The sequence below is a fragment of the Phytophthora infestans genome, genomic scaffold (genome assembly GCF_000142945.1).
Source record: "Phytophthora infestans T30-4 supercont1.28 genomic scaffold, whole genome shotgun sequence".
Taxonomy (NCBI): domain Eukaryota; phylum Oomycota; class Peronosporomycetes; order Peronosporales; family Peronosporaceae; genus Phytophthora; species Phytophthora infestans.
In genome coordinates, this window is record NW_003303731.1 from 854193 (window position 1) to 990542 (window position 136350).

Genomic DNA, 136350 nt, shown 5'->3' on the forward strand with positions numbered 1-136350 from the left:
TCTTCCTCTATCTTGAGCTCCTCGTTGCTGATTGGCAAACTGAACTTCACTTTTTTCCTTGGATTTGCCCCATCTGTCGCAGCGATCAGTCCCACTATTTCGGGTTTCTCCTTTTTCTGTCCCACAGCTTGTCTCGAATGGCGAGGCCTCGTCTTAAAATAGTTCCGAGTCCAAGTCATCGCGCGATTTAGGAACGCCTTCGTAGACGTTCCACCTACCCGGAGGAGGTACTCACGCAGAACCTCCTCATCTAGAAAGTCTTCGCCCTTCTTGTCACGTAACGGGGAAACTTCTCCGGTCACACCGGCTTGTTCCACCCCTTCCGGATTTTCTAGTTCGCGCTCCTTAATGACGTTCTCTTCTTGTTTCAGGAGCTCGTACACTCGACTACTAATTTTGGAGCGCATCTGAACGGAAGCGTTCCAACCTTCGCGTCGGGAGCCCTGGTGGTCGGAACGGCAGAATCGTCGAGCTCGGCACATACGTTTCGCTCAAAGTCGTGCTCTCCGGCTTTCTCAGCTGTTTCTTGTAATTCCGTGTCTGCGTCCATCTTATCGGAGACCACACCAACTACAGGCGGCAGCCGTTCCGTTATCTCACTAGCCACCTTAAAGTCTCGATTTGCTCGCTTTGCCCCCGTAGAAGCCTCCAGCTTCCGGTCATAGCAATCCAGCCAATACTCAGGCGTTTTTAGCTCTCCTCACTAGCCTTTTCGTGTGCGTTCCAGTACTTCCTCTGAGATCCCTAGCATCGCACTCATTTCCGATTCGGCGTTCCCTGTTCCTCGGCGTTCCGTATTGCTCGCAGCAGAACTCCCTGTTCATCCACGGGGTACAGTCGCTCCTCAATTCCTTCTCGTACTCCTCGGGTTCATCTTTCGCTCTGTGACCTTCACCGTGCTTGAGCATATCCAGCTCCTCATTGGTGAACAGGCGGTCGTAGCGTCCTATAGAATCCTTCCCCTTAGTACTTTCGGTCTCCTGAGTGGTAGACGCACTAACCACCCCTATTACCACCGAAACTTGGTTTGCCCTTGAATTCGCGGCGTCTTCAGCCGTCGTTTTCATGGCACTCTTGTTGATCTCAGACGTCGCACTGAAGCAATCCGTTGCTCCAGTCTCGTCGTCTCCTACTCGTTCTGAACGTTCAGCCGTTCCATCCCCTATTTCTCGCTTTGCGGTCAAGCGTTCCGTTGCTTCTTCCGCGCCTCTCGGGCTCATTCAAATAGCCGTTCTTTCCCCAGTCTTGTTGAAAGCCGGTCCGTTCCGTTGGTCTTCCTTCTCTTCTCGTTCCCAGTATGGAGCCCACCTGTTCCGTTAGGTTGCTCGCTTCGTTCATTCCCAGGTTGGAGCCCACCCGTTCCGTTGGGTTGATCGCTTCGTCCATTCCCAGTATGAAGCCCACCCGTTCCGTTAGGCTGCTCGCTTCGTTTGTTTCCAGTTCCACAGTTTCATTCTTCGCACTTGAGGCTAGAACGCCTCGAGCACTTTTCACATAAGTCACACTTCCCTCGAGAGTCTTCACGGATCCACTAGTAGTTAGTTTAGATGGACCCTTATCTCTTGGCGTGTCGCCTTTTAGGCAAGAAGAAGGAGCGACACTTCCTTCCCCTCCCCACTGCCTCCTTCATAGTTGAGGTGTTCCGGATGACGCGGTGGCGATCCCCGCGGTCGCGTTCTGCGTTAGGCTACGCAGTCGGTCCAGGCTAGGGCACCTTGCCACCGGGTGGCTCTTTTTGCCGCAGAGAAATACGACGGCGTTCTCCATTCCGATAGGGTCATTGGGGGTATCGGCCAATTGCACTCCATAGAAAAGTGATCCAGCTCGTTGCACCTGTTGCATCGCCCTTCTCCTCGCGGGCAGGTTTCGCGACTGCACCCCACTCGTCCACAGCGACCACATACAACTTCTCTATCCGTCGTACGGGTGCCAAGGCTGAGTCTGATCCTCAGCGGGCCTAAGTTCAACGGGGCGTTCCCAGGAGTCGAAGCGTTCGGAGTCGACGAGGCGTTTCCAACCGGAGTCGGAACGCTTTGGACAGGAGGAACCGGAGGCGCCACCGCACTGATGTATCCTTGCTGCACCCCATCCCCCTGTAGCTGTTTCTGCATGGACTGGTTCATTAGCTGTAACTGCTGTAACATATGCGACTGCGTCGAGCTCGCGTTGTTTGAGCGGGTCTCAGGCGTTCCATCGTCCGCAATCTCGTCCTCTTCCTCGACTGGCATGTGCAGATTCTTGTAAATTAGCAGGTCACAGGTCTCTCGGATCGTCGCAACCATATTGCCATTCAGCACCGCCTTCATCTGCTTGTTTCTCAGGCTGTCCAGGAAGAACTTGTACCTCATGCGAGGTTCATGATAGTTCAGGGCCTCACACATGGTCGAGAGACGATCACCCCATTCTTCAGCCGACTCACCGCGACTTCGTTTGTCATTCTTGAGGCGGTTCCAGAGCTGTGCAGGAGTTTGGCCGATGAATCGGTTATGGAGCTTCACTCGAAGGGTCTCGAAACTGTCGATCCGTGAGTTATACCACCACTCCTGACCCACTTTACCTCCGAGGCACTGCTCGAACGCCGCCAATCGCATCAGGCTGTCCATCCCATAGGTGCATCTCTCAAAAGAACGCCAGAAAGCTGCCACTCTCTCGTTCGTAGCCGTCTCCGAGTAAAATGGAACGACTAACTTTACGGCGTTCCTCAACTCGTTCGGGATACCGACGTAAGGAACGGCTCGACGAGGGTAATCGGCGCGTTCTGGAACGCCCTCGCGTCGATATTCAGCACCTTGAGACCTGGCGCTTCCTTCGAGGCCTCGGTTTCTCATATACGTCGGTGAGGCTCCTCTGGCCGCTAGAGGCATCCCTATCGTAGGCAGATCCGGATACTCATGCATCGGTGCTACAGGAGCTGCTGGTCAAGCGGATAGCGCTCCACCCTGGCCCCACCCGACGGTAGGCTGGGTCATCGACTGGTACTGAGAATAGATCGCTCCCGTCCTGAGCGTTCCACTTACCATACCGTTCCCGTAAGGACTAATAGCCTTTGGCGGTACGCTTCGATACGCGGGAACTGGCCCCAAGGGCATTCCCACTGAAATTGAGGTCTTAGCTAGCGTCGGGGCGCTAGGAATCGGATGCCTCTGGTACTCAATTTGATGAGCGCTGCAACTCGTACGTTCCAATCTGGCTGACCCAGGCGTGTAGCGCTCTTCTGGTCCCGCCACTCATGAGCGTGGCGTTCCAGCGCTAGATTCACGAGGCACCGTCAGTTTCCGGAGCACTCGCTCAGTCGATTCATCCACCAGGGCTTGCAACCTCCAGTCGCTGGACGGCGTCCCAGACCAGGCAGACGCTACTACCGATCGAGCAGGTGTCGACACAGACTTGGCAGGCGTCGACGCAGACTTCGCAGGCGTGGTCATAGTTCTCGCCGAGGCCGTCATCGATCGGGCAGGCGTCGCCACTGACCGAGCAGGCGTTCCTCTTGATCGGGCTAGTGTAGACATCGACCTCGCAGGCGTAGTCATCGATCGAGCTGGCGCTGCCACTTGGCCTTCAAGCCGTCCCGAAAGATACGTAGTCGTCCCCGGAGTCGTCCTCCCCCTGTGAACCTTGCTTCCGTTGTCACGTTCGTCGGGGTGGCTGTCACCCTAGCACTCCCAGCATCCCTGAGGGGCATCAGCGAGGGGTGCGACGGGTCGAACGAGAACGGCACTTTTCGGGGCGCTCCCGACACGAGCGCTTTCAGCTTCATACTCTGTCCAGGCCGCCGAGCTAACTGCTCCAAGACGACACCCAACCACTCTTGTTTTCCAGGCATCTCGGGTTCTGACAGGACCTCTTTCACCATCCCCAGTACCTTGGCTTCGTAGCTAGTTGCTTCTCTATCAGCGTCGCTCCGTCCTTCCGAATTAGCTGAACGAGGCGTTCCAGTTTCCGCGGGAACGTCTCCGTTTCTTCTGACGCGGACCTCTTCTTCTTCGCCGCCGCCGGCGATACTAGGTGCGCGCTTGTCTTCTTCGTAGGTCTCGGCTTGGAATAGTGACTCGATCAGTAGTGGAGACGACCATCCCCCACCTTCTTCCTTGTCTCACCGCCGTGTCCTTCACTAGACCCGTTGTGGGCACTCATAGCGTTCCCACTTCCTTTTTCCTCCCGCTTTGACTTTCCGCTACCAAAGGGGCGGCTCACTCCGCGTTTACGCTCCTACGATTCTTTGGCGTGAAAATACTCTGCTTTTCCACCAAATTGTCGCGGTAATCCTCGGTAGGTCGGGGTCGTGTATCTAGCAGGCCGACGTAGGAGCTTAGGCTTATCACGTAAATGTAAAGTCGTAGTTATATTCTTGAGCACTTCTCTTGTAAGAAGAAAAATCACGACTGAGCTTCTACCTACAGCTCCCAACGGAGCGCTAGGCTTCTAATCTTTCCGTAAACCACTACCACGTGGAGGTCCAACGTAAATTCCCACCCTTTTCGACGGCCAGGCGTTTCACTCTAAGCTTGGAACGCCGCTGATTGGGCCGGAGGGCACAGTTGCTTGGACGTGGCCTGCGACTTCTGCAGCAAGCGATCTTCCGAACGCAGTCTGAGAGGATGGCGAGTCCGCCGTCCAGCTGGGTGCCGTGACAGAGGGCAATTCTAATCACCTCCTCCAAAGTTGTCGCTTGCACCCGGAAAGCTGGGTGCGAGCAGGGCCGACCTTCAGGCCGTCCATGAAGACTGTTGTCTTGATGTCTTCCCTGTCAGAAATGCCACCCACGTGCGCATCTCTTGCACGTACTCCTGCAGCTCACGTGTACCTTGCTTACACGCGAAAAAGTATAAGTACTGGCGAAACTCGTTGTTCGCCGGTAGGAATGCGGTTCGAAGCTGTTCACACAGCTGAGCCCAGGATGCAAAGCATCCAGGAGATATCGTCCTCCTGGTGTATGCCCAGTGCTTGGCACGTCCACCATGGTTGGGCAGGGCAAAATCCACCCGAAGTGGCTCGTCCGAGATGAGACCCGCCTTCATGGCGATCTCCACCTCACGGACCCAGAAGTGAAGGTTCTCTCCTTCCTTCCCCTTAAACGCGAGGACCTCCAGCCTTATCGGCTTAGACCTGGCTACCTGGGGAGCGGCCATCGAGGCCTCCAAACTCTCGCGGACGTGAGCGATGAGACCACGCTCGTAGGTCTTCAACGCGGTCACGCACTCGTGTTGCTCGGCAGGCTTCGCCGCCGCCAAGCTGCGAAGGACATCTTGTCCGAGGATGCCTCCCATCTTCCGAACAGACTCGTACTGTGAGTCGTTCAAGCGAGGAAACTCACTTCGGTCCGTCGCGGCTCAAACGTAGAGCGCACAGAGGGTTCAGGTAGTTCAATCTACCCGCGAAGGTGTAGGATTGACTACAAGTGCTACCTTGCACAGAGAAAATGCTTAAGGGTATTTACTACCCGAGTGAACGTTAGTCCACGTGTTTCCGGCCTCAGTGGGAACAGTTTGCTACTTGATAGAGTAGATGTAAGAATGGTGCATCTAAAACACTGCTCTGCTGACGTGTCTGTCTGTCGGCGACTCCGTCCGTAGCACAAATAAGCACTTCTCACTGGACAAAATGCTGCCGAGCGAAGCGAAGGCGCCCCACCCATTGGCCATAAATACAACTGCTGCCGAGCGCAGCGAGGCGGCCCAACATGGCAACATTGCGGGATGGAAGGGACCGCCCCAACCACAGCGTACCAACTAACCATGCGAGTAGTGCAGCGAGGCATGGCGGAGGCATAACACAATAGTTAACATACATCCACCGCCACGAAGCGGCGACGCTCGGCTAGTTTATAAGTAAGCTTAGCTTGGGTTCTATACAAACTGGAGGTTGCCTTTAGTGGAGCTAATTAGTCATGCCCTGACTGGCTCCTAGAGCACCTGGTACCGTGTACCAGGTCACAAGAGTGACGGGTCACTCTTTCTGTAACCTGGGGTACAATGTATTGTACCGCGTTACCTAAGGCACCGGTCCACGGTCGCCTCCGTCCTAGTCGCCCCGGCACGCCTCGGACTCGCGTCATCTCCACCTGATGACTGCTCTTATCTTTGGATACACTTAGTATCCCTCTGTACCAGTTTGATACTGCAACGAAGCCACTCGCTCGGCCTCGTCAGCTCCAACTGCTCGAACAGCCCTGTCAGTTGGCCGTCCCAGCGCGATCCGCGACATCGCGCAAAAATCGGGGGAGCAAAAAAAACTCGAGAGCAGTGCTACGCTCGTTGCGAACATGCGCTTTGACGGGAGGAGCTTGCTCGTTTTTTACGCATTCCATTGGTCAATAAATGACCAAATGTTTGACCTGATCACGTATGCACCGTTTAATACGGTCCGTCTTACGCTCCCGCGTAATGCTTACGCGGATTCAAAGCAATTAATGTATGACGCTCGGCTGTCATGCACTGTACTGAACCCGATGGGTTTACATGTACTGTACTGTGCATCATGTAAACCTACTCGGTATGTACATGTATATACTATTGGACATGGGATTAACCGAAATGTTGAAGTTGCATGTAAATACATGTACGTGTACAGAAGTCCCCCTGAATAAGCGTAGTTTGTACTTCAAATACCCTTTCGTATCGGATCACATGAATTGGGGAAGCTTTTGACAAACCCTATGCAAATTAATCAGACAGCCCCCTACGCTTATTCAGGGTACTTAAAATGCCTTCCAAATATGTTAAATGTTGGAGTTAAATGGCTCGCAAAACTTCACGCTGCTAAAAACCCCAGCACTGCCATGCCCCAAAACTTTACAGTGACGACTACGCAGTGCTCAACGGCGGCACTGACACTACGGGGATTACTCTGTACGTGTAAACCACTTCGGCTTTAATCGCAGAACTAGCCTCACCAACGACAATATTGGCCTATCCAAGCGCCCGAAATGTTCGTTAGTATCGCGAATTGACGAAGTCCGCTTGATTTGCTGACCAGGGCGTGTCAACATACCACTTCAAGTTGCTGGTGTTCTACCCTCGTCAAGGACCTTACCATTTTGCAATTGCCGTCGGAGGAAGAAGCCTTTCTTAACTTTTACGCAGACAATGCGCGCCTCATCGCCGCTGCACTCGCTCGACGCTACTGCTTCTTCCTCAGCTCCCGCCAATGGGTCAGCCAACTGCCCCGCAACTTCCGCGTTCCTGTCTCCGACCATGCGCCGCACTTCGAGCAGCGAGTGGCGCGAGTGGGAGGCATCACTCAGCAGCTTCAGCGCCGTCTCAAGTGGTCTCCTGGGTGTGGACGCTGCTATGGATGTGGACCTGGATCAGTTCCTATTGGACGACTTTCTTGAACCCTTCTCCGGTCCCAATGCCACGCTGGACTCGCCCATCTTCGCGTCCGAGGACCAGGACCTAAACATGCTACAAGCCGCGGAGTTCGACACAAGCTTCGGTGGCAGCTGCGATGGCGCAGAGCTACAGAGCCTCGTGGAGTGCAAACCGGAGCCGCATCCACTACCCACGACGACGGACTCCACGACCTACCGCCACCACAAACGGAAGGCGGCAGAGCTTCACAGACTTGGAGGGGAGACGGACAGAATGAAGAAGGCTAAGGGATTAGAACAACACAATGCCGTCACTAAGAGCGATGTACCAGCAGAGAATTTGTATAGACGGAGATATGATATTTTACACGGGATTCTGGAGGCTTGGAACACCGGAGTCATCGAGGACTTGGAGGAGATTGCGGACAATGTGTACGACAACGACGTGACGCTTTACAGCCCCAACTACTTGGAAGGGTTGCATGGCGTGGACGCTGTGATGTCGCACTGGAACTTACTGCTTGACGCCTTCCCTGATGGAATCATGGAAGAGTACATTATTCAACGTGAGGAAGGCAACAGTGAGCAGATGAAGGCCACATGGACCTTCAGTGGCACACAAATCTACCCGTTCTTTGGCGTCCAGCCACTGCACAAAAAGGTTTGCATAAGTGGCAAGTCTTGCTTCACCTTCAAGGGCGACAGAATCAGGCAAATGGTGTTGTCGTGGAACAGTCGAGATACGCTGCTTAAACTCATGGGTGTGCAGCCAGACAAGTGTACAAACTCTGGGTCAATGCTGCACACAGCTAACGTACGATCATGATTATACACTCGCTCCTAACCTCGATAGAAAAAAGCGGAGTAGTCAGAAACCAATCAACATATTATCCATCGCCTTTGTGGTGGGCATTGCAACGACGGTTCTTCTGTGAATCATCAACTCGGTGGAGGAGGTAGATGCGGCCTGGAATAGGCTCTCCACTCTCTTTGCGAACGCTGACATCTTGTTGAATAGCGACAGTTAAGCCCCATCGACTAGCGAGAGACGTTACGTACTCGTGCGAGTGTTGGAACCGACCTGACAGCGCTAAGCGAAAGCCCACTGAAGTTTCATTCGCACTGTCCTTGGCATCTTCAACGATACCAGAAGGCAATAACTCGATGGAGAAAGCCATCCAGCCAGTAGACGCACGCAGCTTACGTCTACTCAGCTCAAAAACTTGCTCCAAAGCACCCACGTATATCCACACATCAGCAGAGATGATAAGATCCAAGGTTTCATCCGCACACGCCTCGAGGAATGGCACAATGCCGACCGCTGAAATGAAGGCACATGGTCATCGGTCAGCTACGGTACCACCGTATAACAGTAAATAGAAAGTGACGAACGTACTGTGTAGCTCATCGTAACTGCCCCCAGCTCGTGTTTTCTCTATCATCAAAGGCGAAATGTCCACCTACACACCATGAAAAGCGATGAGTAACCATCCACACTTCAAGTTACACCTCGCCTCATCGGTCCATACCCCAACGATATGTTTCACATGGGAACGCAGTAGACGCCCACAGAGGCCGGTGCCACACCCAACGTCGGCAACAACCCATTCAGATTCTGCTGTCGAATCTTTAGCAATGAATCCAGGTGGAGATAGTTTCTGCAGAGCTTTGACTAGTTGCCAGGGCACACGGTACTCTAGATGTGCCACCAGCTTTTCCTCAAAAGTATTAGCAAGTTCGTCAAATACTTTGGCAACATAAGCAGGAGCCGCGGTCTTGGTAGTGGTGGCCCCCTCAAGTGTGGCAAGCGAGTGCACTGCTCGAAGGTGGCTGTTGCGATTTGATGCGACGATTAAGCGATATCCAGCAGCGACAATGTCGGGCTCTTCCTGATAGTACACGGATCTGTTTAAAAACAATGATCACGGATGCTCAGCCGATATCATGCATGTACAGTACAACTGACTGCTTTGTACCGGAGGACAGTGTGTGCTACGGAGTCGCTGTCGTCGAGTGCGACGACGCGCAGCATGGAGGACACTGCAAAGTACGTTTCGCCTGCAAAAGGAATATGCACGAGATGAGTTTGGACTTGAGAGCAACTAGTTCTTCATAAAAGTTCTCGTACCGATCATTTGCAGAATTACAGCAAGATTGAAACTGGATTTCGTGCACGTCGGACAATGCAGCAGGACTCTGACGAAGCTCGACAAGGCCGGAAGAAACTGCCCCGTTTCAAACAACTTTAAAGCCTCTTCGCGCATCCTTACAAGTTTGGGATCGGTCACGTCGAGAGGTTTGGGAATATTCGCGCCCGCTGAACTAACGTGGATGTTCCAGAGTGGTTGAAGCGCTCCCCACGCAGCGGCTGGAGCTCCGCTGTCTTTCAACAGCTCACCAAGCACATTCCCTGACAGCAGCGGCATTCGAAAATGAGTCCTTTTGACAAATAATGCCGAATTGTTAATAATAAGCGCCCAGGTAGCCGCTTAGCGGCAATTACATGGTGAATCTGAATCCATTGATGCGACGTTGTCGTTATCGTCCTCGTAATGTCGGAGGAGTTCGTTCTGCACATTAACTCAGTTAGGTATTGTATTTACAGTATGGACAACAGCTTTTAAATGCCACCTGTAGGGCTTTTAACGATTTCAAAGTCAGCGCTTGTCCCTGTGCGTCTAGCAGCACACATGCCGGCACGTCCGTCACTCGGAAGAGCTTGCACAGCGACCCGAACGTTCTAGTAGCAAAGTATTAATCGTTAGACAAACGAATCATCGCAGTGAGAGCGGTGTTATTTCTGTAGCGTACGATGGTTCCAGTCGCTGCGTTTTGTCACTACTGATGTCGGCATCGCCAGTGCCTCCATCCATCCGTCGAACTTCCAGCAATCCGACCAGGTTCCGCTTCTTGTAAAGCGCATTGACCCCATCTAGTACTGCGCGCAGTCTAGGTAGCACGACCGCATCCACCGACCTTACCCAGTCGCTCGTGAAGTATGCGAGCGTGTACAGTGGTGCGTCGTCGTCGTTTAGCACTAAGGTCGCCATCTCAACAGATACCACACCTTTAGTTCCAGTGTCCAGATGGTGTGTCCAATCACTTTTTTAAGTACGAATAAGAGCATTCTAAGTGGTCGAAATTAATCCGATATCGCCCCGGTATTGGTGTAAAAGCTGTATTTTTCTTGCTCTTTTGAGCCGCTCGATCTCCAGTCAACACCAGTAGCTACGAGCGAGACGAGGAGAGACGCATACGCTGTCTGTCCCCTTCCCGTGCTTTCTGTCCGTCCGTCCGCCGTCGCTATGGGAGGTAAACCAAGCAAGCCTGAGCGCTCATCCAGAAAGCAGTACCCTGTGCTGGCCACCAGTGCAGCTCCTGTACGTCGCGCTCTAGTCTCCTTACCCTGCTGCCCATTCTGAACGATATTTGCCGTTTTATCATCCTACCTATCGCAGGAGGGAGACCTGCCCGTGTTCATGCAACAGGTAGAGGATATTGAAAAGGAACGCGCCAAGTTGCCGAACCCTGGTTTGTACGAGAGCGCCCCTAATGAGCTCAAGGGGCCTGTGAGTCCTGATGCTTTCGACGGCTTCCGCTTCGACTTCACGCGTATTCTAGGCCAGACCTGCTCCACATCGCACTCGTTCCTCTTGGGAACGCCTATGATTCCCGGTGGACTCTACCAGTTCGGCGCCAACGTCGTGATGGGCGACCCCATGGACCCGTCTACTTTCCTCATGAGTAAGATCACACCGGACGGCTACCTCGACGCCCGGTGGAACCAAAAACTGTCCGACAATTGGAAGATGCGCGTTAAGGCGCAGCTAAAGAATGAAGAGCACGGCTCCCAGGCGCTCGCTGACTTTGACTACACTGGAGAGGATTTTACGTGGAACATGAAGGTCTCCAACGGCCCGCTGCTCGGCGTCAGCTACTTGCAGAGTGTCACGCAGAACCTCGCTCTCGGTGGCGAGGCCTACTATCACGGCAAGCACCGCAAGGTCATCTCGGCTTACGCTGGCAAGTGGACCGACCGCGACTGGGTGGGAATGGCCACATACGGCGCCATGGGTACGCTACAGCTGGCGTACCTTCGCAAGGTGGGTCACCGGATCCGTTACGGCTCCGAACTTGTGTACAACCACGCTTCGGGTGAGGCGCAGACCACTTGCGGTGTGGAAATGGATCTAGGTCAGACACGGTTCGTGTCCAGCGTGGACTCGACCTTCCGCGTAGCGACGAGCATCGAGTCGCGTGTGCTGCCAAACTTTGTGCTCACGTTGTCGGCTGAGGGCTTTCCGCTCAAAGACGACTTCAAATTTGGCTACGGTGCGCAGCTTTCATTCTAGATTTAGAGTCGCAATGCAGTTGAAGGTGGAGGAGAGGAAGCTACCAGCCAGCCAACTGAATAGCACAGAGCAGGTAGGGAAGGGCGAGGGTGGAAACATCGCGAGAGTTCATTCAACTTAGCTCGCTACTCGCCTCCCGTTGAAAACCCGCTCTGTACAGTTCGCTAGAGAACACAAGGGGCTCGGTTTTCTAAACTCACCCAATTGACTGTTTGTTTGCCTTGAGTTTGCGTCCATCTTCGACGTGAATAACTTCAACTTAATGACCAACACTCTTGCATCCTTGTAAAAGAAAATGGATTAACGGGAAAAAATCGACCATGGTTAAAGTCACCTTTGGGCCTCGAAGAGTGAGTCCGCTCTGGAAGGCGACGTCTCGGACAATATGCAGATAAGCTCGAGCCGCGACAAGCACTTATTGACTCACAGACAGTCGCCTGAGGCTGACGATCAGGTGAGGATCGAGAACAAACGACTGAAGGCGAAGCTGGAGACGCTTCTCTTTGCCAAGCAGCAGTCGGAACGGGAGGCTGGAGATTGGATCGCCAAGCTGGAGAACGACAAGCTGCAGCTGCATAAGGTATGGAAGGACGAGGTGGTCAAGGGGCTTGACATGGAGAAGAAGCTCCAAGGGCTCAAATGAAGCAACTCAAAGAGAGCAGGAGACTGCGTAAGATTTGTCCTCATCAGGCCGCTACATTGATCAACATACGTCAGAATTTGTGCCAGCTAGAGAGAGAGACCTTGCCTTGTGTGGTGGAGCAGAAAGAAAAGCTCGAGACGTTAGCACAGTGGCTCAAGAGTGGGTTGAAGAGTAGTACTGGCAAACGCTGCCGACCGATGGAACAGGAGACGATGCTGGACGTGAAGAGAGATAAGAATACCTTTCACGAGACAGCGGTGAAGAAGCACTCGTTTGAAGATGGGGTGATGGAGAAGTAATCGACTGGGGCGGAGGTCACAGAGCAGTATGCGAAAGTGGACTTTGGTCTGATCAAGATCTTTCCGTGTGATGCATGCACTGGAGACAGATCGTGATGAATCGTCTGAAGCGCGAAATGAATTCGAGTTGCTCAATCCAGACTTTGGTCATCATTTCCAGTTGGATGCTACGATGTTGATGGAGCACCGCAATGCACGTTGTTCGCTGCGATCAATTGCATAGTGCGAACGCTACGCTGTCTGCTTTCTTAGCAAGAATACTACTGTACATACGTGCCCAACAGCAGGTCCCAAAGGCGTCCACAGTTTTTTTTTTCAACAACGTGCACAACATCTTTTGCTACTACTGAAATAGTACTCGTTTTCTTAGTAAAAGTGAGCCGTTCGCGTTCACTAGGTCACGCCACGGAGAAAGTAGCCAAGAACGCCAGGCATCTTACGTTTACCCTGCTGTGATCAATGGGGGGGGGGCATTAAAATGGCCAGTCCCCAGCAGGTTTGTTGTTGGATCCGCGATATCCGCTGTTGGAGCCAGGTGAGTATGAGTTGCCACCACCCTGGGAGAAGCCACCACTACTAGTTCCGCCCTCGACATTCCTGGTGCAACAACAGCATTAGCGCTTCCGTAATGAGTACGCAACCATTCCTCAAGTGAATCCCTTACAGAGGCCCTTCCAGCACCGAGTGGTAGCCCAGAAGTCGTGGAAGCGAATACGTCAGCAGCTCCTTGAAAACACGCGCCTCGCCGATGTTGAGCGTGGCGACAGACTCACTCTCGTGGTTCACCTTGATCAGAATCAACGGGTTTCCGTCCGAACCCGACGCACGCGTGATGTGCAGAGACTTGGTGTTCTTGTCCTCCTCAGAAGCGTTCATGTTGGGTGAGTGCGTGAGCGACAGCTCCGGGATACGCGAGTCCAGCAGTTCCAGCACTAGTCCCACCTCTGACGGGCTTAGCGAGAAGAACTGCATCAGCACAGAGAGTCAGCCACTGTAGTCTCTTCATGCACCAGTAGCTATCGATTGAGCTCACCGTCTTGTTCTGGTAGTTGTAACCCGAGTTGGTAGCCTTGGCCCACGACAGCATGATGGCTCCCTGTGCACAGCATCCAGAAGCGCACTTAGCTCATAAATATCTCCACTTTTGCTAGCAATAAGGACTCTGCAAGCCTAAATAAGACCTTGATATACTCACCACTCGCTTGGTTTTCAAGTAGTTGCCACCGTTGGTGTACTGTGGCGGGCTGGGAGACACCTGAAAGGCCGAGTCACTGCCGTATATCGAGAAGTTGGGGAACACACGCTCCGTTGCTGAATTGCAGACGACAGGGCACGAGGTAAGACGCGAGACGAAGGTGTGTACAATCCAGGGATACAAGCTTCACGTACAATACAGCGCAGAGCTACGAGGAGCCATGCGCAGCCCGTAGCTCGCCGTCCTGCGGAGCGTCTGCAGCAGCACCATGGTGTTCACGAGCTGTAATTTGATGGTCAGGATTGCATTAAGTGCGATGCACACTGTAGCCATCAAGACAAACTGTAGCCATATTCGTGAAACGACGCATCCTCGCTACGGCGTTAAAGCCATGTTCCTGTGTTGTGCTGCTGGATTAGTGACCAAGACCTTTGAAGTGACTTCGGAGACCATCACACACCAGCGCACGCTTAGCTCGCTTAATGCTGACGTGTCATGTGCCCGGTATAACCACAATGGAAGAATTCTGGCCAGCAGTAGCGTGGAAGGCGGAATATGTCTGAATGTGGCTTCGTCAGGAGAGCTGCTGTCCCGGTTTTTCAATCCTGGTGAAGCACCTGCAAATCGAGTTGGTGCAGCCATTTTGATGGATCACGTTTCGTTGGGTTCTAACCATCACTTCGTCATTTTTACAGCGCGTGAATGCTGTGCAGTTCAGCAGTGGGTCAAGATTTCTTGCTTCTGGTGGCAATGACGGCTGTGTTCGGGTAAACAAAAAATGTTTCAATGTGAAAGGTAACAAGACGTCGTAACACTTAGTGTGTCAACTTTATCAGTTGTGGGATCTCAAAACTCAAGAAACTATGCAAACATACAACATCAGTGCCAGCGTTGTCACCTCCGTTGCCTTTAGCGGATACAAGGATGAATTCATCGTCGGGGGCAGTGCCAGGTAACCTCAGCAAGAATTCCTTCATCAAACCTCGCAAGCGTATTTAACCTGCTCGTTTCGTGGTGCTGGTAGTGGTGCCATCTCCGTGTGCGACGTCCAAACAGCAGAGACAGCTGGGTTCCTGACAGTCGATCCGGCTCATGGGGTACACAAAGTGATGGCAATTCAAGCATCTCCACATCCGTATGCCCGGCATACTCTCGGATCCACGTACTCGGATGGTTCAGTCCGAGTATGGGACTTGAGCACTGGGCAACTGAAGGCAGAATTCGTTCGTCAACATGAGGCACCAGCCACATCATTGACGTTGTCTCCAGTCAGCAAGGTTTTGCTTGCAACGGGTGGTCTGGATGGTCGAGTGATCTTCTATGATACCCTACAGCGCAAGTACGGCACGTCGTCATTTCTTGTTGTTAACACCTCACTGCTGATGTGTGTCTTGTGTGTGAACAGAAAACTACGATCTTTAGACTTGGAGCAGCCAGTTTCGTCCTTGGCTCTATGTGCTGATGGAAAGACACTCGCAGTAGGGACAACAACGGGCGTGATCCTCGTGTACGATCTCCGAGGGGCCATCACGCCACTATTTTCCACCCTCGTACACGAAACCTCTGGAGTTCACTCACTTCAATTTTCACCACCTCCATCCGACGTCGTTACAACGGGTGTTATTCCAGAAGGTGTCCCCGTTGTGTCGGCTGAGCACGTTTCACCTTGCAAAGGAGAAACACTGCAAGAGATCGCAGTACGGAAACTCGAAGCGCTCGGCATGGGAAGCCCGACGAGGAAGCACGAGGATAAACCAGGGCTAGTTCACTCGTCGCCACCATCTTCTCCGACTCGGTTTGCAACACGCATAGGTAAGTAAGTGCCTTACGCGCTAAAACTGCTTTGAATGCTGAAATGGTATTATTCCCGTATACAGCAGAGCCATCGGAACCTGCATCTCCACAAAGCCATTCAAATGGCTTCGCAACCCCAACGCAATCTTCCCCCAGCCGGCCATTTGCAAATGCCCGATCAGAGCTTGCAACAGTCCAAGGATCCATGGACGAAAGGCGGCAGTCCAAGTCCTCTGCGGTATCATCCTTATTATCCGCTTTGTCTCGACGCCTATCGGAGCAGACATCCGATGCCTTCTCTCCGTCCAAACAAATGGATTTCGGTAAATCAAAACTGCGTGCCGAGGTCCAACGACTTCGAGAGGAAATGGAACTGCGGCGTCAAGAAGAGATTGATCAGCTCTCGACTTTGCTTGAAAATTTAATGGACCGCTTTGACGCCATAGTGGAGGAGAATCGGTCGTTACGCGAGGAGAACGAGTGGCTGAAGTCCCACGTGCCAGCATCGTAGACGAGAGCTAAGCGTGAACAATTGAGCTATAGGCAACGGGTTTGCATCGTCTTGCTCTCCCATTTTGCGTCTGCAAATTGAAGTTTGCCGCTTTGAGCAATCGCAATTCGGTCATGAAATGGATCTGCAGCAATGCAGGTTGCAGCGTCATCAACATGGCCGCGACTAACCACTACACCGTCGCTTGTTCTGTATAACGACAGATCGTGTCCTCGTGCTGCCACAATTCCTAGACCATTCCGGACGAAAATTGGGTGGAAAATCGCCTTGTTGGTGTCGTTGAGCTGACGGAACGTACACATTGGGGTGGACGTATTACGCAAGTCGAACATAAAGAAGTTTGAGTCAAACCCTGCCGACAGCAACAGGTTGTCATCCGTCGGATGGAATTGAACACTGTTGATCGCTCGGGAATGCATGCCACCAACTGTCACAACGCTGGGGTTCGCAGCTACTCGTGTGTCAAATACATGTAGTTCTCGATCGTTGCCACCTGATGCAAAAATTTGAGGGTTGCACTTAGCAAACCGCACACATTTAACGACGCCAGCGTGATCATCAAACCGCTGCTTCACCTCGAGCAGACCCGTATCGCCGCGGAATTGTGAAAGCGCAATCGAAGTGTCTTTTGAGCACGTCAAAACGGAATCGTCACAGACATCCATACCGAAGATGCCCTTGGTGTGTAGACTTGAGTTGGAAAAAATCTCCTTGGGAGTTTTCAGCATTTCGGAGCTGTGATTCAAGTCCCAAAGCTTCACGGAGGCGTCGTTTGACGCTGTCAAGAGCAGGTTCGCTTTCCTCGGACGCTTCTCGCTAGACTGATTGCAGAAACCCACCCGCTGTGCGCTTTGAATGACATGAGTGGGATATGTGCACCAGGATCATCCACAAATCCGTCGACAATTTCCGGTTGATGGTAGGAATTTGAGAGCGCAAAAACTGACACGAGACCTCCGTGACCGCCCGTCGCAACGAGGCCGTTCTCTTGAAAAGAGGTGAAGGAGATATCGTACGTCTTCTTGATACTGCGGTCGATTAGATAGGATTTTGAGTCTACTGCGAATCCCACCAGCTCCTGACCATTGCAGTCCTGCGACGAAGACGGCGGTGTCCTTCGGTTATCGTGGTTTCCATTGACAAAGTATTGCAGCACATTGGACTCGGCAAATGAAGCTTCCATTTCGAGTGATCCAAGTTCATCGAATCCGTTACGTTCATCTTCCTTTACTATCAAAGGTTTTTGTGGCCCTGGAGCAGCTTCACCACGAAGACGACTAGATCTCCGCACGGGAACCTCTTCCGGCAAAGATTTCGGCTTTAAGTGTCTTTTAGTTGGTTTTGTTTCGGGAGTTCGGTCTTGTTGCAGTTGCCTTGTTATTTCCAATTGGGTGGAGGTCATCCCTAACTCTTGCAGGAACCTGGCGTTTGCCGTCATTTTCACCATTCGCTTCCGTTCGTACTCCGAGAGCTCAAGAGGCTGATCCGATGGAGCAGCAGATACTGAAACACCTTCAGCATAGTCGGAACTGAGTTTTGCTACTTTACACTGTCTCGGAAGCTCCGTAGCGTCGAGCGTCACCAAAATCCTAGATGCCGCAGATTTTCCCGGCTTGTGGTGGGTATCAGAACCCAAGCAATGCGGTGTTGGGGTTGCGGTCGAAGACTCTTTCTTTGTTGAGTCGATTAGGGGGGCTTCATCACGCGGTCGTTTAGCCTTGCTGACAGGCTTGAAGTAGTCGAGGATGCTCGGCATCGCCAACCGAGTGCTTTAATATATGGCAACCCACCAAAATAATGAATCGGATGTCATAATTGATATAGTTCCCAGATAATTACCGGCACATACCAAATAAAAAACCCTAATATCGATAGTAAAAATAATAATTTGTTTCAGCCTGTAACAAACTATTATTTTTACATTATAGGCCTGCAATTTGATGTAGAATACCGGTATTTATTAATACATGTACTGTACCTTTTTTATTTTAAATAAAAATAAAGTTCATCTTATGTATACCGCTATTTAGCATTTGCTGTTTCGGAGATACGTACCCTAGCTCCTATGACGGAGAACGCGCTCCCGGGGGTTCTTAACGCCGTGCAGGCGCTCTATGGCATGGTGCGTCGTGTGCAATACTAGCTGTGCAGTTTTCTCGTCGCAACTCGTTTTGCATCCTGCTCAATTTATTGAAAAGGCCCATTGACTCACAATAAACATTACAGGAAGGAGCCGCACGGCAGCGAGAAGCCAATGAATTTCTCAATGCCTTTGCTGCTTCCGATGCATCATGGCCCGTAGGCTTCCAGCTATTACAGGAAGAAACTCTGGTGTTGCCTCCCGAAGCACTCTTCTTTGCAGCCAACATGCTCCACACCAAGGTGCGCAAGGAATGGGTGCGGCTGCCGACAGAACAGAAGATAGCGATGACAGCGTCAATACAGACGACCATTCAGGTGCTGCGGTCTGGCACGCGGCCAGAATTCCATCAGGGTCCGATAACCAGCAAACTCTGTGCTATCTACGCGGTGGTAATGATTTCCTCCCCCAAGGACTGCAAAGCTCTATTATCTCAGTTATTGGCTAATTGCTCGAGATCAGGAGACGCAGGAGAGATTGCGTTTCTGCTGATGTTTTCTCGCTGTGTCTGTGAGGAAATGGAAGACGCTGAGTTAGCATTTGCCGCCAAAGATGCGATGGAGATGCACCTCAATGCTCTAAGTGGAGACTTAGTTACGTTGATCGGGAAAATTGTGCTCGCACGTGGAGATCAGAATGCACGTGTGGCTTCACTACATGGTGAGGCTTTAGCGTGCTTAAATGTGTGGGTTAGACGCGCAGGTCTCTCTTTGGCGTCGCTCTACTCCAAGGATGAAGCCGTGTTGCTTGCACTGCTGGACGCTCTGCAGAGCAAGTCGGAGCACTTGCAGATATGTGCTGAGATCTTAACGAAGTTGATTACAGTCGCGTCATACCCGCCTCCGGCTCAGTTGGAACGGACGTTGTTGGTCGTGGCGCGAGGGTTACTCGAGACGCGAGCAGCATGCGAAAGTGCTCTTGCTTCTGGAGAAGACGACGTGAGCCACGCGATAACAGATGTCATCTCGACATTTTGTGAAACATACGCAGATTGGATTCTGGAAGGTGAATATCCACAGGATTCCGCTGCTCTGGGTGAATTGATGTTGTATCTGGGCTCACATCCACGCCGACAAATTGCGTCTCTCACTCTTGAGTTTTGGATGGTCGTTCAGGATGAGCCTGTCGCGTCACGGTATCAGTTCTTCCAGCATGACGCCTTTGTACGGCTTTTTGATGTCATGCTCAAACAGTGCTCGTTCCCCCGAGGGGACGCTGAGGATATGGATGAACTAGAGCTCGACGATCTCATGGCTTTCCGAAGCGGCTTCCAGGGTGTCCCGGAGGCTTTCATGTCGATTTTTACTTTACTTAAGGAGCAATATCTTACTTATCTACTTCCGATCCTTACGTCGGCCGGGTCGAGTGAGTGGCAGAGCGTCGAAGTTGCTCTGTTTGCAGTCTCTACAGTGGCTGATGAGATCAAGAAGAAGCTGCCCAATACATCCGCGAGTACCCCGCAGCAAGTAGAGTTGGAGGGCATGGTGTCACAAATTATGCAGGCTGTATTGGTCTCGTCAGCAAGCATGTATCCCCTCGTAATCACGACAGCTTCGCGGCTCCTGGGTCAGTTTGCTGGCTGGATCAACGACAAGGCTTTAGCTGCACGCGCATTCGACACGGTGGGGGCTGTGCTCCAGTATCTGACAGGTGCTCTTGGACTTGAAGCGAGCCGTAGTAATGCTGCAAAGAGTTTTATGCAAGTCGCAACGAGTTGTACGGGGTGCCTTTCCGAGATGCAGCCAAGTTTCCTCCTGGCTAGTGTGCTGCGTTTTGGCGCCTCTTCTGGTCAAGAATCCATGCCTATTGACGATCGCTTGCTGGTGGTTGAAGGTCTCGTTCGAGCCGCAGCTGTCTCTCCGCACTGCTCGGTGATCCTACAGACTGTTCTCAACGACTCACTGGCGCGTCTGGATCAAGTGCTGATAGCTACGGGGGTGGATGATACGGCTGTGGCTAGTCCGGTGTGCAGTGAGCTTCAAGTACTTAGCAAGGTGATGCGGTTTCTGGACGCACCCGCAGACATTGCGGGGGGGCAGGGTGTTACGGGGTGGACGGTGCAGCAGATTTGGCCTCACTTGGATCCCATTACACCACGATTAGAAGCCTACGAAGCTGTGATGGTAGCTCTGTTCGAGTTGTATGGATGGTGTTTGCAGAGTCTGAGGCAGGAGATGGCACCTGAGCTCGGAGGCATCGCTACATTAATTCTTAGGGTCTTCGAGCAACGGCGTTTCGTGGCTCCACTCGAATGCGCCTCTGTGGCTGTTGATGTCTTCGGAAAAGATGCAAGTGCTGAGATCGTCGAGAGTTTCCGGGGTCTAATGGGCGCGTTGAGCCAGTCGGCGTTCCACTTTTTCACGACGCATTCGCTAGCCGAGTCGCCGGACGTGCTCCGATCCTTTTTTGAGCTAGCCTACCGCTTCTTGCTCTTCTGTCCAGCAGCATTACTCTCAGCTCCTGAGTTTCCAGTGCTTATCGGTCTCGGCTTGGCCTGCCTGGGCAACCAGGATCGTCCATCCACTAATGCAGTTCTCATGTTTCTCACATTCCTGCTGAATGAAAGCACGATCAAACTGGCCTCGTTCACAGCAACAATCAACGCCAGTGTGCTGGATGCTGGGCAGACTGAGAAGTGGCTCGACAGTCTTATCGAAGCGCTGGCCTCTAAGAGTCCTAGTGCTCTCTATGACTCGCTGTCCAAGTTATTGTACACGCTGTTGGCAAGTTTTGCCGACAATGAGCGAGTTCGAACGGCGCTAATGCAGTCACTGACCCGCGACGCGCTTGGCGTGACTGAGCTACGTCCCGAGGACCGGCAGCAAGTGCTGCACTTGTGGCTGTCACTTGCTTCTCAGCCCTCACGCTATTCCGAGCGACGCTTTCGAGGCTTGTGCTGCGACTTTGCAAAAGTTTGTCGCAAGGAAATGACAGCAGACGCGCTGCACTCGATCGAGATGCCCAACTAGTCAGGATTTCTACTGTCCGATAGAAATTGTTACCACCTGCAGTCATGAAACTTTGATCACATGTACATTGTATTGAACTGGCGCTGCCGACGAAATGAGCCGGGCACAATCACAAATTCTACCAAACGATGCAGCTGCAGTCCTAAGCCAGCTCTCCGACCTACGTCAGCAGCAACAAGAAACGTTTATTAGAGTCCAAGCCGCCTTGCAATCGAACACTTTGCAACGTACGATAGGGTACTTTTCGTAGTAGAACTCCTTAGTTTCTTCGAGTTCCTTCTTTTTCTTGTCGTTGAAGTCCGAGACGTCGTCGCTGATGTCCTACAAACCAGAATCAAGCAAAAATCACCAGTGCTTAATTCGTGCACTGTGCATTTCTCGTTTATAATACCAGCATTCCGTACCTCCTTCTTGAGCGATCCGAGTGCCAGCGCGCGCGTGCAGGCCTGTAATACCAGCACAAAAACCATCACCAAACACGTGTCAGCACACGTCTAAACCAGCCAAAGTCGCTTGTTAAGTCGTAGCTCAAAAGTGTACCGTTCCGGCAAACTGGTTGTAGGATTTGCCCTTGGCGTAAAACTTGGCGCCCGATGTCACGTCCAGCACCTGCAGAAGCATATATGTAGCAGCTCTTCGTCAGGTTTCGTCGTCTTCCCACCGACCTGCAGCTTTGTTGCGTACCTTGCCACCGACCGCCACCAAGATGGGCTTCTCCTCGTCCGAGCCATCGTACCTGTAGCCACAGCACCATAATTATTTGTGACGTCGAAGTTTTATACGTACGTGATTGCACTTACATGCGCAGCTGGTCCAGCGTGTACTTGGGCAGTCCCTCGGCCTCGGCCGCCGCCTCCTTCTCAGCGCCTTTGCCAGTGATGAGGATAGAGAAGGGGTACGGGCAGCTGTAGCCGCTAGCAACAAGCTGCTGCTCGATCTGCGGCCAGGCCAGAGCCACAATGGCCACCACCAACGCCACGCCGAACAGGAAGAAACGTCCTAGACCTGCCATTGTCTTCACTTGTTGTTGCTGTCGTTCCGCTGGTCTGCACTCTGATTGTGCCACGTACGAACGACATAGGTAGCTTCTACATGTGGTGGTGTTTTGAACGCCATATTGTATCTATCATTTCATCACATCCGTACTGAAATGACTGCTGTTTCGTAGCTATCATTGAGTTACGTTTTGTCAACAAAGTTGATTTGTTCAACATCATCAACCACACTTCCGAATCTACCGAACTCTACGAAGATGAGCGTGAACGTGGACAGGATCCTGAGTAGCCCCGAGGCCACATACACGGCCACATACAACCAGCGCGATCTGCTGTTATACGCTGTGGGCATCGGCGAGTCGGCGCTGCAGTTCACGTACGAATTCGACGACACGTTCGCCGCCTTCCCGCTCTACCCAGTTTGCCTTCCCTTCAAGGGTCAGTCGCAGGATGTAGTGCCTTTCCCGCCTGAAACCATATCAGCCACACCCGATGGCATGCCCGCGTTCAATCCGGCCATGATTCTTCACGGCGAGCAGTCAGTGGAGATCGTGCGGCCTCTGGACCCAGTGGGAGGCATCCTCACGGGCAAGACGAAGGTCATTTCCTTCTACAATAAGGGCAAGGGCACGCTAATGGAAACGCAAACCCAGTTTGAGGACGCCAACGGAATCGTGGCCAAACTCATCAGCGGATCGTTCATCCGCGGACTCACGGGCTACGAGGGCAAGGGCCGCAAGCTCCCTGCCCGCGTGCAGATCCCAAAGCGCCAGCCGGACTTCTACGATGAGTTTAAGACGTCGCCTCACCAGGCCCAGGTCTACCGCTTGTCTGGTGACTACAACTCGCTGCACATTGACCCAGAGATCGCTAAGAGCGTCGGCTTCAAGCAGCCCATCCTGCACGGCCTGTGCTCTATGGGCGTGGCCAGTCGCGCGCTGTACAAGCAGTTTTGCGGCGGCGACGTGGCGCGCTTCAAGTCCATTCGCGTGCGCTTCTCAAGCCCATGCTTCCCAGGCGAGACCATCCAGACCCGCATGTGGCAGGAGAGCAGTGGCAAGGTCCTCTTCCAAGCCGTGGTCAAGGAGCGCGGCGTCGTTATCGTTGACGGTGGCGAATTCGTGTACGCCATGGACGCGTCCTCACGCCTGTAAGCCAGTTGTTTAAGCAAAGCAAGATCCAGTGCTGCAAAGCGAAGGAGGCAATATCCGCGTTTAAATGTACTTCAATGACGTCAACGTCATGAACAATTGGGATCCGTTATTATATAATTTTAAAAATTCTGCTAACAGTCCACTCGATTACCGAGTCCAAGTATTAAAAGATCGAGTCTCGATACTAAAATTCCGGTGCTGCGAGGCATCGAATTTCTCAGATCTCACCAAAAAGTGTCAAACCGGGTAATGAGCTCATCGCCCGCGTCTCCTGTGCGGCTGTCGCCTTGGACCAAGTCGGTGGTCGCTGGCTCTGTCTCGGGCATGGTGAGTGTGGTAGCATGCCATCCCTTCGACACCATCCGCACGCGGCTCCAGCTGTCGCCCACCCGCTTCCGCGGCTTCTTCCACTGCGCCCAGCAGACTGTGCATCAGGAGACCATGCGCGGCTTGTACAAGGGATTCTTGCCCCCGTTCTTCAGTCAGGGGGTGTACAAGGCTGTCATCTTCACCACATCGTCCACGCTGCGCAACGACGTGCTGCCCCACATGCCACTACTGCAGCCGATTCTCACCCCGACGGCTGTGTCATTGACTGCTGGGGCAGTCGCTGGTGGTGTCAACGCGTTCCTCGTGGCGCCCGTGGAGCTCGTACGCAATCGGCTACAGGTTCAATACGACAACCAACCCGACACGCGAAAATACCGAGGAGCTTACCATTGCGTCACACAAGTGGTGCGCAGTGAGGGCATCACAGCCATGTGGAAAGGATTGACCACCACTGTCATCCGAGACTCACTGGGTGTAGCCTTCTACTTCCTTGGTTACGATTTTGCTAAGAAGCGCCTTAGTGAGAGTGGAAAGCTGGGAGAGACAGCTACACTGCTGACGGCTGGAGCTGTTGGCGGGATCAGCTTCTGGGCGGTTGCGTTACCGTTCGACACGATCAAGTCGCTGATCCAAGCAGACGGGAGAACAGGTAAATACACAGGACTGGTGTCGAGTACGGCAAGACTGGTACGCGAAGAAGGCGTGATGCAGCTCTTCCGCGGATGGCAAGCCGCCTTCTCGCGTGGGATTCCCAGTGCTGCCATCACTTTTTGGACTTTTGAACGAGCGAACAAATTTCTGGATGAATGTTAATAACTACAGTACAATGAAAATGATTGACTTGTTGTAAGATGAGCTCTATTCCCATTTTAAAGAGAAGTCGCGCTACCACGCTGGCACTTTACTACGTAGTAAAAATAATTGAGTCGTTAGTCCTGCATTGATAAATCCATCCGTGCGCGCTGCAACTGTATCGCGATCGAGGCAGCTCGTTCACCCAGTCCAATTGCTTTGTCCTTGAACATGTCGTGAATGGAATCAGCGTCGGTCGGGTAGCAGATCGGTGGAAAGTCACGCTGCTCCGGACTGCTGTGACCTGCTGGCTCAAATGGTCCTTCGCCCACGACAGCAGACGCACCAAACGCGCTCGTCCAGCGTTCTCCCCCAACAACAATCATGCGAAAGATCATGAGAGAATGCAGCAAGTTTACCATCGTCAGCTCTTCTCCAGCTGAAATTCCACCACTCGTGACGAAGACAGCACCAACCTTCTGGCTCATGTCCTCGGTAACAGACCATTCGCTCATGAACTTAGTCATCTTCAGTAGTAAGGAGATCATACCAAATGCACTCATTAGCAAAGCAATTATCTCCTACTGAACTTAAGTAACAAACCTTTGGCTCCACGTTAGCGTTCACCACGTGCGTTCCAAGAATCACAGCGTCCGCCCACATCACGTCATTCGGAAACGATGCGTTGTCCAGTGTTCGTAAGCGCAGTGACTTTGACTCATTACCCAAGACGTTGCGGGCGCCAATCTCCACCGCCGCCGCGAGTTTCGAGAGATGCGGCCCGTCAGAGTACGCAATTAATACGTTTGCAGCTTCATGGCTTCGCACGCGCTGCCACGCGCCGCCGACCACACCACGAGACTGAGTGTGTGGCTGGTGCATCAGTCTCGGCTGTTGCTCTTGCTGCGCTTCCAGTCTGGCCAAAACCTGCTGCGAGAGGCCGATGACATGCACGAGGCCGATCGCTGTACCCAAACAGAAGATGAGTAACAACACGCCCACCGCGCGACGAAGGCGAAAAGCATCGACGCTCTGTGGTACCTCGCCTACACCCAGACTCTGTAGCTCTGTGTAAACAGGCGCCGGTGAATTAGGGACACGCGGAGGGCGCAGTGGCCGCATCTCGCTACGGTGGGCGATGCCGTGCAAGTTCATTTCGAAATATCAATGTGACAGTCGCAAAGAGGGATGCTCCTCCACACATTTTCTGTACATCAAGAGGTGCAGATTAAAAGATGGGTACAGCTTAGCGATGGATACACTTTTTTTGTGAGTTAAATTATTTTTCTGTTTGCTGCTTGCATGTATTTACCGTGCGTATTTGAGCTCGTGGAAGCCGCAGTTAGCGATGGTTCCTGGTCCCCCCTTGCCGTCGCTGCCACCGTAGTTCGCATGGCATATGCAAATGCCCGTGGTGAAGTCGCAGATGCCGTGGTTCGAACACAAGGCGTTCTCCCGTGTTCCTTTGACAGACGTTTCGCCCAGGAGTGTATCTCCACCCATGACAACCACAAGACTTCCAGATCCATCTCTCGCGGTGCCGTTGATTCGGTCCTGCAGCAATGCATTCGATCCTGATAGGGACGGTAGGTCTCCGAGATCGGTCAAAAAGTCCACCATGATGACGATGTTTATGCTGTTGGAACAGGCCACAGTTCCACCTGAGAAAACGACTTCCACTTCACCTATCGTGGATAGCTCTTCCAATGCAGATTTTATATCTGCTTCTACTGAGTTGTAGGGAATGTCCTTTGTGGTTTCGTCTCGGAACGTGAGAGTGAAGCTGCCCGCGTCAGCGATGCACTGGATCAGTTGACGCTCGATATCATCGTTGTCGGTGTTGAAGCCGTCACCGCGTGGGCACTCCTCTGAACGTGTATACAAGAAAATTAGTAGAACGTATCTACAGGCATTTAAGTCCATAGCACTTACTTTGGGAACAATCGTAGCCGAAATAGAAGGGATCGCAGAGGCAAGAACGAATGCGGTGAGCGTCCCATGTGGCCACGTCGTTCGGGTCTTCTCCATATGTAAAGCCTCGGGTCACCCCGTTCACCCGATTAATTGGTGCCATCCGTACAGAGTCAAGCACTGGCCATTACCATTGCACTCAACGTCACTGCCTCCACAAGCCACTGCAATAAAAACCAACACAACCCTTATCAGCATCAAAATGGACCCAAATAAAAGCAAGAGAGATGAACGCACTCAGATCGCAGGCACCGCCGGTGTACGGGGACTGACACTTGCACTTGCCACTGCTGCGATCACAATCTCCAACGGCACTGCACTCGGTGCGCAACTGGTGTGCAACGTTGTCTTCGCTCGGGTAGTCGAACCACGAATACCCAACTGGACAGGCCCTCTCAGAGCAATCTCCGCCACGCCAACCTTTTGCACATGAGCAGCGATAAGACGGACTACCCGAGCATGTGCCATGTCCACTACACGCGAGATCTCCAGGGCATCCGACCGGAATTCGTGACGTTGCGCCACAATCACCGCGGTTGAACTTTAAAGTACTGATGCTGCCGTTTCCGTCGCTGTTGGTGTAGCCTGTATGGCAGATACAGCGGCCGAGAGCGATCTCATCGCAGTATCCACGATTTGAGCAGACTTCGCTTTCTTTTGTTCCATCCACAGACACGATACTCGATATATCGTTCCCGCCGCCAGCAACAACAACGCTAGATCCGGCACTCATCTCGCTGTCTTGGATTACAATAGTTGGGAGACTAACGAAAAGCACAGAAAAACAAGTACACAAGTTTAAAACGGCAAACTTTTATCCATCACACAAACAACTCACTTTCCAAAGTTCTGGGTAAACGTGAGTCTCGCGAGGTTTGCCGGTGCCTCGCACATTTGGTAGCCGGAAAAGCTCACATCAATACCCTGAATTGTAGGAAGCTCCAGCAAAAGTACCTTCAGTTGCTGCATTGTAGATTGAGCCGGGATTGGGCGAGTTGTCGCTCCCCGGAAGGTTATCGTGAGCGAACCACCACCTAACTCTACGGGTGTCTGCATTTGACGTGCTGGGTCCGGACTAAATGTCTGATCAAGTGGCTCACATGAAGATCCTTTTTCGGTCTCGGTGAAACTCGATGGGAACTGCAGACGATTTGCAATGTGTACAAGCCCGTCCGAGCCTCCATTATTCGTCTGGTCGGCTTGTATCTCGGCGAGATCTCCGTCTCCGCTGGTCGCCTTCACCACGACAAAGCGGATGATAATGGTCGTACCAAAATCACTGCAGAATGTGGATTGTCCGTCTGCAAACGTGACGTCGATATCCACAATGTAGGACACTTTGGTCTGAATCGTGGCTTTAAGTGTATCAGCGGTGATACTATAAGGTAGTCCCGTGATCTTCGTGCCGTCCTCAAAGGTAAGAGCAAAGTTGCCACCGGTAGCTCCACAGAGGAATTGCTGCTCTTCTGTCACACGACAGGAGTCATGGCCCTTGACAACCTCCTTAGTTTCTGCGTCAACGAATCCATTGGCGTTGCCAAGAAACAGAGTTTGAACACCTTTCAAGTCCAAGGTGGAGAAAGTCATGGGTGGAAGATCTGCTAGCAACATCCGATGCCACAGTGTAGAGAAGGTCATTGTCACGAATGTGCCTCCAGTTGTGCAAACATTATTCGTAGCTGCTCCAGTATGAGTCATGAGAGAAACACTAATCTGACCATAGAATGAGAGTTTGGAAAGAAATGCCACAAATGTGTTGCTGTCTGCGTTGCTAGGAATATTGCGAATGGTCTCGTTGCCAAAGGTGACCGCGAACACACCAGAGTCAGCCGCACATATAAATTGCTGGACCTCAACCGTTCTCCAGCCTGGCACAAGGGCATTGTGCTGCTTCATGTTGGTTGTCGGGAAGGTTACAGTCCACTCCGTCCGAGTTAGTAGTGGGTCTGCTCGGGTGACGGTAACTGCGTCCACGCCTCGTAACGCCAACAGAGATGTAGCGATTGATGGCCCAAACGAATCCTGATCAGCCCGTGCCTTAAATGAAATTGGACGAGTGTACTGCTTGCCGAATCTCAAAATGAATTTGCCTTTCGTGAGCGGAGCGTCCATTTGCAATACGACTGTTTGCTTCTGGTATGTTGTCAGACATTGGATTAGCTGCATCTCATTCGCTTGTCCCGTCGTGAGCGGGTCATCGCCAACAGGACAATTCTTTAGAGAGCAACTGGGGCCATGGAATCCAACGTCGCATTGACAGCCGTGAATCACATCAAAGTCCCAAATCTGATTGTACACATACGCCTCTCGATCGTACAGTTCTCGAGCAACCACTTCATTCTCCGACAATGTTTTCATGGAGATGCATTTGCCGTGATTGGAACAAGAATCGAGACATTGAGTGAATTGGCAGGCAGGTCCAGTGAATCCAGACTGGCAGCTGCATGAACCGCTAGAGTACAGGCAAATTCCACGTCCGGAGCACTCCTCTGGTCTGTGAGCATCGTCAGTTCCTCTGATGACTCCCCAGCTCTTGCCTACGGGGCAATACTCGAGCGAGCAGTCGTATCCGAAAAAGCCGTCGTAGCAATGGCAGGTTAGTTGCTTATCGCAAATTCCATTCCCGGAGCAGCCATTGGGACACGACTCATCTGCTACGCTGACGAATTGACATCCAACTGAGCTGAACAGCGCAGCGATGAAGAGTAAAGCTGGAGTGCATGGGGTCATGACTCGTCTCCGAAAATTAACGGGCGGGATTTGAAAAGAGACGAAATGGAGCAGTTTCTCGCGTCTCTTCGCCTTGGTCTTAAAAATCCTACCAACAAATGAAGCGAAGCACTCCTCAAGAGCGACTGTGGGAGAACGGATTGCGCCAGGGTGCTCGAGCATGTAATGGTTCTGCGGTGATGTCGTCTTCGCTGGCGAGTCGTAGCTTGAAAGTGAGAAGGCCAACAATTGAAACCAAAAGAAGTGAAAATAGTGCCACTTCGACACCATTGATAGCAGCTACCGCGCTTCAAGCGTATCTGGCCAACGACATCGACGCAAAGAGCAGGATACCTCGTCTTCGTCCTGCATTTGGGCCGACTGGGGAGCAACCGTCGAGACCCGACACAATACCGAACGAAAGATGTAATGATCGACTGGGTGAACGTCAAGAGGGCGTAGAGGTGCTAAAACTTGATGCACCACCTGATAACAACATCGAAAATGCTGCTGCCGTACATGGAATCGCTGTTTCACGAGCCGAGAGCCCATTGTCGAGCTTCCAGAAGCATGTACGATGTGCTCTCTTCACAAATATCTGAATCTTTGGCTTACGTCGAGTGATTTCGATTTTGATTCAGATAAAACAAGCATCGACATCAAAACAGCGGCACATTCATACATTGCTTGCAGAAATGAAACAGAACGAAAGGCATCCTCCAGCAGCAGGACCATCGCAGAGTTTAACTCGGTCTCTTATGGATAAAATCAACGAGGCGAAAAGCTTACGACAGACTAAGGCAGCAAGTAAAATCCGTTCCAAAGACTTTTCAGAACCAGATGCTCTGGGTCGCGGTTTGCAAAGATCAATCCATCCCAGCTTCTTGGAAGTTAGTCGCTCCAACCCACCGCAAGCACGTCCAGATGCAGCTCAGTCTACGGTTGCATTCCTAAACAACTCTCCACCAGCCCCACACGCGAAGCCAGTAAAGCCCATGATACCGCAGCTGTCATCTTCTCCATCGCCAACTCTGGAAGCCAAAGACACCAGCGGGAAGCCGTTACGAGAAGCAAAAGAGACTGCAGCAAGAATCAACGACGTCATCGTGGCTACCAACGCCATTCTGTCAATTCAGCGTATGTGGCGGAGCCGTCGAAAGCCCAAAGATGGTCGTGCAGTAGTGCTTATTATTGACAAAAGCTGTGATGTCAATGTCACCCCATTGTTTCATGCTGAGAACGCGAGATGCGAGCGAGCGACTAACCAGAAGGTGCGCGTCGCATCAAACCTGCATGTCGATAGCGAGCATGATGTGGGTAATGATTTAGTAGTGAATGGCAGTGAAGTCGATGCCAAAGATTCGAGCGCGAAGTCTCTTATTTCAAGTCGCCCTTGTAACCATCCATGGACGGATCTTGAATTGATTTTTCTTGAAGAAGGGCGATGTATTGAAGAGCTCCAAGAGTCTGTACGTAGAGGAAACTCAGTGGATCAAGGCGAGCTCGTGTGGAAGCGCCCCCACCAGATTATCCAACGACTAGAAGCTCAGCGACTCTCCATGGTTGAGAAAACCCGGAGAAAGCGAGAGCACCGACAAAAATGTCCAGCTCTGCTAGTACCCAGTGCTGGTCCTGACATTGGAGCCGAGAAACTTAAAGCGGAAACGTTGTCGGTGCGGGCGGCTAGTACAGTGACATCCCAAGGCCACCCAAAGACTATTCAAAAGAGTATTCTTCAGCGACAGTGCAAACTGCCTCGTGTTTTTCGCCTCAAGCGAACTAATACCACTAAAAAATTGGTGCTTCGTGCAACAAGAGGGCCGTCAAAAGCGCAAAAGTTGTTGGGCCAAGATCAGCAAGCGTCGAGAGCTTGCGACCAACATGGTCATGCTGTGCCCTCACGTTTAATAAGCAAAGAGGAAGCAGGCGTGTATGATCGCTTCATGGTTTTCCCAGGCGCTGCGCTGACGTCGAACAACATGGATACCAAGCATTCAAGAAATGATCTGATTAGCGTGGGTGAGCTCGCTCTAGCTAGGAGTCTGCTCTATGACAAACAACAATGCCAAGCTACGATCAATGAGGTCGAGCACCTCAACGACTTAATACCATTGACGTCGGCGGTGCCTTCGATCCATGTAAGCAGATCTGGCAAGCTCAGCGAGATTCTTCCTGAACAGCCAGAAGCGATGAGAGGTTCAGCGCTGGTCGCTGAAATATACCCTACTGAAAGGAATGGCGATGGATACGCTTATGGCAGTAGTGCCACTGAACGTGAATCCCTGGAGGACAATGAGAGATCCGGCCAAGAGCCTCGAGAGTCAAGTCGCTGCAAGAATTCGTGGGAAAAACTGCACGTGCGAGTGGGAAGCTGTCGTACTCGCAGCGATGACTGCGCTTCGTACACACCATCGCCTTCCAGCGGGAGTTTTAATTTTATCAAACCGTGCGAAGCGGAAAAAGCGGCGGACGTCTTGCCTCAACACTGTTCTACGGATCTCGTGTTTTCGCTGAACAGCAGCAAGAGTTCCGTCACCAAGACGGTACTTCAAACGCACAGGCAGTATCGAGACCAACATGATGATACATGTAACCAACAGACCGAGGCAGCACCTTCTTCGCAATACCCCATTCCGGTGGCGCAGCTCTCCCAGCCTCGATTAGACGAAGAAAAGCGGGATGAGTTCCTGCGCGTGCTGAACGACTTCAAGCGCTGTCTGCGGCCGCCGCCGCCATACTCGAGCAATGTGTTGCACTCGTCTACCTCGGCGGAGTATGGACTCCATACTCATGGGTCACCAATCCTACATGAGACCACGGAGTCGCTGACGTTGCCAACGGTCAACGCTGACTCAGACCTGTAGACGAATAGGATTGGCGCGTCACACGAAACGTACCGTATGCAACATCCAGTCGTGTTGCCTTGGGCAAGCTGCTGGTCCTTTCTTCAGCGAGTAGTATAATGTACGCAATGTCCACTTTTCAATTTCACGCGGGAAATGCAATGCAGCATCGAGCTGCTGGCGTCCTAGCCAGCGGATTGCCACATTTACTCTTACCGACTGATCTATCATTTTAAGAAATGAAATTCTATACAAATATACAGGTTATCTTTTCCAGCAGGACTTAGAATTGCTCGTTTTCTTTCTGAAGCCATAATCAATGCAAGGATATTAGCTATTACTAGAACAATCCTGCAAACTCTGCTCTGTATTTTCGTCACGTTTCCCTAGAATTCAGAAAGCGGGCTCCTACAAACCTCAAGTGCAGTTCAACTTTTAGTAATTCCATGATGCCATTTCTCAACTTCCCGCGTCAAGTGCAAGTGTCTAGAGCTCATCCTTTCCAGTCATGGCTTCTCGCACCGGCCCGCAGGTTACCCAGTCCACCGAATGCCCTACGCCCGACTCGTGCTTCGTGAAGCAGCCGCATGTGCATCGCCCTCGCCAGTCCGAGCCCAAGATTCTCAACTCGATTCTCGACCACGTGGGCAACACTCCGCTGGTGCGTCTGAACACGATCGCCAAGAAGGCGGGACTCGAGTGTGAGCTGCTGGCGAAGTGCGAGTTCTTTAATGCCGGCGGATCCGTCAAGGACCGTATCGGCAAGCGCATGATCGAGGACGCCATGGCCTCGGGTCGTATCAAGCCTGGCGACACGCTGATCGAGCCCACGTCTGGCAACACCGGCATCGGTCTGGCGCTCGCAGCTGCACTCTACGGCTTCCGCATCATCATCACGCTGCCCGAGAAGATGTCGCTGGAAAAGGTGGACGTGCTTAAGGCTCTGGGCGCTGAGATCATCCGTACGCCCACTGAGGCAGCTTGGGACTCGCCCGAGTCGCACATAGGCGTGGCCAAGCGTCTCGTAAAGGAGATCCCCAACGCACACATCCTTGACCAGTACAGCAACCCGTCCAACCCTCTAGCTCACTACGACGGCACCGCCGAGGAGATTTTGGAGGCCTGTGGCGGACACGTCGACATGGTCGTCATGGGCGCTGGCACGGGCGGTACGTTGTCTGGTACGGCTCGTAAGATCAAGGAGAAATGCCCTAGCTGCATCGTAGTGGGCGCTGACCCCATCGGCTCCATCCTGGCCGAACCTGAGAACCTGAACGACGAGAACCGCCTCAAACCTTACCAGGTCGAAGGAATCGGCTACGACTTCATCCCACAGGTATTGGACCGTTCTTTAGTGGACCGCTGGATCAAGACGGACGACCAGGAGTCGTTCCTACTGGCGCGTCGTCTTATCCGTGAAGAAGGACTGCTGTGTGGTGGCTCGTGTGGCTCCGCTGTGGCTGCGGCACTCAAGGCGGCCAAGGAGCTCAAGGCCGGTCAACGTTGCGTCGTGGTACTGCCAGACTCGACTCGTAACTACATGTCCAAGTTCTTGTCCGACGACTGGATGTACGAACATGGCTACGTAACGGACATGTCCAAGAGCGCATTGAGCTCCACATGGTGGGCCAAGAAGAACGTGTCGGAGCTGCTGCTTCAGGCTCCAGTGACCATCACCCCTGATCTCTCGTGCAAGGAAGCTGTGGATATCCTGAAGAAGGAGGGATTCGACAACTTACCTGTCGTGGCGGACGACAACTCGATCGTGGGCGTCGTGACTGAAGGAAACCTCATCGCTCAGCTCATGCCTGGGCGTGTGCGCCCGACGGACGCTGTAGAGAAGGCCATGTTTAAGCAGTTCAAGCAGGTGAACCCGCAGACGTCGCTGTACGAGCTGAGCCGCATCTTCGACCGCGACCACTTCGCTCTCGTCGTCACGGAGCAGAAGCGCATCCGCAAGGGTGGCGAGGCCGAGACCAAGTCCGTCATCTTTGGAGTCGTCACCCGCATCGACCTGCTCACGTACATTACGCGCCACAACGACCAGTAAGGTGGCTACATCATCTCTCTTTCAACGATACCAAAACGACTTTAATGTAAATAATCATTTTAGATCGGATCCTTATTAATATTATTGGCGTCTCTTCCGGTGAGTTTATACCATACTATGGTGAAGTTGCCATCTCTGGATCGAGGTGTGTTGCCTCTCCAGAAGCTTCGAGACGAATACGTGCGCGCTTTGACGCATTTGCTGGATCATTTGGGCACAGATCGAGTGTCGCTGGTGCTCTCGAAGCGTCTGGCAGCACTGCTAACGCACGTATTTATTGACGGTCTGGGCGTGTTGAAAAGTCATCACGTTGTCGAGTGCTTAGAGCTCGCAGACGATCACGTCACGGCAGACACGACGGTGGTGTATCTGACTTTTGCACGTACCGGTGACGCACGTGCAGTTGCAGCTCATGCCGACAAGCTGCTGGAACACGGGGACGACGAAAGACGAAAGCGGCGGCTGGCATTGTACGTGGTAGGCAAGTGGACGACGATGCTGGATCAAGCCTTGGACTATGGGCGCGTTCGAGGCAGATTTCAGACAGGAGAGCTGTCGATGGGCTTCTTCCCGTTAGACACAGACTTGCTCACTTTGGGCTTCCGACGGACTTTGTATGAGTGTGGGGTGGAAGGGAACCGAAGTTCGCTAGTGGACATGGCGGCAGCGCTGAATTTGTTACAGCAAGTGTATGGGAAATTCAACAGCATCAAGTACAAAGGAGAGATGTCGATGCTAGTGCTCAATCATTTGATGGAGATGAATGCAGGAGGCTCGGGAATGATGAGCAGTTCTGGCAATGCGACTACAGGACCCCCCACTGGAGCCCAGCGATCGCGACTGGATACGTTGATTCTGTTGGATCGAAGTGTGGACTTTGCCTCTGTGTTTTCCACGCCGTTGACGTTTGAGGCAGTGCTCGATGAAGTTATGAGCATTCAAGACGGATTTATCATGGCTTCACCACAGATTCTAAGAGCGGATGACAGCGCTAGCAACGACCTTGTGCCGGTGGCGATGAACTCGACGGATGAAATCTTCCAGATGATTCGAGACAAACACATCCACACCATTCCAGCGGCGCTGAACGCTCAAGCAGTACGAGTCAAACAGAGATTCACCGAATTCCAGCGTGTCAGTGGCACAGCGACAGCAGCAGAAGTCAACGAGTTTGTAAAGACAGTGCCTCAGATGAAAGCATCGCAACAATCCATTGAGCAGCATATTAATCTGTTGGAGTATCTGGAGACTACGACGTCAAGCAAACCGTTTCGAGATCTTTGGCAGTTGGAGAGGAAGATCGTGGACCGAGCAGATGGCGTACTAGACACGATAGAAGAGCTCATTTATCGACACGAAGACCTTCGAAAGGTGCTTCGTCTTCTTTGTTTATACTGTGTTGTCAACGACGGCATGACACGACATGATCTAGAGAGATTAAAGGTGCACGTCGTGAGAACTTACGGTCATGAATTGATCTTCTCTTTCAGTATTCTCGACCGGCTTAGGGTGCTGTACGAGCGTCAACCTCGTTCTTTTTTACCCGATGATACCGGCTGTTCATTTCACTACGTGACGCAGAGTTTATCCGTGATCGACGTGGATGTCAACATCAAGAACCCAAAGAATGCAGCCTTCGTCACATCAGGCTACGCGCCAATATCTGCTCGTCTTGTGGAGGAGATTCTCAAGCATGGCCACTGGAGAGGCATCGACCATGTTATGAGTCGTCTACACGGACCACGAGCAGAAGTTCATTTGTCTGAAAACGATCGATCGGATAAAGAGGACAACAAAGTGAAGTCGAAGAAGAAGACTGTCGTGGTAGTGGCTTTTGTTGGCGGCGTGACGTTCCTTGAGATCGCTGCGTTGAGGTGGATCGCGTCCTTTTGTGAGTTTCCTACACTTGGGTGTTAGTGGTGCTGCGTACAGCTGATCAATGTTGTGTTTGTAGATCCCATCGAGCTTGTCGTCGCTTCGACCAGTATAATTAATGGCAAGATGTTTATTAGCGAGTTGTTGGGGTATGTGCCTCCTACTACGGCGTGATACGCCAGATTAAACGTAGCAATACTACACTCAACCTACTTGTGTGGCTTGTAACTGTCTCCTGTTGTTGTGTCAAGGTCACTTCCAGCACGGCACTCTCCTCGGTAGTTCGCGCAGTCCACTGGCTTGTGTCCGGTGTAGCCTGGGATGTTTTCACTGTGGTAAAGTCGAAGCTCAATACGTGGAGTTGGCCGCAGGTCTTTATCGTTCGTCTGCGCCTCTGTTCTGTGGGATTCCAGCGGTAAGAAGCCGCCGTAGCCAGGAATCTGGTTGGTGACACGAGTGGCTGCTGGGTTCAAGTCTGCTGTGGTTGACGCCATTCCTCGCTTTCGCATGTAAGGTCGGTCAAGGGGGTTGTCTCCATAGGTGCCAAAGTCTTTTTGGTGGCTGCTAGCTGGTGTCGAAGAGTGCACAAGATACTCGTTGAACTGCTTCTCGGTGAAAGTCATGGTGCCCCACGTCTTGATACTCGAGGGTAACGTCTTGCCGTGGTGCAGCTCGTGATCAAACAGACTATTCACATGGTCTACAGCCTGACAGAATAGAGCCCACGAGATCCGGTCGCGGCTGCTCCCACCACGATCCAGGTAGCTGTGGAATAGGTCGATTACACGAGGAGCAGCAGCGTCACCAAGCGCGAGTTTAAGAACCTCCGATACTTGAAGCAACTGGATCATCGTTCCGTCGTGCTGGTTGTTCTTCTTCGCTACGGCCACGAAAGCTGTTTCGTAGTCTCCCAGCGTCACTTGAAGAGCTCGTCGGCAATCGTCACCAAATGGCGGGAAGTCGTGTAGGTACGTCGTGTTCGCGATGAACGGCTTTGAGTTTGGCTGCTTCTGGTTCACACTCACACCACGACGATCAGGCACTCGGTAGTCCTCTGGTTGCACTAGCTGGCCAGTCTGCATGGCCACAGACTCGTGTGCGTTCCTTCCCATGCGATTCATGGTTGGTGAGGAAATTATACGCGAGCCCATTGACGAGAACTTGGTGGCACGCTGCTCGTACGTCTCGCCCGGTTTGAGCGTCGGACATTGCTGCACCGCGAACGACTTAAATCCTTGATAACCGTACGTCTTGGACGCACACATGGCTTGACAGAGCTGCGAGGAATGCGCGAGTGTTGTAGGAGCCCGATCAACGACCTATTTTCAGTCACGGAACAAGATGAACGTGAAACGTGCAAGACGCATGGGGAACAATCTGAAAGAGGCAACCCCAGTAGAGCGCCGATGTGGTTTTCTATTTGTGGAGGTGGTTCTTCCTTCGAGGGAAAGTGCCGTGTAGCGAGGGATCGACACTTCGCCTACGAAAGTTGCGCGAGTGGCAGACGCACCGCCAAAAATGTCCAGCCGACAATGGGGCTCTTAGTCTACTTGTCGCGTTCTACTAGCGTCACTAAAGACCCAGCAATAAGGTGCTGGTCTGTAGCACGCTATCAAAAAGTCTTGCTTTAGCCCTGGAACTCGCACTTCTCCGGGAACGTGCAGCCCGAGCGGGTGAGCACAACCTGAGCAGCCCAGTGGCCAGCGTTCACGCACTGCTCAAGGGGAAGACCCATAGCCAAGCGGGAAATGAAGCCACCAACGAAAGCGTCACCGGCACCGTTCGTGTCGACGATCGATGAGGCAGCCATCTTGGGCACGTCGAAAGTGTAGACCTTGCCCTGATGCACAACGACCGTGGGGTCGGCGCCCTGGGTGAAGACAACAGTGCGGCAACGCGAGCCACTGGCCTTCTCCAGCTGCGAAGTCTTGAGGGCAATCTCCTTGATGTCCTCGCCCCAGCCCTGCACCTTGCCGAGAGTCTTGGCCTCGCTCTCGTTACCGAAAACAAAGTCGGCGTACGGGATGGCAGCCATAAGGGGGTCCTTAAAGAACTCGACGATGAAAGGCGCCGAGAGGTTGACAAGGAACGTCTTGTTGTTCTCCTTGGTGTGCTTGGCCAGCGTCATGACGGCGGTGGGGGAGACCGTGAGATGGAAACCAGCCGAGTAGAAGAACTGACCCTTGTTGATGATCTCCTGGTTCTCAGGCTTGGCCAAGTGATCGTGGTGGAAGTGGTTGGCGGCCGACAAGTCAGCAACAAGCGAGCGCTCCGATTGGTGGACGCACACGGCGCACGTGCCCGTCTTAATGTCGGCGTTATCAAGATACGAGACGTTGACGCCATCGGCCTGAGCGCACTCTTTGAGTTTAGCGCCGTGCGCGTCCTTGCCCACAGAGCCGAAGAACGACGTAGCACTCTTGTTGTGCTTGTTGAGCATCCACTGAGCCACGCGGATGGAGTTCTGCGTGGCGCCACCAGCCACAAACTCGGGCTTAAGCGTCTGCAGCTCCTCAAACATGGGGGCGTGGCTCTCGTCCGCCAGGATTGCGTTGTCCAGCTTAAGACCGTATTTGGTCAGGAACTCGGGCGTCACATCGGCCAAGATATCGAGCAGCGGGTTGCCCAGTCCCACGATGGAGTGTGACAAGTTCTCAGAGGCCATGGTGCTAAAGATACTGCGTTGCTCGGGCGGAAGGCGAATGGGGACAAGACCGCTTCATGCCAGACTAACGTTTTCAGATAGTGGGACCGCGACGGACCAATCGCCACGCGTAGAGGACGCATTCTAACCAATCAACGCGTGAGAGATTCGGGCAAACAGCGGATGGCCACCCGTTGAATTACACCATGTCATTGGACGAAAATACCACTTCAACACACATTTTCTTTCCGCCAAAAGTATCTTGACCACCAGAGTCTCTTTACAGCGAGTCTCTCCTCCGTTTGAAATGCCCTAAAGCACGGAACGTCTCGTCCATGGAGCGGGCGCCTTAGGTTCAAGTATGTCGTCGCCCCCATCACGTTGCTAATGAAGCTCGGCCAGGAGCCAAAGCTTGCTCATTTGATCTTTTGATCTCCAGCGCTCAAATCGAGAGCAGAAGCGCTGAGCATGCAGCCATCGCCCCTAAAAGTCCATGACTTGAGCTTTCTGGTGGAGCATAAGCTTCCAGGCGACATCCACCTGCAGCATGAGCTTCGCGTCCCCTCAAATGCTGCCATGACGGGCAAGACGCACCTTGCGAAGAACGGCGGGTTTCCAGTCGACAACAGCCAGCGACTTACAGCTGACAACGAGCTGCTGCCGCTTGAGATTAGTGAAGTCTCGAAGGAACTTACCGAATGGAAACAAGCGCATCACTTGATAGTGGCCATTCAGCACGAGGCAGAGAAGAAGACAAGTGAGCTGCAAGCAGAAAATGCTCGACTGAGAGACCGCTCTTCAGCACCGGAGGAATTTGGCGTGCACGTTCAGGAGTTTCAATCTGAAAAGACTCAGCTTCAGCGCGATATCTTCTGGCAGTCTCAAGAGAGGAGACAGCTGGAGGCTTCAAATTTTCAGCTGCAGCGAGCGTATCAAGCTAGCATGGCCCAAGCGGCAGCGGCGCAGCGCAGTGTGGAAGAAATACGCGCGATGGCGAAACGACAATTCGACAGGATCGCCGAGGCAGCCAGACGTCGTCCACGTTGCAAGTGCGAGTTTATCGACGAGAAACGGGTGTACCCCAAAGCCAGTCCCCAGAACGACCAGGAGAAGTTAATTTGGCTCGAGAGCGTGGTGATCTCGAAGGAAGAAGAGCTGCAGAAACTGAGGGACGAAGTGCAAGCGCTCAGTAAGAAGTCGGTGCATTGTGTCCTTCAAGACGCAGAAACTGAGATCAGCTCGATATCTGACGCGTCCGCCGTGCAGTCAACGCAGGCAGTGCGACCACCTGAAGAAGGTAAAAAGCGCAAGGAGACAAGCGCCAGGACTGATACGTGCCATTTTAGTGACGCACACACGACACTGGAGATCTCAGTGGATGTCGAAGCGCAAGATGTAGAACCTCCGCTGACAAACACGCTTTTGGACGACTTGGAAGAGACCCCAGAAAGCGAAGCGTGGCTTAAGGCCATCCAGGGCTTCAAGAGTAATGGCTTGGGGCTGGATGACTTGAGGTTGCCGACATATACGGAGTTGTTCGACTTCCTGAGTGACTCAAGTGACACTGAAGGAGTGGAAGCAAACAAAGACTGTCAGCATCAAGACGTGGGTCAGGACGGTGTCCATATCATATCCAGTAAACGCAAAAGATCAGAGCATCTGGATGGAACGAGTATCGCCTTGCCAGGCCGATGCGGTTACTGCTAGGCCTCTGCGACGTCCCAAGCTGGTATAGAATCGACAGAGCAACCTATTGGGTTAGTGAACTCTCGCGCTTCTGACTCAGTCTCCTCATTACGGGACCGAGACAGAAATGTGCTACGCTCATGACCGATAGCAAGCCTCCACCCCCTCATTACGGGGTTCACGACCGACACTAAGTCTTCAGATCCAGCCACCTCCTCATTACGGGGTCGACATTTGACGTTCAAGATCGACGTTCAAACTACTGTAGGAATCAGAGACTATTTCTCTTGAGTTTCTGCTCCAGCCACAGTACAGTAGATTTACGATGGCTGCTTCACACTTCACCCACCCACCACCAGCTATCGCTTAGCAGTACAGTAGTCGAATTACATAAGCACATTGTTCGTGTCATAATGATACATGACTGTGAACTGATGTTGGAGGCGGAACCGTGTGGTTTTCATTTTTTATTAGTCCTTCTCCATGGCGGATCTCTGTAACCAGATCCAAGAGCATGAAGGTAAAGAAGCAATGGTATGTTTATGCTAAAATGCCGACTCCCATCGTTTTGGCTTGTTGCTGATATCCTTAGACGAGATCCCACCGGATGTTATCGATGTCCTACTAAGCAGCTCGGATTTTGAAGAGTTCAAGAGTCTCATGCTCTGGTTCAAGCAAAATGAGATCCCGTGTATTGAAATCACCGGAGATGCTCTTATTTGCTGCAGTCCCTAGGAGAAGAATGTCGTAAAGGGCTATTGCAGTGGGAATATGGTGAAGAATTGCGGCTTTGAAAGAGCTTAGCTACTTTCAAGTTGCAATTCCCCCTGCATTAAGAACCAGACTATCAGATACTTCGAAGTACCGGTAATATCTTTTCAACAGCTTGACCTTAGCCTTTAGAGACCCACTGAAGTGTTTGAGAAATATGAGTCCTATTCTCGACGCATAGCCGACGAGGGAAGAAGAAAGAATATTTTACGCGCCCCAAACCACTTAAGGACAGCGACAAGCCTACATGATAGTGCACCTGCCGCATGTGCATTTTGACATCGCCTTCGCTTCTAGTTCTTCGTCCACTGCCTGTTGCAGGTTCTACACAAATAGTTGGTATGTGTTATTTGGAAAAATATTCATGGGGAAGAACAGAGAGCAACAGCACCGACTCACCTCCTCTTCCTTGCTGTCCGTCGCGTTTTCAGTTGTTTCTGGTGCGGGTTGGGTGCTTGCAACCTCTCCAGCTGGAGTTGAATCGACTGGGGCATCCGTCGAGTTGGCAGCAGAGGCATCGGCTTGCTCATCATTCATTCCGAGTTCAATATTGGCTTGATCCACAGTTTCCCCCTTGGCTTCTTGTGCTATGCCTGGTGTCGACTCAGGAATTTCCTTTTCCACTTCCTCCTCCTCCTCAATTTCATTAATTACCTCTGGTTCAGCCTCGAATGGCGGTGTATCTTGGATTTGCATGGCGGTCAAACGCGTCCCCGCTTCGGTCTTTTCAATCGTTTCAGTCAAGTCTGACAGCACTTGGTAGATTATTGCCATAGCCTGAATGATTGCCACTGTCTTTATGGCCGCTAGAGTCTGTATTTCTCGCGCCGACGGATGGCCGACAGTGGCAGTTTCGGTGATACTTGTGTCCTGCTCAATAACGGGGCTGTCCTCGGACTCGGTCTCTTCCCCTTCGTCGCCAGCATCGCTTCCAGACTCCTGATTCACATCGTCGTCGTCAGCCGGATTGTCGATATCGTGCTTGTCTTCCGACTTCTGATTGCATACCTCTGGCGGCAATTGAGCACTCGCCTTGCCTTCTGTGCATTCCTCGCTTTCTGCAGGCCCCGCTCCCGTTGCACGTTCGGACTTCTCCACTATCGATGACACCGAAGCAGGCTCCGAAACTCTCACTGTGGTCTCTTTCCCTTGGATTGCGGCCTTTTCCGGTGTCATGGGAGAGCTCCTTGATGAGATCAAGGCCTTGGCGTCCATCCCTGCTTGTTCAATCTTGGACATCGCCATCTCCACCTGCATTACAAAAAAACATTGTCAAGTTCTCTGCATCCGCATAGATAGATTTTGAACCAGCAGCACACCTCTTGGTTGGAAAACGTGGCGGGCTCGACTCTTGCGACGGGCTTGAAGAGATGACCCGCGTGCTCTTCCGAAAACATCATGAAATGTTGCAAGCAGAACAGCACCTGCACCATATTCGTGCCCTCATACAGATCGTCAGTGCAAAACAGCGACAGATCGTTCATTCCGATTCTGCAGAGACTAATCGTTAGCGCCTAATGTGATAATGCTGTTACCCTCAGCTTCGCAACGTACGACTTGCACTGCCGCAGGAAGACGGAAGTGTTCTCTCGCTCCTTCCAAGGAGCCATTCGCATTGAGTACTGACGACTTATGGGCGACATACAGCTGGAAGCAGAAGGGAAAAGCGTCTCCATCTATTCAGCATACACGATGGAAGCGTTAGCTTGAATCGTATGTATTTTTCCAGTATGATCAACATACCATTTCGCGAAGCACCACTCCAGACTTGAGAGCCTCAAACAGATCTGTGCTCGGCAGCTCGCGCTGGAGCACACTCTCGATCCATGTCATCACCTCCTGAAATCATTACATTTTTTCTCATTTGTGCTCAGTAATAAACTAATGAACGTCAACTTCTTACGCGCTGACGGCGGAGATACTCGATTGCCATCGATTTATCGCTCGCCCACTTCGCCGACAAAGATAGACTGCGTTGGTGCTTGCCGCCCATGGGTGACTGGCGCAGATCACTGCTTTCATCGTAGTTTGGCACCAGTACATTCATGTCCATGTTACAGGTAAATCTGTTTTCTTGAATCGAAGGTGTTTGTGTCCTGAGGCTCTCGGCCCGATACCTTCTGTAGCTGTCTCTAAAGAAAGTATGACCTACCAGCCAACACCTATCATTCCAGCCACTGATTATCTGGTGTCCGAAACCAACGGAAGGCGCTTTCCAACCGAACTATCTCCCACGACAATGACCCCGTTGCTCGATCCCATTGCTCGCCACAATCCCACCGGTGAAAATACAAGTTCTCACACGTCACACATTGCAGATGACTATTGCCACCGACTCGTCACCGGAAGCTCTTTACAACCATCCCGAATCGTACTTATATGAGCAATCATTCCACCACCAACAGAACTCAATCAAGTATTTACACGATGATTCGCGTGGTGGCTGGGACGTATGAAGGCTTGCTGTACGGATGGGAATGCCCCACAGTGACTACGGGCGAACGCACTAAGATGAAGCTCACCTTCGGATATGCAGCACACTCGGAATGCATCAAGAGCGTGGCGCTCATGGCTGCCAAACAAGGAAAAACACTGTTGTCTGGCAGCAGCGACGAGATGATCAAGTGCGTTTAATTGATTTGGCTGGGCAGTAGCATGGGATAAGAAGAAGAAGAAAGCGTACTAATATGTTACTGCTGTTATTTCATGCAGGATCTACAATGTCGACAAGGGCGTGGAAGTCGGAAGTCTCATGGAGCAGCACGGGGCCATCTCGAGCCTCGAGTTTTTCGGCCAAAGCCACGTACTCAGTGGCAGCGCCGACAATTTCATTTGCATCTGGCGTACATCAGACTGGAACTGTCTACACATCCTTGGAGGCCACAAGTAAGTGTTTGGCTGTAGACGCAAGTGGGTGAAGCATGTGCTAAGCTCGTCAATGATTATAGGGGCGAAATCAACTCGATCGCGGTGCATCCTAGTGGCAAGTTATGCTTTTCGGTTGCACGCGACCGTACACTACGCATGTGGAACCTCGTAAAGGGCCGCATCGCTTTCATCCGTCGACTGGAAAAGGAGGCAGAGCTCGTCATGATCTCGCAGAAGGGTACACACTACGCACTCGGCTTTGGCAAGGACTTGTCGGTGTTCAACATGAACGCAGAGGTGCGTCGCCAGCGGACATTAAAAAAATGCTACTGACGGGGAACGATATCTAAGCATTGTCACTGTTTCTTTTGCTGTCGATTAGCTGGTGGGCACGTTAGAGCACTCGAAGAAGATTCACTGTGCTGCATTCGCCACCGATGAATATGTTGTCTGTGGTGGTGACGACAAGCAAATTTTTATCTGGAAGACCAACGGAACGTACGTGTTGCGTCGCCTGAAGCCGTTCTAAAGCTCATTTATCTCTTGACTAACATATGTGTTTCTAACAGACTGGTTGGAAAGGTGACGCACAAAGATATTGACGCGCGCATCCGATGCCTGCAAGTGGTGTATCCGCATGGCGAGGACAAGCTGCCGTGGATTGTGTTGGCTACTTCTGATGGCGCGTTTCAGATCTGGGATTTCGCCTCGTTCACATTGGACGAGTCGTCCCCTGAGGAGGCAAACAAGTTGGTGGAACCGATCGCCTCGACTGTACTCCTTACCAAGCCTCGTGTGACCTGCCTGTCCGTGTGCGCTGCAAATGAAAAGGCCGCTAAGGAAGCTACCGTAAGCGAGGATACTACCACGAAGATAAAGAAGACCATGAAAAGCAAGAAGGTTACTGAAAAGAAATTATCTGCTCCTGCTGCTGGTATTCCACACGTGGTTGTCGAGCTGGATGCTGGCGAAAGTAAGGCTGAAGATGAAGGCGAATCGTCCACTAAGCGCAAGTCAACAGGTGAAACCCAGCGTAAAAACAAGAACAAGAAGAGAAAGCATAAAAAGTAGACCTAGAGTGCGACTGGAAAAAAATGAAATAGAGTTCATTACACGCATGGCTTTCTGAAGATTACAGCAAATGAAATGATCTACAGTAGAAGCGAAGGCGATGTCAAAATGCACATGCGGCAGGTGCACTATCATGTAGGCTTGTCGCTGTCCTAAAGTGGTTTGGGGCACGTAAAATATTCTTTCTTCTTCCCTCGTCGGCTATGCGTCGAGAATAGGACTCATATTTCTCAAACACTTCAGTGGGTTTCTAAAGGTTAAGGTCAAGCTGTTGAAAAGATATTACTTCGAAGTATCTGATAGTCTGGTTCTTAGTGCAGGGGGAATTGCAACTTGAAAGTAGCTATTAAATAAGCTCTTTCAAAGCCGCAATTCTTCACCATATTCCCACTGCAATAGCCCTTGAAGACATCCTTCTCCTAGGGACTGCAGCAAATAAGAGCATCTCCGGTGATTTCAATACACGGGATCTCATTTTGCTTGAACGAGAGCATGAGACTCTTGAACTCTTCAAAATCCGAGCTGCTTAGTAGGACATCGATAACATCCGGTGGGATCTCGTCTAAGGATATCAGCAACAAGCCAAAACGACCATAAACATACCATTGCTTCTTTACCTTCATGCTCTTGGATCTGATTACAGAGATCCGCCATGGAGAAGGACTAATAAAAAATGAAAACCACACGGTTCCGCCTCCAACATTAGTTCACAGTCATGTATCATTATGATACATTATGTATGAGCAGACTTACCTCGAGCTTCTCGTGCAGTCGCCGCTCAATGAACGTCTCTACATGTAGAAACGTGCCGTTGTACCGAAAGGCAACGTCAGACAGCAGCCCCAAATGAATCGTTTTCCACAGCGCGTACCCATGAGGTCAGTGTACTGCTGGAAGATGTCCATGTAAATTAGTTTGTTCTCCGACACGTTGTCGAAGATCTCTACGCTCCACATTAATACAGAGTGAGTGATTCTCCAAGCGGAACTTCATTCTTAAAAATGCTCCAACCAATGTCCTACCGCAATTGTTGCGGCAGAACTCGCTCTGCATGCCGACAAAATCAGGGTCGATTAGAATATCCTGGAGCACACCGATCATCTCGTCGAACTTGGAGTCCTGAGAGCAGACATTTGAGCAGGAAAGTAGCGGATTCCAAGCCAATCTTAATCACCACAGAAGTTACTAACTCACCTCCGTATTCTCTTCGCCCACGTCATTGTCAAAAATTTCCTCCTCCTCGTCCTCCAACCTTTCGAAATCCGTCATTTCGGGTTGACTCATGGTTTCTTCTGCACCACAACACGGCGAGCGTTGGCGGGTTGCTTCCTTTACGCGATTCAATAACTATAGAGGACAGCACGCACCCTCTCTTGTAGACACGGCTGGATATTTGTTGCGAGGCTAAAAGGCGGAATCGAACAGCAGAGGGTCGATGGATCTTGAAGGGACGCTGGTTGGCAAAGCTACCCTACGAAAGTTTTGCCAACGGCCAGCATAAGCTGAATGAAACCAACCACCAATCCACTGCAATATGCAGTGGCATTTACTGAACAGTGGTGACGGTCTCATTGTTGCCGTTTAGGAGTCAGTTTACGACCTTTCGATCTTCTGCTTTTTCCATCTCGAGTATCTTATCAATCAAGTATTGCTGTAGTCCAACGCTGCATCACGATGAAATCGTGATTTCAATCACATCTCGTCCGTGCCAAACTAAGCTTGATGGTGCATGTACGTATGTAAGTACTGCTAGCTACTTTGGCCAAGTAGTGAATTGTATTGAGCTGCCGAATAGAGTATGATTTCCAGGAAACGGAAATCGCATACCAGTCAGTACCCACGACAAAACCGTGGTACAGTACTGTACCGGTAGCGCCAGATGCGAATGACAAAACACGTAGCAATTCGGATTTTTCGCATATTGGGTCTCGCTTTTAGAGCTCTGTGCTTGATAGACAGCGCAGCTCAACGACCGACTGCGTTCGGCGACAACCTGTATCGCATCCTCCTCGCCTTACCTTCCGACACCTCCAGGCATTGAGGAAAATGCGCAAGAACGGGTGGGAGACGCCGTTTCACGTGCTGCAGCTAGCCACGTGGGTGGTCTTCCCGGCCGTCATGGCGCTCTACTTCGCCTTCTACACACCCATCCTGGATAAGACGGCGGCTATCGTCCTCAGCGTTGTGTATGCTGTCGCCTGCCTCATCACGGTGGTGTCTGTGGCTGTTTGTACGGGAACTGACCCGTCCGACGACTGCATCATGAGACCGTCGGTAAGACGCCGGAGCAGGCTTTAGTGGTGACTTCAGACTCATAGTCATGACGTTTTATTTCTGCAGACCATGCCTGACGCCAGAGACTCACGCCCAGATAACCGTGTCTACTGCAACGTCTGCACAAAATATGTGTACGTGCTGCTGTTGGCCTCGACGCCTCTGCAATGCACCTAATGTACTATCCTCCTACAGGAACGACCAAAGTCGACACTGCCGCCTGTGCGACAAGTGCGTGGACGTGTTCGACCACCACTGCAAATGGCTCAACAACTGTGTGGGAAAGAAGAACTATCGTTTCTTTCTGGGCTCCGTCGTGGGTGCGTCGGTGTTCCTTGCGGTGCAGATTGCTGTGGGCATTTATCTCGTTGTGGAGCTGTACACGAACGAAGACGACATCAAGGGAAATTCAGCGACGAGCTATGGATGCTCTACGGAGAAGGACGATCTCACGGGCCTCTGCGTAGACGAGCAGTATCGCATTTCGCTGCAGACTCTACGGATCATCCACATCGTGTTGCTGGCCTTCCTCAGTCCATGGCTGTTCATGATCGGGCAACTCGCACTCTTCCACTTCCACTTATGTACGTGCACGACCATCCAAATAACGCTTCCATACGTGGCTTCTAACGTTTCTTTACCGTTTGCTTTGCGCAGGTATGGAAAAAATTACGACTTACGACTACATTGTCCGCCAACGCAAGCGGAAAAACGCCCAGGAGCGACAAAACACTGTACGTATATACCCTGTCAGTCATCTCGATATCGTGGCAACCGAGAGCTGCAGCTCCAGCGGCAAAGGCAGCTGGCCTTAGCAGACCAGAACACATACTTTTCCCGTATTTATAGATATAACTAAGGCATTGTTTTATCTTTTGCTGTGTTCTCTCTTGTGTAGGTTCGTGTGCCATGGTGGAAAAGATGCTGTGGGGGTAAGCCCAAGTCCGACTCAGCGCCGAGCAATTCGAAGCCCAGTGTCAATCAGACAAGCGATTCACGGCTGTCAGGGGAAAGCGTTCGCAGTGAGGAAGAGGAATTGGCTGCTATTGAAGCGGAGGTGGACGACAGTTTGGAGGTGCTCAGCAACCAGAGCGGTGAGATTCGCGAGCGAGACAGCAGCCGGCGCAGCAGCGGTTCGTTCCGCCAGCGTAGAAGCAGTAGTGGCCCGAAGAGGGGATTCGGTTTACACGTCGATCTTGCCGGACAGCGGTCTGTACAGACCAAACCCAGTGGGAACGGCGACGTTTACACGCCAAGATCAGAAAGCGGCGACACGAGCTACTTGCCAGCGCCGTATTCTCCAGGAACACCCGCTTCGCCTTTATCACCACGCTCTGATGCGGGTAGCGCATACTATTCCAACTCACCAATGGGCGAAACTGAGATACGGGACGCCGGAGAGGCTACAAACCAGCCTCTACCAGCTTACAAGATGTCAAGTAACTCGTCTATGGTCATGTATGGACGCCCACCGATTGATGACATCTCGTCTGGGAGCCACATCGTGTAAGTTTCCTGTATGTTGGTTCCTCATACGACAGCGTAGCGCCTTGCTGACTTCTCGGAATGTGTAGAGATTTTGACAGTGGTGATAGGAAGCACTAGCTGAGGTGAGAGAGAACCCACCACCCAGCTAGCTAACGTCTCGTTAGCTGACAATGTAGCTTGGACAAAGATCACAAGTATTTATGGCGTACACGCAGGGCAAGCTCACCACATCCACGGCACGACCAGACCAGGCGACCGACCAAACCAATTGCTAACCATTCCATAAAAGAAAAACAGGTTTTGTTTTAGAATGACGAAGACTACGTTGACAAATGCAACTGAAGCCTCAAATCTCCTACTGCAACAGCTTAGGCCTCGCGCACAGCCGCGACCTTGAAGTTCTTGGCCTCTTCGTCCGCTCCAATATCGACGTGTAGCACGTCCACTATGCCGCTGACGCTAGGCGTGTAGAGCGTCTTGCCCAGCAGCTTGCTGTTCGTCGAGTGCTCCACCTCTAGCGAGAAGAGCGCAGCCGTGGCCGTCCAGCCGCCCATGTCGTACTCGCGCTCTTGGATGGTCTTCTCCTCCCCCGGAGCCAACTCACACGTCTCCTTGATCTTGGCCTTGCCCTCAGCCTCGAATTCGTCGGAGCCGAAAGTCGCCACCACCGTCACTGGGTGCGACGTCGAGTTCTTAAGAGCGACGGACTTGGCGTAGTGCGGAACAGGAACCATGACTAGACAATACCTGGGCTTCAACTTGCGGATCAGGCTGATTTTCCGATTGTGAATGGGAAGCAAACTGACATTGGATGCGGAATATGTTCGCGTACACCAGATTGACAATCATTCTCGAATCGTATTTAGCATGCCGAGCCCCTCTTTGGCTGCAAACAGGAGTGAGAGCGGTGGGTGACGGGAGCTCACCACGACCTGCAGACAAAAGATAGCGACGCAAGCAGTAGCGAAGACGATTACTCAGCATCACGGATACGTGTAGATACTTTTATTTTAGCTCCAATTTTTTCCGTAACAGCCGCGAAGTCTAGCTGAAAAGAGTCAGCCGCGTATGGTTCGTAGCAAGGAGCAGTGGAAGGCCCAACAGCGAGCGTTGCATACCCAGAACCAGTCACAGAGCTTTTCCCAGATCAAGAGACCACTGTCGCACCCCCCTGGCGTGAGACCTACAGCGCCGCTTGCGAGCTCTGCGCTTTTTCAGTTGGGGAGGCCCACTAATGGAGCTCCTTTCGTTGCTGCAGAGCGGCCAGTAGTGTTTAAGCCTGACCCGGAACAGACTCCAAGTAGTTGTGGCAACTCGTCGGGTCAGGCAATTGATCTGACTCTAGATGACGACGATGAGGACGAGGACGAGCCTATGTGGACCCAACAGTCGGTACCTGGCGCTGCTGCTGCTGCTGCTGCTACGACAACTAATGCGAGTTCTGCAGCTTCAGATGCAGTCAAGTTGAGCACATTGGGCATCGATAATAATAAGGAGATGGCGGTGGCGCAGTCACTGCAACAGTCGTCGGACATGATGGTACCAGAAGCTGAAGAAATCGAGTCGGATGTGGACGAGGACTGGCCGGCTGTGCCTCCAATAACGTCGTCGCCGATGCCTCTATCGTTGGCTTCTTCTGTGCATGATCTGGCCACTTCCTTGACATCTCAGTCGATGTCGTCGCGCACGACTATGCCTACGCCTGTGAGTGAACCGTATTCTCATGGCCAGACGCAGAAGAATGACGAAGTAGCGTTGGATACTATGTGCAAGGCTCTACAGGATCAACAGAAGAAAAGTGATCTGGAACGGGTTACTCAAATGGAAGCGACTAGACAGCAAACGCTTACACCTCCGCTAGTTGGAGACGGCGATGATGTGGACGAAGACCTTCGTAACCAAGCACGAGAAGCAGAAAAGGACACGGCTGGCTTACCATCACCCATCAATCGAGTTGTCGAGGCCGAGAGTTTGGAAGACGGAGAGATCTTCGAAGAAGGAGCGGCCCCGAAGCCGACGATGCAGGCTCAGCAGGCAATGATGCGAGAGAACCGACCGGGCCAGCTTGACGCATACCCCATGGACGCGATGGGTATACGTCCTCACCAGCGTGTCAAGAAGCAGAAAAAGCGCGGCAAGAAAAAGAGCAAACGGAAACTGGAGGCGATGCAGATGATGCATACCCCACCAGGAGAAATAATACCTGATTTTGAGCGAGCAACTCGTCGGCGACCGTTTGCAGAAGGTCCGCCACCAGGACAATACACGCTTGCGATGATGCGGAACGATCCAAGAAGCAACGTGATGAATATTCGTCCTGTTTTCCAAGATCCACCTCCAGCCCCTTTTCAACCAGGACGTCCAGCTGCTGCTGGCGTCTATCCTCCGATGAGGCCTTCACCACAGCATCATCTACAAAATCCTCCAATGCCACCACCACCGCCATACGAAGACAGCCAAATTTTGCGAGTGAACCGTCAAGGAGGTATGGAAATGCTTGGTGTCGAGGTGGGGCGTCCCCTCAACGCGATGTTCTCGGAGCCTCTGATGCAGGGAGGGTTCAAGTACCGATCAGTGCCGATAACTGCACCCAGCAGACCCATGCCAGGTATACCGAGTCATCAATTGCAGCGATCTGTAAGCGATCAATCACGTCTTCCTCCGATACCCCACCAAAGTCGTGCTCGTACTTCGAGCCCTGTTCCCACCAAGGAGCGCAACGACTCTGACGATTTTGACCTGGACAGCCTTCGAGCGGCTGCCCTCCGAAGTAAAGTTAACCGGTCTCTGAAGACATCAACGACACCTACAGATCCGCCAACGACCGAGATGGATACTTCTTCATCGTTGTCATCGTCATCTCCTCCGAGACCAAGTCACGTCGAGAGTAAACGCTCAATTTCAGAACCAGCAAGTCCCAAAAGCGAAAATGAGCTTCGGCTGGAGATTTTACGATCCATGACACGAAACCGGCAACGAGCTGTTGACAACGAACAGGACGATGCTCAAGTATCGACACCACTTGTAAGGGAGTCAAATACAGTTGATAGGGCTGCTGTGGATGACGTGATCAACGATAAACCTTCACCAGCCCAGGCGACTGTAATTACAGTGGACGAGGCGCTCAAGGCTACGCAGCCGAAGATAAGCGATACATCTGACGCTGAGCGTGTGGCACTCCAAGAATCGTCTTCTCAGATTGGTGAATCTATAGCGTTATTGCAGGAGAACGGAGCAGGAGACAAGGCAGAACCTCCTTCGATCAGTGCAGTAGATCAAGCAAAGCCTTCAGCTGAACATGTTGTCACTACCCCTGAGTTTCGCCCTCTGACAGCGTGCTCTCAGTCGTTAGTAATCACTCTCAGTCCAGAGGATTTTTCACCGCGCAAAGGCGGAGAGGATACACGCACAAAGGCAACGGCGTCAAGTAGTTTGCAAGACGCAATTAAAGAAATGCGGCGAAAGATTGCTGAGCGTGAGAAGGAACAGACGAGTCGCTTGTTGGAGAACGCTGCAGCAAGAGTGTTGAAGCATCCGTCAATGTCTTCGTCCAGTCCAGCGTCGTTGTCATCTACTCCATGTCAGTTGTCCCCGAAAAAGAAGGTGAGTACTGTGGTGACTCTACTGTCAGGTGCTACAACAAAAAATCCCGTGGTAAGATCCTCAGCTACCGAAGTTGTGAAGAAGCCACCGACTGGGCCACTTGCGGACAAAGCTGACAACGAGAGGACTCCCGGTAGCATTGGTGTGCAAACGAGCGTAGGTGTGGAAGAGGGGAAACCGAGTCAACTTGCTGCTTGTTCACCAACCGACACAGCAGCAGCGCAGAAACCTGAGTCGGAGACTCGAGAGCGCAGTAATATTTCAGGGGTCAGTATATTCGTCGATATGCGCGTTTCGCCTCCTGTACTGCAGCCCCAAGTGCCGGCGAGCAGTGACGGGCGAAACGGAGATCGCGCGAGCCAACCTTGCGTAAAGAAATCTATTGAGCCTGCTGCGGCGGCGTAGTGCCTAGTGCGGGTGAGTTCGTGTGTTTGGGCGAAGCACTAATCGCTTGTTTTGTGTGGTTATTTGGTCTTGCTTTACGGCAATAGGATGCCTCGACAACAGCACTTAGCGACAATGTACGAGCAGCGACCTTGTGCAATGCCCCTATCGAGAAGCCAGTTTGTACAGACGCATCGAATACTGACAAGGATGAACTTGACTTCGATGCAATACGCGCGGAGTATGCGCAATGCATGACCAGTATCGAGGAGGCAGATACTCAGATTGCGATGCTGTCCGACGAAGTGGTTCAGCTCCAAAAGTTGTTGCCAGCTGAGTCAACGATGGAGGCAGTGTAATGACCGCATTGTGATAACGCCCTGTAAGTCGAATGGGGCTTTGTCGAAGCCTTCGCTCTGCCTAGGTGGCAACTAACTTGGTGCTGTTCTTGTTAGGTGGCACCAGGGACTACTTTTTGTGCGTGTGTTCTGGGGGTGGAGCTGCTACCTACGCAGGCCTAGGCGGTGAGAATAATATGATGAGGATGTAGGGTAGTGCAGGACAGCGTTCGCCCAATGGGCTGAACACGGTGATATTCGTTGCAGAAGCACTACTCATGTCAATGAGGTTGTACGCACTAGGCGAAGGTGAAAATCGTGTTGGTGTAGCTCCATTAATGAGGCTCCAGCCATTCATGTATTTATCGGAATTAACACTCCATTTTTTGTTGTTAAAGATGTCTTTCCCTTGTTGCTGTCTTAGAAGTAAAGCGGATTCGAGTACGGTGGATACCGATCGTCGATCCAAATGTTTACCAGGTCATCCACCTGCAGGATAATGTCAAGTAAGTTCACCTCATCTTTGAACGTCATTGGTGTTGGGTGCAGCGGGGAACCGCAACAAGTAAGCATGAGGCTTTTGTCTTCGTGGATAAATGCTCTCGCCATGATATCGAAGTCCAACTCGAGCTTTGGCGACTGTAGCAATGCCATTATGTTCCTTTTGGCTGTATCAAACAACACCTGATGCTGTGGGAACGCCTTCATGATGTGAGGTTGCACATAGTGTGTGAACAGATAGTCGGCGATTGACAGCAGCCGTAGCATGAAAGATCCTGCTTTAGCTGTGGTGTGGAGCTTGGTGAACTCGCTGGTACTGACGTTGAGCTGCCCCAAGGCCCTAGGAGTTGACGGTAACGGTACATTAGCGTCGTCACCTTCAGTTTTACTTGGGCCAAAGGAGAAGCTCAACGCGGAATGATGATTTGGTTTCTTGAAGGTTGTTCCAGCTGCACTGGTCTGCTTGGGGGAAGCCAACTTCTTCTTTTTAGCTGCTGACAATGCTTGTTCTCGACGCTCTTCTTCACGTGCTATCAGTGCGTCGAGGTCTAGGAGGACTTCAGTGGATAAATCTGCCAACATGACACGTCCTACAGGCTCCAAAGCTTTAACAGTTTGCTGCTGTGTACCATCGGCCGTAGTATTGGCAGCATCGGACGGAAGCATAACATCCACTTGCATTCCAACACGATCGTTCCCCAAGGTAACCATCTCAGCACGGTAAAAACCGAGGAAACATGGAGGCACGGCTAGCCCCATGCTTAAAGGTCCACGATAGTCGGCATCTTTAAACGACCCATTGAGCTCACAATCCTCACCAGTCCCCCTCACACTACCAGCAAGTTCAGCACTCACGTCGTCAACATTTTCTCGGACAAATTCAATCACCTTCTTCAAAGTCTGCCAGAAGTTACTGAATGCCTGGACTCTAGTCCGGAATGAAACCTCAGCTGGTCGATATCGCCTCAAGTCAAGAACTGGAGGTGAGCCCACAGGATGCATCTCACCGTCCGAGTTCACTGCGGCTGATGCTGCAGCTGCAGCGGCTGCCTTCGCCATTGCCGGGTGGACGGTAGCCTTCCGTCCAAGACGAATTCCATAAATGAAGCCATCTGCTCCGGTCCGTGGCTTGCTATAGTCGATACCGAGTACAATGCGCTCGTACAGCTTTGTTAGAGCCTCGACGACGTTGAGAGCGTTGAGTGTTGAGTAAAAATGCTTCACCGAGACTTGGACACTCGCTGGCTTCTTCGACAAACGTTTGATCGTGTCGAACAACTTGTCGATATCAAACAGCTCGAATTGGGTCTGCAATACAGTCGAATCCGTCTCTCGTGACGACATCTCCTTAGGCGACCGGGCTTTCGGCGACAGGATTTCTGTCTGCGCTTTCTTGATGAAAACCAGTTCAAGGACGCGCTTCCACGTAGCACGAAGTCTCTCGTCTTGAGTTTCCCTTTCCCCGTCGTTGTCTCCCTTCGATTCCATCGTTTCTTCAGCAACCGAGAATGTTTTGTAGTACGAACACATCGAGGCGAGTGAGCGGAAACTGTACGTAGCAGGAAAGAGGCTGCTGTTTTTGAGAGCGATGAGCAAGTTGAACTGCGGCAGAGATAGGTGCAACACCTCGGCAATGGCTTGCATTTCCTTGTTCGAACCAGTCAGCAACGACGAGAACATTAGTGCAGCAGCCGAGGCAGCATCTTTGATGGGACTTGAAGGGCGTGTAGTATTTCCATCTCCACCATTAGCTTGACCTGCTTGTTCGCGCAGCTTTTGCTTGGCTTGTTCTTCTCGAATCGCATGTAAGTCCATCTCCTTGAGTTCTTTCTCCATGACATGGTCAATAGACAGTCCGGTTATCTTGATTTCCCCTTTAAGATCAAGTTTGGCTGGAGGCAAATTGAAAGCTAACGCCAGTTCAGACGGGAAGTAAAGCAATGTCAAATCTCGAATAAGAGAGCTCAACACATTAGAGCAGAGCTTGCGGACCATCGGCTCGGGTAGATCCATACCACCTTTCACGCGTCTTGTGAAGTTAATGAGCTCAACATACGTCGCCTCGGGTGAAAAGAGGAACTCCCATCTACCTTGACCCACGGCGCTTTGGTCTTCAATATCCTCCACGTAGATGAGGTTGATGGAGGCTTCAAAGTCAGAGTCCATGTACATGCTGTCCCAGATCGACTTCGGTATGCGCGTTCCTTTCTCCCCGACAACCTTCACGTGTTTACCGCAACAAACTGTGTGGCCTTTCATCGAGATTTTACACGTTGGAGTAATTCCCTGCGCGCCATTCGTCTGGTGACTGATCTGGATCGAGTATGATCCAGCGAAACTTTCAACGAAGAAATCGCGAAGTCCGTAGAATATACCGTCAATGCTGAAGCGCAGGGAGTAGCCCTTCTCACGTGGATGCCAGTAGAATCGTCGCAGAGCATCAAGTTTCGACTGTGCGCAGTGCATTCTTGCTGCTAGATTGACGGCATTCGTTGGACTGTCCATTGAGGCTTCTGTGGGAGTAGCTTTACTTGTCGGTGAGGGCATCGCATCCTGCTGCTTCTTGTTGCGAGTACTGCCTGGAAACTGTGCTCTTTCCTGTTGTCGCTTTTGCTCTTCCTCTAGAGCAACCGCTTGCATCGACACGATCGTCTTCTCAAGTAGATGCATCTGTCGCTTTATTTTTTCTTTCTTGACCCCCCACTTCTGCTTCGTTTTCGCTCGTTGCTCTTTTGACCACAAGTAAACTTGTTCCAGGTCTTGCACAGCGGATTTCCACGCAGCATCGAACGCAACTTTGTCCAAACCCATCGAGAAATGCTCTAGTTGAATGGGCGGCGAAGATGCTGGCTGAGTTTTGGGCGGTGTAGGACATCCTGGTCGTTCGGAATCGCTGGACTTGTCAAGCTCTTCCAGAATAGAGGTTTCTGCTACGTCATTCTTATTGGGAGATTTTGGTGAGGCCCCCGAGTTGCTAGCAACTACCCACTTCACAATGTTATTGGCTTCATCACTGCTGGCAGACTCGAGTTTGATAATGGTGGTAGCAGTTCCTGGTAACACTGTTGGCGGAATATCATCGAGCACGCGACGTCGTGTCCGGACCCACCGTCGTCGTCGCACATAGTCGGTTGCATTCGGCTCACTGCGCTCTTCACCTTTCTTGACCAAGTAGTTGATCATGGTAAAGTCCAAAGCATACACCCATCCATCTGCGTCACACTTACAGGAGGTTTTGTCGACAACCCAATCACTTGTCCAATTCCAGTTCACAGGGAGTTGAGGCTCCACTTTCGTGCGGGTCTGGCTAGACGGTGAGCCATGTAGTCCACTCCATTGATGGCGGTCTGTCGGTAGAAGGTGTCCTGCCAATTGCAACAATACATGTCAGTCATTGATGTATTGATAAGCTACCTGGCAGCTTTAGAGTACACGCACCGGGGAAGGAGGAACCCCACGAGAAGCTCAGATACGAGTAGCGCTGGTGCTCGTAGATATCGTCGATCGCTTCTTCGCCGCTGAAGTCACGGACGCCAAATTCGCGGTGCACTCGCTGCAAAAACGCTTCTTCTTTGCCCTGGTAATATCATTATTGTTAGTACTTCCTCATTGCTGTAAGACTACGAGCAGTACGCACCCGATGGTTAGCCAGGATATCGACGACGCGATCGACTTTGCGGGGGTCGTGCGCCCAGTAGAACGCGCGTAGTCGCGAGCGCCACCGCTCCATCTGCTCGTCTTCATCATCTGCGTTGAGCCACACTATTTACATTTACCCCGCAGTAAGAATTTAAAAGAGATCCACAAACACCACCAAGCAACCCCGATTCGCTCGAGCAGTGTCAAATGTAGCAGATAACAAGCCACCGGCAATACTACCAGCCACAAAACCCACACCAATGCAATAGCAACACGACGTACATTCAGTCGAGACTGTATTCTCTGTTAAAAGGACCTTGCACGCTGCGCTGGAGCTCGTCGCCGCCGCGGACATCTCAGTGGACGATGGCTTCAAACAGAGTTTGTAACGGATTTCGCCTTTCATCCAATCGTCGGTCTCCTCTATCATAGTAGCCAATCAATATGTCGGAAATCAAATACGTAATCTCGCGACTCATTTTCTCAAAAGCTAAGTCATGGCGGATCTCCTGGCTGCTGTCACTGCGACGCCGCATACGATCGAGAGCGAAGAGAGCGGCGCCGTTATCGGCCTTAGCGATGCGCAGCTGGCAGATGTGAAGGAGCAGGCGATCGCGTACGCGGCGGCGCATGGTCTACTCGTCGGATGGCGCGATCCTAGCAAGCCGAAGGAGCACACGCCTGCCTTCACGCACATCCCCTTGTGCCTGCTGCCCGTGCAATTCCCTAAAGCACAGTTCGAGCACGGCGTCAAGCTGTCACCCATCTATGGCCGCCTGGTGGACCGCGTGAGTCGCGATGTGGACTGGCTGCACCGCTGCGTCCAGAGTGTCGTGGCTGAAGACGCATTCACAGCTCGTTTACTGGAACTGTCGAAGCTTGTTCAGCAAGAAGGTGTCCAACAGAAGGCCTATCTGGGTATTCATCGCTCAGATTACATGCTGCACGAGCCCCAAGCAGACGTGGCTGGAGACTCGCAGCGTTTGTTGCAGGTGGAGCTCAATACCATCTCGTCCTCCTTCGCCTGCATCAGCTCGCTCGTCTCAGGCATGCACAGGTCCGTCTGCAGCGTATTTTATACTTTGATCTTAGTTCAATTGGACTTACAAAACTGCCGTTGCTGCCAGCTTCCTGGTGAGCAGACTAGGAGCGGAGATTCCTGCTCTGGAGAAACACTACGGCATCGCGTCGACCGAGTATGCCAACGGATTGCCGCAGAACGAAGCAATTACGGAACTGCCCAACGCCCTAGCGGCTGCACACACGCTCTACGGTGCTAAGGAGTGCGTTATCAGCGTTTACATGCTAGTCTTGTATAGGCTCATACTTGTGACTAACGATGCTGCTCGATGCTCTGCAGCGCTGTCGTCATGTTCGTAGTGCAACCTAACGAGGCCAACGCCATCGACCAGCGCTGGCTCGAGTACAATTTATGGGAGCACCACGGCATCCGCGTGCTGCGTCGTACTATGGCAGAGGTGGATGCACGTGGCAAGTTGGTAGAGCGTGATGGCAAGCGTACACTGGTGATTGATGAACGTGAAGTATCTGTCGCGTACTTCCGCTCTGCGTACACGCCCAATGACTACCCGACGGAGCACGAATGGGCTGGCCGCACTCTAATCGAGCGCTCGTACGCCATCAAGTGTCCATCGATCGCTTATCACTTGGCTGGCACCAAGAAGGTCCAGCAAGTGCTTGCACAGCCTGCGGTGCTGCGTCGCTTCGTGTCGGAAGAAGAAGCCAAGGAGCTGGAGACGTCGTTCGCTGGTCTCTACGGACTTGAGCAGGACTCGACGACTATCGAGGATGTCAAGAAGATGGCGGTCGCCAACCCACGCTCGTACGTTCTCAAGCCGCAGCGTGAGGGTGGAGGTAACAATTTGTACGGCGACGAAGTTGCTACAGCTATCCAGAAGATGAGCCCCGCTGAACTGGAGTCGTACATCCTGATGGCGCGTATCTTCCCCAAGGAGAATCCGGCCGTTCTCATGCGCAATAGTCGCACGTCCAGCGGTCCTACGATCAGCGAGCTCGGCATGTTCATCACGAGCTTGTTCGATGGTCAAGGGAAGGCGATCGTCAACAAACACGCCGGTCATCTGCTGCGCACGAAGCTTTCAGGAACTGATGAAGGCGGTGTGGCTACGGGATTCTCGGTCGTGAGTAGCCCTCTGCTGATTTAGATACACGTACTGTAGGTCTAGCTAGACACCAAGAGCACTCCGGTCCTCGCTCGGGTTAGAGCTAATAGCGTCACTCTTTTATTCCTGTCTCGTCGGTTGTGCTCGAAAATGGAGAACGGTAACGCGGCCGAACGCAAAAATGAAGAGGCTAACAGTCCTCCTAGCAATCAGCTCTTTAACGTCGTGTACGATCCACACTTTGACAGGTTTTTCCTCGAAGACGAAGACGTTTATCAAAGCAGAAATCGCGTTTCCATTCCATGGGAAAAGTGGATCCTACCGCCAAAGTCACCGACAAAGTCTCCGCCCAAGCGTGTCCGGCAAGACAACGTTACCTCTACCGTCAAAGATTCTGCTAATGATTCGGTTCCAACAGACAAAGACACTTCAACACAGCAGCTCGCATCCGTTGAGGAGGAGAACCATTTGTTAACCGGCAATATCAGCGCAGAGGAAGACAATTTGTTGGTGGAAATTCCAACGCTAGACTTGTCCAATGTCAAGCCGTTGGCAGAAGTCTTATCTCCGACCGTGGAGAGCATTTCTGTGAGCTCCAAGGCAGTCAGGAAACCAAAAAAGACCCGAGTGGCAGACTACAGAATTCATTTTGAGCGAAGCAACCAAGACGTGGCAAAGATTATGGTCGCCAGCGTCGCCAACGCAAAACCCAACCATGAGCACACTGTCAAGTGGAACGGTCAAGAACTCCATGTGCAGTTCCCAGGGCTCCGACCCGAGTTAGAGAGCTCTCTAGCATGTACGAAATCTGAGTCACAGCAACGTGAACATCTCCACGGATCGACCCAGGATCAGTGGTTAGCCTCTTCGTACAAGCTCAAGAATTTGATGAGGATCCGAGCTCATGCTGACGGATTGCGTCGTGTCAACTCGGCCAACCGATTCGTAGCTGTGTCTTCGTCAGAGTCGTCGGATTCCGAAGCAGAAGTGAGAACTTCATCGAAACAAGAATCCGAAGACGAGAACGAGCTGATGCCTGTGTTTTTCAGAGACGACCGCGTTCTCTTCCGAGCGAAGCATCGTTGGTTCAAAGGATCAGTGCGCCGTCGCATTCCGAAGTCGGATTTTTACAACATCCGCGCAGACAATGGCAGTTTGTTCGACGCCGTCTTAGCGTCGAATATGGAGCTGCTTGACGAACCGGAAGAGCTGCCGTGCTATCAATACACAAAAGGAGACAAGATCCTGTGGGTTCCCGACGCCCAAAACAACAATTCCGACGACGAAGAGCTAACGTACAAGGCCAAGATTGCACACGTGCATTCAGTGAACCGGTTCGATCTGCTGTTGCGCACCGGTCGAGTCGTCAAGAAAGTGCCATACGAGCAGCTTTGTCCTCGCGATGAGGCCGATTTCGTATCTACAGCGACGTCACGGCGTCGGTGAAAGAAGAAGAAGAACACCATCTCTCTCAATCTATCTCGTCTCTGTTCTTTTCTACTTGTTCTTGCGCTTGGCAGCCTTCTTGCTGGCCTTCTTGTTGACCTTGGCCGGAGTCTCGCCCATGGCCGACATGATCGTATCGTTCCACGAGTTGATGGACTTGCTCATATCGTTACGGTCCGTCCAGGGACGACGCAGCTCTCCCCATGCACGCTCACCCAGCAGCGTCACCTTGACAATGGGTGCTTGGAACAGGTTAAAAGGCTGTGTGATGGACTGGATCACAAGCGGCGGGAAGAAGCCCCACTTCCAGTGCACCAGCACCGTCACGGCCGTGCCCAGAGCGTACTGAAAAAAAGAAACAATAGTATCAGTAGAATGCTTTGCACTTAAACTTTGCAGGTTTCCCACATACGCGTTGGATCTCCTTCATGGCCACGCGCTGGTCGTGCTCCGCCACCGTGATCTTCTCATCGCGGTCTCCAGTCTGACCGAAGCCCAAGTCCTCCTTTACAGTCACTACACCAGGTTCCGTGTTGTTCTTGGCCTTGACGTAAAGATAGAGCAGTACGCCATAGCAAAAGAGCTGCGAGAGACCGTAAATGCTCTGCACAATGGTCGTTTGGACTGTGGGGTGTGCATGTGGTACAGCGAGCACTAAAGTAAATGTACTGAAACTAGAGTAGTTGCAGCGGAGACACTAACGCACATGTGTCGTTGGTGTCCAGCACGGAGCGCGTGGCGATCGCTAGAGTGAGCGTCACGCCCATCATTTTGAGGTTGGGCGCCATGATCGACGGACTTGAGGAGATAAAGTCGATGTGAGCCACGTCAGCCCACAGCATCAAGCTTAAATCGTGTTCGAATTGTGTGCAACCCACCTGCAATACCTAATGCTAATCTGCCCGCACTAATTCTCACAATAATGGCGGCAAAACCGCGCCAACCGAATTATCATCATCGAACTACATCGCAGCGATGGAGCAGGGTCCGCCGCAGAACCCGTACACCTTCACACGGGAGGACTACGACAGTCTGGTGGCGAGGACGCCCAACTGTCAGATCAGCAAGCGCTCGAAGTACGAGGAGATCGAGCTCGTGGACGACTGTACGCTATTCGACATCTACCGCCAGCCGCGTGCTCCCGTGACAGACCCTAACGCGACCAGGACGTTGTCAGTGCGGCAGCTAAACGCCGATCTCACGTGTCCTATCTGCCTAGGCATCATCAAGGAGACGATGGTGGTCATGGAGTGTCTACACCGCTTCTGCGGTGAGTGCATCTCCACCGCCATCCGCCACAGCAATCGCGAGTGTCCGTCGTGCCGCATCCACATCCCGTCCAAGCGTTCACTACGTCCTGACGCCAACTTCGACGCACTGATCCGCAAGATTCACCCCAATTTGGCCGAGTTCGAGCGCAACGAGGACCAGATCATCGAGAAGGTTAACCGGACCAGACATTTCCACAATGCCTACACAGAGAGCGCACGCATGGGCGTGCTTAGTCAGGCGGCGACACGGCGCAACGGTCGAAAGAAGACGGAAGGAGCCACGTCGGCCTCGTCGTCTCCAACGAACACGCCGTCACCTCCAGTTGGAGAAAAGCGCGACTCTCCTGATGGTGGCTCGCCCAATGACACGGCTCCGTCGTCTGCGGCTGCTTCGGAGGACGAATCAGCGCGCAAGAAGGCCAAAATTGCTGCCTCCAAGCCGGCAGACACCGTGGCTGATCGTGTGAACTTCCGTGTGCTGCTACATGAAGACGAACAGCCCAATGCGCCTAAACTGGAACGCACGCTGTTTACCACGTCGCCCAAGCTGAAGATTCGCCACTTGAAGAAACACCTGGCTGCTCTACTTAAGCTTGACACGTACGATAACATGTGCATCGTTCTACCTTGTGTGAACTGCACGCTCAGTGGTCTGAGCGAATTGGCCAAAGCTCGGAAAGACACCGGTGTTGCCATCCGCCAGGACTTGCAGTGCGACCAGGAGCTGGAGAACTTCCTGACACTTCAAGATATTTATGAACAATACGGAATGGGCACGGCGTGGCAGCTGCGGCTGCTTTATCATTTCTCCCAGGGCACGATCGTCAATGGCATCGCTCGGTTCGTTGCTGCAACGGCCAACAACTCGTAACCTCCTCTAATGAATGACACGTGCTGATTCCTCCGACTGCTGTGGGTGTTTGCAAGTTTTGACCTTCCTTGGAGACAAGGCAGGTAGGTAACTAACTACACGACATATAAGGTGATGTTTGTTGAGTATCAAGTAGTTCGCCAAGGTCTACAGTAGTTCCTACTTGCTCCAGCTCTCTTAACTCGTTCAGACACAATGTACGAGCGGTGACTCTGGTTCTAAACCGCCGGTTGACCATCATCAACGCAGACTGCAGAGCGTTGGCGTATGCGTGTCCGGAACGCATCCGCCAGAGCACTCGATCGCCCGAGCATCCTTCTGACAATCTCCTGTGCTGTTCGATCGACCTCAAACTGTCGTCAACCCCGGTCTGCAGTGCCTCAACACGAGCACTGGAAAGGTAAGGTTTCTTCCATGAGCCTTCTGCAGATCCTACTACTGCTCCATGTTAACTTGGAGATGCTCGCGTCCACGCTACTCGCGACTCCTGCAGTATTTCTTTTCTAATCGTACAGTAGTAGTCCGTCTTTTATAAAGGCCGCGTATCTGCCAAAGTAACAGCAGCTTCGTGTCTGATGCTGGTGTTACTTCAGGCTGGTGCGGAAAGGCAAAATACAAAACAGTGGCCACACCCGTACGAGTAAAATTTATTCCAGTCAGTATGCAAACCTTCTATGCATCAAATTCTGGGACGGCTTCCTAATGCGCCACGCCACAGATCTTCTAACACGCTATCTTCTTGGGCCAGGTGCCCTTGCAACCTCGATGCCAAAGAGTTGAGATCGTGTGACAAAGCTCCGAGCTGATTCTCCTCCTCCCCAACTGCTGGTCTGTCTCGTAGGAACACACGAAGCCGCGCTAGACACCAGGCTGCATACCGTCGAGAGAACTGATTCCCACACTTCCAAGCGAGCCCAATCTCTTGCATGATTGCATGGAGCACCGAACTACTCTTCAATGTCTTCAAAGTCTCATCCCACAACTCACTCAGTGGCGCATTTGCAATTGCTTCGGTTGGGGCTGAGAGAATGCTTGCAATATCGACACGTAGAGATGCCGGGTCTTCGCTGTATAGTTTCCCTGAAACGCCGTTCAACAAGTACTGGATAACGTAGCGTCGATGGCACCACAGCGCCTCGTGGGAAGGGTAGGAAGCCATGATATCCGACACAAACTTGTACTCGGCAAGAAGCACCTTATGCGATGCATCCACCTCTCCAGAGTCTCGCCGGTACTTCTTTAACAGCTCATTCAAGGTGTGCTGACGATGGTTCCATCCCGAGTGATCAGTTACATGCGTTCTACACCAAATCTCCATGTCCTCGAGCTCCTTGCGCGCCAAACCCAGCGGAAGTCGAGACACGATCCAATGACGGAAGCTCCACGCATGATAATTCCGCGGTTTCTGCTCAGCCAGTCGACTGCAAACCTCGATCTGCTGCTCGTAAAAGTTGTGAAGTTCTTCTTCGCTAAGAGACTCACACAGTCGAATAGCCAGCGAGCGTCTGTAATAACACGACCACTGTCAGATCCTAGACATAATGCCGCATTTATCTCGTCTCTACCCCCTCACCGATAAGCCCACGTATCAATACTCTTCGGGTGCAGCGTAAACACTAAATTAGTGAACTGCACCTCGTCTTGAGCGTCCAGCCACCCACGGCTCACAAACGACTTCCTATTACGACAAGAATGTCAAAAACCTCCTCAAGTTATCCATAGATCTAATCAGGCAGCCTCACCGAGTGTTCCACGCAGTGTAGAAGTCAGCACTGATAAGGAGAATGGCGCGTGTACAGTGCAGCAGCTGAGCGCGACGTTCGCTGAACTCAAACTGCGTTATCTCAGGCGCTTCTTGCTGCAAGAGCGCGTTTAGCGGGTGGAACTGAGTGCGAGCAGCTTGGAACAGCGGAATCCCAGCTGCGAAGGCAACCCCGAGTTTATGATCTTCCAGGAAGAAGGCCGTCTCGGTCGTCAGGTCGCTCGACTCGATACCGAAAAGCAGCCCCACTTCGTCACTGGGGGTCGTTTAGACGATGATATTGCGAGTTCGATGAGCGTACAAATACACTGAATTGCTGAAGATACGGGAGAAAAGTACCCGGACTGTACGTACATGAGCGGGTCTTGCTGGAAGAGACCCGATAGCCGAGTTAGCAATAACTCTCCATTTGCCATCGTAGTTGAGGGTGTTGATTGAAAATCTGGCTTATCGGGATTATTGTAGGATAAGTATATTCCTGATGGAGACCCCACCCCTAGTGTAAGCTAAAAAAATCCACAGCCAATCGCTGGACAGCATGAACTTTTATTTGCTCAAACCACCCAATAGCCGCTATTTAGGGGTAGGTGTAGTTCATTCCAGCTTATTTCCGAAATTGTCCGGCTTTCTCGAAATTTCGAGATAAGACGCCTTAGTAAAATCAAGTCACATAATGTATTATCGCGTAAAAGGCGTCTGTACCAGAGAAAAAAATTCATGCGGTTGAAGAGTAAATATAGACTAAAACATCACGATGAGACGCCATGCAACCGACCAGCTTGCATTACGCGCGGGATTCACACTGCGAGAGGCAATGAGGAGAGCTTCACGAGGTCTGGACACTCCTGCTGGCACAATAGGGCAAGAGATTGCGGCGGAGAAGATGTTTGAAAAGTTCCTCACTTCAATAGGATTATCGAAAGTCGATTTAGATGGCATACATAAAGCTCATAGAGAATTAGCTAGTCTCCCGACCCAGAACATGTACTCATTGCTAACAGCTTTTTCGATTTACATACAGACGAAGAAAAGCAACAAGGCGAGAGCGGCGGATGGACTACTAGCAAAATCGACAGCGGTAGGGTATTTTTCACAAGTTGTGAACATGCTTCGCGAGGGCTACACCAACTCTCGTGGTGACCCTAAGAGAATTGCCAAGATTCGGGACAAAATGGCTAGTTACATAGAAGAGAGGAATTTGCGCGCAAATGTGCAAGCCAATGACGCTCCTGGGTGTAACGTGGATGATCTAAGTGTACTCGTTGGGTATCTAATTGCGAAAGCTGACGTGGCTACCGGTTTGAAGTCTGTACATGATGCGGCTCTGTTGACTATGATGTGGCATACATTTGGAAGAGCTGTCGATACCTGATTTGCACGTAAACAACAGCTCTCGATTTCAGCTTCTGGAGAGCTTTTCCTACACATTGCCCGGATCGAAACCTCTATGGTTCAAGGCGTCTCAATATATAAGTCCCCGGAGAGATGGCAGCAGTCTATGCTTCACGCATTCGGGTTGCTGTTTATCTGCTACGACGAGCCCTCCGAATATTTGTTTCCGTTGGCACCTAATTTCGCAGAGTCCGACCTTCCCGGTAATAAACCGTATTCACAAGAGGAAGCTGTTTTGTACTGGGGTCAACTATTAGAAGACGATAACAGCACGTCGGAGCCGCCCCAAAAGCGAGAGAGGAAGAGACCAAATATCGCAAGTTATATTACCGAGGTCATTAGAGATTCGTTGAAGTCGATGCCTCCTGATCTCAGCCTAACGGTGACGCCGAATATGACCAGCCACTCCATTCGCCGTGGAGCCGCTGCGTACGCCAATGCGTCGCCGAAGCTGTCGATTCAGTGGATTTCTACTCGCGGGGCTTGGCTGTTGGAGTCACTAACCAAGGCGTTTGCCTACATTGGAACGACAACAAAGGAGGATCAGAGCGTAGCCAAAGTGTTAGCAGGGTACCAAGCTCCAGACCTACCTGTGGTAACGCCGACAATTCGTGACCTACAGCAGCGTTTGACGGTACTGGAGTTTGGTCAGCTTGTGACCCTTCGAGACGAGCTGTACCGCCACGTACTTGGTTTCCAGGACGCTCGATTTAATGTCGCATTGGACGTCGTTGATTGCACGTTTGCATCGCTGCTAATGCACATGGATGAGGTTCGCATCCACATCGAAAACACCACCAGCACCTCGGTCTCGTCGCGCTACATGTACGAGCTGCATCGCAGTATCGCCTCTTCCAACGCTCGTCTTGGCTCCTGCATCACGATACGAACATGCTGTGAGTGGGGGGGGCGTACCTGAGAGCTCACTGGAAGACGGCAAACCACGTGCAGCTAGCAATGCCGTCGCTGGTAACGACACGCTGCTATCATCCACTCTTAACAACATGTTAGCCCAGCTTGTGAACATTAGCGAGCGACTTGGTCGCCTTGAAGACTCGCAAGCCCAGATGCAGAGCCAGGCTTTAGGGAGTACTCAGACGCAACAGCAGTCACCACAGCTACCTACTGCTGTTGAGGTTGTCGTCCCAGCTTCAGCGTCAGCCTCCACCCTTGCTGGATGCCTGCTCAACTGGTACACTAACCACATATGGCAAACGGTTAAAGGTAAGAAGGAACAAAACCAGCGTGCCGAAGCAAAGGCAGCAGTGAACATAATGATGGTACTGTACCAGAAGCCGTACCAAGTCCCAGAGGAGCCTCCACGAGCCGACGTCGCAGCTTACAGTGCCTGGAAGCACGTAGTCTGGGAGCTGGCACTCAAGCTGGATACAGCCGCGAACCAGCGTCTCCACGCCTTCGACCAAAAGAAACCAACTAGCAAAGCTTCGTCCCTTCGCAAGCGCTGGCGCCTGCTGCGTACGTCGCATCCTGGCGCGTATCGCTCGCTTGGAGCACAGTATCTTGTCTTGAAATCCAGTGGGTCCCTCGTAGATGCCTGCACACCTCCATCGCATCTGTGGGCAGCAGTTGACTTGGATTGACAAGCCGTTGGGCAGCACAGTTCAGCAAACATAAGCACGAGCAAACAGCACTCATCAGCATCAACACCATTATAAGGCAGTACACCACAGTAGATAGTTCAGCAATCAGTACAGCCTACATTACAAAGCATCACACACCACACACAATGCACACAACATGTTACAGCACACAGTACACAACATAGCAGCACATGCACATGTACAGCCCAACACAACACTGCAGCATACGCACAACACACAGCACAGCACGCCCAATCCAGCAATACACGAGCAAATGCACATCACAGCATGTACATACATATACCGCATCACACGCGTCGCTCCATAGCACACAGCACAGCACCAGCTATAGCAAACACACCACAGAGTACAGCACAAACACAATCCACGCAGCACAGCTTACAACTATCTGCCCCCGGCTGGATTCGAACCAGCGGCCTGGAGACGTAGTCTCCCGCTCTACCGCTAAGCTACGGGGGCGTTGGGGTCGGAGAAGGCACGCACCGTGGTCTGGAGTTGGAGCTGTGGCTGGAGGCTTGAGGGGTACGCTTGAAAATCGCTGAATGAACAGCGAAGAAGACTGTCGCAAGGTAGCCACCTATTTGCAATTCATTGAATTGTTATTTAAGCCTATCCACTGTCATCCGGAAAAAATAATCCGACCGTGATTGGCCGGATTCCACCCGGCATGACTCAGTCATTCCGTATGGCGACCATCCGGACTGGTGTCCGGAATCGGCCAATTACTGTCCAGACACTATTTTCAAAATTTTTCAGAATAATACTTTTAAATTGTTATTTTTTCAAATTTAAAATAGTTTTTTTAAATCTGATTTTTTTTATTTTGTAAAGAATCTGATTAAAATCATTCTAAATTAGAAAACTTTTTTGATTTTAATCTTTGTCCCCAGGTTGAATACCGGTACAGTACCGGCACCAGTTCTATTTGATGCAGCACCAAAAGTTAAAGTACTACTTCAGTACAGTAGTTTTTCACCCTGCTGGGTAAATAAACTTGGGTCAAGTACCCAATTTACTATTAATACCGTATTAACCGCCCAACTGTATGAGACACGATTCCGCAAAAAGCTTAACGTGTCTGAGACACGTTAAGCTTTTATACGTAAAGTTTGTATAGTACCATACAAATTGTCAGTCAAGAAGGGGTAGGCATATTTCCCATCTTCCCGCACAGCAGTACATAGCTATGCGTGTGCCTTGAACTTGGTTTTTCTAGAAAATTAGAAGACACAGGTTTGATGGGTGTCACACAAATCAGCATAGAGGATTGCAGGTGGAATTCTGCGCCACCCATATCTCGGTCATTCGAGAATTTTCGCCGCTGCCGCTCAGATGTCCGGGTTCAGAGGCCGATGGCGAGAGCTTCTGAAGGAAGGATGGAAATCAAAGGCCCCTACGGGCCTGTCAAACGACTACACGTACCTTATGCCGGGGAAGACGAAGAAGGACGTACGTGGCGTGGACTTTTTCGTTGGAGAGGCTGCGTTGATGGCATATTTGGACCGTATCGCCTTGGGTAAGTAGTATCGCCTTTCAAGGTCTTTGTGTGGACTCTTATACGTGTGCTTAGCTAGAGGAGATGAAGAAAGCTACCGCGGCGAAGCAACAAGCAAAAGCAGCAGCGACTCAACCTACTCCGGAAAGTGGACAGCCTGAAACCGATGTGCCTGATAGACAAGATGGTGCGTTTGATCTTATTGTGTATGTACGTGTTATTATTTTAACGCTATCGTGTATATAGTTGCTGACCGAACTGTCAGTCCAGATCCAGACACGACGAAGACTGTTTGTCCGAACATTCAGGCTACGTCTCCACACCTGGCAGAGAGTGATTTGGGCAATTCAGCTGGTGATGAAAACGGTAAGCTGTCAAAAATCTTGCTCGTACCTGTGAACTACTGCTAACGCTAACACACCACTCCCTTATAGATGCAGACGAGTATCTCAATTGTAGTTTACATGCTGAATTCGATGCTGCTGCTACATCTGGCTCAGAGTATGCCTGCGCTGATCCTGATAGCGACGGAGAAAGCACGATGCCAGGTGAAGAAGGGCAACCGGCCGCCATACCACCTGAAGAAGTGCAACCAAGCGTCAGCCTTGCACATGGAATCAGAACGATGATGGGTAAGCTTATGGTGTGTATACACGTTAAGGGTACACGTTATGGATTCTTATAGTGTATGTGGATGTAGATGACCCAAACATTATCGCGCCTGGAAATAGTCCAGCCGATATTGCAGCACTGGATTCTGATGGTGACAATGAGAATATGTCCATTTACGATGATGATAAGAACTTAGGCTTCGAAGAAGCCGACGCCGTCGTGGAGGATTCTGCTGCTGCTCCTGACTTAATTTTCGAGCCATCTCTACTTGAATCAGCTGGCGGAGTTGGAGCACTTGCACGCGGTAGTGTACACAAGGATGTTCTAAAAGACGTGAAGCTCAATGGATGGAATGGACCTGATACCCAATTGCCTTTTCCCTACATGGACGAGCCGTACGAGGCTCGGACTGATGCATGGCTTACGGAGGACTATCCCAATATTTACAGCGGGGATCACGGGCCTGCTGAAGAAGCCCTTTCCGCTGCTTCGACCGCGTTGGGGTCATTCTTCTTGTTTGCACCTTCCCATCTTTGGGAAGACATTGCCGGAGCTAGTGACGACTATTTCCTTCACAATTCGGATAAGCGTGTTGGCGCACAGCGTGCAAAGCAACAAGCCCGCCACCGGAAGGACAGCAATTTTGAAGTGAAATCGCAAGAACAAATCAAGGAGAATTTATTGGCAGCACCTGACATATCTGGAAGAGAGTTTTGTATTTTTATTGGACTACTCATTGCCAGAACAATTGCGCCGAACAAGGAGAAATTTGACCACCACTGGAAGACTACCGACGAAGGCGCAGTTCCGCGTGGGTGCTTCGGCCATTATATGAAGCGAGATCGGTTTGCTCATCTTTCCCGCAACATGTATTTCAGTCGCAATGATGCTCCTGAGGCAGCGACGGACCGCGCGTGGAAGCTGCGGCCAGTAATCATCGTACTGCAATATACTTTCCAGCGCAGCTTTATACCGCCACCGGTCATGGCGTTTGATGAAGCGATGCTTCCGTCAAGATCGGCTTTCAATCGCATGAGGGTGTACATGAAAGATAAGCCTCACAAATGGGGGACTAAGCTCTTCATGCTGTGCTGTTCTGATACGGCTTATTGCATCCAGTACGTTTGTGACGCGCCTTCGGGCGCGTTTTTTTTTTTGGCTCAAAAGTTGTCTTAACGTGTCTGCTACATGCTAACGCTTTCTTTACCGTGTCTGATACAGTTTCGTGGTTTACTGTGGTAAACGCCAAATGCAAGACGACAGCATTCCACCTGACGAGAAATCCGGCCTTGCTGCAGTGGTGCGAAATCTCCAGCATGTATTTGGCCCCACTGGACCCTCCGACTTTCGACTGGTTGTAACAGATCGGTTTTACACCTCCGTGGTGCTTGCAATGCAACTGCTTACGATGTCTTTCTACATCGTTGGAACGATTATGATGAACAACCAAGGCTTGTGCGAGGCCATCCTACCAGCAAAGCAGAAGAATGGCCGACGAGCGTCGAACGCAAGACGCTACAGGAAGTATTACAAGTCGTTGTTCCTAGGCCTTATTGATCTGGCAATTATCAATGCATTTATTGTCTTCAATTGCCGGCGGGTTAGAGATGGTGAACGAAAGCTATCACACGTGCAATATCTCAAACAGCTTCACCTGGAGTTGTGCCAGCTTCAACCTGAAGACTGGCAGCAGCTGCTACGCCACCGAGGGCTCCAGGCGACACCGACAAAAGCTCGAGAAGTCGCCAGACATGTGCCTGTTCAGACCGACGAGTGGCGTAAAGGGAGCGCCACACAAGCTCGGAAACGCCGTCAGCGCGCCTGTAAGGTGTGCTCAGTGCTCAAAGCCGATGGAGAGTTGCGTGGGGGTGAAACTACCTTGTTTTGCGGTGAATGCAGGCTGAAAACGTCTTCCAAAAATGCTCTAGCAGCTCGAGTCTTCCTTTGCAACAAAGTGAAGCACTCCGCGAACGGTGTTCCAGCATCGTGCTTCGAGATCTGGCATAAACATTGGAAGAACGGCACATTGATCCCTCAGACACGGAACAAACGCAAGATTCGTGCCCGTAAGCCGAAGAGACCTACCGATGAGACTGCAGGTGATGCTGAGAACTCCGAGAAGTCGAGCGGTGAATCTGGAAGTGACGGATCATCACGCCAGAAGCGATCCCGCAGAAGTGATGACGTAGTTTAGGCAGGCTCCGGCTCTGATTTTTGACTTGCATTAAATATACTGCACAGCTCACGTATTCCCAGCTGGTTTGTTTTTCTAAATATCGACAAATAAATCAGGCTTGTACTGTATCGTCTTTGCGTACAGGAGACACAATAATAGATATACCATGTATTAATACCAGGAAGACACTTTAGGCGGGGAAGACACGATAGCAAAGTTTGGGGTTGGGGGTATGGACCGGCTTTAGTACAGACACGTTAAAATATATCTGGAGTATACTATGGGTGCCCATCTTGCGGATAAACCTTAACGTGTAGGTATGTGTGAGATGGTGAGCACCAAATGGCCTCGGGCTTGGGGGGCTAATAAACGATACGCTTTACCGCAACAAATTTAATTGGTGAGTTCATTCATTACCAGGCCAAGCCTGTAGCTCTCCAACAGCGAAGCCTCCTGCTCCTAGACGTTATCGTCATCGTCTTGTAACGAAGCACTGCCGTGTGAGAGGAACGACATGGAGTACCCAACCAGGGTGAGAATGCAGGTCAACTGACTTGCAGAGCGCATCTGATTGAGTCCGTGTGCATTGTCTGTTGTAGATACAGCCGTATAAGTCATAGAGTCTGAAGATGTTGGACACTCACAAATGATAATCAAGGGACGCACCGTAGTTCCACAGCACAGTGTCGGTATCGTTGAGTTTCATAGTGTCGGTACAGTACTTTTCGCCCAGGTTGAGATCCAAACACTACAACAAGAAACATTTCATCAGGCCTCAACGCAAATATAAAAAATCAATACCTCATAAGTACCGTACGTCTTTAATACTGAGCCGCTGGAATTCATCAATAAGCGCAAGACCAACCGGGATGTAAAGAAGGAATCCGATCCAGAATAGTGTCGTGAAGACCAATTGAATGTAGAATGTGCGCTTTGCGTTCGAGTTCGATTCGTTCCACGGATTGGACACGTTCTTTGTCGGTTGTTCCTCAGACTCCGGCATGTAGTAAGAAGTGTCTGCAGTTAGACGAGAAAGCTTGAGGCTCACAATGGTCTGCAGCAGCAACAGCTCAGTTATCCCATCACGTGACAGCAAGACACAAATTAAGCTCGTACATTGAGCACCAACGCGACGGCCTCTAACACGAAGAACCAATACGCCGCATACTTATGGACATCAGGATAACTCGTAGTGCTGAAGAACGCGAGTACCGGCAGCCCAAATGCCGAACACACGCCCAACACTCGCACGAGCTCGCAGTATTTTCGAATGAGCTTCCAGTTGTCTTGACTCGCTTTGTCGACAATTTCCCGTTGAAATTGGTAGTTGGCAACCCACGTCAATATGAGAGCGATCGCCACGATCGTCAGCCCAGCACAAAACACAGAGTAGCCTGGTGCATCTGGATAAAGTAATAGCAAGCATAAATAGTTTTTTTTTCCTTGAAAGCTCAGAGGTCTACACACTCTATCTCACCTCTGCCTGTGTCGGAGAAATAAGGCCACGCCAGTCCACCGAGGTAGATTTCCTTGGTCTTAGCGAGCGATACGCACGTGATCAGAGTTGTGATCACTGTTGTTGTAGCCACGATGGGAGCGACCCGCGTTCCAACTGTGAGCGACTCGACCTGCATCTGCTGCTGGTATTTGCGCGTTTGGAAATGGCATTGCTACCGGTCCTGCCAGACAACGACTATTCCGTCGTAGCATCGAGTTAAACTCCGTCCACTGAACCTTCAGTCTGACCAGAGGATCAGATCCCAAGATGCTCTTTTGGTGCTGAAACGTAAACATTTGTACTTCAACATTCATCAGTGTCATACCGGTAATACCACAAGTGTCATTTTCAAGTTCAAAAGAATCTTTTGATTTTCCTTCAGCGTTTCTGGTGGTTGACGACGCGCATGACGATCAGCGTAGCCAGTCGCATCAGTAGAATAAGACCCACTACAACAGCGACCGAGCGAGTAGTGTCCTCACGACGCGCGGCAAACACTTGATCGATGTACGAGGTCAGAGAGATGTTGGCGACGGCGGGCGGTGCTTCTGTGAGCGGCTGACAGCCGAGTGGCCAGTCCGAGACGTCGATCGTGGTGTTAGTGGCAGAAGCGTCTGCGATCTGCCGTAGCTGTTCGTCCGGACAGTCTCCCAGCACGAGCGCCGTGAGCACTTCGAACGTGTAGCGATGCGGCACGAGCTGGAATAACCACTTGTATCCATCTGGAATACTCGCCGCCGGCGGGTTGTAACCCATGAACATGAGGAAGATCGAGTCGAAGAGTGCACCCCACACGGCAGCGAGCTCGATGCTGGGCATGGCGAACGTGAAGAACTGGCCGAAGAACGTCTGGAACAAGATGTGCATTGTCAAGACCAGCCAGTACACCACAACCTGAGCGAAGTCGCCATAAGCAGAGAAACCTGCCATCGGGTAGAAGACACTCACAAAGATCATGGAAGCTACAGCAGCATAGGGAATCTCCACGACGGAGGAAGCCACAAAATACCACAGGGCACTGTACGTCTCGGACGCGCGTTCACGATAGTAAGGCCCCCGTTCCTCGAAGGCCACGGGCAGCACGTGGATGTAGGCCCCGACGCCTAAAAAGCAGGTCGAGAAGAAGATCAGTCCTACTGCACCGTTAGCTCCTTGGTACGAGGTGAAGTCATTGCTGCCCGAGTACACGAGTCCAAACATCAAGCCCAGAGTCAGCGCAGTCACCATTCGAGTAAACGTGTAGAATGGAGAGCGCCAATACAGTCGGAGGAACCGACGCATGAGCATGGTGAACTGCAGTCCATCGCTCGCAGCGCGACGCTGAGCGAACGTCACAGGCGGCAGACGATCAGAGGGCATGAACACTCCAGGCACAGCTCTCTTAGCATCCAGTCGTTGCTTAAGCCGACTGGACCTGTAGGCTGCTACAAAGTCAAAAGCCTCGTCGCGATGTTGGCGTGAGTACTCCGAGCTTACCGAGGAGTTCAAAGAGGCATCCAGGTGTTGGAGTCGAGGGTTCTTCGTCGCTGCAGGTCGAACCTTCATAGGAAATGAAGCCTGAGGCTTGATTTTCTCAACACCAGCACCAATCACATCCAACATCCACGTGGCTGGGTTATCTCCGGGCTTGAAGGCTGGCGTATTGCGTGGCAGTCCGAGTCCTTGGAAATAATTGACTAGCGTTTCACAATTGCGTCCCAATTCACCAAAGTACACCGTCTCCCCACCGCGCTGCAGAAGTAAGAGAGTGTCGAAAAGCAGGAATACTTCGGTAGAAGGCTGGTGAATGGTACAGATCACTGTACGGCCAGAGTCCGCCACCTTGCGTACGCCATCCATAAGCGCTTTTGCTGCACGGGCGTCCAGACCACTGGTAGGTTCATCCAGGAACAGCACACTGGGCTGAGCTGCGAGCTCCACTCCTAGAGTCAAGCGCTTGAGTTGCTCACTCGAACTGCCACGAATGAGTTGACCAGCTACGTCGCTCAGTCCGAGTAGATCGAGACATTCATCGACAATCTCTTCGACTCGTTCAGGTGCCACTCGGTCGCCTTGACGGAGATACGCCGAAAACTGCAACGCCTCCCGGAATGTCGATGCGTCAGAGTGCACATCTGTCTGCTCGCAGTAACCAGTACATCGGCGCACAGCAAGTTCTGTAGCATCCACGCCATTCAGCAACACTCGTCCTCGAAGCGTAGGTGCCCCATTCTTCTTCTTCTTGTTGCTGCCTGGTTTCCCGCTTTTGCGACCAGCGAGCACGTCCATGAGAGTCGTTTTCCCAGCTCCAGTTGAGCCCATGAGTGCCGTCATCGTGCCGGGTACAGCGTAGCCAGTGACGCCCTTCAGTAGCTCTCGAGTCACAGTTTCCTTGGTCTTGCCAGCATTGTCACGAGAATCCACTGCCACAGGACGACCCGGGGCTCCAGCAGGATCCGCTACAGCATCTGCAGGGACTGTGATGCTGTATCGTAGATCCTGGAAAGCAAGAGTGACAGGCGGGACGTCCCACCGAGGTGTCAAGCGTACCATAATCTCCTCTGTGTTAGTACGAAGTCCCTGAGAGGCGAAAAAGGATTCGTTTATGTCGTCGTCTCCACCCAACACAGCAATGCCATTGCGATCGCCAGGAAACCCGGTAATGTCGCTCTCCAGCAACTCGTCAGCATCTCCATGCGGCGTGGATAACATGGCGTAAGATTCCTTCGGTTGTCTCGGCGTTGGGATAGCTGTATTCGAGAAAGAAGCTGGCAACGATGGAGGCAGTACTGAAGAGGACTCGTGACAGTGATATTCCAGCATGACGAACGATAAGAACATGCTGACGACGTACATGGACGCGAGAAACACAATACCGAGCACTACCCACTTGGGATCGTCAGGAACGTCGTACAACCCGAGAGAGTACTCGCCTAATGTCTGACCGCCGTACGTCTTGCAGTAGTCGATTCCTCCGTATTCACAGACATCCAACTCACTGCTGCGATACTGACTCACCATAACGCCACGCGTTGTCCAAGCGAGAGGGTTGCTCCAGTAAATCCAGCGTAAGGCCGAAGGAAGTTGCTCACGAGAGACAGCAAAGCCGGCGAAGAGGATGAAGAACAGTAGAGCCAAGGTGGACGCTGGTTGGGCCACATGTAAAGTTGAGCACGCCGTGGACAGGAAGAAGTACTCGCCCACAAAGACCAGCACTGTCAACAGCATGTACAACACAAATACCACGAACTGCTCTGCTGTTGCGATGAATCCGCCCATCCAGTAGACCAGAGAGCCGAAAACCAGCGTCTCAGTGATCGCAAGCGGAATCTGACTAAGACACGTCGCTAGCACGTAGCTGGAAGTGCGGTAGAAGTTGGCTCCACGGTGTTTGTAGAACACTTCTCGTGCATCGAAGAACGGAGCCAACGTCGCCGACTGGCCAAGGCCAAGGAAAAGCGCACACGAGAAGATCACACCCAACGTCACCTGTGAGTCAGCAAGATCGATGCCGTAGTAGACTGACCCCACCATCAACCCGACAAGCAGATCCAGTAGTAATCGCCCCACGAAGAAAACCTTGTTGCGTGCAAACAGCCGCATCTGGCGCTTCACCACTGTCCACGTGCTACGCAGATAACTCTGCCGGAACGCTGGAACTCGTAGCAGCGCTTCTTGATCGAAGAAGAGTCCTCTCTCGCCATTTCTACTGTGCGTCTGGCTGTATGCTTCCGTGTCATTGTCCAGATGATCCAGCTCCTCCACCATCGCTTCGTACATGGGCGACATGATCCACAAGTCTGCAAACTCATTGGCACTGCGAGGATGGCGACGTCTTCCAGGCATCGGAGCATGGGATTTCTCGTACTGAATCTGCTGTGGAGACGCCAAGTCACACAGGAAGTCAGCGAGGTCTCGACCTGGAGGACAAACGAAGCCCAGAGCCTCAAAGTATGTCTGGACATGAGCTCGAGGTCCGTGATAGAGCACTTCACCGTCCGCCAGTAGCAGGACGTTGTCAAAGAGCGCCAGTACTTCAGGCGCAGGTTGTTGCAGTGAGATCACCACGGTCTGTCGCTGTTGCCTCGCCAAACGGCGCTGAGCATTCACAATGTCGAAAGCTGCTGAACTGTCAAGCCCCGTCGTGATCTCGTCCATCAGCGACACTGCATGCGGACCGAACGCCATTTCTCCGGTCGTCACACGCTTCTTCTCACCTCCAGAGACGCCACGAATGCGCTCGTCACCCACGATGGTGCCTTGGCAGCGTGTCAAACCGAGTTCTCGCGTTACGGTCACGGGGTCTCGTTCACCGCCGAGATAAGTGGCAGGAAGCGCCAGTGGATATTCTGAAGCTGGGGACTTGTACACGGCACCGACAGGTTTCGCATCGGGGTTAATAGCGCAGCACTCGAATGCGAAGTCCAGCGTCTCCTTCACAGTCATCACGGGCAGATGTGTGTCTTGTTGCGGCACGAAGGATACGCACTGAGGCAGTTGCGCCTTGAGTTCATCACGAGACAGACCGTTGTACGAGACTTCGCCATCCAGAGTCACACTCTTGCTTGTCACATTGAGTCGCCCACCCAGAAGTTTGAGCAGTACGGACTTGCCTGATCCCGAACGTCCGAGTAGCAGCGTCATGGAGCCTGGCGTGAAAGCCCCCGTCACGTTCTTTAAAATCTGACGACGAACGAATGTCTTGTTCGCAGTGAGGGCAGCACCGATGCCTCGGATGTGGTTCGCGATGGTCGGAAGTTGCTTGGCAGCCAGAGACTCGCGACTCAGTTGGCCTGAAGAAGCTTGCGCTGCTGCTGCGGCTGCAGCCGGCGACACCGGGACGTCCACAGCCAGCGACACGTGACGGAAAGTTACGAAGAGCTCGGGCACAGCACCCACCGGTCGACGAGGCGTGAAAGGCGAGTCGTCTCTAAGACCTCCTCTAGCTGAAGCTCCATGATGTCGAGAGCCTCGAGTCTGGTGGTGACGACGCAGTACGTGCTTCTGGTAGGAACTGGAAAGAGACGACTCGAGAATGGGCGTGGGCTCGCTCGATACACTTGAGATGGACATGCTGAAGTCCACCGTTGGCAATGGCTTGGCCTTGTGGGAGCCGCTCGGCTTCCGCTTGCTGTTGCGAGCGTTTCGACGGGAACTTGCCATAGTCGACTCGAGTTGCCGTTGCAGCGCAGAGAATAATGTCGAATGAGGACGTTGTGGCGGATTGAAAAAACGAGAAATTCTGCATCTCCAGCAAGCTGGATTCCAACCTCTTTTCCCTCGGCTTGCATCGATTTCCAAGACCCAAGCCAGTCAGACAGAGGAGTAGCCAGCCATCCAACTTCTGCGAACGTGACCGCCTTGAACAGGCAGAGCTCCATCTTAATGCATCGACCACTGTCTGTTACCAATACAGCCGTAACCTTGCTAGAATGGGGCTCCACTTGACGTCCAAGAAGTAGCCATCCATTGATATGAGAAGAGTAGGACAAGTACATGTAGGAGAGCGACGCATGGAAACTCACCAGTGATGACACCAGTTTCCAGCGACCACTGAGAATGCAAGAGATAACGCACAAAGTAATATTACAAGCGACACACTTAAGTAGTAATACATCCTACAGATAACCTGCTCATACCGCATTGACGAAAGCCGTGGCATCGTCCGTGCGCTTGGGCGTGTCGGCTGCCGTCGTGTCCGCGTCCTTCTCCTCCTCCGCCAAGTCCAGTACATACTTGCGGGTATACAGTCCCACCACAAACAGCAGCAACAAGGCACTGCCTGCCCCTACAAGCAGCAAGACCATCTCGGTGCTATGTCTTGAAGCTGCGGGGCTGGCCAGCAACGCCGTAAAGTTTTCTACGGCGTGTCCCGAATAGACCCAAATGAAGGAGAACGGGAGCCCTGTAAGCAGTGCCGCTGCAAAATACACTGGAAATCGCACGTCCAACACGCTGAGTCCGTAGTTCTTGATTGCAATAGGGAAGAAAGCTACGCGCGTAAGGAACACGACAAGGATTTGTCGCTTGCGCAACAGACTTTGGAAACCTTGCAGTGCCGGATGGCCCTGAGCCATGTAGGCGTGAACGCGGCGGCGGCACAGGTAACGGCCGATGACGTAGGACAGCACGGAACCCACGAGCTTTCCGGTAGTAGCCAACAGTAGACCCAGCCACAAGCCGAAGATGTAGCCAGCCAGCAGCTCGAAGGCTGTGGACGGAAAACACAGCACCACGAAGCACGTGAAGCTGCACACGTAGAGAGCAGCGCCGATCGTCTCGTGAGTCTGCAGCCAGTGGACCACGAGATCGAAATCGTCGCTACGCACAAATCGGAAGAGCAACAGACCAACGGTCAGGCCCAGCGCAATGGCGCCCAGCACCAACAGCGCACGCTTCAGTTGCATCAAATAGGAGGAGGACGTGGAAGGCTTGGGTTGCTGCAGTTTGGCCCCCTCCAGGTCCACGGGCGCGTACATGGTGATACGACGAACGATGGTGTAACACTTCGACCCTTGATCGGGTCGCGGTAAGTTACCGACTGTATGGAAATCCATGTACCGCACACCGCAGTAGGTGATAGTGTATTAGTTATGAAGGCCGTTGTAAATAGAAGCTGTATAGAAATATCTTCGTTTTCTTTAGAGCCTGCATAGCATTGATCGTGAAAGAAATGAAAGAATCGAACATATGTCCGTTGTCCCGCACGGATTTAGCGAAGTACTGTAGCTGTTCGCTTAACGAGCAAGCTTCCGACTGTATCCTCTTCTTACTCAGATCCGGATTTTTGAGTGGAATCAGCGGATCTGAGTAAGCAGACGATTGAAGAGGATTCAGGCTCTGAATTTCAGAGCCATGTTTCTGATTCAGATATTTCAATATCGATTTTTGCAGGTGTCACTACAAGGTAGCGATACGCCCAGCGTAATTAGAAGGTGAACATGGACTGGCTAAAGAAGAAGAAGGAAGCAGCGCAGCAAGCGGCAGCCAAAATCTCCAACAAACGCACGGCCTTCCGCGGAGAGGGAAACGTGCTGGGAGGTGGCGACGCGCCCGCTGCTGCTGCTCCAGCGCCCGACGTATCCCGACGCCCGTCCATCAAGGTAAAAAGTTACACCGGTTCCAGCAGCAAATGACTATCTGACCGTCTCTCCGTTTCCTACAGCTGCCTTTCGCCAGCCACAAACCTCCCGCTCTCTCCGCCGAGGAACAGCAGAAGCGGCGCGAGCTGCAGGTGCGTTGCCAGTCATAAATTGACCGCCAAGTGATCTAATTGCTCCAATTGCTGTAGGCCAAGGCGCTGGAGCAGCGAGGCAACGCGTGGGAGAAGCGTGTAGCCAACGGGCGCAAGGCGCGACTGCAGGAGGAAGAGGAGCTCGAGAGTAAATTCCAGTACGCAGAGCCTGCATCTTTGACTGCAGAAGCGGCACCGTCAGGGCCGCCTCCCGTGCTGCTTTCCAATGAACAAGTGAAGGCGCGTGAGCTGCAGAGTGCACACCAGCAGATGGGGTTCAACCCATACGCAGCCACCTTCTCGTCCTCTACGCAGGCAGTTTCTGCCATAAACGGAATTGGAGCAGAAGCTATAGCTCCTCCGCCTGCACCGAGTGGCGATACAATATCACCGCCGGCTCCGTTCCCAGCTATTCCTCAAGTAGCGGCACCTGATGGTGTGCTGACCAACTCGGACGTTGCAGAGAATGGTGCTGTGTACGTTCTGTTGCGACAAGACCCGCCACGCGCTATCACGGCGGCGGAAACGCTGATAAAGATGCTGGCGAATGTCTTGAAGAATCCGCAGGTTGGGTGTGAGCTGGAGGGTTAGCGGGAGTTATGTACTGTCTGACTAAAGCCGTGTCCTTCTTGCTGCAGGAGGAAAAATTCCGCAAGATCCGACTGTCGAACGCCGCCATCCAGTCCAAGCTGACGTCAGTGCCCGGAGCTGTGGGTATATTGGCAGAAGCCGGGTTCTCGAGGGTCGAGCTAGAAGGTGAAGTCTATTTAATGCTGATTGCAGACGCGTTCCAGGCTGAGCGAGTGCATTCCGCCCTTGATCGCACAGAAGTGGCGCTGATTCAGCTTCAGCACGATTCAGCGTAGGTCTGTTAGACGCAGCGGTATCTGACGAGCTCAATATGATGCAAGCTGCAGTTGTAATTCGCTGTGATCGAGATAGGGTAGGCATTTGATGCTGCTGTTTCATGTTTTGCAGACAAGGAGAGAAAAAGAGATTCACTGCGTCAAGGAAGACATGAGAACAACTGTTCAAGTGGTACGTGCAACTATAGCTAAAGAGATCAATGGGGTGTGCAGCATTTCTGTGCGGATCGGTCAAGAGATGAAGCTACACGGTCTTCAGGGCACCTTACAGGACTGCAGCGACGACCGTAGCGAGCACGATAATAGTACCGAATACCGAAAGAGTAAACGTGGCGGTACCTCCGTTTGCAGGAGTTGTCGATGGTGGACTGGTGCGAGGACTCGCAGGCGTTTTCGTCGGCGGCTTGGTGGTCGTCGGAGAATCCCCATCTCCGACTGAGGGACCAGAGCCTGGAGCTGACGCATTCACAGCAGATCCAGCACCAAGGGACCCCGACTTTCTCCCGCAGCGTCGCTCAAGAGGGTCGATAATATCAGCGTACAGCCGGATCGGACCAATCGTACATTCGTCTGGCGCCACTTCCCTCAAAGCTTTCATCGCCTCGGTACACACATTGCTGTTGCACACCGCATTGACCTGTGCGTCAGTTGCCGCTGTCATCGATGCCGCGTTGTATCCAGAATCACCACGACACGTTTTCACATTTTCGTTCATCAGGAGCTTCGACAGCGCTGTCGTGTCACATGAAGCAGCAGCTACACCACCGAAGTAGACAGCAGCATGTAAAAGCAGGATAGTGGCGAACGTGATCTCCATCTCCGACAAGAAAGCAGACAAGTAGTTTATGAGTGTGACTGGACTGGAGAAAGACAAAGTGAATTAGCGTCTGGGGAGATCGGACAGTTGCTCAGTGTGACTTTCGTGCTGTTGGCCATGGAGACAATAGCGCTTCAACATCGTTGGAGCGACGAGGTACTTGGGAAAGTGAACGAGAAGCCTGTCGAAGCTTTTTCTCATTTCGTTTCCAAAGTTTGCTCAAGATGGCTCGATACGACTACGACTACTACAGTAGCGGGCATTCGCGGCGATCACGTTCCCCACGCGAATCATATTCGCGCAATGTTCGTCAACGGCGAACGTATTGCAATCGCTCGCCAAGCAGTTCATTTGGTAGGCATGGAGATCGTAGCGAGGGCACCTCCCACCGTGACCTGCGAGGACGAGATCGAAGCCGTGGTCGATCCAGGGAACGTAGCTACTACGATGATTACAACGAATACGGTGGGCAACGCTATTACGACTCGTACCACAGCTCTGACTACTCGTCTTGCAGTCGTTCCCGACCGAACCGGCATTCTGGGTATTCCGACTATCACAGTCACGGTGACGCTCACGAGCGATCTCCTTCACGTCGGAACTACCATGATCGACACCGCAGTGCTCGTAGCCGCTCGAGATCTCGCCACAATGCGGAAGCGCCAAGACGTTGGGGTAGAGGTCGAGAGCGCTCAGCTGGGCGCTCGGTAGTGACTCGTAGCCACTCGCGAGCTCGATCAAGCGATAGTACTCGGAATATTACACCAATCCGAGGAGTACGAACGACTACGCTTCCATTGGAGACGGGGTCACCTGATGGTGAATGGAGTGGCAGTAGGCAGCCACTGCCAACGGATTCGGCGGACTCGTATGTGACTGAAGAGGTTGCTAGTACCTGTCGTATCGGTACTGGTACCAGTGGAAGCACTCAAGTCTTAATGCTACCGAGTGACGTATGACACTGACAAATGCACGCAAGTTTTCCAGTATCAAATCAGTGTGGAACTAGGTGGCGATACAACGTCTGCAACGACCGAACGTAGCGAAAGTCAAGGCACTCGACTGTTTGGTGGGCGCCGTCTAAGGAGATCCTTATTGCGACAGGTGGTGAACGATGCAGTCCAGCAACAGAATTTGGTGGAGTGCCAACTGTGTGTGATGGTGCAAATGCGCTGTTTTCTCCGTCTGCGTTACCTGTGCCTGATGAAGGCAGAGTGCTCGACGTTCGCAGCAGTGCTAGGAACGGATCTGGCGTTGACCTTCCAGGCGTCAATAAGGGGAAAGCTCGGCCGTTTACTGTTATTATCAAACTAGTCAAGGAACTGGATACAACGTTGCTGCAGAAGGCGTTCTCAGACTCGGCAGTGAATGTGAAGCCGCTGGTTTATGCTTTGGATACTGTTGCAAAAGCTGGAATTCGAGCTATACTTTCGCGCGAAATACCATGTTCGACTTCGTTACCCGCAGTTGCCTGCAGCTAACCTTGGTGGTCGGAGACCGGGCACCGAAAGCGGGGTCCCGATTGAGCTGTGTGAGGTTGCTCCTCACAGCCGTATAGCGGCCAGGATCGCTCCAACACCGACGAGATTCGTAACCTGGCTGTCGTTCGACCCCAAGCTCGTCTCACAAGTGTCCAGCAGCTTCGCAGTCGATTCAATTACGAGAACGATCCCATTCTGAAAGCCTTCGGATTAGAATTTGGTGATAAAATGGAGACTGTGAATGCTAGGGTATTGCAAGCGCCAGATATTCAATACGCGAACAGCGTTCAGCATCCAAACAACGGATCGTGGAACTTGGCCAACAAGTTATTTGTGAGGCCGTCGACGATGGCTTATTGGGGTGTCGTGGTTTGCAGTGATGTTGGTGGCGGTCGTCCCTGTGTTTCATGGAGTGCGATTGTTCGATTTGTAGCAAACCTGTGCAAGGAAGCAGTCAGTCGCGGAATCAATGTGGTGAACCGCAAGCCTGTAATGATAACAAGCTCAGATCAACCTCGTGGATCTCTTGAAAGCTGGATGACTTGCTGTCATGATCTCCTAGAACGAGGACAGTCTCTAGGGCAACCCCAACTGTTTGTTGTGGTTAGAGCCAACTATGATGCAATGTAATACCAAGAAATCAAACAAACAGCACACGCAGTTGGCATTCCAAGCCAGTGTGTCTCGGCAGCAGTACTCGGGCGTGCGAAAGTTCAGGTATTGGCAAACTTGTGCCTCAAGATTAATGCTAAACTCGGTGGCTGCAATGCGATTTTTCCAGAAACGACGTTGCCTCTCGTGCACGACAAGCCCACTATACTACTTGGAGCCGATGTTTGTTATCCAGGGATGGAGAAGAGCAGTCTTCCGTCTATCTCGTCTGTCGCTGCGTCGCTGGAGCATCACTCCTCCAAGTATGCTGCTCGGCTCGCGATTCGAAGTGGACACAACGATGTCTCGCATTTACCTCAAATGCTGTGGGAGCTCTTTATCGAGCATTACAAGCACACTTGGCGCCAACCGAAGCATGCTGTTTATTACCGGGGTGGAGTGTCCTCCTCTCGCCTTGATGACGTTGTGCAGGCCGAATTGTGGTCACTGAGAAAGGCCTTTCGGATGCTGGCATAGGACTATGAGCCTCACGTGACGTTCATTGTAGTAAATACTCATCATCACGTCCGCTTGTTTGTGTCGGGGTGAGCGAGTCGCAATGAAAAAGATCCGAGCGAGAGTCGATGCCAAGGATTTTGTTTTGTGGATGTCCAGCAATTATTTTTAACAAATTTGTTTTTTTTCGTTTCGCTCGTCGGACGCCAACACAACAAGCATGTTCCACTGTACTTATAAACACCGCGCAAATTACGCCTCTGACCTCTCGGCAGGTGACATGATCAAAGGAATCGCGCAGAAATGCGTGCTTTTGGTCTGCATCCCAGTTGATGCCTCAAATGTTGCTGCCCGATCTCGACCTTTATCCAATACCTCGACGTTGTGTGTCAGGAGTGAGGTCGAGTAGCCCACAAGGGTCAGAATGCAGCCGAGCTGTGCTGCTGCTCGCATCTGTGTGGCATTGTAGTCGTCCTCTGTTTTTGCAACGTAGAGCGATAAACGAACAATTTAGCTGCCAGCTTTCGATGAAATACATGTACCGTACCGACAGCCTCACCATAGTTCCAGAGCTTCGTGTAGACATCATCCAGCTTCATCGTCACAGAGCAGTACACGGCACCCAGATCGCGTTCCAAGCACTGACATTGACCAAAACATCACAAGTTAGCAGCATAATTTAAGAAATTGAATTGCCATGACCACCTACTTAGTACCTACCTGGTCAATTGAAAGTCGCTTGAAAGGCTGAACAACACTGAGGCCAGTGTCCGGCGCATACAGTAGAATTTTGACTCCGCGTCGATGTCCGCGACGTCGCAGATCACTGGAATTTCCCCTGCAGTAGCTTCAGGCACCGTGGCGCTTTTGAACAGCCAATAGCTCACGAATGTCTGTATTAATAACAAACCATTCATTCTAGTTAGTTAGATACTTTGTATTATGAATGGAATGACGACACTATTGCACGGTACATTGAGAAAGATGGCCAAGGTTTCCAGAAAAAAGAGCCAGTACGCTGCATTATTGTGCAGTGAGTGGTGCTGAAGAAAGCCTGATCAGAAGAAAAAAAACACGATAAACACCACGTAAGCCAGCAGCTCTGCAGAGGTTGCAACTAAATCTCCTCGCCACATACAAGCATCGGTAGTCCGATGGTTGAGATAACGCCAATCACAGAGGAAGCTTTCGCGGCCCAGCCCACGAAAGGTGAGACGTGACCTACATGTAGCAACGTAGGGACTCTCAGCGCCGAGCATTTGTAGTTGAAGTACCAAGTAGCACATAGTGACATTGCTGCAATGGTGAGGCCGACGCAGAATACATAATAACCTGGTGAATCTGTAGCGACAAGCACCACGAAGCACCCAGCTATTATTAATAGACGGCACCAGCACTTAATTATTGACAGGGTTTGTACAAACCTCGACCGAGATCGGAGAAGTACGGCCACGTGAGACCGCCGGTGTAGATGTTATTGGCCTTGGCAATGATCAGACAAGCGACGAGCGTGATAACGACCGTGCCTGATGCTACCACGGGCGCGGCACGACGCATGTGGCGCACTGTGACCCCCATGTCCAGTCACGTTCAGTAACGAGTCGGGGGGACGTCGAATAAGACGCGAGTCTACAAGACAATCTGCAACATGTCTTGCTTTCGAGCTAACAGCCGAAAGCTCACCGCCACAAATAGTGCAAACTGCTGACAGACAGAACCTGGCTCTGTATCCTTTTTCAAAAGTTTACATTAGTGTTGATTGTTTCTTCTGCTCTCGCCCTGTAGCGATTAAATACGTCCCGGGGCCTAAAATGATTTCTCCTTTCTTTCTTCTCTCTTGATAGTCACAACCGACTGGCGTTCCTGGCCACAAAGTAGTTGGCCATGGCGCAGGCGTAGGACGCGTCAGTGGCATCTGAGCAGCGGTCGCTTCGCTCAGCCTGGCGGTCTGTGGGCAGCACGCGATGCGCGCTGCGGTTCTCACCCGAGATGCGTGTTTTGTCGTAGATGGAGCGCTGGCTGTGCGCCACGAGTAGCAGCGCTTCATCCAACAACTTCTCCTGGCGCGAAATTGGCATTCTGTGTGTGCGCGTGTCGGTGAGCGGCGCCTCCACACCGAAATACTTGGACAAATTCCGTGCATACGAGTCCTCAAGTGTGTCGCTACTGCTCTCATGCTGGTCCACAGGAAGCATGCGGTGCGCCGTTCGGTTCTCGCCTGACATGCGCGTGTTCTCGTAGATGGTGTTGCGGCTGTGCGCTAGCTCTAACAACGCAGCGTTGAAGCCTGAGCTACGCTTTACAAAAGCTGCCGTCGAAAGGGACATGGCGTTGCTGGTGGTGATGCTTGATGTCTCGCTACTTCAAGGCAAAATGCGGAATGCCCTTGATCTTAGTGCGACCGTGTTGGATCCCCATCATCGTGGTTTATGTGAACGTCGGGACATTCATGACATCGACTTTTAATGGTGTTCAATTAACATTGTGGACTTGCTATTATTCAGAACCCTCAATACTTTATGATTGTGAAAAGGACGAAAAGCTACCGGATATCGAATGCCGAAGGGATCAACACGTTGAAGTCGCTCTAACAGCATGACCATGACGGACGAGGAGTTCGGACGAAACCTAGCGGTAAAGTCGCGCGCGTCATCAGTTCAATTCTATGTCGCTTCGACAGAAACGTGCATTTCTCCGATTTAACTTTTTTTTTGTATTCTGCGTGCGAGAATATGCAACATCGCCGTCTAACAAGTACCTGAGGCCCTCAGGTGCCATGTCCTCGTGGCGAATGGCTCAAATGCGCTAGAAAAACGAGGCCGTGCAATCAATCAACAGCTCCAATCCGCGACCCACAGACCAAGAACAACTTCTCATTGCGGACGACCCGAAGCCTGGGTGGCTCTACCAGGTGGCATATACTCATATCGCAGCAGTTAGCTACTGCCCGTAGCCACTGATCGGCGCGAAGGACAAACTGAATATTCTTCATGAAGGAGAACACCTGGGAGATGGATAACTACGGCGAACGAATACGCTTTTGCGGTGACGATGCCATGCGGCAGCTGAGAACATCGCGATGTAGTCGAGTGAGCAAACCTTTATTGATGCTGACGTCGCAGTGAAAATCCCTCTATTCGTTGACCCAAGCCAGCTACAGCACGTTTTCTTCTACATGTAATCTTGTGCGTGTAGATCGAAACGCTCTCGAGATCGGAGCACAGCTTTTACTTACTTTCGTCTCATGTTCAAGCACACTGACTGGGCGATGACAGGCACTAGCAGGGCTCCCGATTATGGCATTTTTATTTATGGAACCCTCCCTTAGCATAAATAATGGTATTGGGAAGCTAGTGGGCGCCTTTCAAAAATGGAGTAAACGCCCGCCTTATTCACTGCAGTTATGCCAGTGTTTAAACTCGACATAGAAGTCATGAGACGTAAATTCGGTCTCAGTAAACTCACCTACCCCTAGCTTTACGCCGCCCTCTTGCCTTAAACGAACATATTGACTTTTGTATTAAGTAAGGTGACCTGCACTCTAACAGATAAACCATCACTCTACTAACATATATCTTTTAAATTCCCGTCACAGTTCATTGTTAAACTGGACAGCAAGGCCACAAAGCACCGCCCCGGTATGTATTGCGATGGCTGAGGTGATGATAATATAATTTCTAACTGTAGCGTAATGTGAGCAGAGACTATGAAGCGCCGATCTCACTCGGTGTTGTTTTGGAAACAACGGTGCATTCAAGACACGTCGAGTGACGATGAAAATGTACCGCCAAACGTGCATTTGGGGCCTCGAAGCAGTGGCGCCAAGTCCAGCAGCGCCAGTTTTTTTCCAGTTGATTCAGAGACGGAAGAAGAACTGTTTTCTTTGTCGGGAACGATGACCACGACATGGTCAACACCGCGGCGAAGCCAGCGGCCCATAGAAACTGGTCTAAAGTCGCCTCCACAGCAAGATTCCCCCGGCATCTCTGTTGCGTCTCCAGTCCCCGCTCGCTTCATTGCCAGCCCGACAACTTCGTCCCCTGTGTTGCTCGAGACGCCACCTAGTCGTGCAGCTCGACCTCCTTCAAGGTCCCGTCCAGTTGTGTGCTCTGTTCTTGACAACCGTTCCAGCTCCCGCCAAGACCGTCGTACCACTCGCTTGGGCCACAGAACTCAAGCTGCGCGAGCTCAAGCTGAGCCATACTGTCGACCACGAGTGTCTCCACCTCGCCAGCACGAGCACTCGACCATCACCTCTTGCGGTCTCATGCGTACAAGTCCGGATCCGACATCTCGTCTGCGGTCTCCCAGCTCTCGTCCGCGACGAGAATTCATCCCAGCTCGATGGCCTAGTCGTGTGGCCCACCTCAGGGATCAGTACAACCCGTTGGGAATTGTGTTCCCGCATGTTCCTCACTTTGGATCGTGCGGGTGCCGATCGGCTTGTCGTGTTGGCACATGCACCAACTCGCTCATGCATATGTACTGCAATATCAACTGCTGCCCCTACTTGGGTCACTGTGGGAACGGTTTGGTGGAGTCAGCCAAGGTGTTCCTGGCGCGCAATGTACGAACGCGAGCTCTAGGCGTCGTTGCAGCGGAGACGATTGGGGTCGGAGAAATTCTGGGTCAGTATCTAGGAGAGCTTGAGCTCGATCGAGCTAAGCGTCCGCGAAACACGGGGTATAGACTCCTGTTAGCGCAGCGGCCAGAACGTCCAAGACATGGAGGAGCGAACGCGCCGCGATAAGGAAGAAGCCCGCGCACGTACTCAAGAGCTGATCCTACTCATTGGTGCTTTGTCAAAGAAAGCGTAAGGATGGACTTCTCTTTTGCGACTCACAGCAGAACGTCGAGGTTCATTCACATGTAGAGTAATTTTAACGTAGCCTCTGTCAATTTCAAATTCAAATACTTTCAATGTTCATTACAAAGCTGCACGTATTGCCATTACACTAAACTGCTTAGCGACAGGTAGCTTGGTGTTGCAGGTTAGTCGCTCAAATGCAAGGAGCACTTACTGTATTGCAGCCATCATATCCATTTCACTCAAGAAAGTCGTCCGGATTTGCGAGATGCCTACCGTACGCACACGGTAATTAGACATGCGGAAAATGTTGTCGATGCGCACGCCGCGGCGTTCGGGGTCATACGGGAGCGGAAGATTAAGACGACTATACACCTTCTGCATGCTGCCCATGCCCCACTCCGCGGCCTGGCGCACCGATGTTATGGCATTGTGAAGTGTCCTGGCAGAACTTCTAAGTGAAGGCAAAATTCGCTCGATGTCCCCGTCTTTAAGTGGCGTGAGAATGCGGCCGGTTAGTTCGGTCGAACACGGGAACGCGGAATCAGATACGACATTCATCCTTGTGTCCGGACAATACTTCGGGTCCAATAGCTTTGTACGAAATCCCAACGACGTGTCCGAGTCGTTCCAAGACCCCGGGCAGTTGTGCTTTCTCCAGATGATGCACCCGTCCGCCGCAAAGCAAATTGTCCCCGTGACGAAGACGCAGTGCAACCACCCGTTGTACATGGCGTTTTGCATGTCTGCATTCGACGGCTGCATGACCTACAGATACACACAAGTGCGGTTAGGATAATTAGAAAACTTTAAAAGTAATACAATGATAATATAGCCGCACCCGCAGATTTTTTCCGTCTATGAATCCGAACGTGTGCTGAAGCAACGGCTCGCGGCCCTCCACACGTCGGGCCAGCTCAATTTGGCGGGCTGGCGACGGCCAAGCAATCCTTGAGGGGGTGTATCTCTTCAGCGTGCTCGCCAACGCCTCCTCAGCTTTGCGTAGCGCTCGCACCATGGTGCTGGGAGGCACCCCAAACAGCATGCATAGCGTGCTGATCTCCATTGAGCCAACGTAGAAGCAGAGCACCAGACCAAGTCCTTGGTGGTGATAGCGTAACTTCGGCGGCCTGCCCCTCGCATTTGACTGGCGAATCCTGTAGAATGTCGAAAATCTTCCCAGAAGCTGGTCAAACGACGTCCTTTAAGACACAACAGAGTTAGTATCTCCATAGATTCATTAGTTGCTAATGAACGTTACCTCGTCAAGCTAGTGGCGTTTAGGAAGTTTTTGTCGTTTCCATGCGTATACAAAGCCATCCAAGCTGAATTACTCGGCGTGTCCAGGCACTGGGCCGTCAAGTAGTGCCTGCTTCTCATGGCTACACACCACGCCTCCTCCAACATCAATTTGTAGATCTCTGTACGAGCCGCAACTAGGTCCGCCTCCACGTGCGCCATGGCTTGTGAAAGCCACACAAGTGCTTCCTCCGTGCATTCATCCATCTTTACGGTAGAAGCTGCAAATTCGAAAGTGGGCAAATCCAGCGAGAAACATGGAAAAAAGCACCGGAGGCGCGTCCGGCAGCAAGTGACAGGTACATGTCTGTTAGCATGTAGGAGTCTCAGAATCTGGACACTTATATCAGGACAAAAACGTCGGCAGTATGGTAATTGTGGTGCGTGCTTAGGCCGATATGATGAGCATACACTTCTTCTACGCCTAGCATACCGACGGTAAATAAAGTGGGTGTTTAAACCATTTTTGAAAGGCGTCCAATACATACATTATGGCATGTTCAGTGATCAAACAATAAATAAGAGCATAATGTAGAGCGACTCAACATCCTTTAAAAAAAGGCTCTCCCTACGTTCACCAATATTTTGTGCATAGAGCAGACGAGAGTGAATCGGTATGCCTTAAAACGCTACCGATCTTGTGTGGTATTTAGAGAATTTTCTCTACTACATGTATTATGTAGCTACACAAGTGACTTGCAGCACACTCCTCAAACCCACTAAGTGTTAAGCCCAAGATGAATTTGAAGATCTTTCTCACTCATAGACTAAAGATGGTTTATTTATGCTAAGTATCGACGTTGGTCACTACGCTATCCAATACGTACGAGAAATGCTTGTACCTCTCATATGCTAGTTGCTTCGGATCCAGTTTATCATCGTGGGCAAGTGGAATGCTTGCATCGGGAGGTGTGCTTCGACAAATACTGCTCCAACCATTGCACGACCAATACACCACAGCTGTGTCCATCACATTAGTAAATGTTTTAGCTTGCATCTCCATGTGAGAGCTCATAAATTTCATGAAAACGCCACTTATAACCTCTTGCACTGCATCCAAAATCGATTTTTTGTGGAGCGGATCATACTTCCACACAATTTTGCGCTCCATGTCAAAAATGATGCCGCACCAGTGAGTAAATTCAATGTCAACGTACGTTGGACAGCAAACGATGCGATTTGAGCGCATCTCCGTGAAAATATGATCCTTTGTGTCGATGTATTGATTCCTTCGCTCTACATCTGACAGCTGCAAATATAGTGGGTCAACAACCGTAACATATTTCGGATTTTGCCAGGTTTGTGGCTCTGCCTCTTTGACAACGCGTAGCGAAGCCAGAAATACACACGAATCACTCAGCCATTGGTCACCTCCATATCCTGCTAAATCCAAGAGCGAAATATTGTGGCCATTTGCACTAAAAACACTGTCGACGTTCATGAAAGGTATCATATGCAGGATGCGTTGACGCTCCACTTCTTTGTGGTCGTCATCAATAACAATTTTCTCTACAAACTTAACCAGCTTCCGGGCCTTGGTCAGCTTCTTTGATACTTCGTGCCACGTTCGCTCTATATCCACCAGACTAAACGTCCCAACGCCAAGAATCGAAATCACTATATCACTTGATGCCAGTTTTGTGTCATTGATTAGCTCTTCGCGGATCTTCACGTTTGTAGCCGAGTCTATGCTTTTCATCACCAATGGTTCTATCAAGATATTGGTTAATGAGTTTGCATGTTGGTAAGTATTGGTGAAGATGACACCAATATCACCAAAATATTGAAAATAACACATTTACATACCTGGAAGCACGAATCGGATATTGCTCTCCACAGAACGGGAGTGATTTCCCTTGATCACTTATGCTTTGGGACGTTTGAAAACCGCACCATCGAACATGCGGCGGATACCGTCGAGAGCATCTCCAACAACCGCTATTGAAAGCTGTTGTGTCTTCACAACCTCGTCCAAAACTTCCAACGTAACATCACCCACAGTGGCGACCGTGTCCACATACGCCAGTGTATCCGTAATCTCCTTGCTCCTCTTTGCCTTCTTAAAGCTTTCCTTTTGCTTTGGTCTTCCAGATGGACGACTAGCTGTATTAAGCTTTACTATGCTTTTGGCATCATCATTCAATATTTTGTGGGGAGGCTTTTCTTCAGTTGTCTCGTCCAATTCAAGCTTTCGCTTCGCTGAAAGTGAAGACAGCTTCTTCGACGTCCGTTTTGTCTCTCGGATGTTTTGTTCTTCTTCGTCCAGCGGAACTATAAGAGGTTTTTCGAGGCCCACCTTAACATCCTGTCCAGAAGTCGAGATACATGGTGGATTGGTACTGTTTTTACCCAGTTCGTCCAAAATTGTGGTAAAATCACCAATATTGGTGGTAATACCACCAATATTGGCACTATCGTCATCGGCTTCTCCTGCATCACCTGAGCTGAGCGTGCCTGAACCGTTCCTTTCTGCATCCAACATTGGCGGACGTTTGTCATCACGAACCATGTTATCTAAGGCCTTTAAATAGCGGTACCAACTCGTAAATCCTCCCTTCCCTTTATCAGTGACACCCTCGGCAATTCGTTGGCAAACGGCAAATATTGCTCGGTATTTCTGGTTGTGCGATTGAACTCGATTTGAGCCGTCGAAAGCAACATCACCCACAGACAAGCTCACAGCTTCTTCTTCTTCAATACAGGATCTTCACAATCACTGGAGACCTAAGCTATCGACCATCGCTCTGGGATTGTTTCAAATGGAATTGCGGATCGGAAAAAATCATTTTCGCGCCTTAAAAATATAATATGCCGGCACGGGAGAAGAAGCGTTTGGTTGAACACGCAGCTACAATTGTTAGTCTCCAAATTAACCTGAAACAACATAATAACGTTAGTGGAATAAGACATTAACATCGAACGAGCCACAGAACTTACCGCATATTGACTTGACGATATCTTGCTGGTCAAAGTGAACATAAAACTCGAAGTCTCGCAGGGTTCAACAGTGTAATCCGCCCCCTTGCTAGCTGTATATTGACTTTCAATCTGATCGCATGCATGATGTGTTGCTATCTTTGCCAAAACTTAAGGTTTTTCGTCGTACTTGTGATTGTGACGGACGCCAACCCGTTTCGACTTGCTGCGATATTTATCCTCGGCAATCTGCTGTAGAAAAAGCAAATGGTCGATGCACTCATCCATGGGCATGTGGCGATGAAGAATACCTTTCGCAGCCCCCCCAACTTGCTTCCAATCGGTTGTTTGTGTTGTTGTCCAAGTGAGGGATGCATCCGCGCAGGAACGTACACCCCAATGGCTTACAGCTTAACCAATTGGCTTCCAGATACTCCAAAAATTGTTGCTTACTCTTACAAAGAGCTTGAAGGGCTCGCATATAGCGATCGAATTCTCGTTCATCACCAGTCCGCACCATCATCGTAATCAAGTTCTTGGCATGTATCTTCTCAAATGCCGTAAACGCGTAGACTTTTTTGCTGATTTCGCGTTTGAGATAGTCAATGACGTGGAAATGACAAAGAATCACTGTAGCCTCAGGTAGTTCTTCTGCTAGTACGCCAAGGTCAGTGAAATCCTTATCAATAATCACCACCTTGATATTGGCCCACGCTGGATTGTTCTGTTTAAATGCCTTGAACGCACTCTTCATGTTAGGCTTTGTCTCTCCGTCAATCAAGGCATGCTGAACAAACGCCCCGCTGCCAAATTTATCTGTCACCATGAAACTAAACAACCGATACCTACATCAAATTCATTGTTAGTAATTGGTGAATATGAAACCAATTCCTACCTAATTGGTGACATCACCTAACGTGTTGGTAATTATGTCACCAATTTATTAACTGGTGCTCACATCGTACCTGTTAATGTTTGTGCCGTGTGTGGCATCTATACAAAGTGCTTCTGGAAATTTGCGAGCCATCCTTTTCATATGTGCTGTCTGGAAGGTTATACAGCTCGTCAATTCGGAACCTGGATCGCGATAGATATTGACAGCCGTTCCTGGACCTTCACTGAAATCTTGCAGCAACTGTGAAACACGGACATTGTCATCCGGCGAGGTGTATGTTTCGCGTCGCATCTGAGCAATCATGTTTTCGACGTCCTTTGGCTGGATCGGTTTTCCGGATGCTTCTTTTAAATATCGCAGAATCTTTTTGCGGTTGGACCCACCTATAAGACATCATGTTAGCAAATGACCAGCTATATGTTGTACTACTGTTGATCTTACCTTGCCACATTGTTTTAACAACAATCTTGGTGTCAGGCGAGTCCACCTTGCGAGTCTCAGCGTACGTGAAATACTCTTCAGGACTAACGCTATGGTTGTGGACCGACGTGTGCTTTGAAACACATACCGTATACACTCCGCCTTCGTCTTGTTTCAGGAGCGCGTTCAGTCTCGCCTTACACCCAATCCCTCGAACAGTGTGGTTTGTTCTGATGCCTTTTCCACGGGGGTTAAACTGCCAACCGTGAGTGCAGATAAAGGTCTTCGAGTAGAACACCAATTTCTCGTCGTACAGGACAGGCTGTGTACCTGTCAAAGCACAACGTTTACTTCGCTCACGATTCCGATCACGTACAGAGTTACTCGTTCGCAACTTGTAAATCTGATGAGTGTCCTTCTGGTACCTACGCGTGAATACATTTATTAGATACATCACATCAAACGCACCCGCCAAATGTCATTGTACCGTTCAAAAGCCGCCTCAAGGTCAGGCCACGATGCAAATACACCGCTAAATGGAGGGAAAGTAAGTTGATTTGTTTTCCCCATTGTATGCTCCGTTTTATCTCGGCTTTCATCGCCTGAAGCTCTGGGAAGAGTGCCTCCATCTTGGAGATTAGCCTTTCCACTGGTGGGGCGCGATACTCGGCTTGCTGACATGACACTACGACGAGCGGCGCCGATAGGAAGTACCGGGGAAGAACTGGGAAGAGCTGGGAAGAGCGGGAGGCGGGAGCGAAAGACGGTCTAATGAACGGCGATAAAGACTCGCAAATTTTGAAAAACAAAATTAGAATTTTTTGATACCGGTATTCACCGGTACTCCAAATGTTTGTTTTATGTCAAAAAATATTGGTGAACCTAGACACTTCCTTAAAAAAAATGCACAATCTGTCGAAATCACACCGTTTTCGTGCAGTAATGACACTTTTTTGCCTACTTTGTCCGAAATGAAGGCGACTTGTGATGCTTAGCGTTTTGCGAGTCAATTTTCAATGCAAATGCCGTGGCTTGCCATGAATAGCATAATGATGAAGAATTTTCTTCATAATTTATGGTAGAGGGGATTTTCTACAAATAAATTATTTATTGCGTTCGTGATGTCGACGAAATAAATATATTTATGATTTCATAAGAAATTATTGAAAAGACCATGCCATAATCGGGAGCCCAGGGCACTAGGTCCCCGCTCCGCAATAGCTATGAATACTCAGTGATATTTGTCGATCTACGCACTGCACGTTGTCTCAAATGCTTCGAGTGATGGGTTTGGCTTGACGGATTATTCGAGCCAGGCAAGCAAAAAAATCATTTCCAGGTAACACTTCATAGTGGGGAACAGGACATTTATTGCAAGTGTCCGAGTAGATGGGCGTGGCGCGCGGCCCCATTTTAGAAATTATTCGCGTGGCGCACGCGTCGGCTCGGCACTTCGCACCATCAGCTTTGGTAGTCCCGTTGATGCTTGAGTAGCTTGCCGGGGATATTCTTCGTAGCAATTCGAGAGCCACCTCCCCAGTAGCTTGATGGTCAGTCCGTCTGCATCGCCTTCTGCTAGTGCTGTGGCTCCTTTAATTCTAAGTGAGTGAGTACCGTAGTTGGAAGGCTGCACTCCCGCTTTCCGTGTGGTGGTCTTGATCGCGCTCGCCACTGATCGTGAGCTGCGATTGCCACACAGGTAGCGACAGGCTTCAATCTTGAGAGACTTGCGGGCATTTAAGATGTGTCGGAATACCTTCACTGGGCATAGCGCGCTGTGACCTGAAGCGAGCATGGCTCTCCACGCACCCCGGCCAAACTGGTCGTTCTTCGCCCCTTCTAGGCCGAAAGTGACAGACGTAGCCCGTACTGGATCAACACGATGTCCTCTTGTGTCGGAGAAGAATACGTTCTTGCGTTTGAGGCAGTAGAAGCTGTATTTTCCGTCGACCTGGAGGAACTCGGATCGTCTGAGTAGGAAGAAGTAGGCGAGTAGGACGCTACCCCAAAGCAGACGCTGTCGAGGCTTGGAGAAATCGAGCGAGCAGCGCAGCATTCGCAAGAATGGCGGTGTGATCGGCTGCTTTTTGCGGCGAGGTGTAGACATTTTCTTGATACCTTGAAGCAAGAAGTCAAGTCTGGGTGTCGAAGGTATGATAGTGTTTTTGTATCTCCGCTAAAACCAGCGAATTGCTGTCATCTTTAGAAGGGTCGTAGCGTGTTGGTTTCTTTGGTGGTTCTTGTTCCAACCGTTCACCCAACAGTGCGTTGCAAAATACTCCAGTGGTCGTGACGTAAGGTTGATCAATACCCATAGTGACTAATTCATCTGACGAGCGAACTGACACCACTGCTTCCAGTGCTGAGAGTACTTGGTTTTGGTAGCGCGCGCCACCGCGCGTCCGCGCAACATTGTTCCCACGCGTCGGAGAGATTGTTGAAAGAAGGTTGGAGAGGTTCCTGCTGCCACGACACCGAAAGATTAGTCCAAGTTGTTAATAAGGAGTGAGTATTGCTCCACACGCGAGATCCCGCGTCAGCCATAGTGTTCATCTTTCCAACGATATGAGTAGCCGTACACATCAGATTGTGTTGGAACTCGACGAGGGATAAGATGCGGTTGTATAACTGCGCTTGGGGATGCGATGACGATCGCTTGTTCACCCAAGCCACTGCAGTCGTGTTGTCGATGTGGAAACAGATATGGGTTGGAACGTCTTTCGGTGAGGACGCCCAAACTGGACCCCATATTAGGACTGCCAGGACAGCACTACGCAACTCCCGAATGTGATAGACAGGCTAGATACTTCTATTGTAGAGAATTTCTGGCGGATGTAGCGGTGAAGTTGTGGCTCGAGAATGCATAAGCCGTCGTTGTTCGCACCCATATATACGTGTATGCTTGGTTCCGCCAAATCTGCGAACGTAGCAATTGGTATTGAGTTGAATCGGTCGGCGTATTGGAGAACAGTGGAGAACCATGTGAGAGCGTTTAGTGCAGATCCGTCCACGCGGTGAATTCCAAATCAAGGGAACGAGCTAGCTGCTGTCTGAAGGCACTGGAAAAATGAGCGAGCAGGGCGGAAGCAGCATGAACCGTAACGCAGACTGCCCAGCACTTACAGCAGAGTCGTCTTCGTAGCTTTCTTGGCACGGAGCGCTGATTGAACTCTGTAGAGAGCCTCTTCAATTTTCTCTGCTGGGATTGAGACACACTCACGGTCTGTGTCTCACAGAAGCGCCAGCGCTTTCCCAGTTGTTGCCCATTTGGTGAACTTGAGTTCGTTGATGGCAGTAGTCCGAGAGCGGTAGCCATAGCTCTACGGAGGGCCAGATTAGCGTCGAAGCATCGAGTATTGATATCGGCTTCGACGTTAATATGGTCGTCACACCACACGTTTCCGACTAGAGTACGGGTGAGCCCGAGCTCAAGCTCGTACTGGCCGTTGATATGTGTACGAGCGAGCGAATAGAGCGCGGGTGAGCCGCACCAGCCGAATCCGCAGGATAGATCGAGGATAAGTAAGTCGTCGATGAGGAACCCAAAGACGTGGACGTGTTCTGCGTGGATCGGTACGTGGCGGAATGCACCAGTGACGTCTCCCAGCATAACTTTTATCCGGGTTCTGGGTTGAGATCGCTTTAGGCGATGGATATGCCGGGCGATGGCACGCGGTGGATTGTACGTGATCGTAGAAAATTACCTCCGATCCGTGTAATCGTTGACCGACGCGGAGGGGGGGGGACGAATAGTCGCTGATTAAACGGATGTCGGTACCACCGGGCTTCTCGACGATACCGAGTGGGCTAATGAAGACTTCGGGCCAACGATCGAGAAGATGTGATTTGACGATCAAATACCTACCGTCCGCTTGGCCTTTTCGAAGGTGTCGCCGGATTTGTGCGGTATGGCCGCAGATACTCCGATGATTCTTCGGGCGTATAGACTGCGTAGGTGCGGCGCCATTTATCCACTGAGGTATCAACCCATGTTGGACGATTTCATTCCAACGAACCGTGCTGTTGCGCACCACTGGGTTTGACGGTAAAGGGAGCTCGAAGAGATGATTGTTTGGTCTAGGATCATAGATCGTCTCACCTCTCACCAGTCGAACCACGTCGGATAGACTCAGATTATCGTGCTCGGCAACGGTTGTCCAGAACGACACAACATCCGCATCGATGTCGTCTGTTGAATCTGTAGTAGGAACAGGTAATTTGACGCCGAGCCGCGCAGCTAGGTCGGCTGAGCGGTTTGCGCGTCTGCGACGTGGTCAGAAGACGTGTCAGAGGTTCATAAATCTTGATACGCACTGCCCAAACCGCGCCAACGTTCAGTGATGGCTGCTTTGATTAAATCGTGAAGAGCGTCAGGCTTGAAATGAGCCCGGGAGCAATCAGTGCTGCTACATCCGACCCTGGAGATAAACTGGAGGCAAAGACCGCGACCAGATGCGTCTTGGGGAGCCTTTTCGTAAACTTCAGCAGAAATTGGGTTGGGATTCCTTGTAGTTTTCCGAATCTGTTCGCGATCTGAGGGTCGGGCACGTCCAACTGACTGGGATTTATCGGACTGGGTCTTTTTCTTCCACAAAGAGTTAGAGTCCTTGAGGGCGGATAGCATGTCATCGCTCCTTGTAAATTCAGCGCTGACCTTGAGAGCCTCTTTGATCCCGACAGACACCAGTCGGGAGTGGAAAATGCCAAGCTTGCGGTTCACCCAATAGGATAGCAACCGAGCCATGTGTCCGTCGGGCGCAGCATGGTCATTATAGCTTATCACGAAGTCTCGAGCGGATGCAATAAACCCACTAGTCTTCTTGTTGTAAAATTGCTCAGTAATTTGTGAAGCGTTGACAGAACACTGACGAGATCTCCGTAGCCACTGGGCGTAGGCGCCGCGTGGAGTGAGTACTTGCCCGAGAAATCCCAGATATTGAGACCTTGCTCGCTTGCTTCCACATAGTCCGCAGGGAGCCGCCGTCGGCAATGCATGACGGAAAGACCCAGACCGAAGCCGAACGAGTACAGAGCGCGGAGAACAGCAGGCGTTGCAAGGAATTCGACGTAAGGAGCAAACTGAACGGATTGTAGAAGTGTTTGAGGGATCTTACCTGCGTGCCTTTTGTGTACGATAGTAGCGTGGATTCGTCGATCGACTAGAGACAGGTGGAAGGTAATCCCCTGCGTGTCCAAAGTGTCCATAGTCGCACCGAAACCGTGGTCATCAGAGTCTGAATCGTATTGTACGCGGCGGCGCTTGACTAACGGGGTGTTCTGATGCCGTATGTCATCGATGTCGCCGTCACTCACAGCCATATCGTCGTCGTCGTCGGGCTCCGAATCGTCCACTGGCCGAGATGTCCTCTGCACACTGGTAGCGCCCTAGTGTTGCAGAACAGACGTGGTTTGGGCGCTCACCGATGGGGTCGCCGAGTGCGGCTCCGCAGTCGATATCAGAGGGTCCGTGTACAAATCGATCTGGCGTTTTGACCGGGGGGTGATAGCGAAATCCAATGCGTGTTGGCGGCGAACATGCACTAGGGCTAGTGTTGAGGGATGTGCAAGCGGAATAAGCTCGTCGGGGTTAAATGGAACTGATAAATGGCTCATGATCGCTGGAGGAAGTCCAGACCGGCGTTTGCTGCATGCGGCAATAATACTGTTCTGAAAATGGAGCAGCTCCGGCGGACTGATAGCCAACAGGATACTTCCACATTTGCATCGATTTCTTGGATTACGTTCTATTGCGGTTTACATTGCAGTAGATAGATCAATTTATCTTTTACCTCGCCTGATTCGAGCTAGTGACGCTCAGCAGTCACGCTTAAGCCCTCCAAGTCCATACAATAAGGGAGCGACCGCGCTGTATCAGCTCCTAATTCGTAATTGATTACCTACAGTGCCCTTGATCTGACGAAAGAGGGCTCCCCAGCTTGCGCTGACAGAGGGTTACAGTTGGTATTGATATACCCTCAGACATTAAAACAACTGCAGACGGACGGTGCATTGAACGTCGCTAAGAAGAACGAGGAAATGAAATACGACGTATGGTGAAACACGACGTATGGTACGCACTTAACTTCTGAGTTGGAATCGCTTTGAATCTTGACGGGGGGGATTTTTCAGATCTGCCGACAAGTATAAGTAGCGATACACGATGCTATTGCAAGTAAACGAAAGAAGTGTATCATGTTCAGGAAGTATTTCAAAGCTGTAGTTTTCCGTACAGTCATGTTGTCATGAGTCAATTATCGTTTTGGTATATTCATCAATTCCTGTAAAGACTTCCTAGCGCGTCCACCCCAGATATTCTACACGTAGCACGCTACAAGTGCCTTCTCGAGCTAGATGCCGTTGCAAGCTCGATGCCAAAGACCAGAGAATCTCTGGAAATGCTGAATCGATTCGGTGTTTGCGCGTTACTTCCTGCAAGGCAAACGAAGCCGTGCGAGACACCAGGCGACGTACTGTCGAGAATTGCACGGAACCACGAAACAATCACAGTTCAAATTTCGAGGCTCCCATACATTACGCATTTAAATCTGAGAAGCAGGGCTCCCGATTATGGCATGGTCTTTTCAATTATTTCTTATAAATATTTTCTTCCTGCAATAACAGGAAGCTGCAAGTTTGCAGTGCAGCACTGTCATTTAAGCTGAGACCTGGCATATTGGAGACAAGATGAACCACGTGCCAGTTAGCAGGGACGCGTGAGTTCAACGGAGTTTTGGCTGTTGATGGTGCTATCCATGTCCAACTTTTTTCCTTCGCGTGCATGGCACGTTGCGTATGAGAGACTGCGTGGAGTAGAAAGGTTTAACGATGAATTTATTCTTGCTTTTGCTGTCCTTCCAAGCAAGTCGAGTTCCTCAGACTTCCTGCTTGTCCGCGAGACCATTACGCTGCAGTCTACTGCGCGAACTACTAGTATCCTATCTGCTAGCAAGGCAAACGAAGCCGTGCGAGACACCAGGCTACATTCTGTCGAGGATCGCACGGAACCACGAAACAATCGCAGTTTAAATTTCGAGGCTCCCATACATTATGCATTTGAATCTGAGAAACAGGGCTCCCGATTATGGCATGAATTTTTAATTATTTCTTCTAAATATTTTTATCCTGTATGTTATTGATAATTTTATTTGACTGAAGAGTCATCTGCTATAATTTATGAAGCAAACCTCTTTATCATTATGTACCTCTCACAACCAACCATGACTTCACACACACTTAAAATACGCTGCTACTAACAACACTCAAAGCCAGCTACACAGCACAGCTTGCTGGCTTCCTCACTTTTCTATTTGAGTAACAAAACCCACTCGCCTCTTCGCTAACCTATCATGGTTCTTGCCCCGCGCCCCCGCCACGCCAGTTCACACCAGCCCAGGTTACCGGGCTCTACTTTCGACCGTGCCGTAACGCTAATGACGAGATCGTCTCTGAGTACTTCCGCTGTCGCTGCGGTACGGTTCGGAAGTATACCCGGCGGAACGGCTACTCTAAACTCATGCAGCACGTCCGTCGGGAGCACCCGGGCTACGAGGCCGTTGTGCTGTCTGCACCTACCGCTGAGACTGGCTCGCTTCTAGGCTTTGTCCGTCAGTCATCACTCACCGTTTTCGTCTGGCTCGACTGGATTGTTAAGAACGGCGTCCCGCTCAACTTCTGCGAGAAACCTGCTGCAAGAAGGTAGCCATTTTTTAACTTAGTGAAATATGCAATCTAAATTTAGTCAAACTAATTTTAGTGCTACTTAGATACACAAATTTGGACCCAATTTGTGTCGAGACACTTCAGTGAGCCATGGAAAGTCTCACTCGGATTGTGGAGCGTCACATCGCTTTCGAGATGCCTCAGCAATTTGGTCTAATTCTGGACGTCTGGAGCCACACGTCTGAGCATCTCGTTGCTGTCTTTGCCTGCTACGAAGTCGACGGCGTCATGAAGACCCCACTCCTCTGCATGGCATCGCTCCTGAGCGAGCCGGATGAGGACCTCTCGGCGCGTGGGCACTATGCGCGCCTAGCTGGCATGCTGCCCCGTGACGTTGGTAAGCAGCTGGTGGATTTTTATTTCTTGTAGGGGACAGCTGCGGCCGTCAATCTACCGCTAGCAACGCTTATGGGCGTCCCGTTTATTGGATGTGCTAACCACCGGCTAAATTGGGCAGTCCACGTGGATATGCAACAGCACTAAGAAGACTTGGCAGGAATTCAAGCCCAAATGGTGCGACAACGGATCCTAAATCAGGCTGCCAAGCTAGGGTAATTGCTATTCAATGATGGTACTTCTCTGTCCCACCAATTTATAGGGATTTTGGTTTTTGAAAGTAGCACTACCAGTATGAGCTTGGTAAAAGTCTAAGTACCCTTATTTAGAAGATAGAGTCAGCGTGCTATTCGCTATAGTTTTATGGCTTCATAACAGCGACCAGCATGTAAATAACGCCATGAATGTGGGATCATATTTGGACGGAATTTTGTTACTTTTCGGAATTCGTAAGCTTATTAGTTAAATTGTACAAAACTTGCAGTATATGCTCATTCCAATAGGACGATCCTATACACATCAGCGTAATCACAATCGACATGTGTAAAACTCGCTAGTAGACGCTCAATTACATGAGGTTTTACTGCTTGTAAAGTCGATATGAATCAAATCAGAGGAAAATATCATCAAATCATTGGAAGAAGCACGGTATCAGCCAATGGGATCATTGTAACATTTTTCGTGCATTACACACAAAAACGAAATCCCTATAAATTGGTGGGACAGGGAAGTATATATTTGCTAAGTAGTGTACTAACTTCGCAATTTTTAATTTTAATATGGCTATAAATGTAGGTTGAAGACGCCACTTCGTCCTTTGATTCGACAGGACACACGTGGGAGGTCAACTATTTGTATGCTACATTGCTATGTCAGCTCCTCGAGCGCCTCGACCCAACAGATGATGCGCTCGTGGACGTCCTTCCAGCGCCGTCGTGAAACAAGCGCCTGCTGTCACGCTGAAAAAGATGGAATCACTTTCCAAAGCACTACAAGGCTCAAGCGTCACATTGTTGGATGTTCAGGTGTGGTTCGACGGTCTCATTGCCGTAAAACCGCAGTACGTTACATATCTCGGTAAGCTCTATTTTTTATTGTATAATATAGAGCATTTACAAAAGAGACGCCGGCTGGCAGCGGTTCGACCAATGTACAATTTGCTCAGCGTCATTCCGCCCACCTGGTTGAGCGTTTTTTTTAGCGTTGCACGGGCGACGTACGGGCAAGAGCGTCACAGCCTGCAGCCAATTACTCTGAAAATGATGCTTTTCCTGCGGCAAAACGGTGGGTACTGGACAGTGCTGACCGTCGATGAGACCACTCGCTAGCAATTATCATGAAGTTACTTTGCTTTACATTATGCTCCTTTTTATTGCGTGCTCTTTGTAGATGTCAAAATGTATTGCTGGACACTAGCTGTCCACTACTATTATTTATGCTGAAGACGGGCTCCCGATAAATAACATTGCCATAATCGGGAGCCCTACTGAGAAACCCGTCCATGCACAATGGCCATTAATAGAAACCGCATATGTGATGGCCTTTTCTTACAAAACTAGTATTCAAGTGTGAAGCCATAAATTTTCTTTCCTTACATTATGCATTTGTAGCCGCGCTCGAGCTCCCATACATTATGCCTTAAAACAATGTACATTAATTAATTTACTTATGCATTAATCGGAAGCCCTGCTGCTCAATGTCTTAAGAAACGCACCTTTAATAATATAGTTACTTATACTGCTGTATTCTCAATGTATAAGTCAAAGCGAATCCCAGTCGGTCAAGACGTCAAATTCGAATTATCCATCGATGCTGGGTCTTCATTGATCGGCTTTCTTGCAGCTCGCTTCTGCAAATGAGGTGACGCAGGGCGTCATTGGGCTGCTCTACAAGCGTAGGTCGCTTCTTAGAGTAGGTGGTATTAGAGCAGACTTACACTTAAGAAGAACTAGCTAACAGAGCAATCAAAAGAGGCACGTAAACACAGTGAGTGTCGGGCAAAAGGCCACGACAGGGCTGCAGTACTGGTGTGGGCTTTCTCTCCTCTTGGGTTTGCTGAGCCGCAAATTGAGTTGTGTGAGAGATAGATAGATAGATAGATAGATAGAGATAGATAGAGAGAGAGAGAGAGAGAAAGAGAGAGCAAGGCTCACGCAATCCAGTACGCCTCTCCGCAATGTTCTATTCTATACATAAACTAATACAAAACATACTTTACCTAACTCAGTGTCGTCGTGAGCATCACGACAACACGGTCGCTCTTGTCCAGCGATCTTGGTGAACTTGGTATAACCGCACGCGTCCGCACGTGGCACGTCGGTAAGTGTGCAGCCACAGGCTGCAGCGGCAGGCGTAGGATAGAATGCAGGATCGGCTGTCAGTGTCAACGCCAGGCACTGATAGTCTTTGTATGTACAGCCGGGGCTGGCCTCTTCATACAGGAGCAGGCATCTCACAGCAAACACTAAATCTTGTTGCGTCGATGGCACCACAGCGCGCCGTGTGATCTCGGCTAGTACTCTTCAAGTACCAACTTAGACGATGTATATGCCTCACCTAGTCTTGTTAGTTCATCTGCTCATGATATGTTAATAACCCCTTCAGAACTTCCTCAGCTCCATCTAAGCATCCGCACCGAGTACGTACTTCGTAGCGCTGTTTGCGCGTGAGTCTCCAAAAATGACGGTTTTTGCCAAATCATTTGTACTTAGTGGTTAAATATTGAAAACTAAAAGTCCAAATTTGCCGCTGTATAATAGTTTTGGTTCGGATTTAGCAGTACTTTTAAGTACTTTGTAGTGGCAAAAAAAATAGAAAGTAGTATAATATAGCTCACAAGACCTCGGAATTCCCTCAAAATTGCAGTTGCCAGACAAAAGGCTTCTCTCATTGGGAACTTTTCGAACGAGCAAGGCGACGTGCAATCCCGCTCCCAACACGATCGCGAACAATGTCATCGACTCCTCAGCGGTCGCCGAGGCTACACCGATCCTCGACGACGCCTTCCTCAGCCGGACGAATACCACGCCGAGTCTTGACTGCTCCTTCTGCTGGAAGATCACCTCGCCAACATGGACGTCCACCACATTCAGCTTGGAAACACTTTAGGCGCCTGCGCAACGGACCGCACCCGCACGCTGAGTGCAAGTATTGTGGTGCTCAGCTACGAAACTGCCAGCTGAAAAGACACGTGCTGTCACATTTGGCACGGTTTCCACATGTGCCAGCTGCTGTGCAGCAGTGACTCTGTTCGACGCCACACCAGCAGCACCCTGGAGCCGCTGGTCCGTAGCTGGCGAACATGCCTACTGCAGCAGGTGCAGCTAACACTACCGGCTCCGCTCCATATCAAGAGAATTTCGAAATGTTTCTTCCAATGATGTTCTACGTCTATGCGTTGTGGTTCGTTTTGATCAAGGCTCGTGTATTTCGAGCTGCAGCAGAAAGCGCGGGAAGAGAGCCGCAAACTGGTCTTCGAGGTAGTAAGACAGGACTGTAAGAAGATGTATTTGCTGCCATTAAGTATCGATCGGACTTGGGCACACAAATGCAATTGACGTTGCATTTTTTTGGACCCCCAGACTTACCTTCATGACTTCATGGTGGAAACGGTAGACGATGAGGTTATAGATGCTGAATTAAATAGTTTTCTCCAGGGGAGTGATTTTACCGAGGGAACCAGAGTACTGAATAACTTGGATGCGACTCGAGCGGATCTGAACGCAGAGCGACTGCATTTGCAAAAGAGAAACATAATTGGAGAATGCACAACACAAAGATCAGCCTCCGCTAGGCTGGTGGGACTTGCACAAGGAGCGGTATCCCCTTGTGGACAAGCTTGCCAATATATTTTAGTAGCCCATCGTAAGTTGCCGCCAGCGAGCGGGCGTAAATTACAATAAAATTTTATCCATTTGCTAAACCAAGATCGCCTTGAAATGAGAAATGTGGAGATGCTAACGTTTCTGTATTTCAACTATCACGCACGTCAGCAATAGGGTTGCTACCAATACCCATAAACCCCTACAATATGCGACAAGAAGACGACAATATCACAACATCAAGCCTGGCCAACTTAGCAAGGATCGATCCAGCCATACCCAGAAGGCGTTGATGACGCTGATATGAAAGTACTTGACGAGCTAATTGATAGCATGAAGAAAACTGAGCACCCAGTGATTACGGAGTGCTCGACTGCATTAGCTACCGAGGGAGACAGCGTTGATGGTATGGAGGAAATGTGACTTTGATATCAGTTGCAAACTCAAGTGCACGTTAAGAACTTTGTCTTAGCTCTCACACAATAGCCCACATTACATTTTTTTTAAATGCTCGCTCCGCGTTTTAATTAAATATCGACAAGATAATTGTGGCCACAGTGCACGTGGCTACGTGCTTGTCTAATACCCCTTCTCGCCCAGCGCATTTAATATACCTTCATCTTGCACGTTTATTCTTTGATCTGCATCCAAACAGCATCCTAGCTGCTCCATTATTTAGCTTCCTTAGTTTGTTAACGTGGTCAACTTACATCAGCTTTGTCTCGACTTTCACCAGGCGTCTTCTGTGCCTACACATAATACGAATTGATTGTCAGTAAGCTATTCCCCTGTCACAGTAGCTGGCAAACTCTTCACCTCAATCTTCACGGTTTTCTTCACCTTCTTCCACCGCCTTCTGTGCCGTTGGGCTTGACGGCGCCACTGCAATGTACGCGTCCACTCACTCTTTCTGATGTTATTGAGTCTGTGCGAACACCATCACCTGCAGTAGTCAATAGGATTTTCAAGATATATTGAAACATAGGTTTCGGAATAGATAGCGACCAGACGCAACGGCAGCAAGAGCAGCACGACTGCAGTTCGCGTCTTCGCTTCCCAATCTCAAGCGTCCAAGCATCTAACCCACTGCTCGTGACAATGGCGTCGCCTCCGCCCCTCGCGACCGCTGTCCAGGCCAACCCCACCTCCTCGGAAACACCTTCTTCCCAGCCCGGGCTGACGCCTGCGGTAACCGCCCTGACTTCTCCCACCGAGCTGCGTCCGGCCCCAGCCGCGTCTCTGGCCCAGGTCGCCCCGCCATCCTCAGCTCAGCCAACATCAACCCCGGTGCCAGGCCCCCTTCGGCAGGCTCCCCAACGGCCTCGATCACGCCAGCAGCCGGTCCACCGGACGCGCGCGTCCGTGCGAGTACGCGCATTGCAAAGAGAAAGAAGAGTGCGGCGACTAACGCGGAGGCGCGGCACCAGAAGAAGCGTCTCGTTGTCGACAAGGAGGAGGCCGCAGCACAGGCAGCGCGAGCATCCGCCGTGGCACTCGGCACTCCGTCAGCGCCGACGTTCGGATCCGGTCGCAGCCCGCGGTGATGACTACGCCTCCAGCGGCCATCCCCCAGCTTGCTCAGCACACACCTACCCTGCCGGCTCGGCTCGTACCCGAGCGACGTCCTGCGGTCCCGGTGCCGCCCCCAGCACCCATGCGTGCGGCTACAAGGGCCACAGCGGCCAGCGATCGCCAGACATCCGCGCTCCATCCCGAGCCATCCAGCGTTCCAACTCCTGCTAGCGCACCTCACGTCGCCTGGAGCCCGTCCGGCATGGGCACACCGGCGCCGGCCAGCGGCCCGCCGCCTAGTCAGGCCTTGCCTAATCGCCCATCGACGCCCAATCCCCGCGACACCTTAAGCGCGACGGTGGCCCCGCACGCTGCCCGCCCTACAACCTTCGGCACCGGGTCAGCGCTCTCTCAATGTGAGCCATTCGACCTCGCCAATTTGCTTAGTACATTCAATGCCAGCTCCAACCAGGCAGCTTCTAGCGCCCCCTCCCTCTACGTGCGGCCGGTCGAGGCCCCGTCTGCCCAGCAAACCCGTAGTCCGGCACAGCTCCCGTCCCAGATGAGCCCCTAAACTTAGCACACGATCCAACCTCATTGTTCTTGGCATTTCTGCAGTTCCTTCAAGCCCGTTTGGGAAGAACAGCGCCTGAGCCATCAGCCCTCACCACCGCCACCACAGCCGCTGGAGCCGTGCAGATACCTTCCTCTTGGACATTGGTCAACCTCCGCGGCCTACTACCGCCCGAAGCCGTGTGCGGCCTGCGCGCGGCCAAGTTCCCACCCTCGGCGCTGCGTGCCACAGGAGACTTCGTACCTTTAGCCGTCCATAGCCTTGCCCCTAACCGGGCATACGCTTACTGGCAGACACCAGCCGGTGAGCACGAGACACCTGCTTCGTTTGTCTTACGCATACGCATGTTAGAATGCGTGCACTTCGACGACCACCCCACGATTATCGGGGCTACCGCCGGGCTTCGCTTTGGCCGACACGGTGCGCCCATCATGCACTATTGCCGCGCCGACTCTGCAACTCAGCTCCAAGCTGGGTCATCCGACATTAATCTCACCCTTGACTTCGGCTCTAACGCCGCCCCGCCTCCGCCCCCATCATGCAATACGTACTTCGACCTGCTTGGAGCGGTGCAAGGTCTGCTCACCTTTGCACACGCCGAGTGGAACGAGATATTCACGCGCCCCTTGCACCGCATTCGCGAGTTCGTCGTCACCAACATGAGCGCGGACCCCAATCATTCGCTGCTGCGCGTTCAACGGACACTGCACGAGGTAAACCAGCACCTTGGGTCTGTGTACGTTCATCTGTCCAGCGACTCTCCCTTCTGGTGGCGGAAGTTTTCGTCCGCAGCAACGCGAATTGAGTTCCGGTCCATTAGGTGGGCTATGGCTCTTCAAGATATCGCCAATGCTAGCGGCACGCACACCGCGACAGCTCTACCCAGCCCAATCGCGCCTTCCTCGGACGCTCGTCCCCATGCACGCAACCGCCGCGTGCACCGAGGCGACGACGCACGTCCGGCTTCTCGCCCGAGCGGCATTCCAGCCAGCGTGCGCGCCATCATCCTACGTGACGCTGATAGAGCGGAGCCGTATCTGCGCTTCTTCGGTGGGGGCATGTGCTCCGGTGGAACCCCGGACACGTGCGCGGCGGGCCGTAAACACACCTGGCCAGACGAGCTCCCCGCTGCACTGGTGAGCTTTGCCACCAAAAGGTTCGGCCGACGCCAGCCGTCCGACCGGCGCCGCGCCTGATACGGCCGAGGTACTGCTGGTTCGTCAGTGCTTCGGTACCCCAGCCTCAGCCGTAATCTGAATACACACACGTATACTGACCATCTGGGTTCTAGTGAACCACACGGGTTATTTCAACAGCCCATCACACTCGCCGACGTGAATGCTGGCAGCCCTGCCAACGGAGACCTCGCCGTCGATGCGTGTGCACCAGCTCAACCTGTTCAGCCAAATGCCGGTGAGCCGCAGCCCGCTTACAGAGTTGGCCATTCCACCGAAGATTCGGTTCGAGCACCGAACAGCTCCCACTTACCCTAACCACATACGCGCCTTCCGGTGCCAGCCACAGCATGACGGCCGATCGGCATTCATCCGCGTGCTCGCCCTCGGTCGCGCACCGCATACTAACCCCCACGCTTTCCCGTTCCGCAGTGTCTCCGCGCCCATCCCAAGGGAACAAACAAGCTCTACGCCCATCGCCGTCACGTGCAACGCTAGCACGGATTTGCGACTCAGGCCTCCAGCGCGCGAGACTTTGGGATTCCATACGCGACGCGTCTCTCTCCTCTGCATTTCGCAAAGTCAATGTGCACTTTCCCGTCCGGCACACTGCCATTTCCGTAGACACGACACCCAGCCGCGACATGCTCGACAAACCCATGCAACACGCAATGTCTGAGTTTATCCGGCGCACACGAATGCCCCTCAAACAGTTCACCGAACTAGTTCGCTGCCAGTCACCCACAGCCTATCGGCCCAATAAAGCACTACAGCCTGACACTCTGCGGGTATATAGCCAAGGATATGATCATGTCGACGATCTCCTGCGTATCGCTTCCGAGGGTTCCCGCGTGCGCCTCACCTCCCCGCTCCCTCCGCAGCGGTCGTTTCCCCGCAACCACCCGTCTGCGTCGCAGCGCATCCAGGTCTTGCGAGCCAACATAAGGAAAGAACAGGGTGCCTTTCGCTGTATTGTTGTAGATACAGACATCAAAATGATCTGGCCGGAGCTATTCATCAGCCCGTTCGGCGTGGTCGACAAAGGCGATGGCGACCCACGCGTCTCGGGTAGAGTTATCCACGACCTCCCTTTTCCCGAGGGAGATTCGGTCAACTCCCACACGAATGCAGACGACGTCCCGTCCGCATCATTCGAGCACTGCTCTAGCGTTGCACAGGAAATTATGCGGTGTCGCCGTGCATCCCCAGACAAGACCGTCAAGTTGATGGCCGGCGATGTCGCGTCCGCATACCGTAACGCGTGCACTCACAGCGAATGCGTATTCTTGTTTGCGGGTCACATCCCCGAAGACAACGCGATCGTCATCGACCTTTCGGCCGCGTTTGGGTGGAACGGTAGCGCCGGAACGTACGGCATCTTGGGCGGCGCGGTGGCATTCATACACGGATCGTGCACCTACGCCGCATACCCCACCGGATTTTATAACTACCACTGGGTCAATGATCACGTAAACGTCGCACCCGACGCCGGAAAGAACTGCAACGACATTGAATGTTAGCTACGCCACGCTATGACGATTGTGATGGGCCCTACCGCTGTTAACGACGACAAGTTTACGCCATGGAGCTCGAGGCTCAAGGTGCTGGGTCTAGTCTTCGACACAGAATCCGGCACGGTTGCTATGCCAACGTCGAAGATCTTAAAGGCCAAACTTCTACTAGCAAAGGCATTTCACGCAACCAGCCTCTCTCGTACCGAGTACCGCTCACGTTTGGGGTCCCTTCGCCATGTTGCCACGTGCGTAAGGCCGGCACGCATGATTCTACAGCGTCTACGCTCCGGCGAGCGCGCCATCCACCGCACCAAGCGCATCGCCTTGTCTTCGACGATGCGCGATGACCTCTTCTGGTGGTGGCACATTCTCCGCTCTCCGTCGCTTAACGGCGTCCCCCTCGAGTACTTCAATTCAAGCCCATCCCCCGATGTCACCGTCTTTACGGATGCATCCGACACTGGGATTTGCGCAATCGTTCCATCGCAGCGCTTGCACCTCACATACCCATTCTCCCCTTCCGAGCGAAGCCTCATCAGAAGCTTCCACCTCGCTTCGTCCAACGAGTTCGACATCAGCTATCGGGAGCTCCTAGCATGCGCATTCGCGGCCAAAACGTGCCCCCCCCCTGTGGCGCACCAGCCAACCTCAGACAAGTCACATTCATGTTCATTTCCGCATTGACAATACCACCGCCGTCTCGTGGCAGTGGAGAATGGCTTCTAGAAACACCCGTGCACAGCTCTTGATCCGCCTCCTCGGTGCCTGGGAGCTACAATTCGGCCAGCGTTTTACTGCGTCACACATTCCCGGGTCCGAGAACACCACAGCCGACGCAGGGTCACGTCGGTGGGGCGGTGGCTCTCACGCCCTGTTGTTCACCGAGCTAAGCCGTGGTTGGTCACAGTCACCGACTCCGTCGTCCATCGAGGAGCTCGAGACAGCGTGGCTAGATTTTTCCGCGAACACTCCGTTGCCGCCTCCTCCCTCCGATCCTACGCCCGTATCTCCAGCTACTGGAAGCCGTGGACCCACCGGCGAGGCATCCCCTGGCACCTACGCCTTGATTTAGACGAGCAAGTGCGCGCTATCTCTGATTTCATCATCGACGCTCACGAACGCGGCTTCGGATCGAGCAGACCAGTTCAGAGCTCCACAATTAAGTCCGCGCTGCATGGCATTCACCATTATCTCAACGCTGCCGGGCACGACTTCCCAGTAGGCCATCCACAGGTCCGCATGCTCCTGCGCGGGGTGCGCAGACGCGACGCCCCCTTGCGACAAAAATCTCCCGTGTCCGTCGCGCTGCTCGAAAAGTGCCTCCGGTCCCTCTCCCTTCAGGACCCTGCAGACCAAGCTACCTGGGGGGTTCTGAGCCTGGCCTTCTTTTTCGTTTTGCGCCGGTCAGAAATTGCAGCCACTACATCTACGACATTTCGCTGGTTTGCCCTTACGGCAGCAGACATTGCCGTGGTCAACGCAGAGGTGGCAACCACAACGGATCCCAGGACGGCATCGGCGGTGTGCATTCGACTCGGAGGCTTCAAGATTAATCAAAACGGCCCACCGGTTCAACGCATGCTCTCACGGTCGGGACACCCATTCTTGTGCCCAGTGTTAGGCGTGCTGTTGCTCCTTCGATCTGGAGGTAGCTTGCCGCCAACCATCCCGGCAGCCGTGTTCCTGGATAAGGACGAGAGGCCCCGTTGCGTGACGGCGTCCCGCGTCGCCAAGGAAATCCAAGGTGCAGCCGCCCGCCTGGGCAAGGATCCTCGAAAGTACAGCACGCATTTGCTCAGGGCCAGCGGAGCCACGAACATGTACCGAGCCGGCGTGGATTCGCTGACCATCCAATTCCACGGCCGCTGGTCGCCGGACGCGTTCAAACTCTATTTGCGCCTGTGCAAAGACTCAGTCTCCACCGTCGCCGCCAAGATGGTGAGCGGGGCCACTACCCTGGCAACGTTACAATGACGGGCATCCAACTACCTCCCTATCTATGGGGATCAAGCCGATCTGGCACTCGGCTTGTGACGCGGTAGTTTGGCAGCCCCTATTTGTAACGACAAAAGTTTTGGCCTAAGTCTGAGCGTTTTCGAAGGAGGAAATAGGAGTTTCAAGATATTGAAACATAAATTTCGGAATAGATAGCGACCAGATGCAACGCCAGCAAGAGCAGCACGACTGCAGTTCGCGTCTTCGCTTCCCAAGCTCAAGCGTCCAAGAATCTAACCCACCGTCGCCGCCCTACATATGAGGCTCAAGCCGATCTGGCATTCGGCTTGTGACGCGGTAGTTTGGCAGCCCCTATTTGTAACGGCAAAAGTTTTGGCCCCAAGTCTGAGCGTTTTAGAAGGAAGAAACGCATTGCGTATCAGAGCCGCTCCCCTGCTTCTGCACTTGGTCCACCGCCGGCAGCCCAGCAACGCACAAGAGCTGCGCGTCACCGAGCACACAGCCACCGATTTCCATGGCCTCCGCGAGCTGCAGCACGCGGCCCATAAGTTTCGCGCTAGTCCTGCTCTCACCGACGTGTTAATACAATAGCAACGCGCTCACTACCTGCCTCAATTTTCGCTTGCCTCTCTGATGAGGCGCTCGAGGATATGATGACTATAATTTAAACTGACGTCTGGGGGATTTTCGAGCATCTCAAGACTCACTAATCAACTAAAAACCCTATTTTCAGCTCATTTTTAATCTTCTCGGAAGTATTTTATAGTGCGAACCAGTATAACAAAATTGTTTTTTTGTAGGAGATGTTGCTATCCTTCCCGGTAACACTTCTCTCAAGAAGGATGGGAAGCTCACTAAATTCATGTAAGTCAATGACAGCCCTTCTCTCGAAATCACTCGATCATGACATTTGTGAATTTGTGAAGCAGAGGGAGTGCGAAGTGACCGATCAACCAAAGACATCGAAATCATGAAGCAGCAGCTCGCTTAGCTGCGCGAACCACGACACTTGTATTTAGATGCCAGTGACCACACTACATCTAAACGGCAACAGGCATGTATCATTTGTCGCGAGCTAATCTCTCGCTACTCCACGATCTTTGATATGGCTTGTCTTGGGGGTGAACGCGCCGTTTTGTCACACTAGGAGCCAGGTTTGCGTGCAAGTAAGACCCCCGTTCTGTGGATGTCCACGCTCGCTGTTGCACTAGGTTACCAAGCCTTCCTCCTTTCGCAGCACGGAGCACAATGTAAGATGCCCCCCCCCCGCCGCCCTCGCTTCTTTTCTTCGGGCTTGTATATCGAAAAAGCTTGCGTTGTCTTTGGTAGAGACGCTGGATGCCATTGTTCAACATGTCATCGTGGTTTGAGTGAATTTGTGCTCGCCCTGTATAGCGCTTCGTCTTGCTGGCGCCGAGGCTGATTCTACCCTGGACTGGGTGAAGCAATCTCTACTTTGACTTCGATGAGATCGCAGTGAAGCTTAGCTAAGAACCGGAAGGGAGAGCTCTTTTGTGGCTTTTTCTCCCACAAACGCCAGTAGATAATGTGCGTATTGACTAAATCCATGTCTGCGATACCGAGGAACATACTCTTAAACGACTTGTCGAACCTGCAAACCAGAACAGCAAAAGTTAATACAATTAAACCAATTACGTCAGCATAACACTTTACGTTGTAGCCAGCTGCATTGAATATGCTTGTAGCCGCAACTAGTCATGGCGATCCACTCCTCTCATGTATCGCTGGTACTCGGCAACTAGGCCAGAACAGGGCACATCACTAGCACCTCCACGCTGCTCACGACATCGAATAGCTGTTGCTTCTGCCCTCACCTGAGAAGCGAAGAAATAAACATTGGTGTTATCGGCCCACATCAAAGCCACAAGTCCAGGATTTGACATCGCCACTGCAAATGTACCACGTTGTATATGGACTTGGCGCTTCTTCTTTGGGTAGTCCAGCTACCCTTTCCGATCTGTCTACATGGTCACCAAGTAGTTAAATCCCATCGTGCGTAGATGCTGCGCTAAAGGTAAAGACGTGTAGTAGCGGTCACCGAAAATGAGCCGTCGCCCTACGTAGGGCAACTCTCGGAACACGCTTGCAATGATTCTAATCACCGCAGCTATACTATTTTGTGGCCATCGCCTGCGATTCATCACCGTCGCCGCCCTACATATGAGGCTCAAGCCGATCTGGCATTCGGCTTGTGACGCGGTAGTTTGGCAGCCCCTATTTGTAACGGCAAAAGTTTTGGCCCCAAGTCTGAGCGTTTTAGAAGGAAGAAACGCATTGCGTATCAGAGCCGCTCCCCTGCTTCTGCACTTGGTCCACCGCCGGCAGCCCAGCAACGCACAAGAGCTGCGCGTCACCGAGCACACAGCCACCGATTTCCATGGCCTCCGCGAGCTGCAGCACGCGGCCCATAAGTTTCGCGCTAGTCCTGCTCTCACCGACGTGTTAATACAATAGCAACGCGCTCACTACCTGCCTCAATTTTCGCTTGCCTCTCTGATGAGGCGCTCGAGGATATGATGACTATAATTTAAACTGACGTCTGGGGGATTTTCGAGCATCTCAAGACTCACTAATCAACTAAAAACCCTATTTTCAGCTCATTTTTAATCTTCTCGGAAGTATTTTATAGTGCGAACCAGTATAACAAAATTGTTTTTTTGTAGGAGATGTTGCTATCCTTCCCGGTAACACTTCTCTCAAGAAGGATGGGAAGCTCACTAAATTCATGTAAGTCAATGACAGCCCTTCTCTCGAAATCACTCGATCATGACATTTGTGAATTTGTGAAGCAGAGGGAGTGCGAAGTGACCGATCAACCAAAGACATCGAAATCATGAAGCAGCAGCTCGCTTAGCTGCGCGAACCACGACACTTGTATTTAGATGCCAGTGACCACACTACATCTAAACGGCAACAGGCATCTATCATTTGTCGCGAGCTAATCTCTCGCTACTCCACGATCTTTGATATGGCTTGTCTTGGGGGTGAGCGCGCCGTTTTGTCACACTAGGAGCCAGGTTTGCGTGCAAGTAAGACCCCCGTTCTGTGGATGTCCACGCTCGCTGTTGCACTAGGTTACCAAGCCTTCCTCCTTTCGCAGCACGGAGCACAATGTAAGATGCTCCCCGCCCGCCGCCCTCGCTTCTTTTCTTCGGGCTTGTATATCGAAAAAGCTTGCGTTGTCTTTGGTAGAGACGCTGGATGCCATTGTTCAACATGTCATCGTGGTTTGAGTGAATTTGTGCTCGCCCTGTATAGCGCTTCGTCTTGCTGGCGCCGAGGCTGATTCTACCCTGGACTGGGTGAAGCAATCTCTACTTTGACTTCGATGAGATCGCAGTGAAGCTTAGCCAAGAACCGGAAGGGAGAGCTCTTTTGTGGCTTTTTCTCCCACAAACGCCAGTAGATAATGTGCGTATTGACTAAATCCATGTCTGCGATACCGAGGAACATACTCTTAAACGACTTGTCGAACCTGCAAACCAGAACAGCAAAAGTTAATACAATTAAACCAATTACGTCAGCATAACACTTTACGTTGTAGCCAGCTGCATTGAATATGCTTGTAGCCGCAACTAGTCATGGCGATCCACTCCTCTCATGTATCGCTGGTACTCGGCAACTGGGCCAGAACAGGGCACATCACTAGCACCTCCACGCTGCTCACGACATCGAACAGCTGTTGCTTCTGCCCTCACCTGAGAAGCGAAGAAATAAACATTGGTGTTATCGGCCCACATCAAAGCCACAAGTCCAGGATTTGACATCGCCACTGCAAATGTACCACGTTGTATATGGACTTGGCGCTTCTTCTTTGGGTAGTCCAGCTACCCTTTCCGATCTGTCTACATGGTCACCAAGTAGTTAAATCCCATCGTGCGTAGATGCTGCGCTAAAGGTAAAGACGTGTAGTAGCGGTCACCGAGAATGAGCCGTCGCTCTACGAAGGGCAACTCTCGGAACACGCTTGCAATGATTCTAATCACCGCAGCTATACTATTTTGTGGCCATCGCCTGCGATTCATCAGTGTCGCCTCCAGGACTAATGTTCAATTGGACACTATTACAGCATGCAACCCTATCAGCATAACGACAGACTAGTAGCCTATCCCCGTCAGTATTCGACCTCTTACAATATCCAGTCTCAGCGTAGCACGTCAGGACACACTTCGATCCCCAACGATGCGGCTTGTCCTTCATGAAGATCCTCGTTAGATTTCGTTTATTGTGCTGGGTCTCGTTGTGTGCAAGTAGATATGTTTGCTACGTACTGGCTTGGTGTTAGGGGCGAACCATGACGTTGCTGATGTTGAGCTGCGTGCACAGGGCCACGTCTTTGCAGACATAAGCTAGTAGCTCCTTCTCGCCGTTGAAACAGTCCACGCCTTGTTTACCCCCGCGCACGGTACGACCGGCTTGACATAGTTGTGGCTGTTTAAAGCAATAGGAAGCATTATATACACAGCTACAGCAACACGCTCAGCCGGCGTTCTGGATTTCTATCTCAATCTCATCAGCTTTCTCTATGCAGTCGTGGCCAGATTGCATTGAAGTCCATAGAGTGCGCACATCGTGTCCTTGCTGATGAAGGTCGGAAATGTGTGGCTTGCCGGGAAAGCGGATCAAGCGGAACCGGGGTATGCATTTTTTTCTCCGAAAAATGAGAGCGCGGTACATCTAGCATTTAATTTTGCGGCCAATCTGCTGAGCCCATACTGACACGAGGACCAATCATATGCATTTGGTTTCTGGGTAATCGCTACGATCCATTTTGAGGATTTGGGGACATAGTTATATTACCATATTCGTATGCTGTACTGAACAGCATAATACGACTTTCTCACCCACGCGCCCAATGGTTTAACTAAGCTGTAGTTACGGGTATTGCCCATGTTCTCCAAAACACGGGGAGACAGTCTGCCGAGAGCATTGGCACGATAATATATTGACTGACTTAATGCGCGAGACAAACGAAGTGGTACATCTATGACAGCGTTCCGTCTCGTGTGGTTGTGACTTCGCTGGTTCTGAAAATCGAACCATGGATCCGTCTAGCGCTCGTTGATAGCAGTGGATGTGATGATCGCAGTGTCTTCTGAAGATACGTCGGGTGTCCCACTAATGTAGCAGCGCATAACTTAGCATATCATGAGGACCACTAACTTTGTAGAGACCACGGTACATTGTGCGAATACTGCATAATCTTCATTGGCTTTAAACCGTGGTGGTTGAGAGGTAAAGGTCGGGCGGTTACCTAGAAGCCCAGCAACCACGTCCCAAGAAACTGGACACCCGCTGCTTTGTAACTAATAAATTGACCTTGAACCCATCTAACCGACCATCCTACTCATTGGTACACAGGGTCCACCAGTATAACCACTACACGCAAAGGTTGCAGCTCCTTTTCTGCTTGAATGTGAGCCGTTGTGGATATGCTGCTGCAATAAGCTTGCGCAGAACGGTTGCGAAATCTTGTCTTCTACTCCGATCCGGAAAATAGAGGGCGTGGAGGTTGCGTAGGTGTATAAGCCAGACATGGTGCTAAAGCTGTAATCCAACACGTATAGATAGGACTCGGTGCATTTGCTTACGTGCGGCGAGGAGCTTTGGGGCCGTTGCCTCTTGATTGTTTTTTTTTAATTGTAGATTGTACATACAATAGTGGCTCTCACGGTTGGCAGGTAGGCTTGAACCGCCAATCACATTAAACCTTCCTGTCCTGTTTTTTTTTTCCAACTAAAACCGACTCGGAAAACTCGGTAGGTTTTGGCCAAGAAGTGAAGGTATAATGTTATTGGTGCAAACGACTAGGAGAAGGTTTGATTTGATTGGTTGTGGCACAACAACATCGCAACCACCAACGTTAGTATTTCATTCTGCCAAAATGGTTAACAAAAGGTGGTGTGCTGAGGAAGAATATGCTCTTCTCGATTACCTGTCTACACATTTAGATGAGTACACGAAAGGAGTCAAGTCGAAGTTCTACGAAGCTGCTCTTACAGTGCACCCGCAAAAGTCAGCAACGCAAGTTAAGACCAAATGCACGGACCTCGAAAGCAACTACCAAAGTTACAAGACTAAACTCAGTCGCTCTGGCTTTGGTTTTAAAACTATTGATCCTACGTCTATCAAAGGTGTGTTTGCTTGTTATGCTTTTTTAGTTTTGTTGGTCGATTAATTTGCTACATCGACAGGCATGCTACTCCAAAATGCAAGTACTTCTACGAGACGGACGAAATCTTTGGTTCGAGACACAAATGGTCCCTCCGTTTGTGCTAGAGCCGAATGCTGCTGTGCTAAAAGGGCAGGCTTACACTAGGGCCAACACTACTGTGGTGAAGTGCTTTCTCAGAAATAAGAGAATGGTCCTGACGCGGGGTCACTATCCCGAATCAGTGACAATTTCAAGTGATTATAGAGGATTTGGGTTGTTTGGCACGGGTGCAAGTTGCCTGTGGTGGATTAGCCATGGCGAGCATCACCCCGTATGGAATGACGATGGATCTGATATGAGCGATGTACGAGAAGGCAAGATCCACCAAGACTTACCTCGGATCCACCCTTACCTGGATTCACTAAGATGGATATGGGATATACTATACAAGAGTGGATCGAGTGTGGATCCTATGAAGGAAGGATGGTCGGTGCCCTCTGACGGTGGATCTAGTAGCCACGGCTAATGAAGAGTCAAGATCCACCGCGAGGTACCCCGGATCCCATACTTCTGAGTTCGTATCCAAGGAGGGAGGATCCCGCCTGGAGGGACCTGGATCCAGGGTATAGGGATGAGGGATACAGTGGATCACGAACTTTCGTGGGACAACGGAGATCACAGACGGTTGCGAGATGATGTTGGATGATTGGAGAGCTCGGATCCACGGCGAGTGTACCATTACAGTGAGGTGGATCCAAGCGACCTGGATCCGGATGAGTGTACCCATAATAGGGTGACCATGATGATTACGTCATATATCCGGTGGATCTGAAGATAACACAGCTGGGATGATGGGTCAAGGGAAGAAGGGACATGCAGCCGAGCCTGGTAAGGGATTTAGCAGATGAAAGACATAGAAGGTAGAAACCCAGGCAGGTATAGGCTTAAATATCAATACAGTCCTCAATTTGCACAGTATCACGCAAGTGCCTTCCTGCCCTCAAGAACCGGAACTACATTGGCCGTACGAGCTCCGAGAAGGTTGGGAATTGCGAATCTAGTGTTGGTAGTGATAACTGGATAATACATTGGCCAGATCCTACAACCTAGTGAGCTTTTCCTTTACTCGTGCAGATCCGACAGGTTAACCGAATTTACTACTTGGTCGGTTACACCCTAGAGGTTCTCAACTCTCAAGATCCCGTCACAGGAGGCGGCAAGTACGACTTAAAGGACAGCACAAAGGCAAGGGAACACACCCGCAAGGCAACCCTACGGCCAGATCCACGATCTAGGCCCCGGATCCATAAGCTCGAATATTCGCTTAGGATACGGAACCATCCACGGACGCAGAGTGAAGATTTTCCACTGCTGCTCCACCCCATCCCCACGTCTCGCCAAGACACTCAAGCTTCACCACTTGAACTCTTCGGAAGTTACCGAGAGAGCAGATCCCGCCCTACCGACGGGTACACAAGGTGAGGAAAGTTCAGCAGAACACGGATCATCGGGGGACCCCCTCCGTTAGTCGGTGTCTGGGCGCAGTTGGTAAGTTGGATCTGGCAATCTCGCAGATTTTGCTGATCCCGCTACACCACACTACCGTCACGATGCAGACACCAGCCGTGGCTGGCTCATCTGTCCGGACACAGACACCAGCAATGGTCAGCACCTCCACCGCCAGCACATCCCCTTCCCCAGCAGTGGCCATTGCCAGCATTGTCAGCAGCCCGCCAACGCCAGCAGCAGCAGTCATCAGCACACCAGCAGCAGCAGATAGCAGTACGCCGCCACTAACACCAGGAGCAGCAGCAGTCAACAGCACGCCAACTGCAGCGACCAGCGTTGCCAGCATTTTGCCAGTGCCAACAGCGGCCAACGCTGCGATGCTCCAGGCGGCAGCAGCAGGTAATACAACACTGATGGGAACAGCTGAGTGTATGAATGTGTCAGAATACTTTTTTGCCGACAGCTCGCTTACCACACGGTCGCCAACGACGAAGCTAGGCAGCAAGCGTGTCTATAACGATTCGCCGGGATCGTCTGTCGCTAAGCCCCTCGCCCAGATTCGTGACGAGCGTGACACGACCCGAGCAGAACGCCACAACGAGGAAATGTTGATGCGCAGAGAAGATCTGGAACTGAAAAGGCAACAGTTCGAGGCATACAAACTTGAGCTGAAACTTAAGGAACAGAAGATGGAGCGCATGTTTTCAGTTGACGCAGAAGTTGAACTTGCAAGCCAAGAAGATGGAGATTGAGTTGCTGAAGTTGCGTACTACTTCTAAGCAAGATAAATAAAAACGTTTTTCTTTTCAGTTTTGTTTTCTATTGCTCTTCAGTTAGCCTAGGTGAAAACCCCTCGAACGCAGGACAATTTCTTGTATGCATGTACGCAGATCTTCACTGTCCTCATTGTACCAATCCACTGCTGATGCGTTATCCTCTTGCTGAGTATTGTATTGATCCCTCGGTACCTCGAAGCTGTCCGAACTATCGATGCACAAGTTATGAAGTATAAAGCAGGAAACAGGTTTGCTGCAGACCTTCATGATATCGACTTCATCGACAATTCTGTCTCGGATCCATCGAGAACAGGAAACCGAGCCTTCAATATCCCGATGGTATGCTCAATAATAATGCGCTGTTGCGCCACAACCCAATTAAACGTCTTGTTTCGCGGTAGTGTGCTAGCTGGCATTTTATATGGGGTAAAAATGAATGGGAAGCTACACGAATACGCTGTGTCGCCGAGAAGATATTGACCAGCGTCAAAATATGCAGCTGGCTGCTCAGCCATAACCGTCAAACTCATTGCCCGTTTATCATGCAAAGACCCTGACTAGCCAACCGGTATCAAGTAGAACTAGCATTAGCGTAACCCCAAATGCAATGAGTCTTGCACCTTACCTGATAGTATGTAATATGGCGGCGGTGATCGCATACAATTTGAGCACCAATGCCGTAGATTGACTTCCGGGAATAGTAACTTTTAGGGTCAACAGAGGGGGCGCTACCCAGCTTAAACGCTGTGCCGTCTACACATCCAACGCAGGATGGGAACCCTGAACGCGTCTCAAACGTTTGTACGATAAAAAACCGTTCCTTCTGGCTCAGCCAGCGAAGAAACTCCGGCTCAATGGAAAGAATTGCACTAGTCACTCGGTCCCTGAATTTATAAACAGAACCTTTTGTACACACCACCGTCATAGAATAGTTAGCAATGCCACTAAGACGTCTGTAGTTGTAAGCTTACCTTCCCCAATGCCAAAATGCTGCGCAATGCGATAAATCGTCAAGTCCTGCAGCGCGAAAAGAAAAACCTCCAGCTGAAGTTGGGCAGGAGCTTGTTGCAACTCGAGCGAAGGCAGTGTGGACCTCGATGCGTCCCAGCAAAAACACGAAGGTCTGTTTGCCCATGCGTAGGTCGCGGCGAGCACGAACGGCATCAAGTAGAAATATCCGTTCAGGGCTCCATTTCCCAGATTTGACGACGTCTGGACGACCCAGGTAGCGGTGGGAGACTATCGAGCAGTAGAACAAATCGTTTTCGTTTTCGTCGCTCTCGCTTCCCTGGTCACAAAGCAGATAGCTTAGAGCTGAGTGCTGTAGGTGAAGCAGCAGCGCTGCTCGTAGAGATCGCCCCATTCTCACCTTCAGCGCTCACTTACGAATGAAGTCACTGGCTGCGACTGTCAGTAGCCCCTGCACAGGCTGCTCACAGTTAAACAAATAAGGTTTGATTTGATTGGCTTACGAAACCTTCGTACCTTCTAACCGTGAGAACCACTAATACTGCCATTATGACATGTCAAGTGATCCGTGCACGCAGTCTGGACATACTCCGAGCAGTGCATTAAGTTCCATTAAGTCGTTAAGAACAGGTGAGAGAAACCACCATTCAGTTTGGTCTACGTAGCTTTGCATAGCTGACGGTACAATATGAGAGGTAACGAGTCCTTGCCAGATGACTTCGTTGATCCTGACTGTAGGCTCGTTGCTTGAAAGTGTTTCAATACATAAAAATGCAGCCGATTCCTGCTCGTACGGCGCTGGTAGCGGGATCCCACGGCGACCATATAGGTCATTAGCAGCACTGCGGTAACCGCTGATAGCTCCCACACTCACCGTTTTTCGCTTCTTCAGTAAAGCATCTCAAAATTAGATGTGAACCGCACGATATCGATTTCACCTGTCGCCGTAGAGTAGTCGATGGCTCGATCTCTTTTTAATAGCTAGTGTTCCAGCGCAAAATAACAAAAAGACTTCGCTCGCTGTGTCTTTGCTGACACACATGCATCCCTAACATATTGCGCTGCAACAGAGTGACATTCTGGGGCACCTCGCATTCCGCACATACGTATAAATCGGCTGATGTAGAAACTACATGTATATAGGCAAAGCAGTCGGTTCTTACAATAATTCTTACGTTTCTCCAACAGCAAACTTTGGCGAAGTTCACAATATGTTACATGCAGTATGTAATACGGTAAGAACGATTTTTCACCAATCGATATCATTAACCTCTAACATTGGCTAAAATGCGACCTCAGTCGCTGCAGTTTGCAATCGTCTACGTGGCACCTTGGCACTGAAAATGGCGAAGTTCGACTTCTTCCGGTGCGTATTATAGTCCACGCTACCCCTCGACAGCACCTCTAATATGGCGCACTACTTCTCCATCGTCTCGCAATTTATCTATCTGACCTTCATACTGTAAATTTGCTCTGGTTCTCTCAAGACATGTGCCCGAAGACCTGAAGGTGCACACGTACTCGGGCAGCTTCTTCTCGCTGCTGTCCTTCGCCATCATGGGTCTGCTACTGATCACCCATTGGGAAGCTTATCGCGATCAGAGCACCAAGACTACTGTCGTAATGGACGAGCACCAGGAGGACCGTCTGCGTGTCAACTTCAACGTTAGTCTGCTTAACGTGCCATGCTCCGTGGCAAGCGTAGACCTTGAGGATCACATGGGTCAGCGCTTCACCAATCTTACGCGTCACATCCGCCATTTCCGACTAGGTGCTGACCGCTCTTCCAATGAGGTACAGCGTCTGGATGAGGTTGTTATAGACAACCATGAAAAGGGAATCCCTGTCTGGGGGGGCGTCCACCGAGACACCAAGGGCGCCAACGTTCACTACTCGACTCCGCTGACTACCAAGAACTTTGATGACTTCATGGCCAAGTACGAACTCGTTCTTGTGAATTTTTACGCTCCTTGGTGTCCATTCTGCCACCAACTCCACCCTGAGTGGGAGCGCGCAGCAGCTCAACTTCCCGATCACCCGGAGTACAGTGAGATGGTGCGTATGGCCTCCGTGGACTGCACAGATCCGGATGCTGTGTGGCTCTGTCGTCGCGCACATATCCGTGCGTTCCCTTCCATGTTGATTTACATGTACGGAAGCACATCGACACGCTACATCTACAACGGACCGCGCAAGACTGAACACCTACTACAGTTCCTAGACCTGTTCTTCCGTCGTCTGGAACCGGATGCTGATTTTGCTGAAGAAGTGAACGTCAATAACGACCGTCTAGGCCTCCCGCTACCTGTTCGAGTGAGTCAAGAGAATCTGGAGGGCATTGACTTCAAGAAGCGCCGTCCATCCAGCACGATTCAGACTGGCGCTGTTGAGGGGTGCGAGATCTCGGGAAGTATCAGTGTCAACCGTGTCCCTGGCGTGCTTGTGTTCACTGCGCGCTCCGACGACGTGTCATTTAACGCGCAGGCTATCGATGTGTCCCACGTGGTGAATCACTTCTCCTTCGGGCAAGTGCGCCGTACCGAAAATCTGTTAAGTGGAGACAACCACGTGCTCGCGGCGCCGTCGAACCGCTTCCCGCTGGATAGGAAAATCTACACCATCGAGAATGAAAACGTGACTGTCCAGCACTTCATGAACGTAAGTGAAGTCTGGGGTTGAAAGGGATACTAAATGTTACTTCGACGTACTGACTTCGCCGTGTATGGTGCAGGTTGTGGGCTTTGACAACCAGGACAACACCCGGAAGACGCATCTGCAACAGCGATCTTATGAGTTCTCAGCTAGCACCACACAGTACGAGGACCAGACGCCGTCCGCGCTCTTCACGTTCGACATCTCGCCGTTGGTGGTGCAGATCACGACGGACAACATTCCGTTCTACCACTTCATCACCCACCTGTGTGCAGTGATTGGAGGTGTATTCACCATTTTGAGCCTTGTGGACTCGGGCGTTTTCCATGCCATGAACTCCATCAAGAAGAAGCAGCAACTGGGCAAGCTGTCGTAGAGAGTGGTAACGTTGTGTTGCTAAATGCGACCACCTTACCCATGCATGTTGTAGTGCAGGAAGAAAAACAAGATAAAGGAAACAGCACCAGTCTATCTCGCTGTAGCTAGCAGTTGTACTTACTTTGGTCTTTGGGCGTCGAGATAGTACTTGACAGCGTCTAGTTTACGGAAATGCTGAGTGACCGTGAAGCCCCACACGTAAATATTTCCAATGGCACAGCCGACCGAGATGAACATCAGAGGCAGGAAGGGATATTGAGCGCCAATCCTCGGGATGTAAGGGAACATCACTGCCAACAACGCGAGCCCTGCCAGTCCAGTCAGGAAAACCCGCTCGAAGATTGACATGCCGACAGCGGTGACCTTGATGTGTCGTTCCTTGAGTGAGTGCTTGAGCAGCGGGACGAGAACGACCTCGACTAGCAACGCATGGCAAGCACCCACCAGCACCTTCGATCCTTGTTCAGCGGGTGTGAACAGCAACGGGAAGAGCGAGATAGTTGCAACGCCAGATGCAAACCTGTACAAACGCATACTAGCCACACTATCGGCAGCCATGAGAGCCAACGGCAGTGTCACTTGGAGAATAGCCTTCTCGTGCACGTGATAACCCAACAGGAACGAACAGAGCATGCAGTAAGCAAGTGCACTGGTAAACAACGACGAGTCCGGGTACTTCCAAATACTTCGTAGTACTGGAGTCATCATAGCGAACGTCAGCACTGCACATGCTAGCGGTGAGACCGTGGGCAGCACAGCAAAACTCGCCTCCTGCACGAGTCCTCCACTCATCAGCGCGATACCTTCTGTCGAAGCTGGGAACCCGAGGGTCACCAACACTTTGTCGAGGAACGCATACAGAGCCCAGAAGTTCGGTGCCCAGTACGCGTGGCACAGACCTCTTTGCACTGGAAACAGTCGTGACACGATCTGCTTTATCCCAGCTACCGGGTCCTCGTGGTTCCATAGTATACTCCCGAACGCGAATGCAAACACTGCGAGCACCATCACTCCAAGCTTCACAAAGTTGCAGAAAGAAAAGACGACGTTGCCGTCATATAAATCCTGAATGGTCTCGTGGACATCTGTGCTGGAGATCGATCTCTTCCTGAGCAGTTTTCCTTTGGCATCTTCGTCACTATCCGACGACTCGGAGTCGGGTTTCTTCACGTAGCAGAAGTGCCCAAGCAGGTAGATGAAGTACAGCGGCGCTGCGTACAAATAAATGTGCTTGAACATTAGCAGGACAGCGTACAAAAAGGCGCCCTGAATGTCCCGCTGCAGTCTGAACTTGGTGGCCGACAGGATGAGCAGACCCAGCAGCATCCCGTTATATTGGAAGTGGATATGGTCCACGTAGAGCAGCCCCGCGTCCAGTACCGTGATCAGCATAATTGCTAGTCGTTTGGCCTTGGAGAAGGCCCACTCTGTTGTGGTAACGGTAGGCCAGGACGAGCAGTAAGCGTGTAGAGCGTAGAACAGCACAACGTCGGACATGATGACGCTGAGCCGTTGGAAGAGCAAAATGGAGGGCGAGAACACGGGCGTAGCGCTGATTTGAAGTATAGATTTGTCCACAGCAGCCGCTATGAAGCTCAGCGCGTACTCAAAGTAGGCGAAGAAGGGCGGATAGTCCAGTGTCCACTCGCTCGTGTTTTCATGGTACCAAAGGTGACGCGGCAGCTCGTGTGTGAGGCTCAGCCAATTACGATGGACTTCAAAGTCGGTGCTGGTGTAGGACGGTAAGAGCAACAGCTTGATGCACACAGAGAAGAGAAAGAGGCCAACGAGGGGCACGTCCAGCCGCTGTTTCTGGTGTCGGATAGCGGCACGGGCTGCCATTATTGCGACACACGTGTGCCGATGCTGTTAGGACACTAAAGTGAGGAATACGAGAGTGACATAAGCTGAAGCTGGCATTCACTCTCTGGGAAGAGGATATTGCATTGTCCCGGAAATGTTCTCCAGGTTGAAAGCATGACGCAGCCAGACAGCCATGAGCAGGTGGCGAGTGCTGCCCAGCAGCCTATGGAGGAAGGACCATCCACAAAGAAGCCAAAGTTGGAGAACGACGATATAAGATGTGGAACTGTGTCGTTCCTGTTAGCGGAGGACGAGCAATAGATGTTACTGAGGTTAGACACGACATTTCCCGCGTGGCGGAAGGGGCCAGCTCGCTACGGTGGGAAGTGGGCGAGCATCGAGTGTGAGATGCAGACTCACTTCCCCGGCTTCGACGTGAAGAGAAAAAAACTCCAGAGTATTTGCACACGTGGGCGTGGGAAGAGGCAGCTTCACGAGCTCCAAAACCGATTGAAAGTACTGGGCCTGGACATGCACAAGCAGAACGTTGACGCCGTAAAGGTGAGGGAAAGAAACGCTGAGGAGTCCACCAAGGACGCGCACGAGGTGGCAGCGTTGCAGGCCGCCGTCAAGAAACTGGAGCAGCAGAGTGTAGTCGAAGTAGCTGCAGGTAAAGCGGCAGCTACTGAGGCTGAGCGTTTGAAAATTCAATCACAGCAGGTCGTTGAAGCGAAGGAAGACTTGGAGAAAGTGAATGTGCTTCTGACCAAGAAATTCGAGCATCTAATGATGCAATTCGAAGCACGCAAAGAGAGACAAAAAGAGAATTGCAGTCCTTGTGAAGCAGCTGGAGGGGGAACGAGCTGCCAACACGGAGCTGCTACGCGCACTAGGTGAAGGTGATGGTACAGAGGACACGCGCGACAATTAGGGATGTCGCTTACTAGTTTTGCGTTATTGTGAATGAACGGAATTTGAATTTGTTGCGGCTTAGATGGCTAGCTACATTTTATTAAAATAAATAGCGGCCCTCGACCGACGCCTCATGTATACAGTATAAGGCAAAGCGAACGCTCAAAAACTACGCTGCTACGCCCGATAAAATATTACATGTAGCATCACTTCTCAATATTTCCGCTAAAACCACTTCTACTAAAGGAAGACAGGAGTAAGAGGTAGAGAGTTAAGCTTAAAAGTGCCGCGGGGAAATTTTCATGCTCGTTTCTTAGTGGTCGAAACACTTCGTGCAAATTGCACGAGAAGAACATTTGAAATGTTGCTTTTTGAGATTTCATCTTGGCCTGGCATTTTTGCATTCGGGGAAATCTTCGCTCATTCTGCTCGAGGAATTCTTTACAACACACCTGATTTGCACGACGCTTTCCATAGAAGTAAAAGTGCAAGAACCTTTTCTCATGAGCTTCATTAAGAAATATTTAGAACGCCTGGAGGGGCCCTGAGCAGTTTTACAAGGATAGCTTCATTCTCATTGTTTGCATTTGCCCTTGTGGAACTTCTTAAGGGACGGATCCAAGCATTGCCCGACCTTGAATAGGCACTTGTTCGCGTAGGTGATACCGTCCGAGCCGCATATCGGTCTATAGTCGCGCGTGCATCGCGTCGGGCACTTGTCTCCAGTGTAGATCTGTGCCTCTCCCAGCCTAGCCGACGCACTAGTCAACTGGAGCAGAGCTACAACCGCAAAGACCACCAACGTGTTCGCGTTCATTGTCGAGAGTCCTTCGTTGGAGGAGGGGGCTTGTGCTGTTCGAAGCGAATTGTCGACTGAAGCCAGGTGCGTCCAATCCCCATCAACATCATGTGATGGGAACCTCAGCCAAATTGCCTGTCACCACTCTGTATTCAGGCTCAACTCCCATAAATGATGCTCTACCATTTAATATGTCGTGATAGATGATCAAAAATTGTGATTTATCGATTTTGCTGATAGGGATTCAGTAAGGACCTTAATATTACTTAAGTTGTATTCTCTGTCTAACTTAAAAGTAACTAGCCGAGCGCCGCCGGTAGTTTAGGATAATGCCAATTTGTATACGGTACATAATTCATGTACTACGTAGTATTATACCTTTAGTTACCAAAAGGTACTCAAATTGGACCGCTACACTAATTCTAGTCGTACACAGACTCTTCGCTGTCCCAAATCGTAAACTCATCGAAACAGTCCTCACTGAGGGCACCTCCGCTGTCGCTCATGTCGTCGGCATTTTCTCTAATGCGCTCCTCCCACTTTGAGCAAAAGAGCTCGCCGTAAACGTCGTGTCGCGCCACATGCCAATCTCCAAATCTTGGAGAAAACCCAGCTGCTGCCACCGAGCGCTCAACGACGTCAGCTGGAACATCGCGCCAAGTGACGTTCACCCAGTTCGCCACGGTCTCAACCGATGGTGGCTTTGGATTTCCTCCGCGAGTGTAGAGCACAGAATTAGACTTCTTCCAGCTGTCAATGATGGGCGACAGTTTGTCCTTGAACGACTTGTAGATCCCGATGTCTCCCGCTTGCACGTAGGGTGTCAGATCTCCTGGAATGACGAACATCGGCACTCCTTTCGCGGCGCACCGAGCCTTCAGCATCTTAGAGATGTGTGCACGCATGCTGTCCCAGGCCAGCGCTTCTTCCTGCGTGCACGTGTCGAAAGTGGGCGGAAACACCAGCTCCAGCCAACGAGTGAGAAGCGCCGAGTCGACCCATGCCTTGGGTTGGCTTACGACGTAGACGATGCCGTAGCGCTCCATCTTGCCATCCTGCTTGGCCCCAAAGGGGAATAACAAGCGGGGGCAGCTTGCGGCCGGTTGCCGTGACGGCCAGCACAGCCGTCACCCGCATTGAAGTAAATCCCGTAGACTTTAGCACGACGTGGCGAGCTCCAACTTGGTCCACCGTCTGGCGGCGCGGGTCCTCGAAGTAGTTAGCCGTCTCGTCCATCAGGATGGTGAGGTCGTCGCTAAGCCCATTGATGCGTGACGTGAGATAGCTTAGAAAGCTTACCGCCCGGTCGGCTCAACACGTCATCGATTAGCACGGTAAGATTGGTGGTGCGGCGCAGCGACAGCCCACACCGACGCATGAAGCCGTTGACCCAGCGGTCCGACGCAGCGAAATCTGTATCGCCCAGCTCAGATGCGGCAAACCGCTGCCCAGCGTTGCGAATCCAATCACGAGAGACTTTCCATTTTGCAGACCGACGAAACAGCACTTGATCGAGCAGGATATCCTCCATCTCGGAGAGCCGTGGCTTAGCGCCCGCCCAGCTGCGTAGCGCTGGCGCGGCCTTGATAGCGGTGCGCCGTTTCCACCAGCAGCGCACCTGAGCGTCGGAAACCTTCCAACCGCGCTCGTTCCTGAAGTAAACAGCGGCTGGAGTGGGCACACCGCCGTTTTTCTCGATCCACTGAACGATCTCTTTCTTCTTAGCCATTGACTTGGGCATGCGTGACGACGGCATCTTCACTGAGAGTTGTTTGGCCGCTGGGGGCTTGTAGGGTCTGATAAAACTCAGAATAAAGAGAGCCGACCAAGAAAATTGGTGGTTTTGGTCATTGGTGGCTGGTGGTGATGGTATTATATTTGGTACGGTACACTATTATTTGAGTACCGCCAAAATGGTACACAATTTGGTCTAGGTATACTATTTGGAAAAGTACTCTATTCGGCATTATCCGTTAGTTCTACTTGTTCTGGCCTTCCCGCCTACGCTACGCTTCGGCGGAATTATTTTAAAAGCCCGCTTGGTGCCTAAATCGATTCTTTAATTTTTATTAATCTGCGTCAGTATCATGCTTATCTGATTAAAAACAATTATTCTAATGATCTTGAATTATGATTCTTGATACAATCTCTTTATTAGTGTTGGATATCACTGTATCTTCATCTTCATCCTCCACCCAAAACCACCTGCATTTCAAATAGCACTTATGCAAATGTGGTGTTGGAAATCCCACGTGAACTCTAGCTACAAATGTAGTTAGGATGTTCCCACAACAATACGTCTACTAGGATAGTAAACGATCGTTCGGGCGGACCTGAAGACCCAGTTCTGCCCTTGCACCGGGACAAACTGGACCTTGTAAACTACTTATATAGGCCAACCAGTAAAAATAAGAACACGCTACTAGCACGAGCAAAGCTAGCAGGTGTTTTGAATCCTCGTGGTCCCAACAGCGGAAGGGTACCAGGCACGGGTAAGCCTTTTACGAGATCACCGAGTGTTCAACACTCGGTAGGAAGAATAAAAGGGAGGCAATTCAAGCTCTCCCAATCGTGCAAATAGGCAACAATAAGCCGTCACGTAAAACCTCCCGATAATAATTGGCCAATACACAAAGTCTCTTGGCCTTGCCGGATGAACCCTCGCTACAGAGCTTCGAGTTCACCGACAGGCATAACACACTCAAACAAGCTTGACCTGACGCTTACCTTGAAGCCGGACGTCGCTCTGTGTGCTTGAGTGGAAATTCTGTTCTGTATTTAAGCTTACACTTTCGGGTCTATTCCTAATAAGAAGTCCTAATCAAGTATACAAATATCAAGCGAACAATGATCCGTTATGGATCTTCTTGCATGCCAAGCGTCGTCTGCACCGTCGCATGAGCATCTTTAACGGTCCGCGCCCTGTCCCAGACGGTGAACGTGCCTTCCAAGGGTCGTTGAGTCTTCCGCGAACTCATCCCAACCGCCACTGAGGGTTCGTACCGTAGATGGTCCGCTGAATGCGAATCCGGCCAGTCCATAATTAATAATAAGGACAGCCTGGATTCAGTGACATATGCCCGTATCCAATACTCGTTGAACGTTCGGAGGTGACGCCGTCGAGTCCCTTGCACCTTGGCGTCTCCGTACATCACCTGACCGAGGGTTCGTCGCTTGAACAACTTGGGCGGTGTCACGTCTTTGTCGACGGGTGATAATCCGCAACTACGGAGAAATCACTACACCACAACTGCCCCTGTCGCAATGGAAGCCACGGTACTGGTGCCCGTTGTGACATTTCTTCATTCTTCAATTCACCATCTCGCCACCGTTTGTCCAAGCGTCTGAATCGAGCCGTGTCCGACGCTTTTCAGCGTCTCAATCCTTGTAGACGTCGCGAACGTGAGCAGCTGGAGGTACGTAAGCCCATCCTTCTCCTGAATCATCGGTACCTTGCTCATCACCTCGCATTACTCGACTTGTTTCTCAGGAGGGCAAGACCGAGGGTTCGAACGCCCCTCAGTCTGCTGCACTTCCTCCGACAGCAGCGTCATCAACCGACCCTCCGGCGCCCGCTGCCCCGGACTCTTCACTCCCTGTGGTAGCTCCTGCAGCACTCCCCGTCGTCGCTGAACCCGCGGAGATGGCTCCTGCTGTTCCTCCTGCCCCAGCTGGTGGTCCGCCACCACTCACCGAAGATTCGCTGCGCGCCATGCTGGCTGAATGTACGGAGGCATCGGTCGATCACATGATGACCTCGATAATCCCGTACTTGACTGCAATGGCTCGTCACCAAGTGCAGCTCAGAGTTGCGCCTCCTCTCCACGGCGATTTACACAATCAGCGTCGCCTCGAGACTGCCGTTGATTTCGATGATGTCCTCGCTGCGATACAACCTGTTCCTGACACGCTGTCGGCATTACCCGAACGAGTTGCCGACTTGGAGCGTCAGTTGCGGTTTGCTCAGTCCGAGGCTGCTGCCGCCGTACGTTCGGTGGCACCCCACATCATAGCTCGTGAGAACGCGAAGACATTCCTCAAGGCTGCCAACGCTGAGATTGAAGCCTTACACCACAACGTTAAGATTCTCCGCGAGTCGAACGCCAAAAACGACGCCATGCTCGCCACTGTTCAAGCCACTATGGAGCGACACGCAGAGGATTTGAATCGTCTTCACTGCGAGGTCCAAGCTCGGGATGTCTTCATCAGCACTTTGCAAAAGAAGCTGGCTCGCGAACGCGAGGTGTACAAGTCTTCTATTGGAGCGAATACCGAGCAGACTCGGAAGCTTCACCTCCTTCTGGTAAAGCTTGCCCAAGGCAAGTACGTTGATAACGATACGCTCAAGGTCCTCGAGAACCAGCAAGACCGTAGCACTCGCCTCCTTCAAGCGAATCGTACCCTCCGTGCACACGTGAGTCTGGCAGGGATGGATCCCGAGGTACTTCGTCTGGCTGTTAAAGGTACGCTCTTATGTCCTTCCACCGTGTGTTCAGCAACTTACGTTAGTTCACAATCCTTCGTGATAAGTCTGACTGCGGGTGAGCTGGACCTGGACGCGCTGGACTTGGATCAGGAGACATTAGTCGCTTTGCGGCGCATTCAGTCTGCCACCGCGTCTTCGGATGATCCTCAAGCCCTTCCTGCAGCTTTGGCCAAAGCCGCTCACCAAGTGGCCCATGGGAAGTCCCATAAGCGTCTTAGATCAGGTGTCGAGGATTCAAACGACGGATCGGAAGACTCTGACGAAGACAAGGCTCCGATCCCAACGGACAAGGCCAGTACTTCGATGGCAGCTGCTGGTCTCGGTGATCCGCCACCTGCCGATACTTCAACTCCCAAGTCTGCTCGTAGATCGCTGTTTGGCCCGAAGGCATGGAAGAAGGCGGCCCAGAAGAAGCGCAAGAAATCTCGTCCTCATTCTCCTGCTAAGTCGCCCCGACGTCATATGAAGACTCGGTCCAAGTCTGTACCGTCTTCTCCAAGTTCATGGTCGCCACCTCCTACACCAGTGTCTTCCTTGACTCCCGCCGTGGTCGACCTCAGCGGCGATCAGAGTGACGTGGACAAGGGGACTGCTGATCCGAGTAGCGTCCCTTCGGTTCAAGAAACTGCTACAGAGCTTTCGGGTAAAGATGTGACCCCTGGGGATCACGGCGATGTTCCCGATTCTCCTGACGCGCCTTTGCCGCCGCCTCAGGGTCCACACAATGTTGCCAAGCCACCAGCTTCCACGATTTCACCTTCTCCGGCCGACATACGTGCTGCTGAAGAAGCTCTGCGCGAGGCCGAGGAAATGCGGCTCATGTTTGGCTTAAGTGACGAAGGTGAAGAGTCGGACCAAACTGTCCCACAAGGCAAGTCTGCTTCGGCGTCTGCCGCGACGTCCAAGACAGTTGAAGTCTCGGGAGTGGCTTCTACAGCAGGGTCTGCCCCTGTTGAAGCTGCTCCACCAGCCTCCGTGTCTGCAAAGCTGGCTCCGACTGTTCCCACGGCTGTTGTACCAAGCGTGTCTTCGCCCGACGTTTCGATGGAGATTGATGACGATGGACATGCTGATGATGATCGTGAAGATGACGTGGATGACAACGAACTCTCGGTGGATGATTCTCCTGATGCTCCCAGTGGTGGCGATGATGTTCCGCCACCTACCGATCATTCAAGCGCACTCGATGACGAAGATATTGAAGATTCCGAGAGAAATTGGAGCAATCTTGGTCCAGCTCGTCCTCCGACTCCACCTCGGCCAAATCCTTCGCCGATGATGACTTCCCCAATCATCGTTGCCGGTCCGGCTCCTTCGCCACCAGCAAGTCCCCCGGCACCAGCATCTTCTCCTCCTGTTCCAGTGTCTCCTCGTCCGCCTATTTGGACTCTCGATGCTGGACCTGGACGCATGATTACGGCAACTTACACTTCGGTGCCGCGTCGTGGTGGTGCACCGTCGGTTGAGCCGTTGCCTCACCGAGTGTCATCTGGTACTCGCCCTACGGTGCCGGCTTCGTCCACCCTGCCACCGTGGGTTCTTTCGTATGTGGACATGGAGTTTACCGATGCAGGCGCCAAGAAGTGTTTCGAGCGACTGTTGAGCTTAACGCTTCCCGAACCAGCTGGTGAGGTGACCGTGCGTACAACGTTGGAGGGTCTCCAAGCGTTCTTTGATTACTCGCATCCTGATCACCCGTACCAGCAACTTCGGCAGCTCTATCCTCTTCAAGCTTGTCTTTTCGACACTGTCGACTTCAACCCAAGCGTCCCCATCTCCAAGCGTGCTCCGATTGAGACCCGTCTCAAGATGATCTGGGCGAACCTTCGGGGTGACGGCGGTAAGCAAGGTGACCTCGGGTTCGCATTGTGGGAGCGTCTCCACTGGCTTCCGCTGGCTGGTATTGAACGAGGTCTCGCTGAAGAAGCTAAAAAGGTTGGCCATGACAAGGAACGCTTGAAGGAACTGAGAGCTCT

At 51.5% G+C, this 136350-nt stretch overlaps 40 protein-coding genes across 40 annotated transcripts; 20 read left to right on the forward strand and 20 right to left on the reverse strand.

Moving 5' to 3' along the window:
- Nucleotides 1–7049: 7049 nt before the first annotated feature.
- Nucleotides 7050–8227, forward strand: PITG_13248 (uncharacterized protein; the record flags this gene model as incomplete). The annotated part of the gene is made up of 1 exon (XM_002899856.1): nt 7050–8227. The coding sequence occupies one exon, from the start codon at nt 7194–7196 to the stop codon at nt 8133–8135; it is 942 nt and encodes a 313-aa protein (XP_002899902.1).
- A 21-nt stretch (nt 8228–8248) lies between these two features.
- On the reverse strand, nt 8249–9573 carry PITG_13249 (uncharacterized protein; the record flags this gene model as incomplete). Its single annotated transcript, XM_002899857.1, has 6 exons — nt 8249–8293; nt 8365–8630; nt 8706–8769; nt 8839–9214; nt 9286–9367; nt 9438–9573. 6 exons carry the CDS (start codon nt 9571–9573, stop codon nt 8249–8251), a joined length of 969 nt encoding a protein of 322 aa, XP_002899903.1.
- Nucleotides 9574–10614: 1041 nt separating this feature from the next.
- Nucleotides 10615–11661, forward strand: PITG_13250 (Mitochondrial Protein Translocase (MPT) Family; the record flags this gene model as incomplete). Its single annotated transcript, XM_002899858.1, has 2 exons — nt 10615–10689; nt 10768–11661. The coding sequence occupies 2 exons, from the start codon at nt 10615–10617 to the stop codon at nt 11659–11661; spliced, it is 969 nt and encodes a 322-aa protein (XP_002899904.1).
- Nucleotides 11662–11981: 320 nt separating this feature from the next.
- PITG_13251 (uncharacterized protein) lies at nt 11982–12304 on the forward strand (the record flags this gene model as incomplete). Its single annotated transcript, XM_002899859.1, has 2 exons — nt 11982–12011; nt 12095–12304. The coding sequence occupies 2 exons, from the start codon at nt 11982–11984 to the stop codon at nt 12302–12304; spliced, it is 240 nt and encodes a 79-aa protein (XP_002899905.1).
- A 591-nt stretch (nt 12305–12895) lies between these two features.
- On the reverse strand, nt 12896–14078 carry PITG_13252 (uncharacterized protein; the record flags this gene model as incomplete). The annotated part of the gene is made up of 5 exons (XM_002899860.1): nt 12896–13200; nt 13268–13569; nt 13637–13699; nt 13799–13914; nt 13993–14078. 5 exons carry the CDS (start codon nt 14066–14068, stop codon nt 13077–13079), a joined length of 681 nt encoding a protein of 226 aa, XP_002899906.1.
- A 111-nt stretch (nt 14079–14189) lies between these two features.
- Nucleotides 14190–16103, forward strand: PITG_13253 (uncharacterized protein; the record flags this gene model as incomplete). Its single annotated transcript, XM_002899861.1, has 6 exons — nt 14190–14426; nt 14494–14565; nt 14635–14750; nt 14823–15137; nt 15204–15614; nt 15749–16103. 6 exons carry the CDS (start codon nt 14190–14192, stop codon nt 16101–16103), a joined length of 1506 nt encoding a protein of 501 aa, XP_002899907.1.
- Nucleotides 16104–16129: 26 nt separating this feature from the next.
- Nucleotides 16130–17541, reverse strand: PITG_13254 (uncharacterized protein; the record flags this gene model as incomplete). The annotated part of the gene is made up of 2 exons (XM_002899862.1): nt 16130–16858; nt 16939–17541. 2 exons carry the CDS (start codon nt 17539–17541, stop codon nt 16130–16132), a joined length of 1332 nt encoding a protein of 443 aa, XP_002899908.1.
- Nucleotides 17542–18168: 627 nt separating this feature from the next.
- On the forward strand, nt 18169–21212 carry PITG_13255 (uncharacterized protein; the record flags this gene model as incomplete). The annotated part of the gene is made up of 2 exons (XM_002899863.1): nt 18169–18229; nt 18334–21212. The coding sequence occupies 2 exons, from the start codon at nt 18169–18171 to the stop codon at nt 21210–21212; spliced, it is 2940 nt and encodes a 979-aa protein (XP_002899909.1).
- A 52-nt stretch (nt 21213–21264) lies between these two features.
- PITG_13256 (uncharacterized protein) lies at nt 21265–22259 on the reverse strand (the record flags this gene model as incomplete). Its single annotated transcript, XM_002899864.1, has 6 exons — nt 21265–21372; nt 21444–21533; nt 21617–21658; nt 21753–21821; nt 21897–21948; nt 22013–22259. 6 exons carry the CDS (start codon nt 22222–22224, stop codon nt 21355–21357), a joined length of 483 nt encoding a protein of 160 aa, XP_002899910.1.
- A 190-nt stretch (nt 22260–22449) lies between these two features.
- On the forward strand, nt 22450–23457 carry PITG_13257 (peroxisomal hydratase-dehydrogenase-epimerase, putative; the record flags this gene model as incomplete). The annotated part of the gene is made up of 1 exon (XM_002899865.1): nt 22450–23457. One exon carries the CDS (start codon nt 22465–22467, stop codon nt 23359–23361), a length of 897 nt encoding a protein of 298 aa, XP_002899911.1.
- A 153-nt stretch (nt 23458–23610) lies between these two features.
- Nucleotides 23611–24504, forward strand: PITG_13258 (Mitochondrial Carrier (MC) Family; the record flags this gene model as incomplete). The annotated part of the gene is made up of 1 exon (XM_002899866.1): nt 23611–24504. The coding sequence occupies one exon, from the start codon at nt 23611–23613 to the stop codon at nt 24502–24504; it is 894 nt and encodes a 297-aa protein (XP_002899912.1).
- A 51-nt stretch (nt 24505–24555) lies between these two features.
- Nucleotides 24556–25638, reverse strand: PITG_13259 (uncharacterized protein; the record flags this gene model as incomplete). Its single annotated transcript, XM_002899867.1, has 2 exons — nt 24556–25010; nt 25087–25638. 2 exons carry the CDS (start codon nt 25636–25638, stop codon nt 24621–24623), a joined length of 942 nt encoding a protein of 313 aa, XP_002899913.1.
- A 153-nt stretch (nt 25639–25791) lies between these two features.
- Nucleotides 25792–29184, reverse strand: PITG_13260 (tenascin-like protein; the record flags this gene model as incomplete). Its single annotated transcript, XM_002899868.1, has 5 exons — nt 25792–26351; nt 26416–26520; nt 26586–26618; nt 26692–27218; nt 27293–29184. 5 exons carry the CDS (start codon nt 29182–29184, stop codon nt 25792–25794), a joined length of 3117 nt encoding a protein of 1038 aa, XP_002899914.1.
- A 98-nt stretch (nt 29185–29282) lies between these two features.
- On the forward strand, nt 29283–32027 carry PITG_13261 (uncharacterized protein; the record flags this gene model as incomplete). The annotated part of the gene is made up of 3 exons (XM_002899869.1): nt 29283–29735; nt 29958–30434; nt 30621–32027. The coding sequence occupies 3 exons, from the start codon at nt 29283–29285 to the stop codon at nt 32025–32027; spliced, it is 2337 nt and encodes a 778-aa protein (XP_002899915.1).
- A 447-nt stretch (nt 32028–32474) lies between these two features.
- Nucleotides 32475–34056, forward strand: PITG_13262 (cystathionine beta-synthase; the record flags this gene model as incomplete). Its single annotated transcript, XM_002899870.1, has 1 exon — nt 32475–34056. The coding sequence occupies one exon, from the start codon at nt 32515–32517 to the stop codon at nt 34054–34056; it is 1542 nt and encodes a 513-aa protein (XP_002899916.1).
- Nucleotides 34057–34173: 117 nt separating this feature from the next.
- Nucleotides 34174–36105, forward strand: PITG_13263 (vacuolar protein sorting-associated protein, putative; the record flags this gene model as incomplete). The annotated part of the gene is made up of 2 exons (XM_002899871.1): nt 34174–35947; nt 36011–36105. The coding sequence occupies 2 exons, from the start codon at nt 34174–34176 to the stop codon at nt 36103–36105; spliced, it is 1869 nt and encodes a 622-aa protein (XP_002899917.1).
- On the reverse strand, nt 36048–37198 carry PITG_13264 (uncharacterized protein; the record flags this gene model as incomplete). The annotated part of the gene is made up of 1 exon (XM_002899872.1): nt 36048–37198. The coding sequence occupies one exon, from the start codon at nt 37194–37196 to the stop codon at nt 36141–36143; it is 1056 nt and encodes a 351-aa protein (XP_002899918.1).
- Nucleotides 37199–37558: 360 nt separating this feature from the next.
- Nucleotides 37559–38596, reverse strand: PITG_13265 (adenosine kinase; the record flags this gene model as incomplete). Its single annotated transcript, XM_002899873.1, has 1 exon — nt 37559–38596. The coding sequence occupies one exon, from the start codon at nt 38594–38596 to the stop codon at nt 37559–37561; it is 1038 nt and encodes a 345-aa protein (XP_002899919.1).
- A 447-nt stretch (nt 38597–39043) lies between these two features.
- Nucleotides 39044–40282, forward strand: PITG_13266 (uncharacterized protein; the record flags this gene model as incomplete). The annotated part of the gene is made up of 2 exons (XM_002899874.1): nt 39044–39775; nt 39842–40282. 2 exons carry the CDS (start codon nt 39044–39046, stop codon nt 40280–40282), a joined length of 1173 nt encoding a protein of 390 aa, XP_002899920.1.
- A 1694-nt stretch (nt 40283–41976) lies between these two features.
- PITG_13267 (uncharacterized protein) lies at nt 41977–43085 on the reverse strand (the record flags this gene model as incomplete). The annotated part of the gene is made up of 6 exons (XM_002899875.1): nt 41977–42069; nt 42167–42277; nt 42352–42523; nt 42590–42708; nt 42776–42871; nt 42936–43085. 6 exons carry the CDS (start codon nt 43083–43085, stop codon nt 41977–41979), a joined length of 741 nt encoding a protein of 246 aa, XP_002899921.1.
- A 374-nt stretch (nt 43086–43459) lies between these two features.
- PITG_13268 (p21-activated protein kinase-interacting protein, putative) lies at nt 43460–44971 on the forward strand (the record flags this gene model as incomplete). The annotated part of the gene is made up of 5 exons (XM_002899876.1): nt 43460–43656; nt 43745–43918; nt 43981–44197; nt 44283–44422; nt 44470–44971. 5 exons carry the CDS (start codon nt 43460–43462, stop codon nt 44969–44971), a joined length of 1230 nt encoding a protein of 409 aa, XP_002899922.1.
- Nucleotides 44972–45333: 362 nt separating this feature from the next.
- On the reverse strand, nt 45334–46372 carry PITG_13269 (uncharacterized protein; the record flags this gene model as incomplete). The annotated part of the gene is made up of 7 exons (XM_002899877.1): nt 45334–45533; nt 45589–45634; nt 45725–45762; nt 45843–45914; nt 45994–46090; nt 46166–46263; nt 46339–46372. The coding sequence occupies 6 exons, from the start codon at nt 46253–46255 to the stop codon at nt 45391–45393; spliced, it is 486 nt and encodes a 161-aa protein (XP_002899923.1).
- Nucleotides 46373–47017: 645 nt separating this feature from the next.
- On the forward strand, nt 47018–48755 carry PITG_13270 (palmitoyltransferase, putative; the record flags this gene model as incomplete). Its single annotated transcript, XM_002899878.1, has 5 exons — nt 47018–47245; nt 47312–47379; nt 47441–47829; nt 47903–47994; nt 48144–48755. 5 exons carry the CDS (start codon nt 47018–47020, stop codon nt 48753–48755), a joined length of 1389 nt encoding a protein of 462 aa, XP_002899924.1.
- A 346-nt stretch (nt 48756–49101) lies between these two features.
- Nucleotides 49102–49467, reverse strand: PITG_13271 (uncharacterized protein; the record flags this gene model as incomplete). The annotated part of the gene is made up of 1 exon (XM_002899879.1): nt 49102–49467. The coding sequence occupies one exon, from the start codon at nt 49465–49467 to the stop codon at nt 49102–49104; it is 366 nt and encodes a 121-aa protein (XP_002899925.1).
- Nucleotides 49468–50606: 1139 nt separating this feature from the next.
- Nucleotides 50607–51374, forward strand: PITG_13272 (uncharacterized protein; the record flags this gene model as incomplete). Its single annotated transcript, XM_002899880.1, has 4 exons — nt 50607–50627; nt 50702–51092; nt 51186–51233; nt 51331–51374. 4 exons carry the CDS (start codon nt 50607–50609, stop codon nt 51372–51374), a joined length of 504 nt encoding a protein of 167 aa, XP_002899926.1.
- A 2104-nt stretch (nt 51375–53478) lies between these two features.
- PITG_13273 (uncharacterized protein) lies at nt 53479–57289 on the reverse strand (the record flags this gene model as incomplete). Its single annotated transcript, XM_002899881.1, has 9 exons — nt 53479–53936; nt 54075–54177; nt 54235–54855; nt 54964–55031; nt 55086–56089; nt 56147–56379; nt 56647–56924; nt 56998–57136; nt 57197–57289. 9 exons carry the CDS (start codon nt 57287–57289, stop codon nt 53479–53481), a joined length of 2997 nt encoding a protein of 998 aa, XP_002899927.1.
- Nucleotides 57290–60230: 2941 nt separating this feature from the next.
- On the forward strand, nt 60231–60788 carry PITG_13274 (uncharacterized protein; the record flags this gene model as incomplete). Its single annotated transcript, XM_002899882.1, has 2 exons — nt 60231–60293; nt 60366–60788. 2 exons carry the CDS (start codon nt 60231–60233, stop codon nt 60786–60788), a joined length of 486 nt encoding a protein of 161 aa, XP_002899928.1.
- Nucleotides 60639–61592, reverse strand: PITG_13275 (uncharacterized protein; the record flags this gene model as incomplete). Its single annotated transcript, XM_002899883.1, has 3 exons — nt 60639–61133; nt 61201–61412; nt 61495–61592. 3 exons carry the CDS (start codon nt 61574–61576, stop codon nt 60840–60842), a joined length of 588 nt encoding a protein of 195 aa, XP_002899929.1.
- Nucleotides 61593–61763: 171 nt separating this feature from the next.
- PITG_13276 (uncharacterized protein) lies at nt 61764–62930 on the forward strand (the record flags this gene model as incomplete). The annotated part of the gene is made up of 1 exon (XM_002899884.1): nt 61764–62930. One exon carries the CDS (start codon nt 61764–61766, stop codon nt 62928–62930), a length of 1167 nt encoding a protein of 388 aa, XP_002899930.1.
- Nucleotides 62931–63553: 623 nt separating this feature from the next.
- On the reverse strand, nt 63554–65145 carry PITG_13277 (uncharacterized protein; the record flags this gene model as incomplete). Its single annotated transcript, XM_002899885.1, has 4 exons — nt 63554–64435; nt 64504–64608; nt 64673–64948; nt 65047–65145. 4 exons carry the CDS (start codon nt 65106–65108, stop codon nt 63610–63612), a joined length of 1269 nt encoding a protein of 422 aa, XP_002899931.1.
- A 7303-nt stretch (nt 65146–72448) lies between these two features.
- Nucleotides 72449–73623, reverse strand: PITG_13281 (uncharacterized protein; the record flags this gene model as incomplete). Its single annotated transcript, XM_002899886.1, has 5 exons — nt 72449–72579; nt 72656–72737; nt 72807–73058; nt 73106–73392; nt 73467–73623. The coding sequence occupies 5 exons, from the start codon at nt 73621–73623 to the stop codon at nt 72449–72451; spliced, it is 909 nt and encodes a 302-aa protein (XP_002899932.1).
- A 242-nt stretch (nt 73624–73865) lies between these two features.
- PITG_13282 (ATP-binding Cassette (ABC) Superfamily) lies at nt 73866–78629 on the reverse strand (the record flags this gene model as incomplete). The annotated part of the gene is made up of 2 exons (XM_002899887.1): nt 73866–75013; nt 75068–78629. 2 exons carry the CDS (start codon nt 78627–78629, stop codon nt 73866–73868), a joined length of 4710 nt encoding a protein of 1569 aa, XP_002899933.1.
- Nucleotides 78630–79099: 470 nt separating this feature from the next.
- Nucleotides 79100–79996, reverse strand: PITG_13283 (ATP-binding Cassette (ABC) superfamily; the record flags this gene model as incomplete). Its single annotated transcript, XM_002899888.1, has 1 exon — nt 79100–79996. One exon carries the CDS (start codon nt 79943–79945, stop codon nt 79100–79102), a length of 846 nt encoding a protein of 281 aa, XP_002899934.1.
- A 381-nt stretch (nt 79997–80377) lies between these two features.
- Nucleotides 80378–81623, forward strand: PITG_13284 (uncharacterized protein; the record flags this gene model as incomplete). The annotated part of the gene is made up of 4 exons (XM_002899889.1): nt 80378–80569; nt 80632–80700; nt 80758–81267; nt 81339–81623. 4 exons carry the CDS (start codon nt 80408–80410, stop codon nt 81564–81566), a joined length of 969 nt encoding a protein of 322 aa, XP_002899935.1.
- Nucleotides 81624–82686: 1063 nt separating this feature from the next.
- On the forward strand, nt 82687–83874 carry PITG_13285 (uncharacterized protein; the record flags this gene model as incomplete). Its single annotated transcript, XM_002899890.1, has 1 exon — nt 82687–83874. The coding sequence occupies one exon, from the start codon at nt 82687–82689 to the stop codon at nt 83092–83094; it is 408 nt and encodes a 135-aa protein (XP_002899936.1).
- Nucleotides 83875–86815: 2941 nt separating this feature from the next.
- Nucleotides 86816–87336, reverse strand: PITG_13286 (uncharacterized protein; the record flags this gene model as incomplete). Its single annotated transcript, XM_002899891.1, has 1 exon — nt 86816–87336. The coding sequence occupies one exon, from the start codon at nt 87194–87196 to the stop codon at nt 86816–86818; it is 381 nt and encodes a 126-aa protein (XP_002899937.1).
- Nucleotides 87337–124670: 37334 nt separating this feature from the next.
- On the forward strand, nt 124671–126023 carry PITG_13289 (thioredoxin-like protein; the record flags this gene model as incomplete). The annotated part of the gene is made up of 2 exons (XM_002899892.1): nt 124671–124710; nt 124832–126023. The coding sequence occupies 2 exons, from the start codon at nt 124688–124690 to the stop codon at nt 126021–126023; spliced, it is 1215 nt and encodes a 404-aa protein (XP_002899938.1).
- Nucleotides 126024–126066: 43 nt separating this feature from the next.
- On the forward strand, nt 126067–126372 carry PITG_13290 (uncharacterized protein; the record flags this gene model as incomplete). Its single annotated transcript, XM_002899893.1, has 1 exon — nt 126067–126372. The coding sequence occupies one exon, from the start codon at nt 126067–126069 to the stop codon at nt 126370–126372; it is 306 nt and encodes a 101-aa protein (XP_002899939.1).
- Nucleotides 126373–126491: 119 nt separating this feature from the next.
- On the reverse strand, nt 126492–127382 carry PITG_13291 (dolichyl pyrophosphate Glc1Man9GlcNAc2 alpha-1,3-glucosyltransferase, putative; the record flags this gene model as incomplete). The annotated part of the gene is made up of 1 exon (XM_002899894.1): nt 126492–127382. The coding sequence occupies one exon, from the start codon at nt 127380–127382 to the stop codon at nt 126492–126494; it is 891 nt and encodes a 296-aa protein (XP_002899940.1).
- A 2281-nt stretch (nt 127383–129663) lies between these two features.
- Nucleotides 129664–129906, reverse strand: PITG_13292 (protease inhibitor Epi9; the record flags this gene model as incomplete). The annotated part of the gene is made up of 1 exon (XM_002899895.1): nt 129664–129906. One exon carries the CDS (start codon nt 129904–129906, stop codon nt 129664–129666), a length of 243 nt encoding a protein of 80 aa, XP_002899941.1.
- Nucleotides 129907–136350: the final 6444 nt, after the last annotated feature.